General features: G+C 37.6%; 1 protein-coding gene across 2 annotated transcripts; it reads right to left on the reverse strand.

Annotated features, from left to right (window-relative positions):
- Positions 1-9,910: 9,910 nt before the first annotated feature.
- PKIA (cAMP-dependent protein kinase inhibitor alpha) lies at positions 9,911-54,526 on the reverse strand. Of its 2 annotated transcripts, none has more exons than XM_041464468.1 (3): positions 54,506-54,526; positions 17,728-17,905; positions 9,911-12,454 (listed from the first exon to the last, which is right to left on the reverse strand). In XM_041464468.1, exons 2-3 carry the CDS (start codon positions 17,876-17,878, stop codon positions 12,375-12,377), a joined length of 231 nt encoding a protein of 76 aa, XP_041320402.1. In that variant the 5' UTR covers positions 17,879-17,905; positions 54,506-54,526; the 3' UTR covers positions 9,911-12,374. The 2 variants fall into 2 exon arrangements, with proteins under 2 accessions (XP_041320402.1, XP_041320401.1); XM_041464467.1 differs by lacking the exon at positions 54,506-54,526 and adding an exon at positions 53,760-54,245.
- Positions 54,527-144,179: the final 89,653 nt, after the last annotated feature.

Here is a 144,179-nt window from a genome sequence, read left to right on the forward strand (position 1 = left end):
TAACCTTTCCTGTGTGTGAAGCTTCAAGGTTATATGCAGCACCTTCACTTCATGTACAGCACATTTGTACTTCCTTGTGATGCAGCCTGGCAGACTGGTTCATAGAAATCACAAATTTTAAAGCCCAAGCTGTCAAACTGCACCCTGAAAGCTTTTAAGAGAAAATTGCTTCTTTGTCCAGTAATGTGTCTTCAAAAAGCTTAGTGTATTATCTTTACTGAAATATTAAAAATAACAAAGACATTTGAACAAAGAAAAAAATAATCTCATCCTACCTGCCCTTGATAGGTATTATAATGCTCAAAAAAAAAAAAAAAAAGTTCTGCTTTTCCTGTTCATGAAACTGAAAAAAATAATAACTGAATTGCAATGTGATTATGGTTGGTGAGTTGAGCAATTTCTCTGCTTGGGAAATTGTACTCAGATTATAGATTACAGAGATATGTAATATATACCTATAATATCCCTATATATCTATATGCTAGCCACATGTATACATGTGGCTAGCATATCTCTATATGGCTATATCTAATCCATATGATTAGATGGAGATATAGAAATAATTAAAGATATATAGCTCTAAAGACAAATACAGATATTTTATAGAAGCACAGCATGGTTCAAGAAACAAGTATTAAGATGGGGCACCTTTCACTGCTCTGAACTCATTCACATGTTAAGTGGGCAAAAAAACCCTATTACTCCTGGCTGAGTAGTGGAACAGATTGATTTTCTTAGTCAGTATGCCCCCACATTATGAAAAAAAACCTCATCATTCTTCTGATGACCTTCTGAAATAGAAGGGTTTCATCCTTCTGAAACCCTTCCTAAGTGTTCCCTGTGCTGCAGGCAAAAAAGCAGAATCACCTCGAAGCTGTTACCTACAGAGTGCAAACGCTTCTCCGAAACTGCATATTTCCTATGTAAAAATGTTTGTATAGTTTACATTTGACTTTAATATTTGACTTAAACAAGACAAATAGGCTAATTTTTAAAGCATTAAAAGTAGATGTCTCAGGCTTAAACAAGCAATGTCCTCAGAAAGTGGAGAGAGAAATGTCAGTATATGGTAAAGAAATAGTAAAAAAGGAAATAAATTTATTAATATTGATGAAACATATAGGTAAAAATTATCATATTTAATTGTATTGAATTATATTAAATATATTAAGTTTCTGATATTACCACTGGTTTAATTTGTTATGCTAATTGTGCTATATTCACTTTGCAGCACTAAAATATTCAAATAGAAAAGAACACAATATAGATGGAAATACCTTCCAAGCTGACATATATCTTCTACCTTCTTCCACAGGTGAGTGCAAAGAAATAAGACAATATGAAATACAGTATCATCCTGTCCCTTTAAACTAAAATAAGTGGTACAACTCAATCCACAGCTTTTTCATAAAGGAAGATGTTTTCAGGATTTCACATCAAATAGCACTGAAGGTGCTCTAGAATGACCCTGCTTGAGCAGGGAAGCTGGACCAGGTGATCCACTGTGGTCCCTCCCAACCTGACCCATTCTGAGACTCTGTGAAAAGCAGAGAATTGTAGCTGTTACCACTGGAGACACTGAATTGTCAGCTCAGCCATGTATTTTATGTCCAATGCAGTTGCTGAAGTGAACAAACTCCAGATGCCTGTTGCGGGGTTATTGATGTTGATGAACCTCACATTGATGAGGTTCTTTCTTTAGAAAAGGTTCTTTCTTTGCACAGCTGGTGTAATTAGTGTATTTTGAAGTACTGCTTTGATTACCAGGTCAAGTTGGGTTTTTTCAGATTGGTAGATCGTCATATGTTGAGCAGTTGATCATTGTGTTTATGAACTGCAACCTTGCTGTGAATCATCTTGTGTCTAAATCTGCAAAACCCCATTCACCCAGTTAAAGTGGTCCATAAAATATAATGACTATAGTGAAACTGCTTCATATGTTTGAAATACCTATTCCACTTTGCTATCTCATTTCATGAGAAAGGGAAAAATTGATAGAAAGTCAAGGTGAAAGACAAGTCTGTGAGTCTTGATTCTTCATTGCATTGGTATAAAGAAATATTTGTGCTGAAATATTTTCCTACTGAAGGCAATGGTCCATGTAACTAAACAGGAAGTCCCACCAAACACTTTTCATAGGGTGCAATTCAAAGAACCTAACCTAGAATGTGCTCCTTAATCATCCCCTGGAGAAGCTTCTCTCTCTTTCTTGACTCTCTCTCAGCCCAAAGCAGTACAATTGGTTAGATGAGGGATAGGAATTTCTGCATTCAGACTGGGGCAATTTATTTGGTGAAACTTCAGGACAACAAATACCCCATTAATTCTCCTTCTGATTAAGACTTGAACACCAAAAATTTATCAGCTGAATCTGCTTCTGGTAGTCAGAGTGTATCTCCATTTGAGTTTTATACTTCTCCAAATCCGTTATCTTTAGTGGAGGTAGTTTTTATGAGATTTCTCTATAACCTGTATAAATCAAATCCACATTTTTTTAAAAGTGTTATTTTTGCAGAAAGTGCTGAGCACTGTCTAGTAATTACAATATAAGTACTGTGCCATAAAACTCAAAGCAGTTATTTGCTTTTTTTCCTACTTGAAATAAACTGCTCAGTTCTTTACATTCACTATTACTGTGAAAATATTCAGGAAGCTGGAATATTTACTGGATAGTTTTATATGTCCTAAACAAATAAAAACAGCAGAGAAATTAAATCAGTTTTCATACAGCAGATGCAAGCAGTTACCTCTAAGTATTTTCTGACCTCACAACACGTGAACAGCAGTCACTGAAGTATTTTAGAGAAACAGAATAATGCTTCAGAGAGCAACCCCTAAGTATCTAATGGAAGACAGTAAGGAGGGACCATAAAGAGGCTGTGAGGTTTTGGGAAGATGTTGACCAGCCTTGGATGTTGCTGACATGAAAGCAGGTCTCCTGCAGGCCAAACAGCAATAAAAACATAATAATATATTAATATATGTACTGTTAATAATAATAATAATAAAAAATATTATGTTGATAGATCTGCATGCAAGTTTTGCAGAACTACTGTAATTAGGGTTAGGGTTTATTCTACCATGGTAGAATAAATAAGGCACTTTGTCTTTTGAGAACAGTGTCTTCAGGACAGCACAGAACACGGTGCTGACATTTACATTAATGTCAGATATTTTATGGCCAAAATTTGGTAGAAGAATGCTATTTAGTAAAGGATGTGGATTTTTCTATAATATTTCATATGTGAATTTGTTTTTCTTTGACAAAGAGTCACAGAATGCCTGAAAAAGCTGAGTTGGAAGGCACTCTAAAGGATCATAAAATCCAGCTCCTGGTCTTACATAGCACCATCCCCAACACACACCATGTGCCCAAGGGTATGGAATGTCTGTCTAATTCCCCAGTCCTTGAATACCTACACAAACACACATATACATATATGGAAAGTAAATAGATTTCATCAGACAGATCTATAATTTTCAGCTCTGGAAAAACAGGAAGTTTTAGGGAAGAATGTGTTCCCAAACAAAACCAACAGAATTCACAATTGATACGATTCACAGGTAGGTGACTGTGTACATTCAGGTTGCCTTCATTTCCTTGGGAGAAAGCTGTGAATGCAGTAGAACTGTGTTTGCAACACTGAAAGAGCAATTTCTGGTTTTACAGTGATACAAGCACAACACTTTTGCTACATATTGAAGAAATTCATTACTATGAGGGTGGCAAGGTGCTGGAACTGGTTGCCCAAAGTAGTTGTGGATGCTTCCTCCTTGGGAGTATTGTGGATGGGGCTCTTAGAAACCATGGAAGATGTCCATGCCCATGGCAGGGGGGTTGGATGATTTTTAAGGTTCCTTCTAGCTCAAACCATTCAGATTCTGTTTGGAAGTACCAGTGCAAAACAACTTACCATCCCTGTCACAATTTGTATTACAATATTCTGTGGACTCTGTATTTGTGGAAGCATAGATAGGCTACTTTAAAGGGAATTAAATTTCTGTGACTTTGTCTTATGCAGAACTGTTTCATAATCTTAAATGATTGCTCACAAGACTTGGTGGAGAAGGAACATATTCCAGATAGTGAAAAGACAAAAAAAAAAGTTGATCTAAAATTGAACCCACTGCAGCAGTAAGTCACCTTTCAGACATGAGGAAAGAAGGTAGAAAACAGGCTTACTCACCAGGGGTCTCTTCTGTTTTCCTCTTCTCTTTGAAACATCTTGGGTTATTTATAATAATAGCCACCAAATTCCTTCATTATTTGTCTTTTTAAAACCTAGTTGTTTGACCTGGATCATGGGAATAGCACAAGGAAAGAGAGGTCTATCATAAACACTCTGTAATACTTTGAATTTTCCCTTCTTCTGAATTTGCCTTGATGACATTTCTGAGGGCTTTTTGTTTGCTTTTTTGGGTCTTTTAGTGTTTTGTTCTGAGACCTTTTTTTTGGGGGGGGGGCGGGGAAGGGGAATTCCAGTAAACACCAACTTTCCATATATTTCAGATGACTATTCTTTGGTTTTACTATGATGACTATTTAAGTTTATAGCCTGTTTGATATACTCAGATTTTTAATTTCCTGATAGTAAATGTCACCAGGAATGTACAGTATTTTGTCTGTGCTGCCAGACTGGTGAACACAGGCTGGGATTCTTTTGGTTATCCTCAGAGTTATCAGAATTTTCATGAAGACCAGCTAATAATGCATTTCTGATTTCAGTTCATCTACTGAAACCGGTTGCAAGGCTTACTTTAAAACTCCTGCTTTATTTCCAGTAGTTATAGAAATCTAATTTATGGGGTATGGGTGCAGTGCCCAGTGAAGTTCTGAAAAAAATTGTGTTTTAAGAGGTTAAGTACAAAAGGCAAGGCCATAATTCAATCATGTAAAACATATATTTACAATACTCTGCTCTTATGATTTTCAAAGATTTTTCTCAACCCCTTAATCACCCTAGATACACCGTGGTTGTTTGGACCTTTTTTTTTATGGGTTGGTTTGAGTCCTTCTATTTAAAAATACACCCCAATGCCACCAGGAGGTGTCCGTGTGCCATTCTATGGGTTGGTTTAATTTTTAATCCTTCCATTTAAAAATACACCCCAATGCCACCAGGAGGTGTCCGTGTGCCATTTTCTGGTTACTTTCCGGGGTGCTTGCCTTTTTTTATTTTTGGGGGGAGAGCTCCATAATAATGGCATAATAGTAGCAGTTTCTACCGAATAAATATTATTAACATTATTACACACTGCTGTTGTTTGCACTTCCAAACAAATGAGGGTGTTGTGTTTGTGTCCAGAGAGTTTTTCATTCTTTCCACGGATGAGAGAATTATGGATGACAGAGACCTGTTGAGTCATCCATCTTCTTCCCTTCTGGCATGCCCTGTTCTCTGAAATATACTGTATAATGTATTGAGTGAGGATATCAGTCTGTTGCTAGGGAAATGATGACTATAATCAGATGTTACACAGTCTACATTTTGACTGCATTGCAGGATAAAAATGAGGCTGTGAAAACAAAGATTTTTACTGAAATACTTAAGTTGTGCCCTATTTGTACTTGTGTATAATTTACAGGAAGACTGGAGTGTATACTTCAAAAAGCTAAATATCTCACAATATTTTTATGTTGCATATTCCCATTTGGTCTGTGATGTTTAATTGTAAAGTATATAGTGTAGTTTCAGTGCAAATACAGGCACAGAATATATAGAGATCCATAGGAAATTACAAATAAATACAAGAAATGCTATTACACTTCAGCCTAAAGTAGAGCCATTTTTATTACCACGTGGATATTCAGAACTATACATCAGAGTGAATAGTAAATCTATTTTCATCTGAACATCAGAGTGGGAGAAAAAATTAATTGATAAAATATGCCTGGTGATAGAAGGTATGGTTCAGTTGTACTCCACATGATGTCTTGAAAATCCTGTTCCAACCAAGCTAAAATACTCTGTGTTGCAACAGTCACAAGCATTACCTGCAGATGCTGTGTCTGAGGGAGGGCCATGTGCAGGAATGACACTTTTTTCATGGCTGTACAGTCAGATTGAGTTTTTCTAATTTTTATTGCATCTTCCAACCAATTTATTTTGACAAAGTGCACACAATCCTTGTTGAGAAGAAATAGCAGGAAAATAATTTCCAAATACAATGCGTGTTGTATGGGTTATGGCAAAACTTCTTAAAATGTTTAAAGTTTGCCAGATCTAATTTAGTAGCCACATTTCTGTGAGAATATGGTTTTCAGGCTACCTGTGAAACACCCCAGCTTCAAGCCCCCCTCCCTCCCCAAATTTATGCATAATGTTGGTGTTTTATATTAATCTGTAACTATAATTTTCCACCAAAAACCCAGCATAGCCTCTTCCAGGACCTATTATTGGATTCCCACAAGTGATGGCAGTTCCAAGACATTTTAAAGTAGATCCTGACCCCAAGGACTCATCTATGTTCTGTTCCATTGACAGAGAGAAATATTAAAGCAGCCGACACATATCATTACATGTGCTCCTGCATCAATAGCCAGCTGCTCACTGAACTGGAAAGAACGTGGGTAACAGAAGACATTTTACAGGCAAGTGTGTTGACTGAACTAGTGAGAAACACAGTGAAATTTCACTGAGACTTAATGATAAGCTTCCCACATCAAAGACATGGCTAATACACGTTGGCTAGATACTTGCCATTTGAGGACCCTAATAATAAGTGAATTCTACTTAGAGAGATGCATGGTTTTGCTGGTGTGCACATTCTTATACTGAATTTTTTTGCACAATCATGTGTTGTTCTTCTTTTATTGAAAAGAAGAACCTGCAAATAAAAATATATGAGTAATGAAATTGACCTGTTAAGCATGCTGTATGGTTAAAAATATATTTTCTTTGCTGCCTTGGAAGCCTGTTTCTGGGTTCATACTTAAAAACTGTTTTGTGTATCTGTTTCCATAACCATGTTTGATGAACACAATGAGACATAATTTACCTACTAATGCAACAAACCAGATGTAGAAAAGATCAACTTACATGCAGAGCTGCTCAAGATTTAAACTCTCCACAAGGATCTCTCATACCTCTTGTAGGTGATATGTCACAATTTGCTATAAATTGCTGCCAAGCTACTTTTTAAAAAAAATTTCATCTCGTGTCCTTTTGTATGCAAAAACCTGATTAATTTTTCAGGTTCAACAGTTTTTTTTTTTTTTTTTTTTTTTTTTTTTTTTTTTTTCTTTTTTTTTTTTTTTTTTGTTTTGTTTGTTTTTTTTTTTTTCCCCACAAAACTAGATCTAAGCATTAACCGATTAACCTCTGACAAAACAGGTTTATTATTTAGCAAATACAAAACACTTATCATCTGTCTTTGCTATTGAAAGAAGGTGGTGTGGATTTATAATGAATGGTTTTGTGTCAGAAATTTTGGGAGCACGCAAGATCATCTGCCTCAGTCAAACTTTTGTACAACTATTTGGTATCAAACTACACTCATGGATCAGCACCAGAGAATTTCCTAACAGAAAATGGGATTGAAAGTGTATACTGGTGGCTAATTTGCTAAAAACTTACCTTAAGAACTCATAAGCAAGTCATCACTAGCACTGGTCTTTCTAGAAACATTTTGTTTCAGGGTACTGAAGCATGTGTTGCCTGAAAATACCAAGAGATCATTTATACACACACATCATGTGTTGACAAGCCTGTCCTGTCCTCCATTCTAAAACATCAGCAGCTCCTAAGCCATAATGTAAAAATCAATGTAAAAGGATAGAACATGAAGTCCTGCTGCTTTCAAAAGATGGGGATGCTTTTTGTAAGCATGAGTGCACTATGTTTTTGTTTAGCTTTACTCTCTGCTTTAAAACTTGCTCATATTTTGTTAACTCACTATTAGTGAGCTAACACTCATCCACATTAATAATTACTGTCCCTGCTCTCTTGCAGGAAAAAATAAGTACAGCCTGAAGAGGTAGAGAACAGTGAGAATGTTCCTGCCACTACCCTTATTTCTATAATTTTCTTATCTGTTAAGTGTTTCTGCTTTTTAAGCGCATTCTGTGTTTTATGCTGGAGATCAAATCTTTAATTTCATTAGAACCTGGTGATACTAGGATTGGTCTCAAGGGTACGTGGCACAGATTTATGGATGTTTCTGTTCTAGAGTACTGTTGAGAACCTGAAGTTGGTTCGGAAATCAAAATATCACCTAAAGTTGAACAATTTCTCTTTTTAGCTATTATCAACACATCCTAGCTGTTCATCATATGATGGAGGAAGCTATTTGAGGCACTACTATTAAGAAGAGATGTCCTCCTTATATTGCTGGCCTGTCTTCTTGGATTCACACTTCCTTCCTGGCTCTATTGCTTCTCTTGTGGAAAGAACTTTGAAACAAATCCCACTCTGTGCAGTGACCAAAAAGATTAAGTGAAACAATCCTTCCACTACAAGACTTCAGTCAGCAATATACAGTAATACAGCACTCCATCTATTTCTAAAGTATTATTTTACATCAGGGAACCACAGGAAAATAAACCAGCCAGAAAGAGATGCAGAGCAAAACAAGTCAGCAAAAATACAGCATTCAACATAGGAACACTGCTGAGGTAAGGCAAACTCTGTCAAAGCTGAGGTTACTACACTGTGCTCAGTCTCAATGGCAGTTCTCAGTCTCTCCTCTGAACAAAATTCAGGGATGCTTCTGAAACATAAAATTAAAACAGTAAGATCACCTGAAATTCTCCAATTTAGCTGAGAAAGGCATTCATACTGTAGAATTTCCCTCTTAACCCCTTTGGTAGTTGCTCCTCCTAGGCACCAGATAATTAATTATCCATTTGCACTCCTATGAGGATAAACCTTTTCCCATTTCAAAATTTTGGAAAAAAATGCAAGAGAAATTACACAGAGGCAGATCAAGTATACTGACATTTTTTCACATTCTGTAATTGTGTTATCAAAGGTCATGGTGAACTTTTGGCTCTAAAATGATGGTTTGATGAAGTAACAAACGTGAGTGCTTGCTGCTGTCTTTCAACACATGCTTTTTGAAGCACATGGCCAACATTAATGGAAATAAGCTGAAGAAAGAAATGCCAGTATCTCTGTCCAATTATAGTGCTAAAGTTATGGAAACAAGAACGTGAATACAGAGACTTTTTAAGAGATGTCACTTCAGACTGACCAAAGCACTGAAAACATCTGTCTAAAGAGACTGTAAAAAAAACCAACCAAACAAAAATGAAACGACAAACCCACCACCATCCCACCAAAGCAAAACCTTTTAAAGATTAGGAGTATTCTATTATGCTGATATTCCAGACCTAACTTTGTTGTGTCTATGTAGCTTTTTGGGAAGATCTTCCTAAGATAAGCATGGATTAAACAGACATTTAACTATCATGAACACAGTAACATAGAAAGAATATACTGGAAGAGAAACCAGAGTGTCAGGTGAACTGAAAAAGATAACTAACAAAAGCAAAAATAACCCAGTCAAAGTCTGGTTCTGCCATCAGTGTCCCTGTTATATGATGCAATTACACAGAAGTAAAGGTGTGAATATATTTAAAGTAGCTCTTCTGTAATTGCTTTGGTAACAATAGTACTCAAGATACAGTGCTGTGACTTGGCACAGACTAACCACATGTTTACATTAAGTGAGGCCTGCTTGTAGATGCTACAGAAATATCCAAAATTAAGACAGCAAGCACAGTTCAAGTGATAAACCAGGCACTCATACACTTCTGGGGGAAGAGGAACATAAATAGCCTTTTACTCCACTAAAATTAAGGCTATTTTCCATCACAAAAAGATGGATTTCAAAAACCAGCAAAAGACACCATAATTTGTTTAAAAACAAGAAAAAAAAGAGGAGAAACAGAAGAAACAGGTACAAAATAGAGAGGAAAGGCTAAAATTAATTTTATTTAACAACACAAAAGAATTAAGAAGGAAAGTATACTGAAATAAAGAAAAGCAGTGAAGGAAAATAAGGAAAACCATCACTTTAATATACTGTAAATACTTATTTCACTATTGCATTTTTCGGCAACATTTTACTGATGATGATTCATGGATCATCAATAAAGTAACACTATAAAAAATCCTCTAGAACCCTATTTCCTTCTGGCATTTGTGCTAGATTGACAGTAACTAGTCCATGACAAAGGGCAACCAGTTCAGCTTGAAGACTTGATGCAAGCACAAAAGGGGGAGAAAAAATTTAAAAAAAGGTCAATAATAATGTGTTAAGTTTGAAAGGAACACCAAGTGAAACAAATGAATTAGAATTGTTTAAGGATAACAGTATTTCCAAAGCAAATGGACTACTTCTCTTACCAAGAAGATAGGGCATTTGACAGCTAATAAGACAGCAAGGCATTCAGCTTCCAAACACTAGAAGGTGAGAGTTAATATTACACGCATGAGCCACAAGCATACGGCTGGCTTGTTTTTATTAACACTAATAATTGATCTCATAATACTGATCAGAAGTGGGTTTTTTTTCCTCCACATATCTCACAAAAAATTTTCAGGTGACAAGTACTATGATACATATGGTAGAAACAAACAGCTGTGGCCACAAAGATGTTTTGTTAACTGATGATTAATATATTCAGGAAGCAATCACACTATTCATTAGTAAAAGTTTACAAACATTAAAAAGTGCATAACATTTGAAACCAACAACACAAAAATATATATAATATATATATACTATATATAAAGTGACATCACCTCCTATTAATAAAAGAAAACAAATCTTCTGACCTTGTGATTGGTGCTTGTGTGATTGCCATGGTTTACTATCAGTCACTCTCTTCACTCACCTTAGTCACACAGAGGTGTGGCTGCCCCATTTTGCAGCATTCAGCCTCATGAATGGCCTTGTCTATTGGGGCAGGACAAGGGGGGAAAACAAATCAATCAGCAATAGCTACTGCAGAACAGGTTATTAATTTGTAGATATTTTAAGTGATGTCCTGGATGGACAAGCTATCCTGGTATTTTGATGAAGGCCCAGTTTGGACTGTCATTTTGGAATAGATGAAATGGGAAAAAATCCAGTCTTTGGGTGCTAGATGCCAAGTCTCTCACCTCCCTTTCCAACTCCAAGCCACCAGGCTACTGTAGCAGATTCTAGCACTTGGCTGTTCGGGCGCATCAGTAGCAGGCTACTGGCTGTGCAAACTCAACAGCCTGATCAACTGAGGCAAAGGCAAGGAATAGTAAAAATCCAGCCCCTTGCTGGATCCAGCCCAGGAGCCACTCACTAGACTGTACTGCATTCTAAAACTCATTTCAGAATGCATAATTGGCAATAACCTGTGCCAGTTATTTTCCCATGTGTAAACAAGGCCTATCTTTTACATTGTGAATCAGGAAAACCTCTAGCACCATGGAATTAGTTTGAATTTTAACCCATATAAGGTTATAAATGTATTCTTAAAACTACCATAACAATAAAATACTTGGAATAACATTTTAAAAAAATATCTCAGAGGAAGATTAAGAAATTGGGACCAAAATTAGAAAAATGGGGAAGAATAACATAAAAGATTCAATTTGAGTCTCTGATATGCAACTAACTACAGGCGAGTGGCAAAACTGTACCAAGGACACAACACACGCTCAAGTATTCACATTAACAAATCGTTTTGAAGGCTCATCTAGTAACAAATTAGAGTGTTGCTGAGTCATTTAGGTTTAGGCATAATCAATTGAGCGGATGACGTTTAGATCTATCATGTGCACATCACCACCTTATGCACAAAACCAGCCCTTTCAAAACGTGTGGTAGAAAAATTCACAGTAACAGAAATATTCTTCATAAGCAGTTGAGAAAGGGCAGTGTGGAGCATCTAAGTTGTACAATACAAAAACCATTGTAAATAACAGAGCTGTAAAACAGATGCAAAGTTCTAAAAACAGTGCTTTCTTTATAGTTCTTATAATGGGCAAACACTTTGGCCAGAGAATTTTAAACTCTGAGGATCACACAAGCCTTTGCTTAAGATACACAATTAGATCCTCTGATGCTTCAAAGGCCATTTGCTACAAGATTTACCTGTTCTACTTTCTAAAAGTGTTCCCATCGAGTAGCCATTATGAAGGGATCCATCTGATGACACTATCCCAAAAAATCAATACATGTTCAACCATTGCTAATGACAGAGGTAGAGAAAATTCTGTCTTCTGTCACAGCTTGTACCCAGATTTTTAGCATTGTGTTGAGTGGGTTCCAGCAGTGAAGACACATGCACTTTCTTTTCTACCAGCTTGCTCATGGAAACAAATTTGTTCCAGCACACTCTTGTAGCCTGAAAACATCCAGCAGCTGCTCCACTCGGTCAAAGTCGGATGTCAGCTTTCTTGCTTTGCTGCCTCCCCTTGGGCCTCCCCAGTTTGCTCACTTGGATTTCGTTGTGCATCTCCTTCTCCTTCTATAAGACAGGAAAAAAGGATGAGTAATCCACCCTAAAAGAAAGAGAACCCTGATTGTTCATCCATCAGTTTAAAAAACAAACGAAAAAGAAATTGAAACCGAAATATTAAACCCTTTCCTACTAAGATAGCTATACTTTGTTTTAGAAAGTGTCTCTTGAGATGCAAATTCCTAGCTGAAATCACAAGTATCACTTTAAATAAATACCAAAGGTAGCTAAAAATTAATAAATTTAACAAAAACAGTAGAATATTTTTGAAAATTTTTCACTATGATGCTATAATAGTATAAGAGGAAAAAAAACTCATTACACCAATCTGAACAGAGTTCGCTACAAAGAGCTGCAACTTCAATAAAAACAATAGTTTGTTAAAGCTGCTTTAGTTCTGTGCATCCGTTTTCAGCATCGTGTCCATGGCGTTCAGTCCAGCTGTCCCACTGCAAACCACAGAAGGATCTGAGGAACAGATCACACCCTACAGAGGCACAGTGAGCAGGCAACTCACAGTCTGTCTAAAGAAGGCCAAGAAAAGCATTGTAAAAAGCTTTTACTATCTATATGCAAAGTATTGCATTTTACAGAACAATTAAAGACCTCACAGGTTCAGGCAACAGGAAGGTGAGTGCAAGTGAGACACAAGTCCCTGAGCACTGGACTGATCAGCTATAAATACACAACGAATAATGTTAAGACATACGTTGTCTCTTGTATGTTGCAAGGATTCTGAGTAATGGCTCGATTCTGAAATGGCTTGATAAGGGAAGAAAATTCCATGGCTAGGCTATAAGGAGGTTTAGATAGATGTAGCAGTGTCTCTTAATTTTAATCTATAGATCTTTAGAATGAACACAGGGTTCTCAATGCAGATATTTATTGTTTCCACATTTCAGATCACACGGTGCATCTGCAGATTTATTTCTGTTTATAGAAATAAGCATCATAAACGCCTTCTCTTTTCTGTGTAGAAGAAAGGGCAGGGGAAAAAAGTTCTTTGCCTTGCAAAGAACATTGCAAACAGCTCAGACATGACAGCTGTGTTTTGTGCATGCACTGAGTAGGCAGGAAAATGCCTCAAAGGATACTGTGAATTATCACATTCAACCTGATGAAAAGTTGCATGGAAACTCAATTACCTATTGAACAGTGAGATTTGTTCTGTTCTTTATGAGTTGAGTAGTAAATACACAATTGTTTTGCAAGGCACTTTCCCAGAAAACTCTTCTTCACTTTCACCTCTCAAATTAGAAAGGATTCCATCAGGATGGATCTACATGTGATTATTTATTATTGGACAGAAATCCCTTTTGCCCCAGTTGTCTAAACACTTTCTAAAAACCTCCTACATTTGTTCTGGTACTGCAGAAGATGTGATGAGTGTAATTTCAGGGGGTCATTTCTTTTTTACCTGCTCTGCCCTCCATTTATTCTGACTACTACTACATGGGCAAGCCAAACTTTCCTGGTGGAAATCTTATTAACAAAAAGAATAGGAAAAAAGTCCCAAAACTGAAGAGCAAAAAACACTTTTGCAAGCTATTTGTGTTTAAAAGAAAAATCACTCTTGGACAAAAAGCCTAAACATTTCACTATCTTAGTGTTAAACACAGAGCACAGAGACCCAGGGAAAGAGCACTGATGTTCTAATATACCACTTCTTGAAAGATTCTTCTCAACTTGCTGAAGAAACTCATTAGTCTAAACCCATTTAATCTATAATACACTATCTTGGTACTAGCTTTTTCTTTCTACTGGCAGAGCTCTCTTACCAAAGGCTTTAAAATATGTTTACAGAGATAATTTTACTTTTAAGTTCTGAGAATCCCAAAGCTACTAAGCACATGGCCGTTCTTCCTTTAAAACCTGATACCTAGAAGCCCTCAAGAGCAAGACAGTAATTTTTACACATTTTGAAACCATAAGGCAGTATTAAAAAAAAGAAACAAAACTAAATAATACAGTACTCTAAGCCACAATACAGTTGTGTGAGTATTAAGTTGTTTGTCCTGGGGCCAGTTCTCATAAGCCCTAGAAAAACACTTAATACACCCAAGGATAGCTCAGCTACTACTTTGGGGGCATAAAGTAAGTAGGATGGCTTCTTCTGTGGTGTTAGAAACAAAAAAGGTTTAATAAAGGCAAAATAACAAATAGAAAAACTCGAGCCAGGTACAGAGGTCTGCCCCTGGTAGAAACACTTCACACAAAAGCCCCTCTTCTCTTTTGTTCTGTTCTTTTCTACTTGATTGATCAGGCGGGACTTTTTGGCTTCTATCCAATTAGATGTTCTCTAGTGTTTGGTGAAGTCCCTGAGGCCCTATAAGGTGGCTTTCCACCTTTCTGGGCTTCTTTCCTTTTTTGGGTGACAAAGGTTAGTTTTACCACTCTGTCATTAGAAAGCGCATTCCTACATGTGAGTAGGTCAGCTGGCTAGAGTTACCAGACCTGTTAATGTACAGCTTTTAACTCAATTTTCTTCCTGTAACATTACTGACTTTACAGTGTCTATCACTATTCCCCCTGCTTACACCCAAAACATTTATACCATGGCCTAAAATCAATTGCTTTCACTCACTAATTTCTACAGCCAGTTCTTCATTCTGGTTATGTAGGTCTTTAACACCTTATTACCCCCATTATTTGTAGATGCTTGGACCACTACAACTTTTACAAGGAAATTCCCTTTTCCGTGTTCTATAGCACCCAGAAAAGCAGCAGTTTGTTTTAGAGATCAGATCTGCAGAGACTTGTCCTCACTCTTCATTGTACTTTTACCTCACTACTTCATTCAGCTACAAACTGCAAGATCAAATTTTTTGGATTGCAATGGTTACCTTGAGAGTGTTGAGCAGGAGAGCTACCTGCTGATTTCCCTGCTAAAAATCTTTCTTTTGCTTCTATCCTATGATTGCTCTTCCAGTTTTCTATCTATCGGATGTACATTGTGTTGTTTTTACTTAATTTAGATAAAATGTGTTGACACAGTCCTTGGAACCTGTATTTTGGTATTTGGTAAATATATCCATTCCATAGATAATAACAGGTTGTTAGCTTGCTATGGACAAAGAAAACTGGGACAGTTGTTTTGAAGGGAGAGTATCACACAGTAATTATTATACATAATTATGCAGCAAACTCTTGATTATCTGTCGTTGGCTCATTGATGAGGGGATTAACCAACACTCACTTCAGGTATCAGCAACTGAGTAACAGAAAAATATGTTGTCTTTGAACAAGTCTAGTGCTGTTAAAAGCTGTTCTGTTTTTTTACAGGAAACGTATCTGCAGGCTTTTGAAAGTGAATGTACTAAATATGCTTAATTTACATATGTTTTATAACCACCTTTTTTTTCCTTTAACATCTGCATTATCCTACTCTGCCATTACTCCATGCAGTTGAAAGCAAACACACTTGCAGTTTTGCAAGAAAATGCATGCAGTTGTAATAGGAATAAAAGGAAAGAATTGAAACTTGATGTCTATATTTATATAATTAAGTTGTACTTAGCATAAATTGTTTGACATGCACCTTGAAAGAAATAAGATATAGCCCCCAAACGTGTTTTCTTCTTAATCTTGTCAGATGTGATGCATATATGCATCCTACAAGCATTAATATATTCTGAACTGGGATTTTACATAATTTTGCAAAATATTTTTTAGCCTCTCTTGATTTGGAATGACATCACGTGATAATACACTAATATCACATGAATGCTAGGTAAGACAATGCCGTTTCAAATAATTTTTGTTTGGAGGCTTTTACTTGGCCCCTAGTTGTACTAATAATACAGAATTTAAATGCATTTTCATTTTATCTAATGGAAACTGAATAACCTTCTGAAGAAGTATGCAGACACTTCTTGTGTTTCTACTATCTAAGGTAATTTTATGAACAGCTCTGTATGTTTTTCTGCATTGATTAAGTTACCTGGGCTTCAAAAGGGATCATCAAGAAGAACTAAAGAGACTCCTGAAAAGACATTTCTGGCTTATAAGAACTCCAGTGTTCAACTTAAAAATAGGGATTGTTTTTATCTTCTAAATGGACAAGATCAAAAATGATTTTCATAAGTGTAAATCTGAGACTGAAGAAAATTAAGGCACAAAGGCATTATACCTTTCAAATGGCACCTACTTTTTGTTTTGCCAACATTTTACACCTGTCCCCAATAAAATAAAATGACACACCTACACATATACTTATAAAATATTTTTTAAACAGAAATAAACTAAAGGCCCTGCCCAGCTAGAACTGCATGCATATAGAATCTCTAGGTCCCAAAATGGCAAAAGGAATGACTTGGGATGTACATTAGTCCAGAAGCCAAAAAAAGAAGCCCTCCTTCAAAACAGCACTACAACCACCTCAACATCAAGCTGCCCACATGTGACTGTCCTGTGAAGAGACTGCCTCAGAACTATTGTCTTTATCTTTGAGAAAAGGATGTGCACAAACAGTGCAGCTGTTTATCAACAGTTTCTTCTTTGCTGCATTTATTTTCTTCTGCTATTATTAAAATAAGTTAAACTATGCCTTCCCTAACATCTGGAAAGGTCTTTCTAATATCTGTGAGATCTATTCATTAGCCGCAACTCATCTAACATAAAAATAAATACCTGAACATATTACTATTTTTATTTCATGTAAGGTCATGTACTCCTCCCTCCTCTCAACTGAATATAAAGAAGCATTTGAAAATGTTGGTAATATTAAAGATCTAGGATTGAATTACTGTCCATCACCTTAAAAGAAGGACAAGTATCAGCAGAAAAGAGAAAGAGACAATTTACTCAGAAACAAAGATCCAGGTAAAACAAACATTAATGCATTCCTATTGCTCTGTCCTTTGGCAGCTGAAAAAAAAGTTAATTTCACAACAACTTTTCAGCAAACACATAGCTTCTCCTACAGGCTTCAAATCAGAGAGATCCACTAAAGGATATTATGCAGACTTGGGTTTTGATAATGACTTCCTTATTTTCTTCCTTATACTCTAATTTTCATTAAATTTACCCTGATTTGGACCCTTCCACTAGGCACTCACTGCAGAACAACTTTTCTTTATTCAGGGATGCGTTGTACTTGCAAATAACTACCCTTTCCATTTATGAAATCCGTGATTCTTATTGCAGGCAACTCATGCTGATTAGAGAAAAAATATTTCTTTTGCTGAAGAACAAGGGAATAATGTGGGCACATAACCATGCTTTGTGTACTAGTTCTCATTTTAGTTTTAAATAAATATGATAAAATCCCAAAACATACTCACCTGTTTTGTTTATATCAAGCTCTGATAACTTTAAGGCTAGTTCACTAGAGTTCCCACCCGGAGAGGACACAAGGATGTCATGTAATGCATTTCTTCTGCCTGTTCTTCCTGAAGCAATAAAGTCTGCATATGTAGATTCCACATCAGTCATTGCTAACAAATATCCACATAGCAGTACCTGGACGGGAGGAAAAAAAGAAAAACAAAAACCACCACTTAGACCACCAGAAAACCAGCTGACTTCATGGATTAGGAATAGAACTAGAAGTTCCCATTACAGGGTAGATTGACCCATCTTCTTTTACTGGTTAGCCAGTCTCAAAATTTGGAGAAAATAGAGAAGAATCAGAGCAGAAAGCAAAAACACCATGTGTATTTTATGCCATCTGTATTCAACAGTATTTTAACCAACTTCATTTTCCATGCTTCATAAAGTGATAGTGAGTACTTTATAAAAGCAATGACCTCAGCAACATAATTTCTTTACAGAGTTGTCTCTGCTTTTAATATTAGCTGAGATGTAGGAGGTAGGCAGGGGGTGGAACAAAGTTCTTTTCTACAAAAAGCAGAGTGTAACGAGTAAGAAAGTACAAATCGATAATGCTTTTGTGTGCAGAACCCTGTGCTCATACACAAGACACAGTTATGTTTTGTATATTTTCTTTCCTGTTAGCATTAGTTTTGGCATTGTATACAGACCTCTTCAGGCTCAACTAATTTATTTTGGTGTGGTAGTTTGCCTAATTTAAATGCATTGCCATAATGCTCCTGAAATGAGTGGAGATGTGCTACCAGAGCAAGGAGAACAGCTAAAGTAGAATGCAGAGGTTTGAAAGCAGTGCTCTGTAAGCTAGATATAAACTCAGAACTTCTTTTCATTAGAAAACAATTATTTCTTGTGTCATTATGGAATAATGTGATGATGTGCATTAATGCAAGTTCCGACAAAGGCAACAGGAAATACAATATGCTATTTCAATCTCAGTAACAGAAAGAATTGCCTCTCTGCTGCAATATATGCTACAGATCTAAGCTAGCAGAATTTTATTTTCTTAATTTATAAAATGTTAAAGGCAATGGGGAGGAGCACTTTCTCTCACTGATCACATTGCTTTTACTGTAGTTTCATGGGTACGTGTCTAAGGTTTCCTGCAAAATGCTAGGCAACCGTGCTTTCCTCATGTTTTATGTTTCCATGTCATAGGGGAATCAGGGAAGCTTTCTGCTAGAGGAGTACTTTAAAGAAAAGAAACACTACAGAACTACTAAACCAAAGCAGCTCCCCCACACTTGTACGCTTCCTTCATTTTAAGCAGAATTTCTCTGGTTTTGCACACTGCAGATAGAGGACATGGACATGCAGGCAGCAACTCACAGCTTCCTACAGCAAGAGGCTTTAGCTGCTATTACTAAAGTAGCCAAAACTTCACATTTGCATAGAATGGATGCATCTTTTTAATCAGCTCCTACTGCAGGTGCTGGACACTGAAGCAGCTCTTGAAGTCATCACAAACATTAACAGCAGCAAAAGGTTCGGCTTTCTCTCTTCAAATAAACAAAAAATCCCTCATTTTTAATACACACTTTTTATTTTAAAAATAGATACAAAAAAAGGCAACAGCCAATCCTTCTCCACCCTCACCTCTGAATAACTTTACAAACCCTGTTCACTCCTCATCTTCATTCCATTCCTCACCTCCCCAAATCCAGTCAGCTGTATGAGGGTGTATATATGATGCGTGTGAGAAGCCAAGGAAAGGGTTCTACACCATATTTTATTTAGTCTAAATATAACTGCATCAAGTATCATTGCAAGACTGACTGACTTGAAAAGAAGTTCACTGCTATCAAGCTTTGGTGTCCCATGCCAAACACTGAATGGCTGACAGGCTAATTTTACTCTTAAGATCAACCACTATGATACAGAAAACTGCTTAAAAAAACCAAACCAACAAAGAAACAAAAACTCCAACAAACCAACAACCAAAAAAAAAAAAAAATCAACGCACAAAACCTAACAACACCACCTAGGGAGGGAAAAGAGGCCAGCATTGACTGAAAGCCTGTCTGACACACATAAAATAGCGCAGTGCCTCTGCTTAATAACAAAAGCTTTCATGAGAATGAGACCACATGCATTTCTTCCTCTGAAGTGCCCTCTTGTTGAAACACTGCAAGAATATTGAAGCAAGTGAGGAGTCTACCACTTGTTCTTTGCCCAAGGTGCAGACTATACACAAACATATCAGCCATGTAGTAATGCAGCATGTAACTTGCAAAGGTGAAGGGAAACAATGAGGACAGTTTTTATAAGAAAACAGCACTGGTTTTCAGACTTATCTGACCCATTCACTGAATAGCATTCACCAAAATCAGAGACTAAAAGATTTTAAGCAGAAATCCCTTATATTTGTGCATGCTTTTTCTTGCAACTGACTTGTAGAAAAGGAAGCGCAAACCATGAAAGCAATCAATAGTATTACAGGCTTGGATTTCACATTATACACTAATGTAATATATACCAGTCCAAAGTCACCGTAGCTATTACCCCCGTGAAGACATTAATTTATTTTTAGCATAGAAAAAACCACCACAGAGTTGTTTTCTTTTCTTCTTTGAAAGGTGCATATGAGTGCAGCAGGCCCAGAATAACTAGAGAAGACTATGACTGAGGTGGAACAAGCTGCAGGGCTGTAAGAGTTGCAAAACAATCCAGGTTGTATTCCATGAGAAATTCCCTGGATGTACAAACTGCACTCCACAGAATATGCTTCTGTAAGATTATACTGCTCTTGAAACATTCCATTAAAATGGAGAACACCGGGGAAATCTCAAGCTTATTTTGTTTCAGCTACAAAACAAGCTATAAAGGCATGGAAAAATGTGCTTCTAGAGAACTTTTTAAATGTTCATTTTCTGTATGCTCAATATGCGATTACTAACAACATTCTGATAAAAAAATAATGTTATCAAACATACATTTATGACACTTCCAAATTTTCCTGTCTATGTCTCCTACTAAATAACAAATACCATTCTGTTTTGTATTGGCATTATCTTGAGACATTACTGCATAAATATGGAACTCCACTGACGTCACCAAAGAGCTTCCCTTCCAATGAATGGCTCAGTGCCCAGCAGTTTGTACTTATTCACTGAACCAGTCATTAAGGAATTAACATTCACTTCAAAAAAAAAAAATCTTTCTTTCCCCCTTCAGTCTCTGTGGAAGAAGTTGAATTTGCTAATAACTCTGTGAAATACAATTTGAATTTCCTAAATAATTGCATTAACAGGTACTCCTGCATTAAAGACTGTAATCACAGTCCTGCTAAATCTACAAATTTGAATTTTTCAAGAAGTTGCAGAACCAGTACTCTGCTATGTGAAATTAAACTGAAACAACAGGGCTGCAAACCTCACTGTTTCCGCCAACTGAACCAGCAAACTGAAGAAAGAAGCTCTGAGAAAATAAGGATTAATGAAACCTGCTGTTGCAAGATTGGATTCCTTGGTAACTGATAGGATACCATCTCATCAGAAATCCCCCCCAGCTGTGCTTTACCTTTCCTCCCATGTAGAGTCACTGTGCCTGGTAATGGGTCAGACTTTGCATCACAGCCCAGGGGATTTTCATACAGCATCTTTTATCTCCTCAGATTCTCAATTTCATAAACATCTAGAAATGTGGGTATCTTAGACTTTTTTCTCTTTTCCTTCCCAACTCCTTCCTCACAAAAAGTTGTGCTGGAAATTATTTACTTAAGAAATTACAGGGGATGAAAATGGTTGAGTTCTTATCACTCTACCAAGACATGTCTGCATTGTTAATGAATATTCTGTATTGAACATAAGGGGTAGAGTAAGTATCCAAGGAATGCAGAAGTACAAAAGAAGGATGCCAAGGATAGGTTCAACAACGCCAAGTGCTGGGTCCCTAATTTGCATCAGAACAACTCCATGCAATGCTACAGGCTGGAGGAAAAGTGGCTGGGCAGCTGCTTAGTGGAAAAGGAACCAGGAGATACTGGTCAATATCTGCTGAACATGATCCAGACAATGCCCAGGTGGCCAAGAAGGCCAATGGCATCCTGGCCTGTATCAGAAACATCGCGGCCAGCAGGAGCAGGGCAGTGATTGTCACCCTGTACTCAGTGCTGGTGAGGCACCCAAACCCTGTGCTCAGTTCTGGTTCCCTCACGGCAAGGACACTGAGCTCCTGGAGCGTCCAGAGAAGGGCAACGGAGCTGGGGCTGCTTAGCCTGGAGAAAAGGAGGCTCAGGGGGGATTTTATCACTCTAAACTGCCTGAAAGGAGGATGTAGCCAGGCAGGGGTCAGTCTCTTCTCCCAGGTAATAAGTGACTGGATGAGAGGAAATGTTCTCAACTTGCACAAGGGGCAGTTTAGATTGGATATTAGGAATACTTCTTTCACTGAAAGGGTGGTCAGGCATTGGGAAGGCTGTCCAGGGAAGTGGTCAATCACCATCCCTGGAAAAGTTCGAAAGATGTGTAGATGTGTCACCTAGGGCCATGTTTTAGTGGTGAACACAGTGATGTTTGGTTAATGGTTGGATTTTATGATCTTAGAAGCCTTTTCCAACCTTAATGATTCTGTGATGAGAACATTATAACTTAACAGGTACAGAAAGAATCAGTATTTGTGTTTTCAGAAATTTAACAGAATACTCCTTTAACTCCACAATCCAATTTATGTTAAATTTTCCATTTCCATGCTATATGTAGCAAATGTTATCCCACAAGTCTCTGAAGGTAACAGTCAAATCTCTGTAACTGAAAAAAAAATTCCTAAAAAGTTACTGATGAGTTCACAAATGTAATCCAAATTTGACTGTGCTCCATAATCTTTCAGTAACACACAGTGCCACTGCTCTCAAAGGTTTGGGAGGTAAAGTACAGAAATTATGTGGTATACCAGCATGAATTAAAAAGCAGTGTCTCTACTGCTTAGGGGCCAGAGGTACCTAGCGTTGTTGAATTTAAGTCTGTTTAAGGGACTAGATACCTAAAAGAAGCCCGAGTGAATGTGAAGTACCTGTGCTAATTGGTATTCATTATTATTTCAAAAGGAAGACAAAACAAGAGTGAGCAGGTGGCATACATACAGCTTGTCTATGAATTTGGAACATGCTGCTGGCAAGCACCAGAGAGCTGCCATTTTCTTGGCAAACCTGCAGTGTAAGGTTAAGAGGTAAAATACCTCAATGTATGCTCCCGCTCCTTCTCCATCTATGCTTAATGGCAGCATCAAATAAAAGATTTTCAAATAAAACTCTCCCAGGCTTTGGCTGCTAAATATTGTATCACGATCAGCACATTATTTAAATGTAATTATCTATATTCAGCTTTCACAAGGGAACAAAAAAAAAAAAAGAAAAAAAAAGAATTTAAGAGAATTTGTCATTTAATAGCATGTCTGATTTAGAGAGGGTGTATAATTATGCTTTTAAAATAAATTTTGGTTCCAAATCTAGCCTAAGAGACAGGGCTACAGGGCTCTTTCAGGGACGATACAGATCTATTCCACAGCAATCTGTACCTAGATTTCTACCTTATGTACAGTCTTCTAAGTTGAAAGCAAAACCAGAGGAACAATTTAACAAAAGCATTTTTCTTCCACAGAGATTGTAGCTACTGTGTTATACAACAATGGGTTTTTGCACAGACACAGATGAACAGGAAAATAGCATTAACTCTTGAAAGCCAATTAAAGAAAATATTAATAACAATGCAAGATACCAAGCTGGGCAGTTATTTTAATCTGCACTTTGAAAATCTCTCATGTAGTTTTTTCTGTCTGATGTTTCTGAAATGACCAGCTCCTTGAAACAGTAATGCAGGACAGGTCACTTACATTTCATAATTAGCATACTTTTAGGGTGCACATTCTATACATAGCCATCCTAGTACTACTATGATCTTAATAGAAATTGACAGGCAATTCAACTGGTTAAACAATAAAACAGAATAAAGAACATCACCATCTGAGGGCTTTTTTTCCAGAAAAAAAATAAGCTTGTTTAAACCTGCATAAAAAAAAGCACTATGAAGTCAGATATCCTTCAGCTCACACCCTATACAGGGAGATCATTCACAAAGACAGTTAAGAAGTTTTCCTTCTATGTTACCTAAGTTGCAGTTTTCCTAAGGAGATCTACAAAACTAAAAGCCAAATAGTTAAGTTCTTACCATGTCCTTGTCCAGGCAAATTTCATTATGTCCATGACCATAAGAATTTGGGTCTTTCATCCACCACTTAATGTAAGTTCACAAATTTAGTTTTAGCTTCCAGTGTTCCATGAAACTGAAATAGCAGCAGCAAATAAAATAAAAAAAGCAAACCTAACCAATGAAGCAATACTACAGAGACCTTAGTTGTCTGGAAAGATACGGTGCAGATATCATTGACGGTTTGGGGACTAATTAAAAAATAGCAATAAATGTTTTGGTATTTTGAAATTAACACCCTATGGAAGAAATGAATCACAACATTTAAATATCTACATAGGGACATGATGTTAGGGAGCAGAAGAGGGTGACCTGGAATCTACCATCACCATTCACTGCCTAACCTAAAGAACACTAATGGCAGGAAACGTGTTTGCGAGAAAAGGCATCCACTGCTGTGTGACTTTTCACCTGCAGTTTGTGAATGAACCTCTTGGCTTGTGAAGGGAAGGAGCAAGTTAAAGCATTACTTTTCTGGACACTGATACATTCTATGAACAACTAAATCCATTGCAAGCACCTAATAGTCACAGAGATAGATAAAGGGCTCAAGCCAGGTGAGAGCATTTCAGCTCCTCACGACACACACCTGGCAGCCCTGCTGAGCATTCACACATCTATCTGAGCTGAAAGGAGGTCGATGTTTTAAGGTTCTGGGAGGATGAGGCCAGGTATGCAGCACCTTAGAATGCTGTGGTGCTCTGAACCAAGGAACACAGGCAGAACGTTACACTGAACAAATTCCGTGATTGTTCAACAGGACTGGTTTCAGCTTTGGAGAAAGCCTGTCTATTGGGGTCTTTATATGGCAATTCAGAAGCACTTCTTAAAGAACAGTGAGATGAAATAATCCCATGAAGACTATAACACAAAAATCGCCTCTCAACAACAAAAACAGGCTCTTCCTCAACTGGTGGGTTACTGGAAAAGACCAGTCTATTGAGAATTCATAACTGACTGGCAGCTTGGAAACACTCCATGCAGAAAAGACAAGAATTACTGCAGAAATGTGAAGTTGATGTCTGCTTAGGATCAGGATGTTTAGTAGAGGGGATGGGGATTAGGGGGGAGGGAAATTTATGTGGGCTTTGCTCATGAAGCCCCTAGCCTTGCCTTTAATTCAGGATTTGTGCTGTAATCGAGTTTATTCTCTCAGACACTTCTGTCAGTAGTGCCAGCATTCACAGCCAGTGATTTAAAGGTATTGATCAACACAGGCCTCATTAGGTGAGACTCTGTTCCTTAGAGAACTTTATATATGCACTGTAGTGACTATTTTTGTCTCCTTCAGTCACTGCTACATACAACAGGCTGCATATGTCTTCATAGGGGGAAAAAAACCCCAAAACATTGAACAGTCATGATCAGTAACCTGCAAATATATTGGGCCAAACTGCTGTGAGCCACTGTCTTCCTTACAGACAACTCTCCACAGAAAAAAACAAAAATACAGGTTTAGCAATCTTTTAACTGAAGCTCTGATAGCAAGATAGTTCTGTGAATTACCCACAGATGGGTATGAGCCTTCCAGTCAATGGTATATCAGCAGTGATGTGAAAGCCACCAAGATAAAGGGTTTTCTATGAAACAGATTTCCAATTTTTGGCAGAAGTTTAATGCTGCGGAAGGGGCTGAGAATGAGATCTTTAGACCATAAGAACTGCATTTGTTCAGCCTTGAGGAAAGAAGGTTTTAGGGGACACCTTATCAACATCTTTCAGTACCTAAGGGGTGGCTAGAAACAAAATGGAGATCCCTTTTTACAAGTCACATAGAAAAGATGAGGGGTGATGAGTACAAGTTACTATTGGAGAGATTCCAGTTGGACACAAGAGGAACATTATTCACAATCAGAACACTCACCCACTGGAATAATCTCTCCAGGGCAGTGGTGGATTCCCTAGTATTCCACACCTATAAGATTCAGTTCAACAGGGTGCTGGGCCATCTTGTCTAGAGATGCTTTTGCCAAGAGAAGTTGGACCCTTCTGACCTGGTGTCATACGATTCTATGAATCCTAACTAGATGCCCTAAAAGGATTCTGGTCCACTGAATTTTCTAATTCAGCATCCATAAAATGCTTATCCCTGTAAGATCCCTGTAAGATCTATTTCCTTCAATATCTCTTTTTTTTTTTTACTTTGTACTTATGCATTTTGTTAGATATTACTTTACTAGTACTATGGCTTTTGAGGTCAAAACAATAACACCAACATGCCCCCCCAAATAACCCAAAAAAACCAGAACCAAAACAAACAAATAAAAAGAAAAAGCCTTCATTCTCATTAAAAACGCCAAAAAACCAACAAACCACCCCAACAAACCAAAAAATCCAACAAACAAACAAGAAGTGGCATAAAGACTGTGTGCAGTACATTGTGGCGCACTTTTCCATTTAAATGGGAACCAGCTGTGTTTCCCAAAAAATAGCTCCATAGCACAAGGCAGCCTCCATTCCTTTATAAGGGCTCAAATACTCACCTGAACTATAGATTGGAATGGCTAAACATACCTAAGTAATTCATTACAGTTGTTGCAATTCCTAACAGCAAACCATGAAACTAACATGAAAATTCATGCTCTTTTGTTACAAGCCAAGAAATGTAGCCCATCTCTTCTATATTAACTTATGCCCAATCTAGTAAAATACTTTGTTATGCAAAATACAGCTTTGTTATGCAAAGGGTAAGAGCTTGCTCTTCATTGTTTTAAAATATCAGTAAAGGTAATGGCTAGCAAGAAGATATTAACTAGCACTGCCAGGACTTATCTATGCAGGTGCTGGGCTAGGGTAATATGATGGCATTATAAGAACATAATATGGATGTGAAGAATCAGATTTCAGGTGGGGAGGTAGCATCCAGAAAGGGTAGTCTGTCTGCAGAACAAGACCAGAAATGAAGAAAAAAGCATATGGAGATGGGGAGGAAGCAGCAATTGCCTTAGATAATTCAAGAGTTCAGTCAGAGAAGCCAGTTTACAACCAAAAAGGAAGACTGTGGTGGACTCTTCCAGCTTCTCTACCAAAAAACTCCCAGTGGGATGACTTGACTCAAGGACTTGACACAGGGCCACTGATTTGAATGCAGGGCGTGGCTCCCCCATTGCCATGGGTCGCTCCCATCCCCAAGTTAGCTGAAGTTTGCATTTTGTGATGTTCAGCACTCTGTCACTTTGACTGATATGTTTACAGCATCTACAACAGCCGTCTGCAGGTAACAAAGCCTTTGAAAGGGAAAGCATGCAGTTAGAACAGCAAGAAGAAAATGTCTAGATAACAGCATCATGACAGCATTTATAACTTAGCATTTATAACAGGAGGATGCTCCAGCATTTTCATAAGGTTTCTTCCACACCTATTTGCTAGGATTCTTCAATGTTTCAGGACAATGTGTAGTCTGGCTATCAAATACTCAAGCTATCTAAATGCTCTACAGTTAAGTTGTCCTTAAACTCTTCCTTATTATTAAAACAAATAGCTGTCCCCTCTCCAAGGCACTTTTCCCCAAATCTTTAGGGTAATGTAAGCTACTAAACAGAAGCAGCATTTGTTGTATTACATATATTTTCAGTAATTTCTGGTGAAATAACTCAACTGTTTGCATGTGATTCCTTTTAAAATCATGCAGTCATGACTCATCAAGAAAGTATGTATTGCAGCATCCAGAACAGAAAAGCTTGAGCTTATTAGTGTTTCTTTTTGGGCAGTGGCAAACACTGTACTGAAAAGAAAGGATTTGCCTTTTTGATAGCAAGATCAACCACAACCATGTGTTTCTAAATATTAAATACTGGCTCCTATTTGCTTTTAATAAAATCAGTTACCTCTCAGAAAAAATAGAAGTGCTATAGAATAATTTGCTTCTGTGAAGATCTCACATTTCACGTGCAAGCTTGGAGTTTCCAAAAATACACCCAATGACATCACATTTTTCAGTATTTGCAAAGATAAATACCACCGGGCTAGCCTGAAGACCTGTGAACATGAGATATCTAAAGTATATTTTCAATGCCTGGCACAGAAAAAAAAAGATGGAAAAGGCAATTTATAAAATACTGATTAATGTACTGTGGCGCAAAGACATTCACATTACTGGTTTATCTGGTCAGCTTTTTGATTTGTTGATAACCAATTGCCTTTCCCATCCTTTTTTTGGTCCCGTGGCAGGCATTTAAAACCTACTTTACATTTGAATTAGTTTTCTCAGCCATCAGACGTTCTGCCTTTTAATTACTATCTACAAGCTAAAAAAAAGAAAAAAAAAAAAAGAGAGAACAATTTGGCAAACAGCATTTCAGTTTTTTTAACTTAAAAGCAGTTCAATTTATTATACCTCACAAAACAGATTCAAATTTTATATTGTATATCATTTCACTTTGGTTTCTCCTATTATCAGCCTTAAATTTTTCAAGGTTTCCATCATTTTTGCATTCTGTTCCCATGTGTACACTGACTACTTTAGAGACTAAGGACTGCCTGGCTCTGTTGCTATGCAACAGCATAGCCTACTTAGGGCTTCCTGAAATAATTGTCTCAAATGTGCTTTTTTTAGACTTGTTTCCAGCAGGAATACTTTACAGATTCTTTAAAATGGACCACTGATATTACCACAATGCTAGATAGTGGTCAGCTGGGAAGTACTGGTAGATACTTAAGATTAAAAAAAAAGAATATTACTGCTTGCAAAATTCTGGACATACCTGCTGCATTTTCACAGGGAGGTAAATATCACAAATAACCCTATATTTTTGCCAGATGTTGTTCCTGCATATGAGAGCCATATATTTATCAGAGGGGAAAAAATTCTTAATTTTTCTTTGTTTTACTCTATTTCATTAAAGGGAAAAGAAAAGTTCTCTATTTAGAGTATGTCACCCACCACGCAGGAAAAATGAACCCTCTCTATACAGAGTCTATTATAAAGCTAATAATCTCAACAGAATGAACACATATGTAAATATTCTTTATTGCAATTTCTTATCAAATAAGTTGATGCCAGAATTCTTTAGGATAAGGTTCCAAATTTTTAAAATCACACTGTGGATACCAAAAATTGGATCTGCATTTGCTTTCTGAGGTATCTTCAAGCAGCCCCTGAGAAACTGTCCCATGAAACCTTCAATCTTTCCAGCCTTCAAAAGCATTTTTCTTGTTACAACCTTCTAGTGCTCCTGCTTCAAGAGTGGAAAAATATGTTCTGTTTTCTTATAGCTGGCATAATTGGGAATCTACGGTTAATTAATCTCTGTAAAAAAACATAGAGCAATATAAATACAAGTCTCTTAAAAACAGCATTGATTAATTCCAGAGGGCCAAACATCTTACAATACACCAGGCTGAGGCATCAAAGCAAGGAGGTCTAACAGTACAGAATATTTTAATGAAAGGAAATATTTTACCTCTTATTCTTTTTTCTCTCTTGTTCACCTTAGCATGTTCAGCAGCAGTTGCATCTACAGAGAGCAGCGTGTCAGTCCAGAATTGTGATAAAGAGCAAGATGTTTGTCAGAGCCAGAGAAAATAAGAGCAAGGTTTAAATTAAGGTCCCTGCAGAGGCAAGTCCACCTGCAGCCTTTTAAAGGAAGAAGGGGAAGAGAGCAGCAATTTCACACTGTTTGCAAGATCCTGAGTCTTAAAGATGACTTTTTCTTAAACAGAGTGGACGGTGTGAGGCTTCTCAAAACCAAATGCAGGAGGTGGTGTAAAGGGGTAATTTTCCATATTCATATGAATAACTACATACATGCATAATAGCCAAGCTATCCAAGAATATGAGTCAGCAAGGTTCAGTGAGTGGGACTCTCCCAGACTTCAAGTCTCTGTTCTTTAAAGCCACATAAGTAGTACAGCTCAGACTCAAATCTGTAACGATACTGTTTTAAAAGCTAAGGTATCAAGACCTGAAGAGCAGCAACACTTGGAAGGATCTCCTTTGTGGCAAATAACGAAATTGAAACCTCAAAAATGACCCAGAATCGGGTGCAGGAGAAGAAAGCATTAATAAAGAAGTCTGTAATGGTGAAATCTGTTGTTATTATGTGCAGTTTGTATTTTATACTTTGCATTACTTATGAGCATTTCAAAGACAGGCCAAATCATTTCTAACCTAGCCAAAAGAAATCCTTTATATTTGTCACAATATTCTTGAAGATAGGAACCTTAGCAACCTCTTTTGCATGCCCACATTTAAAAAAGAATTTAATTAAACAGAAAGGAAAAAAGTGAAACTAAGTCCCTTGCTAAATAATCCTTTGTCATCTAGGATCATTTTGTACACTTCATATTGAAAACTATGCACTATAGAGTACTTTTCTGACAAGTTTCCATGTTCTGGAACTAGATGGAAACTAAAAAAAAAATAATTGGCTTGCATAGACTAATATTTAATTAGCAATTGTGCTGCGTTACACAATCTGTCTACGACACTCAGATTTAAGATGCATTTCGAGATGCAAACCCAGGTACCCTGACAAACACAATACCCAGCCACAATCGAGGAATATACAAGTTCTGCAAACCACAGTTACTTAAAATCAGTTACAGCTTTGAACCTGATGGCCAAATATTTCTCTTTGCCCCAGTTTCAAGTGAAATTAAAGCTCAAATATTTAATTCATATTCATCTCATGTCCCAATTCTTCATCTAGAAAAAGAAAATGCCAATTTGGGCAATTTACAAGCCAGTGATGGAAGCATATAAACAAAGCAGGATTTTCTGGACTCTCACACAGCTCATTGATTTCAGCCAACCCTAACAAATTGCTCAATAACTTTAAAAGATGGCCTATTAGAAACCACACACAGTAGACATTTTATATTCATGCCAAGAAAAGTTATCCAACCAAACACATATTTCCTGCAGCTCAACTTCTTAATTCTGCCTTGCAACTCTCCCTTTCACAGAAGTTGCTGGTCTCTAAGTAAGGTTAGAAAAGCCTAAGAAGAATCTGAACATACAGTTCCTGCCATATGCATAAACTCAATAAAATATAATAAAGTGTAAGCCATGTTTTCTGGTTATGAGCATAAACACACAGATATAGCAGAAACAGGAGAACTTACAGAAACCCTTACAAAATTCCTGAGAGGAATTCATGTTGTCAGACTACACAAATCCATCCGTATTTGAATAGCTTACTTGAGCTTCAGGGCCATGCAAATTGCAGATTTCCTCCTTTTTACTACCTGCTGGTGGATAATGAAAGGAAGTACCAGCTGTCTGCTTACAGTAAGAATGCATATGTGGGCAGAAGACTGCTTAAGTCTTCCAATCCTTAAATCCTGGCACAGGGAAAAACCCTTCAAGAGCAAGAAGCACCCACAGATGTGAATTCCTGGATACCATATTCCCCATAAAAGGCAAGCTACAGGTATAAATTCAGAGGAAAAAGGTAAAAATATAAAAAATGTTGCTCAAAATCTGAGGCAACGAAACCCACATCTCATAGTAACTAAGAAAGTGTCTTGTTTGAGTAAAAGCTAAACTTTAGCAATAAAGAGAATAAAAAAATTAAGTAACTGGGAGACAATGAAAAGAAATATGGGCAGAACACAGTAAAAAAGTGCATGAAAACAAACCCAAATGGACCCTCAGACTGAGCAGGAAGAAAATCAACTTGAAGTGTTTCCTGATAGAGATGAGACTTATTTGATTTTTATTTATTTTATAGCTGTCATTCCTCCTGGCAAAAATCTTGGGATGCTGACAGCTATCTGTAAGCCTCTACCCCATCCCAAGTACAACTATCCACCTTTATACCTAGAAAAACATGAAGGACCATAACACCAGAGAAAACTGGTAGAAACCAGTGATGTTCCTATGCAACAGTTTGAGTGTTCAGGATTAGAGAGCTTTGAACATGACTTTATCTACCCGTGTAAATATATGTATGTATACCTGCCAAGATGGGTATCATTAAATATTCACTCCATCTGCATAACTACTTTCATCTAGACATATATAGTAGTAGAATCTGTAAGCTTAGTAGATTTCCCATAAGCTGTAAGAGAACTGCCTTACATCCCAAACCTCTATTTCTGAAATAATTAACTTTAAAGAACCACTTGTTCTTGGCTGATGTTCACCCTGCTCTCTCATTCCACCTCAACAGGAGGACAAGGGAGATGATGGCAAGATGAAAGAGTAAAGAACCAGTGGGTTGAGATAGAAACAGGGACATATTGTAGTAATTATGAGCGCCAGCAAAACAGACTCGACTTGGGGAAAACTAACTTACTGCCAATTAAAACAGTTTAGATAGTGAGAAACAAAGACAAGTTAAACCAACACCTTCCCTCCACATCAGTCCCCTACCTGCCCTCACTCCCCCTGTGCCAAGGCTCAGCTTTACTTCTGTAGTTTCTGACTGCTCTAGCCCTCCCCAACACCCAGCAGCAGCCCAAGGGGATGGGGAATGGAAGGTGCACTCACATCACTCCCTAACAGTTGATGGTCCTGCTGCTTCTTCCTCCTCATGCTTTTCCCCTGCTCCAGCATGGTCCTTCCCATGGGCTGCTCCCACAGGCTCCAGCGTGGGCTGGAGCTCTTTCAGGAAACAGCAGGGAGCTCTGGTGTGGCACACACTGGCAGGGAAATACCTACATCTACACCTACTCCACTGTGGTCTCCTCCAGGGGCCTGGAGCAACACATCCACTTCTTCCTTTTCCAGCAACCTTTGTGTTCTCTCTGCTGTGTCTCACTATCTTTATTTCTCCTCTGCCTGTGTGTTTAGTTTTTTTTTATTCCCTTGCTTAAATATGTTTTCCCAGAGACACCACTGTCCTGGCTGAGGGGCTCAGCTGCGTCCTGCAGTAAATCCACGGAGCAGACTTGATCTGTGTCCAGCATGGGGCAGCCATGGCTTTCCCCACAGAGGCTGCCTCTAGGGCACCTCACCGCCAACACCTACCCAGCAACAAAATTCCTATCTGTCAGAAGATACTCGGTGGCTATAAATGACCATAAGTACTTACTGTGCTTCCTTAAACTCCACTAACTGCTGAGACTGCCCTTCTGTCACTTTCCCTCACTTAAGACTTAGAAATCACAGCCAGGTCAGGATCTCACCCCTGCTATCTCCCAGCTGATAGGAGGCAGGCTCTTTCCAAGCAAAGGCTGTGTGGATAAGCACATTAATACCATGAGAAATACTCAGGAAGGCACTATTCTCTACTCACCAGCTTCTACCATCACAGACCAAGAAAAACTCAGTGCTCATGATCACTGTAGCTTTTTTTTTTTGTGACTTTTACAGCACCAGAATCACTGTGTTTTCCCCCAAGACTGTAGTCCTGTTTTACATGAGAGAGGACAATGAATCTTTTCTGTTATTTTAAATAATATTAATACAACATTAACTTTGACATTTTAAGGTTTCTGTAACAAGAAAGGTAAGAGAGGAGTATACACTTGAAGCTTTTCAAACTTAACAGCTACTTTCAAGAAAGCATTCACTATAGAAACTAAATTACAAGGTTTTTTTCAAGATCACACCATATTATTCAATTGAACTAATGCCTCCTAGAAGAGCCAGAAGTGCCAAGAATGCAAACACACTGCAAGAGGCAACACGTTTGTTTTTGGGTCTAGACTAAGCATTGATTAGCTTGTTCATAAAGTAAACATTCCAAAAGAACAATAGGTAAAAAGACAACATTTGCCCATATGTCAAGTTTGCATGAATAATTAGAGTATATAGAGACTCATCTTCTCAGTTTCAGATGACCAACATGGGATACTACAAAGAACCTTATGCTTCAGAAATTAGTATGAACTAACCTTTGTAAAAGTAGTGAAATAAACTACCAAATGCAAGCCCTTTTATCACTTCTGAAAATTTGACTTAATGTAACATTGAAATGTAGGACCCCACCCATGAAATTTGAAGATAAAATACAAATTTTAAGACCAAACTTTGCTGAAGAAAAGCCCCACTTAGATTTCATCTCCGTCAGAAGTTCATCCAGACTGTAAAAAACATTAAGGGAAGAAATATGGGGGGGGCAGGAGAGAGAAGGCAAAGACCTTTTTTTTCTCCTCCTAACCAATTAATGCCCACATTTTTCTACCCCCCCCCCCCCAATAACTTGCCTGTTAACCCATTGTGGGGAATATCTTTAAATATGACTTTCAGAACCAAGCAATATTTTCTCCCTTTCTGCCGCTTTTCTTGCTCAACCCCCTGTAAGGATTATTCAAACATTAGCACTCAAATATTAAAATCAATTAAACAAAAAAAATTGTTGTGAATTATGAAATATAAAAATTTAAACATAAAAATCACTGAAAGGAAAAAAAATATATCAGGAGAGAGAAGGCAAAGACCTTTTTTTTCTCCTCCTAACCAATTAATGCCCACATTTTCTAACCTGCCTGTTTACACCTGGATTGAAAACGTCACTGAACACGTACTCCACAGGTATCCTTTAGGTAAGCAAATTTTAACTTTCAGTGCAATAAATTTGAAATTTGCTATCTCAACCACCAAGAATCATCTTTTCTACCCTCCCCTTTAACAAAATTTTCCATTGGTACTACATACCTTATACCTACAGCCTCCTCATGATCCAGCAGAAACACTGCCAGTATTTTCAAACAAACAGCACTGATATTTGCACAGCAGATAACATTCCATATTTGTTTTCACCAGACTCCAATGAATTCAGAGCCAAGATAAAAATGGAAAGGCGATGTATCTTCAGTTCAGAAAAGCTTTTCAGCAGTCTGAATGAAATAACATTCTGATAAGACACATCTTAACTATACCATGCTCAGCCTCAAAGTCTTTTAAATCTTTCTTCACAAAATGTTTCTACCCCCCCCCCCCCCCAAAACGATTAGCAGATTTGCAATAGAAAATTAATTCCCCAGAGACAACTTTTGGATGAAGACTTGCAAACTTTGGGTGCTACATTCCTGTGTGAAGCACTGCTGAATCCACGTCTTGACATGTGTCCCCTCCTTTCCACGGAGCTATTTTTCATGATGTCATTACAGGATTTACATATTTGTAACCAGACAGAAATTATTTACATGTGACGTTTTTTGGGAATCACTACAAATCTTTTAGCCATTTGACTTGTATGCCAAAGGAAGCAAACTTGTCTGTAAAGTCAAATTTGGTTATTGCCTGAATCTACCACACTACACAACATGATGATTCCTAGGTTCATTAAAGTTATTTTTCATAAGTTCTACTCTTGTTTGGCCTACTTCAGGATGCCATTTAAGGGACTTCAAAAGTTAATGGGTTCAACAGAAAGTAACACCTAACTTAATTAAAACTTTCCCACAAAAAGAAATACTGAACGATTTTTTTTCCTTTTCTTAAAAAAGATACAACTGGACTGCTGAGAACATATAAACATGAACAAATTCTCTGAGTCTTACAATCAAAAGAGGATATTATATGAAGACAAGAATAAATTAAGTGCTATGCCATCCTCAATAAAAACAGTAGAGGAGGAAAAGGCATTCACCAAATTCGCTCTAGGAATATAAGCGGAAAGAAGGGAGGGGTGTTTATCATTAAAAATCAAAACAACTCTCTATAATTCCATGAAACACAAGCACACCTCTTCCACTCATCACATACAAGACCAAACAAATGCTTCTTACCCAATGAAGTTTAGTTGGAACAATTTTAACCAGTTAACTTTCTGGTTAAATGACAAGTTGAAGAAAAAAATAACCCAGAGAAGCTAAACAAAACAAACCACCACCTGTAATTTGATTAGAGAGAGATTATGATTACACTGCCAACAAAGGCAAACTGGTTTAGTCTGATTATTAAGCAGGTAATCAAAGATGCCACTGAGCTCTAATGTTACTGCATGAAGTTTTAATGAAGCAGCACAGCATCATGTCTTTTAGATGTTACAACAGTATCAAGCAGGTCTTCTAAAGCAAAACCATATGAGACTCAGGTAATTTTTACTCTGTTCAGTTTCATATTATGTTCTTTTTTCCTGCATTCTTCCTACTAATCTTGGGCACACTAAAACAACAGTAATAGAGTCAAGAGACACCATGCCTGATACTAGGTAAGAAGGTTCTTAGAAACAAATTGTGATGAGGTACATCTAGAAGAGTAAGTACTGCAAGTCGGCTCACATGCTTCATTAAGAAAATTACTCTCATTATGCCATTATAAGATTGAATATATTTTTTTCTTAAAACACACAGAGCCAGAAACATGTTATGTCACAAGGGTATTTCTATTTGCTTTGAAGAAGACTGGAAAACATTGTGCCAATCATGGTTAACACCAAATAGATAAGGACAGAATTTAGAAGATAAGATCCAATGACAGTTTTGTTATAAAAAACCAAGAATTACAAATAGGAAAAAACAAAATATAAACTATAATAGTGAAGCATGCATAAATAAGAAACCCCTGTGCTCTATATAAAGTGCTTTGCTTCATATTATGCCACTAGCAACGTTACTACCAAATATACTATTTTTTTTTTCCTGAGAATTGGGAAAAAGTGCTTTCTCTATCCAGAATGAATATTTCTTACGAGCTTTCCTTAACAGATCTGTACAGAAAGAGTTTGGCAGTTGTTTAAAGTGAATGCACTTCAGGAGAAGAAGCTACAGGGTCTCCTGGAATAATGTTGACAATATTCACAATTAAAAAAACAAACCAAAAACCAAAACACAAGAAAAACCCCAAACAGTCTTGAAATTCCATGCTCTTTAATGGATTTCTGTGGTTTCTTGTGTCATTCCCTCCCAGTACAATATGAACAATATACTGTTATTAATTTAAATTAATTTACTTCCCAGGGTTCTTTTATGTTTCACAGATTTCAGCATGTGATGGAGCTTTTCTTGAATATCTTCTACGTGGGTGGATTTTATAGAAGGATAAATTTAGTTTGCAAGGCCTGTTGTCACATATCTGTGTTTTTCTGCAGCAGGGTAAGGTACATTAAACAATGACAAAGTCATTAATACCTAAATATGGAATTGCTTATTATGTTCATATCTCATTGTCTTAGTAAGAACTTCATATGGAAAACAGAAGTCATCTCTTCACAAAAAAGGCTGTGGTCATGTCTTGCAGGTTCAGGAGAAAAACAGCTTGCCACCACTCTCTTCTGCACCTAGGAGTTTGAGACCCATTTCATCTTGGCACTTGAGCATTACTCTGCTGCATTTGGACACTCTCAGGTGTCATGATCCTTGATCAGCTTATTCCTGTGAAATAAGCACTGTGTGATGGAAAAGCTCAAAGCATAACAACAAAAGCTAAGAGGACTTCCAGAACTGCTCATGTATTTTACTCCAGTGATCATTAAAATCAATGCACTTAATCTAAGGAGCATGATCCAGAAGTGGAGGTCTCCTGGTCTTCAGCACACAAATCATAAGACTACAGATTTAGGCATCCTGATCTGCAAAAAGGCACAGGAATAGAAAGAAAAACAATTGTTCTAGAAAACCAGTTTCAACATACCTTTTATACTGATGGTTCTGTCCATGGGTTCCTTGAGACTGAGGACAGTCTGGATTCCATGTCTTGTCCTTCCACAGAATGAAGCTATTATGTGGAAGATGAGCAGTGACATTCACTTCTTCCCTACCTCCACACAGATTTTTGAGTTAAACCCTCAGTCAGGACTGATAGGTCTGTATAGGCACACTGAGTGAGCCACCACTCTTTGAATCACAGAAAAACTTCGGAAGGGATATCTGGAGGCCATCAAGTCCAACAACCACTTGAGGTTAGGTAGGCTAACAGTCTGGCTGCTCAGGGACTCAGAAGAATTTCGAGGCTTTTCAGAAGAATCTCCAAGGCTGGAGGTTGCCCAGGCATTATGCCAAGCTGTACCAGTGTTATGCCATTTTCTAAGTGAAACACTTTCATTCATGTAGCTGGAATTTCTTATTGCAATTGTGGCCATTGCCACTTATCCTTTTGTTGCAGAACTCCAAGAAAAGTCTATAACATCTCCACAACACCTCCTTGGGTAGTGCTGTTACACCTTGTACTGTCCTTTTCATGCTGGACAAGCCCAGTTCCTGCAGTCCCTGCTTGCTCATGATGTACTCCAGTCTCATATTTTCTGTAGCCTCCACTAAACTTGAGCAGGCATGTCAATATATCCCTGTTGTAGCAGCTGTCCTCATGACTGTGATGGCTCACTGGTGCCTCTTAGCAAGTTCAAGATCAGAAAGTCCTTGTTACCAGATCTTAGGTGACACAAAGAGTCTGGCCAGCAGTTCTAGATACTTACTGTTTTTAAGTAAAATAGGAAAGATTAGAGTCTTGAATTCTGTTTCCTAAAGGCTTTATGCAGTTCTCAGATATTTTCTTGGTTCAAGAGTCCAGCATTAAAAGCACTGGAGAAGTGAAGGGTACAGGAACATTGGTTAATCCATGATTAGTGAGTTTAAAAAGTTATCACCATGTCGTAGGTGAAATACAGCCCTCAACTTAGACACACAACTGTGTCTTGGCAAGACGATTCCCTCACATTAGTACAGCCTGCTCCAGACCTGCTCGTTCCTGACATATAGTACAAGTAACTAAATATTTGCTGCCTAATCACACAACTGCACAGCATTTGTAAAATCAGATTTTAGCTTTCTGCTTACTGGAGCCCAGGTTTACACTGAAGTTGATATGCCTTTGAATCCTGGTACAATGCAAAACGGTAACATTACAGGCCATTAATCTACAAAGGATTAAACTGCAACATTAATCCACAAAGGATGAGAGCTCTAACTCTACACAAGAAACCTGTCCTCTCAGCTTGTGGTCTCATGCAAAGACAACCTGGGTTTCTGCTTACAGACCTGAGACTCCAGGAGGCTGCCTGCATGAGCCAGGCTCTGAAAGATCCAACTGTGAGACAAGACAGCATGTTTTAAATTACTGTCTGTGTAATTAGGCACAGTAAAGGCCACCTTCTCATGTGGAGAAAGACCTGTTAATTACTTTGCTGCCTCTCTTCTGCTGCTATTTCTTGTCCTGAAGGACCAGCTGCCCTTTTCGTCTTTCTCTGCCTTCTGCTCAGAATCTATTTCCCCTTTAGAAAAGGCGACCAATATCTACCTATCCCTCCCCTCCCACATAACAGTATTCAATTAGCAACACACCCCTTGATATTTTTAAGCCCCAAACTGTGCAATGGATTGAGTAACCATTAAAATTTGATTAATTAAGGTTGCAGAAAGTAGAAGTATAATCTGATACAAAATTAATGCAAAGTGTTCTCAGGATACCAGCCTTAATTAACTTTACTGGAGAATTTTCACTGGCTGAATTCTCATCAGGTTACACCAATACTGTCAAAAATATGTAATTTCTCAAGAGAAAATGAGGATTTGCATACTTAACTTCTAAACTTGCAAGAACACACATTCTCTGGCCTTCAGCTTGATGATAGCTTAAAGGCTGCTATGTATTTTTCTTTTAATACATATACTATTCTATCTAATAAAGTCTTACACACATACTATACGTACAAGCTCAGTAGCATAGTACAAGAGGCAGAACAATGATCTCCTTTATAAACTGGCTCACAAGTGAGCCTTTGGAACACACTGGGCAAGCAGGCACTGAAATAAGGTTTTCTTTTTAAAAGAATTTTTGAAGTGGTAAAATAAAAAAACTAGTAAGAAACTGTATCTGTTAACAGCATCTGGAAAAAAAAAAGACTTAATTATGCAGTTTTGTAGAGAGGTTTCCTCATTAGTATATTGCAATTATGAAATTTCAAAGCCTTTGTTTTCAAACTAGGAATTTGTGAAGGAAGCTAGGAAAAAAAAGCAGTAGCTATATATTACGAAACAATCACTCAGACATATGGACTGAGCCCAGAGATGACCTTCATATTTACTCTTAGAGAGAAAACAAGAAGAAAGGGGAGGGATAAAACCCCAGTAATCTGGAACTGCTAGAGGCTGAAAAAAAAGGATTCTGCAAAAGCAACTCTCATATGGTGTTCTGGACACAGCACTGCAAAATATGTACTTTCTAAATTGGGAGGGCTTGGGGACTTTTTGTTTGGTGTTTGGGTATTTTAAGTGGTTTCTTTTGGTGATTTTTATTTTTTTTTTTAAGCTGCTTCTCAGAGACTCCTTGAAAGATCTTGTTCATTATAATTGGTGAGCTTTTTCTTTGCATTTCTTCATCTTGTGTTTCGTAAGCCAATTTCAATAACTGATTTGAAAGACCCAGGCAGCACGCTCTGACTGAAACAGACACAAGAGGTTCTCTTCATTCTACTAGATAACATGAATAAGGCACAGCTGGCAGTCTTCTATTTTCACAGGAGTCAGAATTTCATTGTATCTCCTACAAGAGGAGTAAAAAAGACAGTGGGACACTAAACCACTCCCTTGATTTTTAGGCAACATGCTCATGTCTGGAAGAATCTTACCCTGTTGTAGATGGAACAAGGAGCTGTAATGGAGAACAGCCTGTACCAAAGTTTAAAAAGCAAAAAGACAAATAAAACAAAGTTCTTATTGTCCAGTACTAAGTAGAAAGAACCAAGACACACAAAATAATGACAAGAAATTAATGAGGTGCAAAACATTTAAATGAGGCAAACAAAGTGATGAGTCATATGGAAAGAAACAGAGATGTCCAGTTTCAGTGTTTCAACAGTTTGACAGTTTCACAGCAAGAAAGAGACCATTTTAGTGGATTTAATATGTAAGTTCGCAATTAACAATTACACGTAAACAGATAAAAGTGCACTAGTCATGCAGGTCTTTTAGATAGTCTGGGAGAACTCTTAAACTGCTTTGTGCTGCCTTTGAATTCTTCTAACAAACATTCTTAGTGAGCCTTAGGGAGAGGTCTTTTCAAGACACTGTTGAGAAATTTGCTATACTTATATATTCTGAGTACCAACACTTTTGAACAAGTAAACTTAGTACGCATTTCTCTGGTTTCAGAGTTTTATTTCAAAAGAAAGATTTGTGTCAAGGTAAGTTATCATCAGGAAAACAATTCTTTCCAACTGGTACAAAACAGAAGCTGTATGACATCATGCAGCTCTCCAGATATTCACAGCTCTTTTGAGCACTTCTGAATTCTGTTTCTGCTCTCTGCTGTAGGAAAAACTTCCATCTTGCTTTTATTTCTTGGCAGGGCAGGTGAGGGAGGCGGTGGTAGTCAGGGAAGAGACAGGTAAGGGAACACTCACAACTACTGCAAAGCATTGCAGAGCAAAAAAGGGAAAAAAACCATGCATTTGACTTCAAATAGATGGTCATTGGTATTTTCTGAGGAGGCAAGACTCTTCACTCCATCTTTTAGGAATCCTTTCAGAGTGGACACAGAAGGAGCTGCTTACACTCTGGGCCAGTACTGATCTAAACAGCACTATGAAGTACTTTTTGGGAAGTTATCACACATATAGGATAGAGGACAGGTACAAAAAAAGCTGCAGTGGGTAATTCATAGGTATGAACTGAACACATCTGAATGCTGAACCTACCACTGTGTTTGTCTGGCATAGGGGAAATAACATCAACTTCAGTTTTCATTGGGTAACATAGGCTTAATAGTGTATTTCTTGTAACCTCCAAAACATGCAAAGCCAGCGTGTCAGGGTCTCTTTGACATGATCTTTTTTTTCATTAACCATAAGTGATTTGCATTAATTATAATCCTCTCTTTCAATATACTTTACACTTACAGCTTTGCTTTTTCTACTGTTTTGCCTGGGATTTATCAGATCAACAGACCTTGTTAACTAAGTCATTATATTCACCTTTTTTTGTAGAAGATCTTAGATTAGCTTTCTTTTCACTTCTGTAATTTCCTTGCTATTCCAAAAAAATTTAAGTGAAGAGTACATAAGCATGGAAGAAGGAATGGTGAACAGTTCAATTAAATTTGAGTGACAGTGTTGGGCTTTTTAATAAAGTTTATCCAACAATGTGGGACAAATAAATTCCACTCTTTCTGGTAGCATATATACACATAGTAAGAGAAAAAGACTAGAAAATTGGTCACAGATGCCATCTGAAGATGAGACGAAAACCACAGAAGTTCCATAGAAATAAGTGGACATCATAAAAGGCTTGCAGAAAAATCTCCCTTGAATATAAAAACTCTCTTACCAATGTCTTCTCCACGGAAGCTTGAGGAAGGAGTCAATATTATTTCAGTTATTAGGTGAAAAAAAGTGTCTTTTCAAAAAGACACTTCAGCCTCCTCAAAGCACCTGGCAGAAAGTTTGCATGTTCAGGTAAGTCTTGTAACTGCAACTATGTACTTTTTATTCCACTTCAGATAGATGGGAAAGCATCAAGTACATCCTCTTCCAAGCAATTATGGAGATAGAAACTACTATGCCAAAACAGGTATTTTCATCAGAAAACTAGGGCTAAACCACACTTTCTGATAGATCCTACTAAATCTGCTCCAGTAAATGAAAAGTTTTAATTATTACTCAGTGCAAGTAGCAGACTGGCTTTTCTCATTTCAAAAATTATAAGAAATTTCAAAGAAAAAAAAAGTCTGCGCATAGAAAAAGCAGCAAAACATAACAGTCAGCAGGACCAAACAATAAAGTTGCATGTTTCACAATTACTTTGCAGATTTACCATGATTAAATGTCAGGATGGGACCTAGGCATTCCCATTCTCTGCACCCTCATTCCAGTTTCCATGGAAAGGACATGCATGTGTGCACAGTCCAAGTAAGTATGCTGTGGATCACCCAAGTGTACATGGTGAGGCACTCAGTTGGTACTTCAGAGCTTATTCCAGTCTTTGTTTATTCCTCTTGTGTTCAGAGACAAAAGGATTTTCAGAGGATGATAAAGGATCCTTCGGGAGTAACTGGCTATTGTCAGATATAGTTGTGTGCAGATTTCCCAAGTGAAATCAAGCAAATAACTGCAAAAGTAAGAATTATGTTTTCATCAAGTTTGATGTGAAGCTCTGGAAGCAATCAGTAAATAGGAAAGCAGAAATACAAAAAGGAAGTAGCAGGTGTTCTGCTTCAGTTAGGTTTTGAACAATCAAGTGCTTGAAGGAATAAAACTTGAATTAAACTGGTAAGAGTTAGCCCTTTCAGTTAACAGACAAGCCAGCATTCAGCAAGGCCTTGCATGTAAACTTCTTTATTTATAGAACCACATGGATACTGACTTCAATGCTGGCTCACTCTCAGATATCATTCATGCCACCTTAAATAACCAACAATTTTGGTCAAATGTGTCTAAAACCATCCTCAAGGTAGGACAGAAGAGACTCTTTTTACAGAGCTGATTGTGAGCAGGTATGTAACAGCCACTTCAACAAATTTACTTTATCCCTAATAGGCTTCTTTTCTATCTCTATACTTGATCACTTGTAAACCTAAGAGCCTGATTCAATGCTTTCAGTAGCTGAAAGGATTTGAAAAACCATCTTTTCTGATTCCCATTTTACATTAACTTCCCACAATTAATGCCTCTTTAGCTTTTCTTTAGCTTGCTTTTAAGCTTTCAAAGGCTGCTCCTGTATGGAATAAACCCTTATGCTTTGCTGTTTAATCCTACTGTATCTTTTCATGCTTCTCTGAATACTTTTCCCTTTAGTGATACATCAGCTAGGTTAGATATAAACAGTCTTCAAGCCAAATATAAGATTTTGGCTTTCAGTGAGCTGGCTAGTTAGAGAGAATAGTAGAAACCCTTATGAAAACCCAATACAAGCCTTTGTTCCTTAGCTTATAATAGGTGTTTATGCCCAAACTGTAAGATAAAAGAACCTAATTAATACCCAAATACACATATAGGAACACATACACATGCAGGAAAGAAAAAAAGGAGAGGAAAAGTTCAGAGCAGAGATCATGGCTACCTTTACTTTGGATTACTCCAATTTTGCTATTATTGATCTTCAAAAAAGGAAATACTCCTTCACTCACATTGGGCTCACAATTGTTCCACAGAGATGGCACTTCATATGGAAGAAGAGAGAAAAAGTCAGCCACTGGACAAAAAACCGACACATCAACATTACTACGTGTACACAACTACGTTTTTAGATTTTATGTTTTTGACTTATCCAGAAGGACGTACATTAGATCCACCCTCCCATTCTCTGGTGACATTTAACTCCTATTGACAATTTTCCAACCTGTCCACAGCTATGTCCTTACTTACAAAAGGATCTCTTACAATAGAGGAGTGTTGGTGACAAAATTAAAGTCTAGTATTTTGGCCATGGCCATCAGAATGTTAATTATGTTATAAATTAGCACTATATAGGGATAATCCAGAAACTTAAGGTGCTAAATTATGACTTATCATGGATTTTCACATCATTCACAAAAAGCCCCACATGTAGAAAGTAAAACTACTGAAAGTATCTACACCTGTTACTATGAAAACCATGATACTCCAAAACATTTCTGATTTACTGAACTAGGCTTTTAAATATGCTTAAAGATAGAGCTAAAGTAGAACATTTGACTGAAATTACTGCTCCACGAGCAGAGCAGGAATACTTCATAAAGGGGGATGGGAAGGTGAAATTTCTTCAACAGAACAAATGGCAGACATGAGTACGTGCTCAAGAAGAATGTCACAGAAACAACATTAGCTGAAAGACAGGTATCACAGGATGCAGGATGCACAGAAAGCTTCCACAATTTTCAGCAATTTGAACAGAGAAAAGCCATACAAATTAGCTAAAAATCTGGCCTGCTTCAACAGCAGCCACATCAAAGGAGAGACAGGTAAACTAAGAGGCTTCTAAAAGGAGAATTTATTTTCTAAACAACATTCAAATCACCTACTGGGAAATGGCATCTAACCCACAACAGTTCCAAGAACAAGTTTTGCCTTGTTCAGAAGAACAAGTTGACATAAGTAAAAAATGCACAAGAAACCTTGACAACAGTTTAACAGTCATAAAACTGTCCTAGTCCTCAGCAGAATTCAGAGACACTGTTTATCTCAGAACAGAGTGCCACTCTAATCCTGCTGATAACCATGCCATACAAAAAAAAACAAAACAAAACAAAACCACCCAAACTCAGAAGCTCCATACTTGCCACCAAAATTCATGCAATAATATAATTATGAAAAGATGACACTGAAGAGCAGCCCTGAGAGTGTAATGAATCATTACCAAGCACAGAGACACAGGCAACTGTTCCTCTCAAGAGGAGCTGCATAAAAGAGCTCACTTGCCAGAAACATGCTTGGACACCAAAATGAAGTGCTCAGGTGCTGCCTTAGGCTCAAAAAATACACAACATTCAGCTTACACAGTCTGGAAACTTAGGATACTTTTGGCACTTCTTTTTTCTCCCACTGCAGTAGGAAATTAAAGCAACAAACCACCACAGGAAGATGGACATTTATTAGGACACTGACCTCAGAACACTGCTAAAGTTTTCTTTCTATTCTGCCTTGTAGCTGGCTTAAGAAATCATATGCAATTATTTAAGGTGTGTAAACTGCTACTCTCCAAATAAATGTTCAAGACAGTAGTTAAGAAATATGGTGCTACCAAGAGAGACAGAACTTTAAACTCAAAAATCTTGCACAAAAAAATTCAGTAGAAAAAGAGACTTGCAAAACGAGTACCAGTCCCTGACTTAGCCAAACCAAGAAAGCTCAAGGGGGATGGAGGAACAGAAATGCAAAGAGTGGACCTGGAAGACCTAGAAAACCTACACAAAATATATTTGCATAGTGTGTTATCCCACTAGAAACACTGCTTAACAAGCAGAGCAGCAGTCTGTAACGGATGAATGGTCTTCAAAAATTGCTTCTATGAGGCACAAAAGTGAAAGGAAAGAGAATTTTCTGCCTGGAAGGAAACAGCACGGGTCACCGTGCTGCAGCAGTCATCAGAAATCAGTACCTTTTTCTAGAGACTTGCATAAGTAACTCCCTGATCTGCAGCCTTATTGGCTATACAACTGTGGGAAAACAACATTTAAATAACAGCTTTCATCTCTTATTTCCAAATATTGTCAATGAAAATGGAAGTGCTGAAAAATATTTTGAGATCTTCCATGATGAAAGGGGTCACATAAATAATACATTTCTCCAGTATCTGAGAAAAGGACGATAACAAAAATGTTTTTCTTCTTTGTCTTTGGTCTGTACAGCAATTCCCTAAGTGTGCAGAGTGTACAGCTGAAAAGTATCTTCTAAAGTGACAATTAGCTAATGAATTATACCATGCAAAACACTTTCAATTCCTTCCTTAAATGCTAATGAAGTCATTCTCCATTATTAGCTAATATTAAAAGCCTACTGTTACACGAACATGTAACGAACGCTGAAGTATCAGCGAGGAAGTGATATTACATGCTTAAATTTCTTATATAGTATCTGTGTTCCTCTGGGTGCAGGCTATCGTGTTCATCTTCTATAAATACCCATTCAAACTTTATCTGTTCTGGAGATGCTTTGTGCACGAGTTGGGGATGACTGAAGGCTTTGCACCTGTTTTTCACCATGTAGCAGGGATTTTGCTTCTGCAAAACTGAAGAGAATATTGCCACTGCCCCAGCCAGACCTAGTAAAGTAGTACCACATTAGGTATAGACAGAAAAATTAGACTTTAAAAGGACACACAGCAGCGGTGGCATTATTTTTGCCTATTGTCACTTAGAGTGAATGACACTAGCATCAATACAATTCTTACTATCATATAATATAGCTGCCATTCAATAAATCAGCACCTATAGTCTCTGCAGGCAACTAAACACATAGGAAAAGGGAGGAGAAAGTGTTCCATAAAGCCTAAAGCTATTCAGAATAACTTAAGAGAACTCCCTGTTCAGGCCAAATACTTTGCTTGGAAAAAGCTTTGGTGTTTGTAAACATTATTAGCTTAGTATATAAACAAATATATGATAAAATGGGCTTATTTCACTGACAAAAAAGCTGTAGTTCCCTTAGGCTCTAAAGGCATGCTGTAATCATTTTGATAAGTTATGTCTCTTTCTCAAGTCACACAGCTTCTATATTTATGCAGACTCCATTCACATCTCTTATCACGCTTTGACTCCACGAGACCTTACAAATAACAGTTACTTAAAATGCAGCAGTCTATTTTTGGTTTTGTGTGGTTTGTTTTTGGAGTTTTTTATATAAAGTGTTTCACATTATGCCTGCCTTTTAGAGTCTGAATTATTTTCACATGCTCCAATTCTTATATGCATTAACAAGTCCTATTCACTTATTTTCTGTTTCCCATGCCTGAGCTCAAAAACATTAGCCCAACCCAGTGAAGCTGCCATCATCCAACTACTGCAAAACAAGAGTAATACTAAACAAAGAAAAGGTTTATGACTGAATTTCTCTGTAAGGCTATACACTACAGTTTGTACTTTCCTACATTTAAAATGCATTTTTGATATCCAGCTATCAACTTTTATGTCTCCTGCTAATGGCACCAGTACCTTAATGTCATGGAAACATATTTTTGTACTGATCCTACAAAGAAAAGGAACCTTGTAGGGACACAAGAGGTCAGTCCAACTGAAATGTAATGAGTAACTGGAAAAAAATATACATAGTGAAAAAAATGGGAAAGAAAAGGGACATAAATATGAAATTATTGCACTATTAAATAGAGTTTCTAAATCCTGCACGTCAGAAATAAATAGTCAGGAAGTATAAAAACAGTGTCAAAGAATAAATCAAATATGAACTAGAGTCCATATGTACAGAAAGGGTGCATATAGTAAGACAACTCTGTTTTGGAGAAAAAAAAATGCGACAGAAAATCTTGACTCGTGAGAAACTGAAAAGGAAGCAATTGTTTAACATTACTCACATCATGTCAATTAAAAAGGCGCCCAATTAAACCACTCGGCAACAAATTTTAAGGGAAAACAAAGAGACTTTTTCCTTACACTCCACATGCTCTGAATCATGCCAAAGGATACTGTGGAGCCTGTGAACAGAAATCAGATCAACCAAACATGCAGCAAGGACATGATGTCTCCTGCAATTAATCGTAATAGTGCAAACATTGCTTTGTGCCCAGGGAACTCCTAATCAATGCTGAGCACCAAACACTGGGAGACTCTATCAAAAGATGATTACTCCACCTAATTTAGTCATTACTTCTCTAAGCATCCTTTACTGGAATCTTGCCAGCCATCTTTATTTAATAACAGACTTACATTCTTAAAAGCTACATTGTAATACGCCACAGAGTTTTTTTTCTTGAACAAGAGGAGGTTTTTGCCCATCCTATAGAATTGGAATTGGCATCTAATGACAGTCCCCATTCTAGTGTGAGCAACTATTTCTTTAATTTATTAGCAACACTAAACTCAAACAATCAATGCCATCTGTCATGTACCACAGGAAAACAAGGTTTCAAATTTCATTAAAAACATCACAAAAAATCCAGAGCTACTCATACTACTAGTTATGGGGAGTTTTTGATAAACTTGAATGAAACATCTTTTGTTCCTTTTTTGTTATATATTTCTTTCAGTGTATAATAGTGGTGTCTTGGAATTCACTAGCATCATACAGATACCAAGAACTTTCTGTGCCTCAAGTGGGCACCTTGGGAAGGTTGAAAGTAGCTGAGTCTGTTTAGCCTGACTGCACTTTCACATTTACATCTTAGCAAACTGACCCTCAACATCAAGAATTTTTCTTGGTCTGCCTGCAGATACATGGTTTCAAAGATGAAATACATTTTTAACTTCCACTTTGACTGTGTTAGGCAAAACAACCAAAAAAATCCCAAAAAATAAAAAAATCCAAGACAAATGTAGAGAGCTGCAGATCAGAAATATTAGGCAGGACTCTAGAAATTCTTTGAAATTCAAACTGAGAATCCAAGTGACTCATGAGATTGAACAAAGAAAACAGGAATTGATGGAACATTTACACACCTAAACTTAATTTAGTGAGCTTAGAAATTACTTTCCTATGGCAGAAAGATACATACATATTAGGCAACAGTCTTGGTAAAGGTTAAAGTTCTGCAATTATTTCCTTTCCCTTGCTTTGTGAAGTGTGAAAGGGCTGTTGAGCTTGGCCTCAAGGAATTCATTTCAGCTGAGCACAAGACTTACTAGTGTATATAATCTGTATGCTCATGATTTTTGCAGCTCTTGGGGTTGTCTAGTTATCCAAAAGGCAGCAGGCAATTCCACAGAACACCTTGTGAAGGATTCAATGACAGCTCACTTGATGAGCATCACAATTTTGACTCTTCTGTGGAGTTTACCTCTCTCCTACCTGCTAATGACCGACAAGCTAAGTCAAGATGCTGAACAGGAATCAATTTAAGGCTGCTGCTGAAGTAATAATATCCTTTACCAACATGATCCACAGTATTTTAAGTGAGGTTTCACATGTACTATAAACAGCATCATGGAAGGACCATTAATAAGCATCTCTGCTATTTTAAAACAACAGGTGGTGAGATCGTTTCACCAAAGTTATGTGCTCACCATATGTGTAAGTGGAAATACTGTAGGAGGTAGAAGGCAAATGAGTGAATAGTTAGCAAATATATATATTATATAATATATATAATTATATGGATATATTAAGATCTATATGATCTCATTAAAGCTGCAGCACATTTCATGGGCTAGCTAACAGCTGCCAAAATAATTTCAATATACCTTTGAATCTTTTGGAATAGTTGCTAGAACAAAAACGTGACAAAAAGAAGCAGTCAGAGTAAGAGAAACTAAGACTGTATGTTGGCATTAGACCCATTTGCCTCTAACATGTGATGAACCATCGGGACATGAGTGCAGACGGGGATACAGAACTGTGCAGAGAGCAGGCAGTTGCCATAAAGGCAAGTTAAATTCCTCATGAGTCCTGTATAGCCAAAGAACAGCAATGCAGCCAATTTTTTATTTCATTTTAATAAGGTTAGAAAAAAACCCAAATTCTGCTAGAGAGAACTACACCCCAGCTGACATGGAAATTCTTCTACCGCAGCTCTTCCTCACAGTTCATGTTTTATACTTAGTTCAACCAGGGAAGAAGAGCAGAGATACCCTGGAATCACTTTACAATCACAGAAATGTGACCAGCTCAGAAATGCAGCATGTCTTCAGTATTTTAGGGAAGACAAAACCCACTATCATATCTTATTGGTTCTACGATAAGAATTAAAGGAAAAATAAAAAGAAATTTTTTGATCTGGCATTTGGCTGGGACATTTGCACCAACTGTCCTATAAGAGTTCATTTTGTGTTACTTTCTCCTCCTATATCATTATATTTTGAGACTAGAAACGTACTAGAAACATACAGGTCTTGTACAACCAGATCCTTTATTTTATAATGTTGTCTTAATAAAGTAATTTTCTAAGAGTAGACAATATTGAAGTTTTCTCAAAGCTAGTCTCTCAACACATCATGAAAGCAATACATATAAATAGATCCATGCTTTTGCTGCTGTTTACATGCAGTCCCCTTCAAGGGAAAGGCTTCAACCAGCTTTCTTTTGCAAGAAGCATACGTGAACTCGGCATTTCTATCTCCATATTTCACATTAAACTCAGGGGCTCATTATCCAGGTTGTGAAGCACTGACTTACTTGAATGTGTCAAATTCAAAATAAGATTATCAATACCTGTCTTGTTGCTACCACTAATATACTATAAATGGATACAACTCTTAGGTCTCTTTAATGATTGCTACCTTTTCAGTTTACTGAGCACTCACATAAAGATCCTCTATTGACAGTTAGTCCAACAAGGAATCCATTTGCATAGAGACAAAGTTTCAGTTTGTACCTGGCATTTATTTTCAGAAATAATTTCTTTCTCTCCCAGAAACACGAGCTACTGCACAAGAAGGACATGCATTTTGAAAGTGTGAATGCATTTATTAAAAATAAAAATGGTATCACTAATGTTGAAATACCCTTGATTGTTTGCACATGCTAAAGTTTTAAGTTAATTGTGTAATATCTGTGCCCTTCTACCCTGCTCAAGCCTTTTTAAATAGAATTCTTAAATTGGAAAAAATAATCCAACTGAAAGCCTAGTAACAACATAAGTGAAAAATGACCTGCTTGCTCTGAGACATGGTTATTTCAGTTAGTTCAAACAGCACTTGGTAACATCACTTTTAAAATTTTCATAATAACAGAAAATACATTCAACTGCAGTGTTTCATCTCAGCCCTTGGAAAGGACCAGAAGTGAAATCAAACCTCTGCAGCTTCAAGTGCATTCAAGGTCACTGGGGTTTCCAGTTTGTTTTACTAAGGAAACAAGCCTTTTGCAAACATTCCCATCTGGTCCCCTCTAATAAAACTGGGTAAATGAACCTGCAGGTTCAAAGGCTGACAGCAGCCTAGAAACCTCAAAGATAATTAAGCTCTTACATATCTAAAGAACAAACCCAGATGAAGTATTCCAAAATAGCAGAACCTCCGAGGAAAAAGGCAACCAAATCTCAGCTGCTACCCAGTCTGTCTGGCACCAACCAGCTGGCCAACTAGGCTGTTCTTCCAGTCACTGGTGCTGCTGCCCCAGACCAGCCGCAATAAAGACGCTTTCCTTTGGCTGGCAGAAGTATGGAAAGTTACAGTAACAGAAGGAGCAATAAGAGTTGTGGGAAATAAATCTGTAGGCAGTAGATTTACACCGGTTACACCATGGAACTAGACACGCATTGATAATCAGGTATACTTTTTCTTCTATGGACACATGCGCATTACACCACCTGCCTTTAGAGTACACAAGATGAAAACAAAAGCAATTCAAGTTTGCAGCGGTGTTCTTGGTCTTGCTTCATCTCTGCTACCATATTAAGGAAAGTTAGTTTTTTAAGAATAAAGAGTCTTGAAAAATTAGGTTTGCCAGGAAGCATGAAGAGCTAAATTTGCTGTGATAACACTGTGTCAATATTAGTGAGTAGTCATACTACCTCTAGCTTGCACCAACAGCCTGGGGGGCCATTAGTTGATTTCTTCACACTGGTAAAGAAACTGACTTGATATGGATTGGACGGCCTAACATGTGAAGCATCTGAACCCAGCTACATGGTTTCTTTTTTAAACCAAATGCAACTAGAGAAGAACATTGCAGCTCTGAAACCGTCTGCCATGCTTAATTCTAGAAAGAAAAAAACAATAGAAATGTCCTAACCAATGCTTCACAGTTTTTACAGGAACAAAATAAATGCATGGTTGATGAAAGACACAAGTTTGACAAAACTTTGTTGTTTTTTCCTCCTAGTTTGAAATACATACATTACCTGTGCAACAACTTAAAGCAACAAGCCTATACATATAGTTAATGACTGTGCTCCGAAGAAAAGATCTGTCTGGTGGACTGATTTCTGACTCTGCAGTTCATCACTCACTCTTTGTTTCAGCCTTGTGAAAGCTCAATTGTTTTTTTATACACATTTTCTGCCTCTGTAGCTGTCACTTGCCTTCTGCATACCCAGCAACAGTACAGACTGCATTTAAATATCTTCCCAGCAATAATGACAACAAATAAAGCAACTCCCTGTTACCTCCCTAAGGATTACTTGTGCCACTCTAGCACCATGACCAGAGGCTTCAACCACAACCAAAACCATCTGAGCTTCTGTGAACCCTTGGGTAACAGGATCCTCGAAGATGAGCTACAGGTAAATAGACATTGAATAAAACAACCTTCAGCTTTCAGTATCCTGCTTCCTTTTTCATTAAGAACAGATTAATTCCCAATTCTTTAGTTCCCAGAGACACAGTCATTGCTTTCATTTCCAAACCACACAGAGCCATTAACCATTACATACGCAGATAGTGTCTATTCTAATGAGCTGTCTCTGCACACCTCATGTATTGCTATACCTGCTTTAGGGCAAGTTTTCTTTTTTAAGCCAGAACAAACTTAAAAAATAAAAACAAACCAATCAACAAAAAATAAAACCAAACCAAAACAACCCAACAAAAACCACCAGGCACAAAAATAGGTCAGGCAATTTTTTTTACCTTCTCAATTCCAAAATACCACTCATTTGATGTTAAGACCTATGCATGTACCACAATGTGCAATGTTAACAACCAAGCTACAATACACATACATTCTTGTTTTTTCCGCTTCTACAGGTAACATGATAGAACAGCAATTCACTAATTCTTCCATTAACAAACAAATGCATTTGAATTTTGATGCTGTTTTGTTTGTCGCGAACCTTAGGCTAGATAAAAACGTATAAAGGGAAAAAACCACGCAAGTCGTGATAGAAGACGACAGAATGCATTTTGGTGTAAGGGCCAGTTCCCTAACTTCTACACTATTTAGTTTCCTGTGTTCAGCGACTTCCAAATCCAGGAATGTGCATGAAATTACATCTTTTTTTTTTTTTTTTTTTTTGCTTCTGTAACCCTGAAGCCCTTCTGCCCTAAGATGTCTTCCCCGTCACTTGAGGCACGCGCATCGGCCCGGGGAGAGCGCGGGCAGCGCGGGGCGCAGTTCCGCACCTGTCGCATCCCTCCCGCTCTCGCCCCCGTCCTGCGCTACGCCACCGACACGGTGCCCCGGCGCGGGCACGGAGAGCAGCCCGAGCGGGAGCTGGCACCGAGCCACCGCGCATCCTGGCCATGGAAGATAAAACGCACCACTGTGGCGCTTCAGAGAGCGCAGCCTTGCCGCTTTTGGAGGGAACCGCGGCAGAAGGGAGGAAAGGAGAAGAGGAGGAAGCTACGAGCCCCAGCCCCGCTCCAGAGGGTGCCCGGGCTGGGCAGAGGGCAGGGCCGGGGCGGGGGGCTCACAGCGGCAGCGCCGCGCTCCTCCAGCCGGGCAGCGCCGCAGCGCTCGCCGCCCGCCCCCGCACCCGGCAGCTCCCGCTCACCTTTCAGCGACCGGCTCAGCGCATCTTCCTCCCTCCCTCCTTCTCTCCCGCAGCGGCTCCTGGTAGCGGCCCAGAGCCCTCGGGCTCGGCGGGTGCCCGGCGCTGTTCCTCCCTCAGCCGGCGGCAGCTCCCGCTGTCACTTCACCCCCACATCCCGCCGCCGGCGGCGGCAGCTGCTGCTCCTAAATTCACGGCGCTCCGGCGGCATGAAGTCATCCTCCCCGCCCCCTCCGCGGGCCGCCGCACTCCGCTCCCGCCGCGGAGGGGGAGACGGCTCCGCCGCCCGGCGGCCCGAGCCCCGCGGGGCCCTGCCTCTCCACCCGCCCCGGAGGGAACGCCGCTCCCGCGGGAACACCCGTGCCCGACTGCCCGGGAGCCTGCGAGGGGCGGTACCGTCTCCCGGGTGCGGTGGCGGTCCGGGGGACCCTCCCCAGGCACGGCGGCGGGATGGGCCGCTCCGCCCCGCGCCCGCCGTGCCCTCCCGGGACTCCCCTCCGCGGGCGCGGGCAGCGCGGCGCTCCCGCCCGGCCGCTGGGGCCGCCCCGCTCCGGCCCCGCTGCTCGGCACCGCCCGGCCGGACCGCGCTGAGGGCGGGGATCGCGGGACGGCAGCTCCCGCCGCGCTGCAAGGCCGGAGCCAAGGGAGAGCGTCCCCGGGGAGAGCTGTGTGCCTGGGTCTCGCCGTTTGAAGGAAAACTGGCTGTAATTCCTCGTGCTCGTGGGCGGGCTCCCTGTTCCCTCTCTCACCTCCCGGCCTCAGGACGCTCCTGAGCTCGTGCCCCTAAAAATGCAGCGCTCTCTGGGATGCTCCAGACCTCCTCTGGCAGTGGCTCCTGATCTGTGCCTGGAAGGCGACAGCAGAGCACAGGCACTGTGCTCAAGGTCACCTGGGCAAACTTCCCCCTTACCAAGGGCGTCCTGATGTTTCTGAGACCCAGCAGTAGGCAGCATGTCTATTTTTGTTACTTACAGAGTGCTGTGCACATACTGAGTGACCGACAGGCTTGTAAAGAAGGCCGGATTCCTATCACAGTTTACAATCCCATGACCCATCCCATGTGCACGACAAGCACAGCTATGTTGGTACATAAACAACACCAGACAGTCTGGTTTGGATGTCACCAAATGCATGTCACTGGTGCATGCCAAATCATTGTAGTCTGAGAGCTCTTCATATCTTAAGAGCAAGTCAGGGTTGTGTCTGGTCGAGAGAAGCTATGCTGGATAAGCTCCCAGGAAAAACAACCACAGGAGTTTCCCAGGTGCTGTGCCTCAGCAAGGTTTTGGAGTAGACTCGTGCTGGAAATGTTGATGGTCTCCATTGTGATAAGGTCTGAAACATGAAGAGCTGCTTCAGTGGCAGTGGGTATAGGTAGGAAGATTGTATGTAGTGGTAGAGGAAAACAGCAAAGAGAAATCTCGTAAAGTTCTTAGTCTCTCAGATAAAATACAAAAGCTCTGAACCTAAGTTCCCTTTTGGAAATTCATTGTGTTTATTTTTGTGGAGGTTTATGGTACGGCTTTTCACCTGTGCAGTTCTACAGTTGCTCTGTTTTGGGCTGCTCCTGTTTACTCCCTGCCTTGAACCTCTTCTGTTGATTGGCGTTGCAGACCTGAATGCGCAGCACCGGCAGCATCTCAACAGTATTACTTAATCTCAGTTGATTTGGCAGTGTGTTAGGTTAGGTGATTGTAGGTTCTTCTCCACATGCACAGAGGAGTTTAGGGGCACTTGGGCAGGTGGGGGAGCCAGGTCGGGCAAAGGGAGCCCATGCCCAGCCTCTCCCAGGGAAGCCTCAATTCCCATGGAGGTGGGGGACACACCCAGCAGTCAACCAAAACTTTCTGTGTGGGTGTTACTGCCTAGCGTCGTCGAATGGATAATGGAACATTTTGGGATTAAGATTTATGAGATGTTCAGGGAAAGAACCAAAGATGAGGAAAGGAAGGGATCAAGGTGATATAAGAATGTGTGCGTGTGAGAAAATAGTGGGATGAGGAGGTAAATAGGGCAGGTCTGGTGTAAACAAACTGCTGGTCAGACTGCTTGTCTGGCTATGCCCTGCACCTGGTGAGCTCAGTCTCTCCTGGACTAGTCTCCTAGACTAGACTCTGTTTCTAAACCTCACTGTGTGAGAGGTCTCCCTGTGCTATATGTGTGCCTCTGCATGGTGTAAGTGCCAGCAGCAGCAGTCACACCTCAGGTTACAGGGACTCATGCCAGAGGGGAGGACAGGATTTCACTGTTCATGCCATCTGTGTTTGATTGAGTGTTTCTGTCTATGTTGATCTGTGTGGTTGTCCTTGTGCTTATTTATATATATATATATATGTATTTGTGTGTACACACTTTCTGTGTGTGTATGCCTGTTAGGAATATGTGTTCAGACTTGCTACTGACTAGGCCTAGGAAAACGTTGCTATGGCAGCCTCTCTTCTATTGGGCTATATGGTTCAGCAACTCATAACACAATTCGCTAAATGATTAGCATACTAGAAAATCCTAGATCTGTGCAAAAGCAGGAATTATTAGTATTTAATTTGTATTATTTCTTTGGTAGCAGTAAATTCCAGAGCCAAGAGAAGTAAATGCTCTTGGCCCAAGGGTTTTAATTAGTATTATTCAATATACATGATTGCAAAAACAAGGCAATGAGTGAGACACATAGGATTTTATGTAAGTAGAAAAAACATATAGATATTCATCATTTAGCAACATTCAAAAAGCCTGTTTTAGTAAGAGGATATAATCTTTGATTTAGCAATCATGGGTTCAATCAGTTTTAAATGAATGTCAATATAAATTGATTGAAATCCAAGCATTTCAGCTTTAAAAAGTATGCTGCAGGGAAGCTAAATATAGCTCTTGAATATCTGAATATAGGGAAAGTCTGGAAATGTCTTTAGTAAGTGAGAATATTGTATAAGGAAAACTGATTATTGCAAAGGGAGTGACTTCAAACAGGATTACAGAAGTAGTAGGAGGAGAAAGTTGTGTCTTAGAGGTTAGAAACAGAAAGGATGAGGTGAGATTTGCCAACATTCAAATTAAATTAGATTGTTAAAATACATAATAAACAGCAAAAGGTGCATCACTTGTAAAAATGTAAAGAAATCCTGAAATGAAGAAGTTGAGCTTTTTTTTTTTAGTGAGGAAGGGGTGAAAAATCAAGGCTCTCTTACTCAAACTGAGTACTGGCTTTCCTGATAATTGCTGACTGGAGTAAAAGGTGAAGCAAAAGAAAAACAATGAAGGGAATAAATGAATCTGTACAAATGGATATTACTGTTTTCACAGGGAGATTAAAATCAAGAGTGTGTTCAGAGGAGTAAAGCTCCATCTAGATTTGTGAAGTCAGAGGTGCTGCCCCATTCTGGGAGATTGTCAGGTAGTACCAGTATTTATGAAATAAAGAGAGACCTAGGAATTCACAGTTACATGGCCTAATTGGTGATAGCATGTAACACCACAGAGCCAGTAGTACAGGAACATAAGAAGAGACAAGGACCACTGCACACAGGCTTCTTTAAAGTTTATACTCCTGAAACTAGAGAAAATTTGTTGTACTGAGTATAAAAAAAGAACTCTAATCTCCCATCCACTTTTTTTTTCTGCCTAAATAGTCTACTTCTTATGGATCTGCTTATGTGGCAATTATTTGTGTTATTTTCATGTCTTCCAAAATGCAGATTATTTGGGAGTTGCTGCAGTGCAAGCCAATGTGCTGTTTCCTGAAGAGCAATAGATTATATTGCAACTGTTATAAACAGTTATAACTGTTATAACCAGTTTGTTTGTCAGTTTGCTGTAAGCTTTTTTTTTTCCTTTTTATATTAAACTGAGTACTAATGTACACTTTAATAACAGGGTTTTTCTGGATATCCTCAGACTGCATTTAAAAGAAAGCAAGACAATGAATAAACAGTTCTTATGAATTTTTGCCATTTTTTTTAACAGATGTGGGCAAAAATTTTACATAAACATTCAAAAAATGACTGAAAAAAACAATTGTCACATGTCAGCAGCAGTGCAGTTTAAGATACTGAGCATTATTTTATGGTTCCCATGGAGAATATAGTAGAGTATAGTAGAGTAGAGTAATATTCCTACTGGATATCAAAACAGTCTTACTCATGTTGAAATACAATGTAGGAGTGCACCATAAGAACCCTTAGTTATACCCTGTAATAAGTTAAAATCCAGCTGATCCATATGTTTATTTGAAGTAATTTCAGATCCCACAAATAAAATTATACACAATATAAAAATTGCTCTAGGCTTTCTACTGAGAAAAGACAATATTTAAAAATATTGATTTTGGAAGCATGGTGTCTGTAGATATTTTTTAAAAGCAAGTAGATTAAGCTGGTTTTCTATGACCACTGTTTCACTTCCTTACTCTTCTTTTCTTTCTTTATTCTTTTTTTCCATTATGGCTTTATAAGCTCTTAAGTAAATTAGGTAAATTAACACATCTTGTTTAGTTGGTTGGGGTGTAATATATATGCCAAAAACAGTGACTCAAAAGTACTGTGATGAAGAAGAATATTGCAAGATGAACTGCAATGTCAGCAATATTCAAATAGACTTTATAACTGAACCAATATCAAGAAAACATTTTTTAAGTAATGATATAATTTCAAATAATTTTCCAATTATTTCAAAACCATTTGTGAGGGAATAATTTTTAAAGTAAATTCTGGTTGATCATTTAACAAGAAAAGAAGATGAATTCAAAAGCATTCAGTGTATTTTTTTCTAATCTTCAGCAATAGTAAATTTGAAGTAATATGATCTGGTTGTACATAGTTCAGAATAACCAAAGTCTGGATGCAGACAGTCTCTGCCAGTGTTTCTCAGTATCCTCCTCTTAGTACTAGTTGCTTATTTTCTTAGACTCAAATTTTCAAGGCAGGGACTGTTAAAGATTCAGTTTGTACAACATTGTTAGGCGTGAGCAAAATGCATTGATAATAATTTATGGCACTTACCAATACCGTGAACTTTTGACTTCTGTGCACAGGACTCAGCTGCACCCTAAGTTGCAAGTTTCTTCAGCTGACAGTCATGGGAGTTGTGTGTGCGCAGGGGCAGAGCCTGGCCCTTAGCCTCCTTGACGTCAGTAGGAACAGATGTGTTCTCCTTTCTTTTCTCTTGGGGCTTCCAACATTGTCTTATTGCAAAGGAGTCTGTATTTCTTAATGCTTTAAATTGAAACCTGCTTGGGTTTTCTAATTTTCCACTGTCATCTTCATTGCTTGCTTATATGTTTTCTGAAGTTGGTAGGAATAATAGTCCCATCATAGTGTTTTCTATGCTTAAAAATACATTACTAGAATTGTAATATAAAGCATCCCTCCAAGTGGGAACAATAACTTTTAACAATATAATGTTGCTAGAATGCATATGCCATAAGGGGAGAAATTAAGACATTAAGCAATATCAATTCTGGTATTAGCCACAATGTCTTCTGAGTTCTTGACTTGACACCCTCTATTTTCTCACATTTTTCAAAGTAGTATGTGAAATCTGTTATTTTTTAAAGAAAAAAAATACTGTCATGACAATTCTGATACCTACATAGGTCTTCAGTATGTTTACTTATGTGAATGGCTATCTAGTGACCTGGTGTAAAGTTGTCCCTGCCCATGGCAGGGCGTGTGGGTTAGGTGATCTATAAGGGCTCATTCCAACCCAAACAACTCTATGATTATATGATATTAAAGTAAGATGTAGTACTTTACCTTTTGCTTCCATAACTGTTTGTCAACAGTACAAAAACAAAAATGGGAGAATCTTGACATTTGTTGTTCATGCCCTCTTCTAACTCAGTCTTTACATCCTACTGGATCTTCAACTTAATTCCCATCTGCAGGTTTCTTATATCAGCCTATTTCTTTGACTGTCATTTATACAAATTTTAAATTCCGTAAAGTTTTATTCCTGATTTCAGATTTGTTCTCTTTACACCTGTTTGTTTTAGTGGAGGAATCCATTTAATATGAGTCAGTGAGTCCAGGTGCTTATTGTTATGTAAAATCTTTAAAAAGAGATTTGTACAAAAGATTGTCTTCTCTTCATTTACTATGCAGCAGAGAACCTCTTGCAACACATATCTTTCATTAAAAAAAGAAAAATAAGAAAAAGATTGCTACCAAAATTTGCAGTGCACAACAAGCAAAGACCATGAGAGCTGCCAAAACTCAGTGGCTTTTCAGATACAGAACATTTGACAGCAAAAATGTGTCACAGTGTTTCTGTATATCTTTGATTATTATTCACTGCCAAAACAATAAAAACCAGCCAAGAAACATGAGAATCCTGTCCATCTGACTAGAGAAAATATATAATTTCCTAATTCCAGATCTAGCACATCCCGTTTGGCAGTAAAGTCTCAGCACCCATAAACTTTGCCTAAAGCAATTTCTAAAACTGAGGACTGCCTGTTTTCATTCTGTATGTTAGGTTTGCTTCCCATTTCCCTTTCTGTATCCCTGTTTAATATTCTTGGGCACAAAAAATTCGGTTCAGAATTAAATAAATAACCCAGTGATTTTGGATGGTAACTAATCTTAGTTTGCTAAATAAAAGAAGCTTGTGGGTTGCTTGTAGTTTTTCAAATGTTGGTGAGTAGGTGGCATTTAAACATATCCAGTTCTCCTGGTTTTCAAGGCATTTATAGTTCTCAGTTGATTCTTTGGGTACCATCTTTTGAAACTTCTGATTAGGTCCCTCCTCCTGCCTTTTCTTGTACTAGTGTAATTCTTCCTGACTTCAGTGCAGTCAGGACAAAATTGGACATTTGGAGTTCAAGCTGATTGATAGTCATCATTAGAAATATATTTTATCAGTTAAGTTAGCTGCCTGTTTCCTGAGAAATCTTCTCTCAGTTTTACAGGTGTGTATATTTTGTGATAATTTTTTTCCCTATAGACTAAAAAGAAAAAAAAATTGCTGTGCCAAAAGCTGTTTGATGATTTTGCTAAAGCAGTCAGGGTGTTGGGTCTTTCTTCTTAAAAATAATTATTTCCCAAACCAGGTACTCTAGTGGTTTTTTATCAGTGCTAGTGAATATTTTATCCAAAACATAATTGTATAAAAACTAATTGACTTGTAGTTTGTTTTGGTTTAATTTTGTTATTTCATTTCTGAGCGTATGTTGGAGAATTCTGTAACTGCTACTTGTGCCTGCCCACTCACAGCCTTCGTGCCTATATAGGAATCCCACTTTCAAATCACTCTTCTGTTATGATTGTGGATTTCTTTGAGTCTGTTTATTTTCCTGGAGCAAACCGTGTCAGACGTGAAAGAGAAGAAACAATAGTCTTTTGGAGACTACTTTCTCAACAGTGGGCTAGTGGAACTTTGTTTTGTGTTATGAGAGGGGAAAACAGATGCTGGAAAAGTAGACCATTTCAGCAAGAGCTGTATGGAAGGTACAGCTGTCACAAAATTCTTCTGCAAGGACATTTTTTCCAATCAAGAAAGAAAGAATTACCAAGGAACAATTTGTAAGAGATGTAGTAGGTGTTTTAATGAGCTCAGATATTAGTGTTGTGATAAACAGGGGAATAAAATGGTACTATCAGTGGAGCATTGACATTTTATAATGTGTGGAATTTCATTGTACTTGTAGAGCTATGAACACTCAGACAGATAAAATTATATTAAATGAACCTTGGATCCAGAGGTAATGTCAAATTGCATGACAGTGGAGCAGAAGAGCATGCTCCACCTGAGATGTGCTGTTGGACAATGTGTGCCAGCTATCACAAGGCAATAAAAGATTAATTAAGTGGATAAGTAGCTGACTAGAACAGACTTGTAACTTTCAATTTGCAGGCCAAATATATATATATATATTTTTATTTTTTTTTCCCCTAATTTGACCTCTGCTGCTGATGCCCAAAGTTACAGTTTTATTCATTTCAGTTTATGAGCAACAACAATTTTTATCATCCTTTGCATATGAAACTACAGATGTAGGAATGCACAGAAATGCGTGCTGCAATCAAAGTTATGGGATAGAAAGTTCATTGTTGTAACAGTGTTATGACTTTGTAGGGCATGTGGCAAAACCAAAAAAAAAAAGGATATTGTGGTAATTCATAAGAACATAAATGAGATTTCTGGTTGCATAGAAAAATAGAAAAAAGAAACCCCAAGCACATTTTGGAAGTGTTTTGAAGACAGACCATGGCTGAAATAAAATCTGAAAGGACAACAGAAGAAGAGTAAGGACAGAACTCTGAGAAGGCAAAGACAGGAGCTAAGAAAGCTACTTTGAAGGCCACCCTAAAAGAAGTGGGAAGAGACCAAGGATGCTGTTTCACACAAATGAAGGAAGGACAGGATTCCACAGTCAACAAGTTAAAAATCAGTGGGATCAGTACTCCTGGTTCTGATATTTTGGTAGAATGGTGGTAGGAAAGAGGAGAGGCTTGTTTTTTCTTGCTTTTCCCTTCCTTCCCCCCCTAAAAATTACCTTATTTTGGTTTCTTAATACAGCTACTACATAAATAATAATACTGGTCTTTTTTTTAGTTTTCTGTAGAATAGGGGTTTTCAGTATTGCTCTATATTGCAGCGCTTTCCAGCTGAAAGTTGTCCTTTGATGGTGAATATAGACTCTCCATTTTTGCAGCTATTTAGATTTCAAACGTCTCTAAGAAACTTTGGATTATGATCTTCAATTTAATTATTGTAAAAACCATTTTCTAAGTGAAAACTACATCCAAACTGTAACATACATACATAGTATGGGCTTGGTGATCTTATGAAATGTCAAAGATAATTATCAGGCAATGAGACCTTAAATCCTTTTACAAACAGCTACAGCAACATTTCTGTGTCTTAAATGTTTGATGCTGGTTATCTGTGAATGTTCTGCACAGATAATGTTCTTTTGCTAACTTTGCAGCTAAGAGAATCTTCATTAAGCTAGCTGATTAAATGTAGTTTCATGTCTTAAAAGAGACAAAATAAAAAAAAGACTTGTCTATCAACTTGTTTATTCATATATTTGTCATTATTGCTGCATCTTCATTGAGAAGGAACTTTGCTGGGCAAACTGTGAGATACTGTCTAAAACTCTAAGTAGGCAATGTGAGTAGCAAATCTATAGAAACAAAACTAGTACTTTCATTCTCTGGTATGCAATAAAGTTCTCAAAGGAAGTCTGGACCCCACAATGTTTTGGAAGTTGTACATACACATAATGATAAAAATGACATCCATGTCACCTAGATTCTGCCTTGCCTTGAATCACTATTTAAATTTTTCTCAAGTCCAGGTTGGAGTGGCTCTCCAGAGAATACTTAAAATCTCTTTTACTGTCCTTAAAATTCCTTGTACACCTAAAATTAGGGTATGGATATACTGAGGGTATGGATAAATTGAGCATGGAAATCCTTGCTTTTTGCCTAAGCCCTATGCAGTCTACAATTTGTGCCTGCTTACTTAAGCAGTAAGAGTAATTACTCTAGAGTAATTCTGCCGTGCAGCCTGGAGAGCAGTTAACTGGTGCTGACAGCATGGATGTCCCTAAAAAGCCTGGCATGGAACTCACCTCATGCAGCTCTACCAAGGCATTAGTGTATAAATGGTGTCTGTAGGGGTGTATGTCTCAGATATCTTATAGTCTGAATCATTAATTCACAGAGGGGTAGAAGAAAGAAAAGGAGTCTTTCTGCTTTACCAATGGAGAAATGGAGCACATTAAAATTTGAGCAAGGTTTGGAATCTGCTGAATAAGTCTGCTTCAGCTTGCCATTCTGGGTAGGTGTGATGTCTGGATGGGAATTTAAATCTTTTCCTAATGCTTCCTCAAAGCTTCACCAAATAGAAAATAATGACAGTGCCAAAATTTATCCATGTGTGCCTGTCGCTGTCAGGCCACTATTGACTTTTCATTATTCCAGTTCTAAATTGAATACAGCCTCAGGGAAGGAAATATTTATGTAAGAGGGTGACAGTGAAAGAATCTCTGTCCTAATCCTGCACATGAAAAACAGGCCTTGGAACCAGCATGTCTTCAGCTATTTAAATGTAGCCATTCTTCCCCTTCAGGAGATGTTTTTCCCTGCAAGCTACCAGGGAGATTTATCATCTTTTTCCTTTGTCACAGAATAGCTTTGGATGAGGAAACTAAAACTTAGCAAGTAAAAGAAGTCTTGATAGAACTAATGTTATGCAGTATTTGTGTGCTTGTGTAGGTGAAAAAATTTGTAAAGCATATTTGTGTAGGGAGCATTCCCTGACAAAGTCAGTTCTCCTATGTTGCTTGGTTTCTATTCTTTCATTTCTCTCTTTATTTAGTGTTTGGAGAAATAGTCTTTTGAGAAGGGTGTTTATACTGATTTTATAGGGAAGACTTAGCCTCTTTTGATTATGCCAATAACATGAAATAAAGAGATTCATAGACTAGCATTTTTTAGGCTATGTTGAATTCATTTATCATGCATCATATTTAATAAGCATAATTTCATTGATGTCTGATACCTCAAATTATGTTGATTTGAAGCAGCACAACATTTGAGACCTCTCACTGGTTCTAGAATAGGTAGCTGCTGGATGTGACTGTTATCTGAAAGAATATCATGGAAGAATTAATGTTTAATTACAAAGGTTACTGAAAATCATCCAGTTGACTGTTAAAAATCAGAAATACAGCTTGTGCACTTAATCACACAAAAGCTAAGTTCATCACTTATTCAGCATTCTTTGTGTCTAACAATGCCATGGGAAAACAAAGGCATGTTTTTTTCTCCTCGAATGGACTGGGCAGCTCTGTTTCTTGCCTCCCTTGTTTGATTTACAATATATGTATTGTCTGAACACTTTGCATGAATATTTTTTTGTGGTGGATGCCTTGTCTGTCTAGGAACTTACCAGATCCAGTGCTTTAATATTCTGAAGCTTTTATATGCATCAAAATCTATATTTTATTGCCAACCTTCATATCTAATCCACAGGAGAACAAGCAAAATAATTGTGAAAACCAGACCATGTTGTCTGTGAGAAACGTGCACTATAAATTCTCTCTCTCTCTCACACACACACACACACACACACACACACACACACAGACAGATGTAATCAGATGTAATGCAGGGTATGAATTTTATGGCTAAAGATTTGGTTTTTTCCCTGGGACATCTAGAAAAGTAAGAAAAGCTGCATTATCTATCTGTTTAAAAAAGAATAAGGTCTAACTATTGTAAATAAAGTATCAAGAGTAGTCATAATTATGGAGATAACTAAAAGGTTTTTATTAATGATCATATGATAATAAAATGGTAATTAATTGATGATTGAATGAAAAAGTGATAAATAGCTTAATATTAAACCATTATGTTAAATTGATAGAGAATTATTTAAATGTTCATTGAAATGATAGTTTAGATGGTGATTAGACATTGATTTAGACAACAATTTAGACAGTAGTCAAACATTGCTACTTACCACACTGCTAATAATTAAGCTACAGCTGGATATATGTAAAGGACTTTAGCCTACAATATATTTGAGGCCTAATGTGATGTATTACTTACCTTGTGATACTCTGAATTTTGACTCCTCTGGAAATGCCTACTATAAGCACAGCAAAACATTTTGTTTATATTTGGGTTTGGTTCCTTCTTCCTTTTTTTTTTTTCAGTAAGTTGAAAAACTAGAATGGTATACATAAATTGAACCTTTTTAAAGACTATATGAAAGCAAGATAGAGAAAGAATACAGCTGACCTAACAATGCAAGAATGCTGGGGGTTTTATAAAAGATCAGGTTATGACTTGTCCTAGGTCTCAAACACAAAGAACTAATTTTTATCAAAGTCATTTAAATTTGCTAAGCAAAGTAAATTTGTCAACCCACATGAAAACTTGCTGAACAAAGTTAAATTCTTGGTAGCATGAGCGAATACAAAAAAAAAAAAAGCAAAAAAAAAGCAATCCAAAACAAACCCCAAGCCAATTTCCAATTCAGAAAATAGAATCTGCAACAAAAAGAAGAAGCAAAGGCCAAAATTGGAATCCATGGAAGCTGTGTTGCCAAAATCACACCAGTCAACATGAGATCATCCAATGCTGATGTCTGTAATATGGTAGTGTAACTACAAAGGATTGCTCAAACTGCAAGAGTCAGTAGAATATATCTATATACCATACACAAAAGAGAATCCTCCAGCTCAGAAGAGACCATGGAAACAATAACATCAGTACAGCAAAATTTTGAGTTATTCGTAGTCAATTATTGATGTATATTTTTGCAAACTATACTCACCAGTTATATTTCTTGCACTGTGTTTAATAATGCTTAATCTGTTGATAAAATTTAGTTTTGTCTTTCTTTGTCTATATATACAAATGTATACCTAATATAGGCCATGGGAAAACTATAGAAAACACAGCCAAAGTTCATTAATATGGAAAAGTGATTCTAAGACATCCTTAGTAGTTTGCTTGCAAATGTATTAAATAAATGTTATAAATTTATTTTATAAATGTTATAAAGGTAATATTACATGGTATTAATTGTTTTTATTTCTTAATTATTACTTAATTATTTATTAATTCATTATTAATTACCAAGAAAAAAACATTAATTCTTTTGTGGTGAAACATATCCTCATATACTAACTTTACTATTATGCTTCTGGTCCTTATGCCTGTGTGTCTGTAACAGAAAGTAAGAAACATTTATTTGGGCTCTCCAAGCATTGGCTGCTATTTGATTATATTTTTTGCAAAGAGATTTATCAAGAGCAGTGTAGTTGACTTGCTGTGAAAATGCTGTTTGCACAGGATGCAGTTGTTGGAATTCACCCACACTCCAGTTCTTGCTCTCAGGAACTGATAGGTTTTTTTCAGGAACTGAATTTTTTTAATGCAGAAAGTAATGGATTGATGTTATGAAGCCTTTAGTATTCAAAGGAGTGTTAAAATGGAAGAATTAGAGTGTACCCAAGATAATGTCAGAAACAAGAAAAAGTGCCTATTTATGCATAAACCCAAAATCACTTGGCAGGGTCTAAGCCCATATTGACATTTTGAGATCTTTTTGTTGTCAGCAATTTTATTGAAAAGTGAAATCCTGGACCCTCCCTTCACTTTTATAGGAAAGTATATGAGATTATACTTTTGTAACTTTCTTAAAGATTGAGAAATGTAATATAGTATGGCTGTTGTGACATCAAATGAGCCATGATATTAAAGCAGCTGTCAGAGGCCTATGCCTATGCCAAAAGCTAAGGCAAAGTCTGCAGCTGATAGTGATGGCACCTTGGAAAAACTGAACTCTAATTGGTTGTTTTGTGTTGGCTGAAAGGAGCAATGAACTTGTTTGTGGTAAAATCAGTCAAAGGTTGGACTTGATGATCTTTTCCAACATAAATAATTTTGTGAAAATTCTCTCCCCTATTACATATAACCGAGTGGGCTGGTGGATGATGATATAAAAAAAGAAAAAAAGTTTGAAATCAGATTTCCGGTCTATAAGTAACTTTGCTAAGTTGCAATATTGCAAAAACAATGTGTCATTGTCTCATTCATCCTTCATGGAACACTGAACACCTGTGTTTGCATGATAAGGAATTACTGTCAGAGCTACTGGGATCTTGCAGAGGTCTCAGGGAATCTTCCAGAGAGATGGGGAAAAAGGACAGAGATACAAGGAAAATTGAAGAATATGAAGATGATGTTTTAAAAGGTCATTATGGAAAAAACTGCCATTTCTTCCAGAGTATTAGGACCTTTTCTCTCAAATATATTTTTTTCTTGCTCCTATATATGCAATTCAGCATGTGTCAAATTGGTGTTTAAATGGTTTCCAGTTTTAATGTATTTCAAAACATCACCACCCCCAAATATTTAGTGCATAAATATGTAGTTTAAATCAGTTTGAAGTTCAACCTGAAGAGAATTAATATTTAGCAAGATTCTGCAGTCTTCCCAAGACTGTTTACTTGAAAAAATCTGATATAAAGATAGTAAAATTCCTAATTTCCTAATTTTCATACTCTGTTGACTCTGAATTAAAATGCTCCTTATTCAAACAATCTGTAGTATGTCTTCTTTCAGACTCTGACCTTACAATAATTGTAGCAGTTTTGTGAGAAGTAAACCAGTTACTTTATACTGGAGTTTGGGGTTTGGTTTGTATTTCTTTTTCTACACATTAATGTTAAGTTTGAAAGCTATATTGAGCTACATTAAGTTTGAGAGTATATTGCTAAAATAAATTTCTTTATGTTTTGTTGTTGTTGTTGAAATATGTGTTGCTTAATGTATATTAAATTTGTGAAAAAATAATTTGCCATCAACTTTCCTTTGGTGCTTAACCATCAATGCATTATGTCATTAAATAAATGGGAATGGTTCTCAGTTCTCAGTCATGGAAAGTTTCTTTCAATCCCTCTTCTTCATCTTTAGAGAGACTAAAAATTGCAGTTTCTTCTCAAGGGATATATTTAATATTGGAAAGTAACAAAACATTTTATGCTGCTTTCAGCTGTGGAGATAAAGGGATGCATATAACTTTTCTAAGTGTCTAAAACTAGAAAAATGAAATAGATCCCATTATCCTGAAATTTTGGAAGATGAGAAAGAAATATGAAGTGTATTATTACATCACTGGCAGGATCATTTTATGACTTATAGTGCATTTTGTTCTGTAGGAAATGGACAATTAGCTAGAAGTGAATATTTGTTTTTATTCTCCATTAATTTGCAGGCAGAGTAATATCTCACAAAGCTGATGGCTGCCCCAGGAGATCCCCAGCCCCAGTATCCAGGCATAAAATCTATCATCATGACTCACTGGGAGTAGATCTCCACCTTTCAGGCTGAGAGGGGTCAGTGCCTTGTGATGGGACACGTGATGAGATGCAGAGGAAGAGCATCTTGGGATGAGACAATAGTCACGGGATTCCGAGCAGGAACCAAAGATGAAAAGGGAGGGATTTAGGAGATCTGGGGAGGAGAAAATGTGGAAAATAGGGGGATAAGGGAATGAAAAATACTGGTAAAATATAAATGTTTGGGTGGTTGGTGCATCTCCCCAGCTGTGCCCTTTGCCTTAGTAGTGCAATCTGAAATTCTGAATCCTTTCTAAAATCAGTGTTTTGATCAACTTTCCGTAAAAGGAATGTGGTCTTATTTAGATACTGTAAACTAGACATTTCTTTGAACAATGGATAATTTGCCCACATTTTCTTGATGTTAGACCATGCATGATTCCACTGCAGAATTGCTGAATCCCATCCAAATATAATGTAGACTTACATTAGCTAACGACCTAAAGCAGTCGTGTAAGATTTCTTGGGGTATCCTGGAGAGGAAGAATGCTTTCAAACTACTGATGCTCATGTATCTGTTTTACTAAAAACTGTAACACCTTTCTATCACAAGGCTTACAGTTAGCTATATTTCTCCTAAATAGATACACAAGACTATACATGCTGCCAATAACCCAAATACAGTAAAAACTTGTGATTAAGTATTTGATGTCAAAAAGCACCATAATTTACATCACAAGTAACTGCAAATTAAGTCATGATGAAAATTAGAAAGGTGAAAAAACAGCCCTTTATCAATACTGGAAGCTGGCTAATGTTCTGATTTTCAAGAAGGGCAAGGAGGACCCCAGAAACTACAGGCATGCCAGTCTCACCTCAGTGCCTGGTAAAATCATGGAAGAGATTATTCTGGGAGGTATTGAAAAACACCTGAAAGACAACACAGTCATTGGTCACAACCAGCACAACTTCCTGAGGGGAAAGTCCTGCTTGTTGAATTTCCTTCTACAACAGGGTAACCCACCCAGCTGATCAAGGAAAGCCAGTAGTTTTAATATTTTTGGACTTCAGCAAAGCTTTTGATACCATCTCTTACAGTGTCTTACTGAACAAAATGTCCAGCCCACAGCTGCATAAACACATCATGGGATGGGTGAGTAACTAGCTCACAGGTCAGGCGCAAAGGGTTATAGTGAAAGTGGTGGCATCAGACTGACCTGTTCCTGGTGGGGTTCTGCAGGGCTCCACAGTCAGCCCTGAGCTCTTCAATGTCTTCATAAATGACATGGAGGCAGGACTTAAAGGACTAAGTTTGCTGACAACACCAAATTACAAGGAGCTGTCAACACACTTGAGAGCAGAGAGGCCCAGCAGTGAGGCCATGAAAAAATAAGAAATGGACGATCACCAGTTGTATGAAGTTTAACAAGAGCGAGTGCCAGATTCTGCATCTAGGGCAGGGCAGCCCTGATTGTGTGTACAGACTGAGGAATGAGAGGCTGGAGAGCAGCGCCGTGGAAAAGGACCTGGCCGTCCTGCTCGATGGTGAGTTGAACATGAGCCAGCAGTGCCCTGGCAGGCAGAAGGGTCGGCTGTGTCCTGGGGTACACCAGACACAGCATCACCAGCTGAGCAAGGGATGGGATTGTCCTGCTCTGCTCTGCACTGGGGCAGCCTCACCTCCAATTCTGGGGGCACCACAATATAAAAACATTGACATTAAACTATTAGAGACTGTCCAAAGGAGGGCAATGAGGATGGTGAAGGGCCTTGAGGAGAAGCCACATGAGGAGTAGCTGGGGTTGCTTGGTCTGTTCAGCCTGGAGGAGAGTGAGGGGAGACCTCACTGCAGTTACAGCTTCCTCATATGAGAAAGTGGAGGGGCAGGTATTGATCTCTTTTCTCCGGTGACCAGTGACAGGACCTGAGGGAATGGCCTGAAGTTATGTCAGAGGAGGCTTAGGCTGAATATTAGAACACATACAGTGCCCTGGAACAGGCCCCCCAGGGAAATGGTCACAGCACCAGCTGGCAGAGTTCATGAAGTGTTTGGGCAGTGTTTTCAGGCACTCGGTGTGACTCTTGGGAATGTTCTGTGCAGAGCCAGGAGTTGGTGTCAATGATCCTGATGGATCCTCCCAACTCAGTATATTCTGTTTCTATGATTTTAATGCTGTGTTACCTTCAAAGTTTTGAACACAATTTTAAACTATGCCTGTTAATATAAGAGCACAGAAAAGATTTATTTTAGCAAGTGTTGGAGAATCAGATTCATAACTTATAAGGAAGAGGAAATGCATTTTGGTGCAATGTGATTTTGGAATTTAGAGTCTTTAAGAATAATTAAGCTGGTGCTTAGTTATAATGACATATAAATTATATTATTCTCCATGCTATATAAACATTTTAAAACCACTTTTCTTGCAAAAGTATTTAATTGAACCATTGCTGTGGCTGAATTCCAGAGTATTTAAACAATGCAGACTGTATGGTCAGGCTGACTATCTGTGTTCAAAATGCTTCCCCACCTCTTTTCAGAACTTTCAGAAGGTCTGTTTCTATGTTTTACAGTCACCCTCCTCCATCTCAAGGAAGATTGCAAACTGTATTTAAAACCACAGTGGGCCACTGAGCACTGAGGCAGTACAACAGGGTCAGCTCAGAAAGTATAATTCTTTAAAACAGCAGTGTAAAGTCTTTCCTGGGTATGGCAGCAATTGCCTTAAAAACCCCATTGCTGGGTTGGTTTGCCTTTTGGTGTCCTGCTAAAACCATGTAGCCCTCAGTCATATGGCTAGATCATATGAAATTATTTTGGCGTGGGATAACAATATGAAAACCACACAATGAGTCTCTTCTCCCATGCTCCCTCCTTGCCTCCCTCCCTCCTTGCCTTCCAATGTTATGGATAACCTTGATAGTCTACTATTGCAAATACAATGCAGATTTTAATAATATCCCTACTTCGTATGACATGGAAGTTCCAAACACAGTCAAATCAACTTGCCTGCATTTCATAAGATCTCTGAGTCCTTTTGAAGAGGTCTGCAGTGTCAATAAATGTGATGCTGCCTTCAATCAAGATCTGCTCAGTCTTTCAGATGCTTATGGCACTCACACTCTCACAAGCTTTCTTTTGTTCTTTCAAGAGATTTTCTGAAGGTCATTTCAGAACTAAAAAATGGAACATCTTCACTATAGACTGATTCATATTGTAGAATCTGGATTCTGTGTAGTAAGAAAAGCATTTGTCTTTTCAGCACCATATTAATATTTTAGTAAAATTTATTACTATTCTTTCAAAATAGCAGTTTTGCCATCAGTGGAACTGAATTCACACTTTTTAAGCTACAGTAAGAATCAAAAGTTCAGAGCGCTGAACTGAAATTAAGCAGTCTCTGTCATCCATTCACCTCCTATTGCTGCCTTCTTGTGGGCAATAGGAGGTGCCAATAGGGCCTTTACAGTAGCTTCAGTATAGAGAAAATGATGGAATCCAAGCACTATCCTCACTGGAGACACATGTAGTTTGCATTTGTCACAGAGCACATACAAGGGTTTCACACTCATGGTGTGAAGAAGTTTGTGCAAATAGAGCAGTCCATTAATAGCATCAAAACCTGAGTTTGCGTAAAAAATTACTTTGGCTGTCTTGCAAAACAATGTATCTTTCTACCAAAAATTTTAAAAAATTAGAGAACAGAAAGAAGCCTTTTAATTTAAATGTGTATCTCAATGTAAAAGTATACAGAATTTAAATTACATAGCATGGGTTCATAGCAAATGGCATGTGTTCAACTCTCTGGCAAGATATGCAAGATTTGTAGGGATTGTAATGCAGAGAGAGCAAGAGCATCTAGGCTAAAAGGAGGATTATTTTGTGTGGATGAATGAGTCTAAGAATATGCAGAAAGGCATTTTGAAAAAGAAGCTGGGAGCATAGAGTGCGGAGTAATTCAGGACAATCGTGTTTGAATTAACTCCATGAGACAGTGGCTGGAGGGGACTTTTAAATGAGAGCAGAGCAGGAGTGTTGGTTGAATGCAGTGGCAGAATCAATGAGAAATCTAAAATATGCCCTACTGTTGGAACTGTAAATTATTTGATAACTTTTCTTTATGCACATATTTTCAGGCATGTTTTTTCTAGACTGTGGCTTTAGGTAAATAATGATTTCCCATTTTTTCATTAAAGCTAGCTGAGCTATTGTTGATGTGAAAAAGGCCAAGATACCTGTTACACACAGTTCTCCTTTCTTGTTTCATAAGACCCTATATTCTATCATGGATGACTATTAAGTTGGTGTGACAAGGTTTTTATCTAGGCAGTCCAGGTGGCACTTCCTCCTTTCCTCTGTGCTTTTCAAGAGCTTACAAATTTCTTTATTGTTTGTCAGTATTTTATAGTTCTGAATTGAGATGGCTAATCTACAATAATTTGGCCTCTCCTTATTCTGCCCTGCTCTCAATATCTCCCACATGTTTTTCACTTCTCTCATTTTTTTTTTAGGAATGTCAACCATCTTCTATTCATTTTGCTCAGCCACAACTACTAACAATGCTGAGGTTGCTTCAGGGCAAATCCTTCAGGATTTGCTTGCAGAGTAAGTGTGATATAAGGCACTTATATTTGCTTTTAAGTGCATTACATACTTGAGGACAAATCTTTTTAAGTCCCAGTTGACTGAAACCATCGAATTTGTCTTAGCACCCTTTAAATTGTTCCTTTTTTCATTCTCATTTGAGCTCTTATCCCATGATTGTGGATTTTGCCGTAGCTTATTAGCTTTCTCTCCCAAAGTGAATTTCAGATTAAATTAGCTATTCAGAAGAGGTAATTTGTGTTTGTTTTCAGTATCTGTGTATCAGCGGCAGAGTTTGGCTCAGAACAGCCCGAGTGCCAACATGGGAAATTGCGGCTAAATTACCATTTTATTACAGGACACGAAATGACTGCCCTCAAGTGGCAAAGTTGGAGTAATACCACTTGTGGTACGTTTGTATCTTTATTTGCTCCAAACAAACTTTTATTAGTAGCGAGGATCAGAGGATTTAACTACAACATTAATCAGGGTCTGACAGCTTAAGCTTCTGTTTCAAAGATTGCCGAAGGGGCATGCAGTCCTGAATGGGCAGGTTCTCTGTAAAAGCTGCTGTGTCTCACTCAGGCAGGACTTCTTTAAGTTTTTCTGTGCTGTTTAGTTTCCTTTTATATAATTTATTAAGGTATTTTAAAACTAATGATGAATAAAATTATTAAGAACGGTAACAAAACGACTGAGACTGGTTAATAGATGAATATCATTATGAAATTGGTCTTCTAAAAATGTAAATACTGTTTGTCACTGGAAATTTAGAGCAAGGGAAAAACATTAAAATTTTATAATCTTTTCAATCAGATTTTTTTCCCTACAAAGTATAAAGTAAAGGCCTTATGCTGTTAAAAAGAAAATAATCTAACTGTAACAGCCGTTACTTCCTCATTCTCAGAACCATAGCACTTCATCCAGGGAAATTTGAAACACTGAACAGCAAGTGCACAAAAAAACTTTTAAAGTGTATTCCTCTATGACTTCTTCATCCCTTCATTTTGGACCTTCTGTGACCCACCATTAAGCCATGTTCCATGGCTTAATAGCAAAGAGAACAGAAAATTCTGGTAGGGAGTCTGGGCTTTACAACTGGTGCTGAGAAGCCAGGAGAGCAGCACTTGTGGAAGTGGTACAGTGTGTCCTCACGAGGTGAGATACAAATATGCATCCTGGTGGACAACTTCCCTTTTAATTGCCTTTTTTCTTGCCCTTTGGAATGAGGTGTTTTGTTTCCGTGTGTGTGGGAGTGAGGTTGGGAGGTAAATCCGTAAGTTGTGTATTGTCAAGGCTTGTTTAGGATGAGGACTGTATGCTACTAAATATTCTTTATTTGGAGAAATTGTGCATCTGAGGTAACAGTAGGAATGCACAGTCAAAGTGCTTTAGCCCTACCATTCGAGAATTTTCTCTAGTGCAAACATCTGAGCAACATTTTGGCCAGCTATATAATGCATGAAATAGGCATTTATTTTCTGTCTATTCAAATGTCAGGTTACAAGTGGAAATAACATTTTCCAGTAACTGAAGTTTTCCTTGTAACTCTACAACCCAAACAGGCAAATGAATCTGCTATCACTATTTTTCTTGGGCACAAATGGTTTTGGGGCACAAACAGTTTTGTATTGTAGTTCCTTTTTCTATCTGCTTTTCCAACAATTGGTTTTTTTCCACTGGACTGTCATGTCCTGTCAATCTAGAGCACCTGGCACTTTTCTAGAGGCTTAAGCTATATGAAATTATGTTGCATGAGATGATGGAAAAGCATTTTCCATGGGGAGGTAAAGGGTGACTTGTTTCCCCGTAATATCTTGAGCACAACTCTTGAGTTAGCAAATCCTGCACAGTGGTCTGACTGCATGCTGTCTACCCACACTCAGTCTGAGGAAGCTTTTTTTAACTGATTAGAAGCTTGCTTCAAAGTAAATTAAAATTATAGAAGGAAGAGATTTATACACAGGCAGAAAACATAAAGTAACTGATGTGTGGTTAGTTACCTCCAGTATCTTCCTAGTTAGTTAATCAAAGGCAATACTTGGATATTCAGACCCTGAAAGACCATGCCAGATTCATGTGAAATTAGACATAAGCTGGAAAATTCAAAGGGCAGTCTTCCCAAATAGATGGAAATTGATTTAGGATCATCTTATACTGTTGTATTCAGGAGAATTAATTAACAGCTAATTTTAACTTTTGAAGATAATATTTTCTGCTTCTTAGATAAGTCTGCTTGAATGCTAAGGGTCTAGTTATAAATAGGTGTGAAGGACAAAAGGTGGAATTCATAATGGTTATAGACATCTAAAAATTACTCAAACACCACTTCATAATAAGTAACATTAATATTAATTACATCAATAATTAATGCTAATAGCTGTATATTGACTTGGACTGTAAACCTTTGTATTCTTTCTGGAAGCTGAAAAAAGTCTTGTTAATTCTCATTTCTACACCTTGCAAATCATAAAATATTTGATTTCTTACTTAGTTTGAAGGCAGAGCTAAGTTTTGTCTATTCTGGGTGATGTTAAGGATAGTTTTGGGACAGAAATGTGATGTTTCTGCACAAGACAGAAAGAATACATTTATGCATTTTGAACTGTAGGGAAAAAATAAAGGGGTTTTTATATCTTTAGCATCTTAGAATGATTGAAGTACCCTTGGCTGAGATGAATTCATTTGTGTGCTCCTAATGGAACAGTTCAGCACAATGAGAAAACTAGCTTTTCATGGTGATAATTATTGCTTAATTTTTTTTGAGTGTTTGTGCATTTGTCCATGTATCACTATAAAAAATATTGTACTGTAATGGTAAAATGCTGGCTGTGTAGACTTGACCACATGGGCTGTAAAAATTAGGATGATATCACCTTAGAAGTAATGATTCCCAAAAAGCCTGTCTTCTACCGAGTCAAATCTTAAAAAGGAACACAAAGTCAAAATAAAGCATTCTAAATCAAACTGGCTTTCTCTAAATTGTCTAGAGACAATCAAAATGCATGAAATTTGATATATGTGGAAAATTATATCTTTATAAAGAACTCAGAGATGCATTTAAGTATCTGTATCATTTTCTCACAATGCTCTGTTCAAAAACACACTGGGCCAAATGCATTTGCCTTTGTCTCATGAGAATTTCAATTACAATCCATGAAACTAAGTGCAAAAATAAACTGAACAATCTAGGGTCTAATATATCTTTCTACTGGCATCAAAATGAAAACAGAAAAGCTTTTCAGCCTTTTTTTTTCACTTACATTTCCTGACTTTGAATTGTTTCATTTCTGAATGTTAGTGCTGAATTAATTACAGCCTATTTCATGATATGTCCTTGGAAAGACTATAAAACGTTAATAAGCTTCTAACATACCAGAGCAGGAGAGTACCTCTGTACACATCACAATGCTAGCATCAGTATGCTGCATCCATTTCTGTTTTCTGCATGAGAAGAAGTACCCTTCACTGACAAATGAAGACCATACTGGTAATACATATGATAGATTTTCCTAATCTTCTTTTCCAAATTCTGACAATCTTATTTTCTTCAAGTCAGGAAAGCTGTCAAGATCAATATGTTATAAAAAACATCTTACTGGAAAATAAACTATGCCTACCTGTGTATTATTCAGGAATTCTGGTAATGTGATGTATTAAAATGAAGCAGTAATCTTAAGTAATGGTACTTTTTTGAGGTAATCTGAAGAATGAGGAAATATTCAAATGAACTGGGGTAAAAATAGTATGTGGCAAAAGCTATGGATGAATTCCAAAGGAGTGGATGGGTACACATGAATGCCATACAACTATTTTTTTCTGAAAAAAAAAATTTTGGTTTTCTCTATTTCTGAAGATAAGTTTTAGGTTTACTTTTATTCCATTAGACTATCTAGGTATTGATTTTCACAGTGCTGTGGTGTATTTGCTAATCTTGTTATGATGTGGGGTTCAGAATTAGAAGTTAAATGGATCCAAGTTGTTTTTTTGAGACATTACTTTTTATAAATGAAAAGCCCATTTTGAGTCTTGTCTTTAGTTGTGTAGTAAAAAAGAAGAACCTTTTCCTAGATCAGGTTGCTCAGAGCTCCATCCAACCTGACCTTGAATATTCATGAGAATGGGGCATCCACAACTTCTCTGAGCAACCTGTTCCAGTGCCTCACCACCCTCACACTAAAGAATTTCTTCCTAATTTCTAAATCTACTGTCAGTTTAAAGCCATTCCCCCTCTTTCTGTAACCACATGCCCTTGTGAAAACTCCCTCTCCATCTTTCTTGTGGGCTCCCTTTCTACTGGAAGGCTGCAATTAGGTCACCCTGAAGCCTTCTCTTTTCTAGGCTTTCAGGCTTTGTCTCAGCCTTTCCTCATGGAAGGGTCCCTCCAGTCATCTTGGTGTCCCTCATCTGGACTTGCTCCAACAGGTCCATGTCCTTCCTGGGCCGGGGACCCCAGGGTTGGATGCAGTGCTCCACGTGAGGTCTCACCAGAGCAGAGCAGAGGGGCAGAATCCCCTCCCTGGCGCTGCTGCCCACGCTGCTTTGGATGCAGCCCAGGACACGTTTGGCTTTCTGGGCTGGGAGTGCCCCTGGTTGGGTTGTGTCCAGCTCATCCACCAGCACCCCAGATTCCTTCTCTGCAGGGCAGCTCTTAATTTGTTTATCCTACAGCCTGTGCTGATACCAGGAGTTGCCCCAACCCAGGTGCAAGGGCTGCAAAAACATGAGGCAGCAGAGAATGAGCAAGGCAGGTGCCCATCTGTGTGAGCAGAAGTTGACAAATTTGAAGATACTGACTCTTCCCTTTAAAGCAGAACTTCCAAACAGACACCTTGTGTGTGGGTACATGTGTGTGAATATGCTGGATTTTAGTTACAAAACATTGCATGAAAAATAAAATTAATAAAATGAAAAACTAATTTGAACATAATTTAAAATGCTATGCTCCCCTATAAAAAACCTTATGTGTTTCCCAGTATAACCTCTTAAATTGGTGTGTACTTTATCTTATTAAATTAAATGGATACATTACAATGATGTTAATATTAAAAATTCTCTTCTTTGTTACTTTATTACTAAGAAATACAAAAATTTAGAAGATTAAAAGTTATTAGGTAGCTTTGCATCTTTCTCTTTTGCTGGTCCTGTAGCAGCTTGGGAAATGAGGACAGGCAAAAAAAAAAGGTTTCTATTGAGAATCACCATTCAAAGTTTTTACCATTCTATCATAGATGCCAAAGTCACTTCTACAATGCAGAATAGGCATTAGGCATATGTGATGGGATTCATAACAACTGCTGCCCCTGAGCAAGGGATCAGCTAACCCAGTCAGTCAGGAATTTGCAGAGAAGCAGCACACAAGTGTCTCCCTGAGGCAGCAGTTAGGCTAGGATTCACACATTAGGCTTAAGTCTCCTCCAGCTTTCTTATTCAGGAAGGAAAAGCAGATGAAGGTCTCTCTCTCTTTATGACAGCTTAAGGAAATGGCATTCAATTTCTTTCTGTTAGTGGACACATAAAAAATTTGCATTAGAGATATGAGTCCTACAACATAAAATAAATCTCTTATAAGTAGTTTGTTATGTAGTTTGGTCTATATATGCCCATTATTCCTAGTCATATTTTTTATTTTACTTAAGAAGGATTCATAGGTCTTCCAGGCTGGAAACCACAGGTAAGGGTTAGAGCCCTCACTCAGGGAGGGAGATGTTTCAGCTATATCTACATCCTGTGTGAAGACTACATTTGAGTCCAATTGACTGAATTTGAGGAAATTGACTGAATTTGAAGACTACATTTGAGGAAAATTGACTGCTGCTGCTTCCATGGGCAGACATTTATCACAACTGGATTGAATCAAGTTTATTAGAATCTTTATTTGGTTACCTGTACAAAGGTATTCACTGCTTTCTGAGGCACAGTGGGAATTCGTGGCATCTGCATGGAGTGGCAGTGATAATACAGAACATGTGGGAAGTTCCAGGTCTTCTGGAGAGGCACCTTAGATCCAAGTGAGGCATCTGGAGACATCTCAAAGGGATAAATACCTCTGTCTGGCTCTCTAGATGGTCTTGATGCCTTAGGTTTTAGCTTTTATATTTTTCAGATTCTGTACTGCTTTAGTGTGTGGGTCTGGGCTTCATATTAGGGGATAGTAAGCTTTCTTCACAGAGCAGGGAAAAAAAACAATTCCTTTTGTAGCTTGGGACCAAGGACAGCCAATCCAAATTTCAGGCCCAAGAGCATAAACAATGGTGGAATGAAGAGAGAAAAACAAGAAGGATGAGATTTCATAAACTAAAGTTATATTTGGACAATTAACTCCCATATGCAAATAGACCAGAACTTACAAAAGTGTGAGACGCTGTGGCCGGTCATCATTTTGTGACCATTTTGGATTCATCTTGGGCGTAGCCCTGGCTGGGCTCTTGTTCTGCCCTAGGTGGATCCATTGAGGCCTTTTAATAAATACCTACTTTATTCTTTAACTCCATCTAGCCTCTATTCTAGGTCAGCCTCCACAAGGCATCAGTCTAGATGATCTGCCAAGTTGCAAGATCTTCTTATATTTCAGTTCAAACCTTACATATGGGTACTAGTTCTGGACTAGAAGGCTGAAATGTAATTTTTTATCGGTAATTGTCTACATGAGTCCTTGATACTAATAAAACCAACTATTTAGGGCATGATTTTGGGGCATGATTCTGTTGTTGAAATGTAGATTCCATGTAGACCTTTTGATTCAGCTACAGGTTCCCTGGAGATTCATGTTATATTTGACATCAAGCAGGTGTTTCAGAAATCCTGTGGTGTCTCAAAAGTGACTTCCTTTTCAGGGTTCAGGGTTTTGAATTGAGACTTTTTGTCCATATTGTTGATGGAACCTGAAAAATTACTGTCCCCAAAGTAGGTACTTTCAATAGGCAATAGGCAATAACAGTGAGCAACCTTGTATTTGTTTTGAACTGCATGTTCCTTCTTGTGATCTGTGTGGAATGTCCTTCTTATATTGTCTTTTTACTGTCTGTGCTTTTAAAAATGAGAATGGAATTTGTGTTCTGCATCATTTCACCTGATTTCTTGCAGGTGTTCTGGGGGATTAGGACATGGGGAAAGCATCAGATGCAGTGTCTGGATCAGCTCTAAGGGTGTGGCAGATTGTGTCCCCAACAATTCAGGGTGAATGGAAATAACCCAACAAGCCCCACTGCTAGTCCCTGAGTCTTCATAGTACCTTCCTCATTTTCCTACTTACCTTCACCTTCATCCCAGAGGTGCAGGTTCCACTGACAAGTTTTCCTTTATTTATTTTTTTCTTTCTTTGAGTTGAAGTGACTTAAATCTTTGTTCTCCAAGAGATTACCCTGCACACCAGGGAACTGAGCTGAGGGTGAAAGAATGCTTCTTCTGTTGAACTTGAACATATGGATCCCTAATATGGTGATGGGAGCATCTGGCTGGGAGGGGAAGACCTGAGTTCTGCTCTCTGCTCCTCACTTCCTAAAATTTTTGTTAAACAGGCCCCAATTACAATGTGAAAACAATCTTTCTCCCTCTTTCCTGTCTGCCATTTCCCTTTCACTCCTTCCTGCACGGTCCATACTCCACACTCACTATGTGCCCCTAGATGGTGGGAGTGCTCCTGAATGGTGGATCTATATCCTTTCACAGAGGAAGGAGTCTGAGGACTCTAGTTCCTATTTTTGGGAGAATGCATTAACTGATGCATGTGATATGAAAGCTGAGACCTATAGTGTCACTCCAGTTCCCTGATCCAAGAAGCCACGACCTCTGCTGTGCTTTGTGCTCATCCTAATGCTCATCCTAATATATATTAAATGTTTACTGTGAACTTCTGTTTGAGTCCCTTGGGTTCCTTATATAGTTAGAGATATTTTCTGGGCCCCACATGACACTGATACATTTAATAGATGCTGAAGGTACTTTAGTTTAATTTGCAAGAACGGGAAAGAAATTCATGATAATGAAGCTATACCTAATTCATATAATCCTCTATACCACTGTACTTATCCCTCACTCTGTAATTTTTGAAACCCTTGTACATACTGGTAAATATAAAGGACAGAGAAAAAAAGTTAGTGTGAATTCCAATGCTTTGGCAGAAATTTATAATTAATTTGGAACAAAAATAGTGTTTTCTCTGGTTGAATTTATGAATTCTTAAATTTCTAAATTTCTAAAGCATATATATATATATGCTTATGAAGGCTCTTAATTTTAAAAACATTTGATAGCAAAGATACTTGTGTGATTTTAGTGCATTTGGGTACTCTGGCCTCATGGTGGCGCAGTTGGTTAAAAAATCACTCGTTCCTGCAGTCACGAGTCGTTCCCTGAGTTTTCAGGAGAGACACAGATGTGTGCTGGAAAGCAATCCTCCTTCTTCTTTCTCTGTACAGAAAAGGACATTTTTCTGAGTCAGATGCTTTTTAGTTTAGAGAAAGGCTGTGAAACATTACCTTTGAAAACAGAAGTGCAGTGCCAGCCTAAGAACGCAGCAGCAAACCCATCTGGTTTTTCAGTTTTCCTCAAGGACACTGTTTGAAGAAAGCTTGGTGAATATACTAGTTAGACAGCTAATATTTACATTGGTTCAGCAACCTGTATTTTGGTCTATTGTTAATTGTAAACTTTCTGAAACAATGAGTATGCAGGATATTTAACAAGCAACAAGGGTGCCCTGTTAGCTGCCTCATGTTTTGTAACAGATTGACTTTTGCAAAAACTTGACTTTGACTCTTCCCTGGAAAAACACAGGGCAAAGCCCAAAACCCCTCACTGATTATTAAATAACATTTAGCTTCTCTTTTGAAATTTTTTTTAAAGTACCACAGTTAGTATGAATTTTAATAAGATTTCTCTTGTTTTGTTTAATTGTGAATTTCACTGTTTGCACAGAAAATGCTGACACAGTTATTCAAGTTCTTCTTTCCTGGCTTACAGAAACTCCTGGCAACAATGATGGAAGTTTTTGGGGATGAATATTGTTAAGGTCCTGATCTTGAGAAAAAAGCCAGGCCAGCTACTCCTCACTGGCATTGTAAGGGACCAACTATCCTTTTGAAAAGATTCTTTAGTGTGATTAAAATTTTAATGTTAAAAAAATCTCTAAGAACATGTGAGTAGTGTTTGTGAGACCAGGACATTAAAACAAAAGAAAACCGATTTTAAAAAAAAATTATTTTCACCTGCATTAGTTTTCTATTGATCTTGTACTGTGCATCTCTACAAATTCCAAGAGAAAGGAAGAAATACAGACACCTGAAAGAGAAAAACAAAGGATTGTTCTTCTTGATGGGCAGCTCTGAACTATCTTAAACAGTCCAAATTGATCTCACAGAGTTTCATAGACTCTTTTTTCTCCCTTTTTTATGAGTCACTTACTTTAAAGATTTCTGCTTGGTTGCTGCCAGGGAGAGGGTTTTATTCTGAGAAGTGTAGCAAGAAAAGCTGGTATGTTTCTATCCCCAAGGAGACAAAGAGTTAGTAGGAGGGGAGAATAGGAAGGACATTTTATTAAAAAGACCTTAATTTTCAAAAGAGGGAAGCAATCTTATGTTTTTGTAGTAGACAGGAAAGCTGAGATTTGGATTGAGAGTGCCTCAGGGATTTGTTTTTCAGTAGCTTCACAAAAATTATTTTTCAATTTCTCTGCATCATAATGCACACGTAAACTATTTTTTTCTGAACCAGGTTTTCTGTGTTCAAACTCAGTATGTGTGTACGAAGGTGGATGCATAAAAAGAAAAAGTTTTGAGAAAAATCCTTTACATGCCACACATGATGGTGCATATAGACTTGGAGTTATTTCACAAAGATGTATTTTGCTAAGATCAGTACATTTTGCTTTTAAAAGCAAATAACCAATAAACTGCTTTTTGTTTATTCTTTGTCTTTTCTGTTGGGCAGGGAAGAGTCTGTTTTCCTCTAGTAATCTATATGATAAGAACGATAAATTTCACCAGGGAATGATTTCATCCTCAGCTGTACCTGACTATGTGTCATACCACCAGCCCTGCCTAAAGCACCCTGTTCTGCACTTCCCTAGGACATCCACCTCCTTCAGGTCAAACACAAGAGCAGTGATATGTATAGAAAGATCCTCCCTGACTCGAGCAGGCTTGTGACCAGGCTGTCCCACTGCCTGCTACACATGGAACAAGGCCAAGAACACTGAATTGTGCTGAAGTGCCTGGAGAAGGGCTTTGCCTGCGTGCAGTAAATAAACTGTGTGGGTCAAATGGAGCATCGAACAACTTGTGCTCCCTGAGCACAGTACACCCTGGCACTGAGTGAGAAAGCACAAGGCTTTTGTTTTAATCAGAAAAATAGGTAGTTATGTACTGGGAAGGACAGTGCTCACATGCAGAAAGGGCATGAGGTTGTCTGGTACCTTTGTAGTGAATGTTTCCTTTTGCAAACTTAATGCTTTTTAAATATCTTTGCCATTTGAAAGCTTTGTAAAGGCCTTCGTTGTCATGTTATCAAAAGTTATTATGACCTCATTTAAAATACGCTGAATATCTTGTGTAGTTATCTTAGACCATCTTAACTTGTAAAAGGGGATGAGCTTTATAAATAAAAGGTAAATTATTAATGCTGTGTCATATGAGTCTAGACACTGGTGTTTGAGTAGGACACTGTCATAGCAATAAAATTTCATCAGAATCGGGAGATGTAGGGATCACAGCACCGATGTTTTTCAGTTCTATTCCTGAGCACAAGAAAAGTGTTCTCTCTCCTCTGTTAAATATTAAATTGTTGATCTGTGGATATTTTTTCAGGCATTTGATATTTTTTCAGGCATTTGATATTTTTCCAGGCATCTGGAAGAATTGTCTTTTGTACTACAAGGACCACCTTTTGTAGTATACGTAAAATTGGAAAATTGTAGAACTGTGTCTTAATAACTCAACTTTTCATGGCAACATATAATTAAGATTTCCACTGGGAATGTGGGGAATGAACCTATATCCCCATAGAATGCTAGGAAATATTAAATGAGATTATTTCCAAGCAAGAGATACTGAATTTCAGTGAGATAAAGACAAAAGAATTTTTTTTTTCCAGGAAAAATACCCTTAAAAATAAATGTATGAGAACCATCATCCAATATAGCATTTGCAAATTGCTTGTTTATGGTTTCCTTTCTGATTGTTGGTGGCAAAAAAAAAAAAAACAAAAAAAAACCCAAAAAAAACAACCAAAACAAAAAACCAAAAACCTGATCTCATTTTGTTTTAAAATGAGTATTTTTATATAAAGCAGGTATTCTATTCCATTAAATCCCTTGGCATTGTGCACAGATGACAGCAAAGGTGTGGCTATTGGTCCATTTCCAGGCAAATCTTGTATTGGTTGATATTCAGTCAACTAATATAGAGCCTTTAAAAATAGGATACAGAATGGAAAAATGTTCAATCAAAGCATGTATAGAATACTCTTCCTAATGCTCACAACTGTCATTACATCTCAGTTATTTGGATTTGCAGACAGGAGGGAATCATCTTAAAGAAACATATTTCAGCACCAGAAACTGAAGGGAAATAAAAACTAAATAATAATAATAGTAATAATCATAATAATAACAACAACGACTATAATAATAATAAACTCTGGGTTTTGGAAAAGGAACATCTTTAAATCCATTCTATTTCAGCGTTATTTTCATGTCTTCCCTTTAACTAAATTAATTTCTACATGCTGTTGCAGAGAAATAATGTCACTGAAATCCAGGCAGTCCTTCCTTATCAGTCAACAGCTGTCCCCAGATGCAGCATTTTAATTTTGAAAGGAATATAAGAGCAATACATTTTCACTGACAACCATGCAGCAAACAGCCCTCATTCTATAATAACTTGTCTACAGTGTTTCTATTCATAGTGGCTTTCTGCCTATTTCATGTAACTGAATTTTATATTCACCTTTTTTACATTGTTTAAAGAGAAGGTTGTCCATTTCTGTTTATAATTTAAAAGTTCATTATTTTTGCTGGCTTCTTTTCTCTTCAGTACTGCTTCTTGTTTGATCTGTTCCTGTTGTCCTACCAGCAGGAATTCCATTGTAACCAGACTGCTGTGCTCAGTGTTCCTGCTGTTTTCCATTTTAATTGCTATTATTATGTTTGCCCCTCTACTATAAGACTTGGTAAATAGAGTAGTTACTGTACACCTTAATCTTTACAAATATATAAACTGTATTAAAAATTCTGCTTATAAACTTTCATAGATTTATCAGATCTCTTCAGAGCAAACTGTAGGTCTTTTAAAACTCAGAATAATAAGACATATTCAGTTTGTTCCTAAGAATTTACATATCTTTTAACAAAATACTGTAAATCAATTAAAGTTACAGGAGTGTTTTCCAGAGGAAGTTTTCATGATTATTATTAAAGATTCTCTAACTGTCATTACTTGTCATTCATGCATTGATATAAATGCAATTGGTGTTTCTAATTCTTGGTGTGCCAAACTCTCAGGAAGCCATCTCATTAGCAAAGATAATATTGCTAGCTACGTCTTTACAGAAGACTGTAAGGAATTTCAGTTAAATAATATCTAATTTTGTAAGATATTATCCCCAATGTTTCTTTATGTTAGAATAGGCTTGGAAGAGAAAGACTTTTTTGGCATAGTTCGAACTAAAATTAGTTTTGTTTGTCTGGGCCTGAAATATAGAATATTATTGAAAACTAGAACCCCCAAGCCCTGTCTTGTATCTCCAAAGCTAGAGAAAGCATTAAGGGTGAGCCAGAACTGTCACTGTAAATGCCAGCTGGGAATTTGCCCAAATGTCAGGTCATGATTTGACTCAGCCCAGTGTAGATTGGTACCAGACATAAAATTTGGGTCAAAATTCAATTTCTGTCCAAGGGCCTGATGTGTTTCTAGTCAAGCTTTCCTATTTATATTACAGTCACTTGTCTGAGTTTAATGGTGAAATCCATATCAAGAATAACACTAGGAATAGAGGCTGTTGGATTATTCATGTCTGTGGAATTTGGGAATTCCTGCTGTCATGTCACAATGACACCACTGGAAAACCAATGTACCTGATTGATTTTGTGTAATTAATCTGATCGTGTATTTTGTGTTTCAAAGCATTCCAGATTTGGAGGAAAGAAAGTATGCCAGACAAAGAGAGGGTTCCTTGTAAATGCAGCTGTCTCATTCTAAAGAACTGAGCCAGGGCTGCAAAAATAGTCTAAGAATCAGGGGCTGATTCATCTAGTTTTTTCTGGGTATTGACTCTGTGCTGTGCTGAAGCAGCCATAAGACAGCAGTTAAGGTTTTCATGAAGATTTTCAGTTTCATAGCATAAGGATTTATTTTCACATTCCAAATTGTTTGAAAATATTGCATACAAGGATTATTATTTTGAAAGTACTTGTATTTCTGTGCTTGATTTTTTTTCTTTTGGTTTACAGCCCATGCAGGCGATGATATATATTTTCTGATGAAATATTTTCCTGAAAACATCATGAGAAATTTGAGGCCCCAAGTGCTCAGCTAATTAGACACTGCTTATAGTGTTCCTGTAATTAAATACACTAGAATGATGAAGTCCTGAAATGCTGTATTTATGTTTAAAATGCTTTATCTCACCCTATTTTAAAACCTCCTTTTTTCATACCTTTTTCTTTGTGCAATTTTTTGTGCAGAATGCATGAACGCAGAGACATCTGATTCAAGCAGAGATGCAGGCACTGAATTTAAGGATTATAATAAGCTACGCAATGGAAAAGGACATAGGGATACTGGCCAGTAGCTGGCTGAACATTAGCCAGTGTGTGCCCAGGTAGCCAAGAAGGTCAAATGGCATCCTGGCTTGGATCAGCAATGCAGTGGCCAGAAGGATAAGGGCAGTGATCTTCCCCCTGTACTCAGCACTGGTGAGACCACACCTCAAATCCTGTCTACAGTTTTGTAAAGAAAGACATTGAGGTGCTGGAACTAGTCCAGAGAAGGACAATGGAGCTGGGGAAGGGTCCAGAGAGTAAATGATGTGAAGAGAGGCTGAGGGAGCTGGAGGTGTTTATCCTGGAGAGAAGGAGGCTCAGAGAAGGTCTTCTCAGTCTTACAATTACTTGAAAAAAGGTTGTAGCAAGGTCAGGGCCAGTCTTGTCTCACAAGTAGTAAGTGAGAAAATGGCCTAAAATTGTGGCAGGGGAGATATAGATCGGATATTAGGAGAAATTTCTTCCATGGAAGAATGGACAGGCATTGGAACAGGCTGTCCAGCTGAGTCACCATCCCTGGAGGTGTTTAAAAGGCACAGAGATGTGGCACTTAGGACATAGTTTAGTGGTGGCTTTGGCAGTGCTGGATTAATGGTTGGACTCAATGATCTTAGAGCGCCTTTCCTACCTAAATGATTTTTTTATTGTCTATGCATAAATGTGGCTGATCAGTCATTCATATGAGTGCTTCTCCATTAATGTACAAATTTACAATAATCCTGTGTGCAGATTAAACACATGTTACAGGCAATGAGCACTCCAGCTGGGCTGCAACTGAGATAGTTTTACTCTGTCATTCATGGCTTTGCTCTGTGGTATGCTCTGTGCTCTGCTTGGTATGTATATTGTTTTACAAGACCAATATATGGAAGTCACTGTGTATAGGCAAGTAATATTGTCAGTGAAAGTGTAGGTAATCCCTGAGTGAGCAACCCCCTTAAGTTCAGTTTTTTCAGGATGGGTCATCTCTTTATGGTACAACATATGAAGTTGTAGTGACCAAAAAGAACAGTTTCTCTCAAATAAGAGAGTGTAAATGTTTTCTATATTTTAATTCACTGATGAGCTGTGTAATTCAATAAGAGTCACCCATCTAGGTTTTTATTGACTTGTCTTGTGAAATGAACCACCCATTGTCTGTTCTTTTTGTAAATTTTTTTTGATCCTTCTGACTAGGAGGTTCAACTGGAGAATTAAGGACAATCACATCAAGGCAGTAAAATTAAACCTCTGTTAGGCTTTCACCTTGTTTTTTTCCAATTGCAGGACCTCTCATGGACCTGGATGCTTCCCAGGAAAGTATAGGTGTTTTCCTGCATCTTTAAGGACCCATTATCTTTGGGAGTCAAGCAGCATTTCTGAAATGTAATTCCAATATGACAAGGAGAATCTAATGTGAAAAAGATTTTTGCACATGTAATTGAAGAAAATTTCAGCAAATGCATATTTCTTGGATATGGAGCTGCAAAGAGCCTGGATAAAGTAGTAATAATTCAGAATAATTCTAGATGCATAGTGTCTGTAGTGAAGATCCTTTGTTTCACATCTGTAAGAGAAGAGTAGGTATGTATAGCAAACTCGTGAACTGAGAGACAATTCATGTACACTAGGTATATGCACATATGTGTAGAGAATTATGGCTCCATTCTGCTTCAGCCTTCTATTGCTCTTTTTTATTTATTTAATTTTTTTTTTTTAGGGGATAGAGATGCTCTCAGACGATCTCCAACTGTCTGTATGGTGTCAAGTTTAGCTTTCTACCACCCAGAAATAGAAATGTTCATTGCAAGCTGTAACCTGACTGCATAGAGTTAAATGATCTTTAAAACAGAATAGACTTACAGACCTTAAATAATTCCTTTTCTTCTTTGTCAGCATTCACACAATGAATTTAATACAAGTAATGACATCAGATATGTACAGCATGCTCTGAGTACAGTCACGTGCTGTAACCATGTCATGCCTGTGTTCATTTATAGTGTTTTTATAAAGGCCATTGCCCCTCTATTCATTTTATACCTGGCTGCATATTCTCACTTAGTCAAAGGAAGCTTGAGGCCTGAATCATTTATAAAGCATGTATTCATGCTTTTGGTCAGTTACCTTAGATTTCACCAGCTGCCTGTAGTAGCCTGCAATGTATAGCAGTTCAGGAGTTTGTGGTGAATTTATTATACTTGACAATATTCCCAAGCATATTTGGTAGAATGGTCTGAATATTAATGCATCTCCTGAGTCAGTACAATCCCTCACTGTTCTGTTGTTACTGCTTTCTTTGAAATTCAGTCAACAGCATGCAATACCAAAACAACAAAAATATGTGCACTTATCTTCAGGCCATTAAAATCCTACAGCTGTGTTTACCTTCCTTTTTGTGCAAGGAATGAGTAAAAAGCTTTCAATCAAATGCATGTAGAAAAGAGGAAGGACAGGGAAACTCCCTATCAGGGATTAGAAGCTGCTGCCTTCCTGGCACTTGCTGCAGAACAGAAACATCCTGTATAATGTTAGCTGCCCTTTTCATTTCTGTTGAAGCAGTGACAGAGTTTCTAGCACCTCCTGCTTAATGGCTAAGGGGCCCATGGGTACAATTCTGCAATCTAATCATTCCAGGTAATTTGCCGTATGGATGGCTGGGTTAAGGCAAAGTGGTCCAGAGACCTGAATTCATTTCAACCCTGACTTATCGTTACAACTGGAATGAAATTCATGTTTTAATCTTAAACTTTGTCCATATGTATTAATGACTTCTCTCCTTCCTCCCACACCACGTGCAAAGGAAAATGACAATTTGTTGTTTTAATTTCAATTTGGCTGATGAAAGGAGATGGGGAATCTAATGTATGTATGAGTAGGGAGAGAGACAGCTCTCCAGACTGATTGGCTCTTTGAGTTAATTAATACCTATATAATCTTGCAAAACTATGTGCTTCCCATGCTTGTATTTTTTAAGAGCTATGACTGTCATTCTTGCAGGAACCCTACATGTTCCCTTCAATACAGGGACTATTTTGATCTAGACATGGGGTTTTTTTATTACCTTGCCTTTTCAGAAAGGAAAGCAGACTGATTCAAACACACATTTTGAAAACTGAAGCAAACAAATGACATCCCTTCCCCCCACTTTCTTACTGGAGTGACCTACTGTGGTAAAATTTTATTTATAAAAAAATTATCCAGTCTTTCTGCCTCTCTTTCTTTTCTCCACCCCAAAATAACAGAAAGACCTAACTTCTCATGGAGCAATTTTTGGAAGGTAAAAAAGGTCACCCATTTCTCTTTTCGTTTTCAAATCCCAAGAGGAGATTTTCAAGGATACTAAGGGCTGTTAAGCACCCAATTCCCACTGAGCATCAGAGAGAATTGGACGACTGGCTGCCCTTTGTGTCTTTGATTTATTTCCCTCTTTGGTCTTTACTAACAACAATTTTTTCTCATTTGGAACACACTGATTGAAAACATCCAAGGTCAAATTCATTTTGCGGAATTCTACTGAAGTCAACAAAGACACACACCATGATGGAGTTGAGTCTATAGCTGTACTTTTAGCCTCTCATTAGTACCAAATCTTCAGGTTTTTATCTCCATTGGAACCACTTGGAGAAAGAGAGGAAAAGACAACTTAATAAATGCTTAAAACTGAAGAGGAATAAAAACTAAATTGAAATAGTTTTTTTTGCAAATTTTATTTTTAAAAGTATTATCAGGAAAAGTATTTTGCTTTTTGCAGGTTTATGTTCCTGAGGTAAATATTTCACCGGAAAACTTTACAAGAAAAAAGATGGGTTTCTTGCTTAACTAGGTTTTTTGTTTTATCTTTCTTTTTCTGCATATCTTCCAGTGGTTGTTAAGAGTGGAATTCATCTCACATCATTTTACAAGTCTGCAATCTAGCTGTCTATATTTGAATTACTTTTCCTAGGCTACATTTACAGTCTTAAGAAAGACAAAGGCACTGTGGGGCATAATTAATCTGACCTATCCTAAATAAGATGTGAGGAATAACACCCTATGTGTACTTGTTTTTCTCCACTAGCAAGAAGGGTAATCCAGCTGGCTAGATCAGATTTGCACTGTAGGAGTCTACATTTGATCAGATGAATCCTCCCCTGCTGTCATCCATTTCTTCTTCCTTCCGAGGCTAACCTTGTTCAGTCTGGTGTGATTGCGGTTTGTTTGTAAGATAAATTGCATTTGTGAATTTTCACATGTTTTATTTTTTCTGATGTTTGTACATTAAAAAAGACAAATTCCAAACTCATTAATATGATGGAGCAGAGCATGTAAAATTTAGCACATTTCTCTGTGTGACATATTGTGTTGGCCTTTGTCACAGAAATATACAAGACCTTTAGCTGTCCCTATCCATTTATTTACTTCATTAAAAAAAATTATTTTTATTCAAGTGTAGTAGCTTTGTTCTGATGTAGTATAGAATTATTTAGGTCAAACTAAAATACATTTTTATTCCTATCAAGAATATACTGAGAGCAAACTGGAAGGATTATGGCTCAGGAACTTGTAGCATTTGTCATGGTGACGAGTACAAGTTCCAGGTGACTGGAGACTGGTGGTTCACATCAGAATCCTGAGATCTCCCTGAAACATTACTTCAGAAATGCTGTTATGTGGGATTTGTTACTTCCTGGGGCAGAGTTTCCAAATTTCCCAGTGAGGTTATTGAAGGTGCTGTCCATCATTATTAGCCACTTCAAGCAAAACTCTCTATTTTCTGATAGCGTGCCATAATGAAATCACACTGCAGCTGATATAATTTCAGTTTAATTCTCCATGATCTGTTGTTGCTGTGCTGTCGTTATGGTTAAAGTGTTTTCATACTTAATCCTTGCCTTGGTATTTTAAAATACAGTTTTGCTTAGTTAGAGACATTCTCCTTTGATTGTAATGGTAGGTGCAGAGAGGGGAGGGGAATGGGTTTGTCTGCAGCTCAGATACAACCAGGTTTAGAAAACTTAGTTTTAATGACTTGTGCCTCACTTAAAAAACTGGACAATCAGTACTTAAACCACTATGTGTGCTCACTGACTGTAATATCAGAGTTACAGCTGCAAATGAGAACTACCCACCTGGTTTATTTAGTTTTTGCAAATATCACTACATGTCAGGGTAAATGGAAGATTTACATGACTACTCTGCTGTTTACATGTCTGTTTTAGCTCTACAGTTACTGTCAAGCTGAAATTCAACAAAGCCACAAACAATACTGAAAAGGTCTGAATTCTTTTTGTGGATCAAGAATACATATATTAAACAATTTCATTTTAGATACTGCCTCAATCTGTTATTAGAATATGTTTCCTAGGTAGAATGGTGGGACTCAAAGATTGCTTCACTAAACTGTGGTGCTTTAAGGTACTTTGTCAGATTCCCTCATCAATAACTCAAATGTAATCAATTTTACTTACATTGTTCCTTATGGTTCCTTGTTTATACAGTATTAAAGACCTCCACTTATGAAGATTCCACATGTTCCTCAGCCCACTTCTTGCAATGCCTCATTTTCTTTTACTATCGTACAGGCTTTTTGTCTTTTTTACCTAACACAAATCTTCTTTTCTACCCTTAGAATGCAATCCACCATAAGCTGAGAAAACAGATTACTCCGATCTTTGATATTTTTGGGATCATGTTATCATACTCTCACTTTTTACTCTCTCTTTGGTGTAAACTACTAAATGCATTCATTCTTTCCTCCAAGGTATTATTTCTTGACAGCTGATGATTATTATGATTTTTCAATTTCTGCTTGGTCCACACCTTCCTCCAAGTGCAGGGAAACTAGGTAAGATTTACCAGTATGGTGCTTATAATATTTTGCAGCAGGATGATGCTGTTGACACTTGCTGAATGTGTTACCCACAGTCATGGCTCCAGTGCTTATTTTTTTATTTACTTTAATCATAGATGAACAGCCAACATACAGAAAGACTATGTGGACGTAAAATATTTGTTTGGAGTCTACATGAAGGCCATGACAGCAGCTGCATTGCACATAATCTCATAGTGCCAGGCCTTTTAGTATTCTTATGGTAGCCTTAAAATCTGTATTATTTTTCCATAGAGCTTCTGATTAGGTGTTGTTCTAGCATCAGGGACACTCTGTGAGGTTGATTCTTTCTGACACTGTTATTATTGACCGGTTTTCAGGTCAGACCTCCACCTCCGGTTTCTCAAGGTGAGTTTTAATTCCTGGCTGTCCTCCCTATCTTGTTATCTGAAAATGTAATTATCTGCACATTAAATAAGTACCCTCTTTATTCCCTCATCCAGGTCAATGGATACCAGATCTGGAGCAGACTCCCATGGATACTCACACAGTATGTTCTTCTCTTTTGACAATGAACCATTGATAACTAGAGTACCGTTACATTATGGAGTACAAAGGAATACATTGAAAATGAGACAAATGAATTAGAAACAATTAATGATTAATATTTTGACAGGTTCTGTTGCAAGTTAGTTACTTATCGTCATTCTTAGTATAATTTTTTTCCTTTTTTGTTTACCAAAAACACCCCAAACCCACCCAACAAAATCCCAAATGAAAGAACTAAACTGCTTGCTCTTTGAAAAGAGGCATTATGAAGAGATGAATCACTGTTATTATTTTTGCTGTTTAAGGCTATTTTCTACTTTCAAGTAAATTAATTTTTAAGTCTGTCAGCAGAAGTTAACATTTTGAGGAAGACCGTACTCCTTGCTCAAGATGTAAAGCAAAGGACTCAGAGAAATTCTGAATTAGTAGTAGAATGGTGTATAATGAAGATTCTGATGATATTGGTAGACCTCTTATCTTAATGGAAGAACAATGCTACTGAGAATGTCTTTGGGATACACCACCGACCATAAGACACTTTGGTTTGTATTGTGAGCTTTTAGTTTTTAACTGAAATTCTGGTTTGGTCCATAGCTTACCTGAGGATCTTCATGTGTATTTATGCACAGACTCAAAAATGACTGTACCCACACCCACACAGAAGGCTCAAATTCTGCCTTTTTACTGTGTATTGCATAAAACTGCATTCAAGTATTTGTTGGGTTACACAATTGTAAAATTAAAGCTGAAATTGACTTTTTAGTCTATAAATAAATATCTTAGTCTACAAATGAATAAAATATAAAGTAATGCCTATGAAAAAACTGTTAGCTGAAGCTGAGCAAAGAACCCTGTCTGTCCTATTGCTTATAGAAACCAGAGTGCAGATGTTCAGCCCTGACTGCTTATTTGCAATGTTACTGTTCAGGTCATGGGTGACCATCTGTTTCCTTTCACTTTATGACATAGCACTTGCCCTCCATGAATCTTTCTGAGTTTCCTTCTGATATGATGGCAAAAGAGGAATGAAAGAAACACTTATTTGGACAAGAGGCAGAGGAGCTTGAATGAATAATATTATTGTAGTAAAACAGTGTGATTCTTCTCTTTAGTTATCTACCACCCCTAACAGTTAACTACTCAAACAAGGCAAAGAGAAAGATACAGGGCCCTATAGTTATGTGACTTTAGCCCCTTAGGGTTCTGTTTCTGCCCATTGACTAGATTGGCCTCCTTTGGAAATGATAAACAGAAGAGTAAGTATCTAAATTAGCTGCCATGGTATGACCCCCACCTCTAAGGAACTGGATTAATACTTGGAGTAAATGTTTGTCTAAACTTTGTAGCAGTAAAACATTAGCTCTTTCAGAAAGCTGAACTGGCATTCAGTACAGTTTCATGAATCAGAGGTCTTTTCTGTAACACAGATGGGCATTTTTTAGATTAATTCTAACCCTATATTATGAATAGTTCTCTTCATGAGTGGGCCTGGGTTTATTTCTACAGGGAAATAGTATCTTTTCTTTTTTGAACAAGATACTTCTAAGCATAAGGGGAGAGAACAATGAAACAATGTTGAAAAGAAAAAACAAAATGCAAAGTTAACCACAAATTTCCATAATGAGGAAACAAACCACAATGTTCTCTGAGATGGTGCCAGCCAGTCCCTCACTGCTTTTCAATATAAAATAGAGAGTAAAATAAGAAAAGTTAAGGGACTTTCAAATGATTTGCATGTCCTGTTGATTTTACATCCCGACTTCTTTTGTCAAATATGTATATGGAATACTGTTGCATGCAATTGTGCACACTTGAATGAAATGACAATGAAATTATGTCAAATGTATACGTTGTGTAGGGAAGCTAAATCTTATGGCAGTGTTCTGACTTTCAAGAGCTTGCTTAAAACTGAAACACATAAACGGTCTGGAAAGATGGGTTATATTTTTTGTATCTTCAGTAACTGTATTGCAAAATGCTGTGTTTATAGCACAGCCACTGTGCTCAAAACCTCGGTACCTTTAATTTTTTTATTCAGATTTAAATCAGTTTAATTGTGACTGTGTACATGAGAAGAATTTAGCCTATTCTTTCCCACAAATACTTGTTGTAATTGCAATTTCAGATATGAAATATGTAATTTAAGTAAGTGGCTGAAAACTCTCATATGTCTTCTAGCTTACCACAAGCTGTCTTGGGTCATTATTTGACTGTCAACTGAGTGAATGCACTCAGATTTGAAACCATTTCATTCCAAACCAAATCTTTCCTTTTGTAAGCCTTACCATTTTTACTTTGACTCCAGAATCCACAGATTTTTAAAGCTAATTTTGCCATTCTTCACAAACAGTAGATCTACGTAAGTGTCAAAATGGACCCTATATAACAGTGGGCTCTGTCAGCACTAATTAGGACTTAATATAAATCAATGAGGATTTCTGATGTCTACAGTCTCAAGAAGTCCAACAGAGGCTTCTGTACTTCTACACCCAGGTTTTGGCTGCCACACACAACACTTCATTTATAAATAAAAAATGGAGAAGAATTAACAATTCCTCTGTTTTCCTGAGCACTGAAATATTCATTTAATGAAAAAATGTTTGAATTCAAATAATCCACGGATGCACAGAAAATACACTTCAACTGAGATTTTACTCTCATGAGATCCACAATCAACCCCAAAATGTTGATAAATATTTAACCCCAACAGGAATGGTTGCTGATCAATATTTTCCTTGGAAGAATTAATCTGAAAGAAGTTGATATTTTGTGGAAGGTTCTACAGTTTTCATTGGAAAATTCTGGAACTTTCTCAAACTCCTTGTGTATAGCCCTGAATGTACTAATTCTGTTCTACTTTTGAACTCATTTACCTAGCAACCTTTATCTTATTTCCAGAAACCTGTAGAAAACATGGTCTCTGCTAATTAACTTGGGTCTCAAATAGAGAAATCATCTTGACCTGGGTTTCATTTGTAGTATTTCCATGTAATTTTTGCTTTCACTGAGCCAAGAAATCAATATTAGTATTACACAATTGTGCACCGAATCACCTTTGAACTGTAATGCTAAGTGCAGTGAAGAACAGAAAACCTTCTGTATTTTTCCAATCTATGTCTACAAACTTAGAGCTGGGGAGGAGGGTCTCAGCACCTTGCAAAATAGGGTACTGAAGTTTATTAACTCAATACATTTCCTACAGATTTATGTCACTATAAATAAGTTAAGTGAGCTGAGTTATTAGTCAAAACACTGAAACAGAAAGTCGATGCATTTGTGGGAAAGTAGTATATTTTCTTCTTTAATCTCAGAACATTTGATATAGAACATTTGCATTTGACTGGACTTTGTGGCAAAAAAACCACCTATTACTTCCCATGGGAAATTAGTCAGCAGTCCAATAGTTCTAATGCTCAGGGTGCTTTTTTCACTTCATCTTTCTATTTCTTTATTTCATTTTATTAATTCTTATTGCACAGGTACTGTTTTAAATTATTCTTATATCCCTTTGATATTAATGCTGCTACATTTTCAGCTCTCTAGCCTACTGCCCAGAAGCATCACATTATATTCTTCTTTTGCAGTAGAAGAGACAAGTTGTCAAAAGCTAAAAGTGCAGTTTAGGCTGCCTCTGCATCTTTGTGTTAGGTAGGTAGAATAGGTAGGTAGAGTAAAGCACTTACAGACATGTTCACACAGATTATACGAGATGTACAGTTGCACTGTCAGGGTCCACTCAAACACATGATCCCAACAGTTTTTAGCCAGAATTTAGAATTTAAGGCTAGGAAAATCTTGTTCTGATGTCCTGGGGTGTATGAGATACCCTAGATATACCTGACATTGTCAGGCAGCAGTGTGTGTCAGAGTCTGGAGATGAACAGCTAATTAGAATCCCTGAGATCATATCTAACTTCATGGGTGCAAGGGGAAGTTGATCCTTCTGGCTGCATTTGCATGAGAGCCTAATAATTCAGCTGTTTGCCAAAGGACCTCTTTGATCTAGCTCCTCACTGTAAGAGGATTTTCACATCCAGCTTTTGTGTTCTAGGAGGGCATCTGTACCGACAGTCCCTGGAGTGATTTGACCATGACTTAGCTTCTCTTCTTATTATCACTGAGATACATTACAACCAGAAAGGGAAAGGCGGTCAGAGCAGATAGTAGGAGCCTTGCCCAGTAAATAGTTGTTTGGGCAGTTGGCCAGAAAGGATAATATGGGGTCAAGTCCTGCACAATCTCTTTTTTCTCATTTTTGTCAAAGGCCAAATGCTTAAACTACCCTGGGAGCAAACTGGTGTCTAAAAGCAGGAAATTATGTCAGGCCTTCGGAACCTGGAAATCTGAACAGTGATCATGAAGCAGGTGTTTAAAGCAGGAAAGTCATTTTAGGCACACTGAAACTCTCTGATAGAGTGAGATCACACATCTTTATGTTCCACTTACTCTCTGCCTTGAATCCCAGTCTACAGACTTAATTTTTCCTCTAGACAATGTAGGACAAAGTTGGATCTCTGACTCAGCTTTATGAATTCCATTTTTTGAATATGCTGAGCACATGACTTTTAAGCACTGCAGCACTGAACATTATTATGTCAAAAGCCTTTTGTTGAGTGATTACCATGGTGAAAAATACTCTAAAATTATGTTTCCAGAGTGATAGAGAAGTATTTTCATTATTTGGCTTGATACATACCTCCAAGTCTCTCATTTCCTGCTCATTATTTGCACCTACTGCATGTAGGGATCTGTGGTACAGGCTGATAGCAAACTGTTTCCCAGGCTATAGTCCCCCCTGTCCAGGTTATTCATACCCATCCTGTGTCCTGTCTTCCATTTTTTCCCAGTTTCCTTCTTAAATAATTTCTAGTTCATTCCAGTATCTATTGTTTTTTTCTCCTTTGCCCTGATTCTTCCTTGATTTTATCTCACTATTTTGTGTTTTGTGATTGTAAGCCAATCTACTTTTTTCAGTACATTTCAAAGTTTAAAGTCAAGTCTCCAGAACACCATTCAATGTCTTAATGATGACCACCTTTTGTCTCCTCTTTAATTTTTCTTCCTGTGTTTGCAACGGTTGGATTATGGACATTCTGTACCAAGAGCACCCTGTTTTATGGTGTTTGTCTCTAACTCATGAGAGCAATTCAGCACATCTCTTCCACTCTTCTGATATACATCCACACATTTGCAAAATGCAGGTGTTCCATTCTATTTCATAAACAATACATGAACAAGGGCTGATGTGTGAACTTCCCTACCTCTGAAACAAAACCCTTTCTTTTTGTTTGAGTGTCATAATATAGAAGAGAAGGGTTTTGACATATGAAGGGTCATGGCTCTTTCCATAAAAGTCTGTCTGCCTCCCCTCCACTTCCAAAGGATGGGCACTGCTGTATGTACTGCTGACGGTGATTCCCCTCACCTTGTAATAAGAAATGCTGATGTCTTTTGTTCCTAGTCCTCTAAAAGATACTGTCTAGAATCTGACCAGTGAAATTGGGTCCAAATGATTGCAATTTATCCAAGTTATAAATATATATATGAGTACAGTATAATTACAAAGAGTTACAACACGAAGGTAGCTTTAGTACTGCATAGATCCTAACCCCAATTTTGCTTTTTGTGCTTCCTTATAAACAAGTTCCTCTAAATTCCTACATCAGCAGCAAATGGAGCCTGTTCTTTTCCAGGCAAGAATATTAATATTATGCATACAAAACTTGTGATTCCCTATTGCCAAAGCATAATGCATGGTCTTGTTTAACTGTACATTGAAAAATTCTGCTGGAGTATGCATGCACATGTGTGTACTTGAAGAATGAAAGATTGATACTTCCAGGGATGTGTCTATCCACCTCGATTCTATGAGCATGGGCAATGTGATTGAGGAGAGCTTCTGACTAGGGAAGTGGTTTGCTTTTCCATTGTCCAGTGTTGTCTAACAGCCCCCTGGGAACACTTTAAGGACTAGAGAGATGAATAAAGTCTTTAGTTTTCTTTGAGAGTCTGGCATCTGGTCAGGGTTAGTAGGCCAAAAATGATGATGGTCTTCCACTTTTCTTATGCATTGCTTCCTACATGTCCAGTGTTTTAGAACTGAGGGTTTTTTGCTTCAAACTGGACAATGCAATCTGCAGGTAATTAGGATCTACCACTTCGGTGGTCGATAGTATATTCCAGAATTAAGATTTTACTCTTGTTCATCAGGAAATGCATATTGCAGTATATATAATATTCTCATCCAAATAATCCAAATGACTTTTTTTCCTTTTTTTTTCTTTTTCCAAATCTTACTGAGCACATCCTTCTCAATTTTTGTTTCCAATGTTGTTGTATCTTGAATTAGACTCATTCAAACTCCTGCGCAAACAACCTTGAAAAGCCCTATGTCAATAACCTCTACACATACAAAGCAATATGCAGTTTACAGAACCCATTTTGTTCTTCCCTGGCCAGCACAGTTCCAGAAGGCAGTGTGCCACCCAGGTAACTATACTACTGTTTATAGAACTAGTAAGTGAGCCACCACAGCATCCCAAAGCTCCAGCAGTTACAGCCTTACCATGTCCTTTTTAGGTCCATATTGGGCTTTTCTCGCTGTGGTACCAGCTTAGATGACAGCAGCAGCACACAGTTGTGCATGGGCAGGCTGAATTAATCTCTCCACTAAAATCAGTGGAATTACTCCTCAGGAGATACACAGGAAGCAGAATGACAGGCACTAGAGGGCTCTAGAGCTTTGTACACCTGATGTACTTTATATGAGCATTTGGTAGAAAACTTAATTGCCTTCATAAGTGAAACACAGCTAGCTTAGGTAGTAGTCAGAAGTAGAAAATATTGTCTGGAATTCAGGGGAAACCATCCAATCCCTGCAGGAAAACAGAGATTACTGCATGGTAAGCAGCCTCAATTTTAAACTTTCTTAGCACTATTCCAGCTCTTGAACAAATAAAAATTCAATTGTGTGGGAAATTCTAGAAAGAGCAAAGAAATAATAAAAAAAATTACTTGAAGAGCTAGAAATAACCTCAACACAAACTAATGACTCACCTCTTCTTTCCAATCAACTCCTTAAATAAGATTTTATCATTGAAAATAGTTCACCTAAAAATCATAAAATAAGAAAAACCTTATTGAAAAGTTCACCCACACACCCCCTAGCTAACAATTGGCTATTTATTTTCATCCAGTTGCTTTGTAAATTCCCATGGGAACAGAGATCCCTTTTTGATTTCAGGCAGGAAATATCATTCTGTCAATATACTTGTCTAACATACACTAAGTCATTTTTTTCCAAATAGGTGACATTTTAACATCGAATTTCATTTACACAAAGACCACAATATTAAGAAAACTTAATGTAATCATTTTTCTTGTATGAGTAAGAATCCAGATACAAGTCTGGAATGAATTTTTCAGCAGTGTTAAAGGTAATAATGGTTAGCTTCCTAAATGCTGATGTTTGAGTTTTGGCCTTTTCCACTTGTGCTTGTTCAGCTCCTCGAGTAGCTGTGAGCAGCTTTATTTTTCTACTTGATATTGTTAGTTTATGAAGACTCAATCCAACAAAGTTCATAGGTAAATCTTAAAGCAGTAAAAAGATCCAGCAAACCATTTACTTCTATGTATTCCTTGCCCTGTTATTTTGACAGCAGGACCATGTCCTCATTGGCTACCTTGTTTGTCAGCTTCATTGGTCTGTCCCAGTCTGTGAAAACTGCAAATTCAAGAAAAAAGAGGAACACACTAAGTGTGTTCCTGAGGAAAAGTTGGACATGGGGCAGACATGCTGTGGTGGTCTGTTACGAGGATGCAGGACTGTGTCCTGCTGTTTACAGCCAATGCAATCACTTTCCTATCCTCCTTACTGGACTGTGCTTCGGTGTGGCTGGACAGGGCCCAGGCCAAAGGGGACCTGGGGGTGCTGGTGACAGCCGGCTGAACATGAGCCAGCACTTTGCCCTGGCGGCCAAGAGGGCCAAGGGCATCCTGGCCTGTGTCAGCAATAGTGTGGCCAGCAGCGAGGTCATTCCTCCCCTGTACTCGGCACTGGTGAGGCTGCACCTTGAGTGCTGTGTCCAGTTCTGGCCCCTCAGTTTGGGAAGGACGTTGAGATGCTTGAGCACATCCAGAGGAGGGGAATGAGGCTGGGGGGCTGGGAACCCAAGCCCCATGAGGAACGACTGAGGGAGCTGGGGTTGTTTAGCCTGGAGAAAAGGAGACTCAGGGGTGACCTTATCACTCTCTACAGCATCCTGAAAGGTGGCTGTAGTCTGGTGGGGGTTGGTCTCTTTCTCCAGGCAGCAGCTGACAGAACCAGAGGACACAGTCTTAAGCAGTGCCAAGGGAAATATAGGCTGGATATTAGGAAAAAGTTTTTCACGGAAAACGTGATGAATTTCTGGACTGCTCATCCTGGGGAGATGGTGGAGTCACTATCCCTGGATGTGTTTAAAAAAGATTGGATGAGGCACTCGGTGCCATGGTTTAGTTGAGGTGTTGGGACATGGGTTGGACTCAATTATCTTGAAGGTCTTTTCCAACCTAGTAATTCTGTGAATTCTGTGAGTTCACTCACCATTTCCAAACCACTTAAAAGTCATTATTAGAACACAGGAAATTATGAAAATGTAAGATATTATATACTATATATCTGAGAGACAAATAATACAAAAAGTACAGTTTATTGTCGCTAGAGACTGGCATAACATTTTGGTAAGGAAAGAGATCAGTTTCTCTGCTGTGATTTTGGGAGTTATTCACATGGGTACTAGTTATGTGACACGCATATTCACTTGGTCAGTTTTATTTGCAGTGTCTTGATATGCACTCCTAGCTTGGTGACTTTAAGTCACTTATGCATTATGAAATATGTCTGTCATCAACAGTACACTTTCTTTGAAAAAATGTCACTGCTTCTTTAGTCCCACTTTCTAGCTAGAAAAGAAAATAAACTCAAAGTTAAAAATCCTTCATTTAAGTATCTTCACACAAGTGACTGCATGTGCACTGAGTGTCCCAGCTGCCATTGTAATCAGTGAGATATAGCCAATGTCACCAGCAGACCCTGAAGGCTCCTTCAGCTGGCATTAAATGAGGTATCAGTGTCCTGCCAGCTGCTTGGTGCTGTACACTCCATTTGCTGGGAGCTCCGTTCAGCAGCTCTCAGCCCCAGAGACCTAGCATGCTCCAATCTCAGGATCTGGACTCCAGTCCGTAAAGAGTGAGCAGTGTGGCAGGCTCTCTAACATTCCCTTTCAGAAACATGTGAGTGTTAAATTAGTTGTTATTTAAAGGGGAATTGAAGGAAGATTTCATGCCATTTTTGTAACATAGATATTTTAGGTCTACTAGCAGTGGACAGAAAGGATTTTTCCTACCTTTCTGACATTCGTTATGATTTTCGGGGGGTTTATATTTTCCATGTTTTTCTGAAGCACAAAGTGTTGCAACAAAGGCAAGAAGGGCTTAAGGTCTTACTGGCATTTGAGAAACTCTCAAAGGTCTGACTGATATGTTCATTTAGGACTAAACTGATCTCTAGATCTTGATCTAAGAATGCTTGCAAGGTCAAGTTCACACAGACCTTTTGAATTTTGCCTCTCACTTTAACTGTGGGCCAGAATACACCAGTTTCACTTAGCAGATTTTTATATGACTGTGGTGCTCAGGACAGCAGTGAAGACTCTGACCAACAAGACCATGACAGCTGCATATTTACAATACCTTAATTGTTGAAATGGTTTCTGTGTGGATCATAGCATGTGTTACTGAAACATGCTGCAATTAAAATAGTCTGTGTATAGCAGACAGCAAAATCTTGGAAAATTTACATTTGGATAAAAAATATTAAGTACTCATATAGTGTTTCTGTTACAGAATCATGTTTGTTGTGGTGATAGATTTTTTTTAAAACTCCAACATCATTTGCACAATATTCTCATACCCAGATGCATGGAAAAGAAGAAGCTGTTAGAATGTTTTGCACAGAAAGGTTTTGTGACAGAAAAAACCCAATATATTGCAGCATTAAATTTAAAATATTTATTTACAGTGGAAACCAAAGCAAAAGGAAACGGATTTAGGTAGAGAAGATGTTTTTATCCAGGACTTGTCATCATAGTCAGACCATGGCCAGTTTATAAATGATGCTACCTTCAAAAGCAGTTAGGTGAAAAATATTTTATTTGTTAATGAAGCTTCACAGCACTATGCAGTACTACATGATGCACTGCATGAGCATTCATTTGTGAATTGTAACATTTAAAAGCATTATAAAAAGATCAACTGCCTCCTTTTGTTCTCTCTTGACTGGTAATTTTGTACTGTCTGCTGAAATGGCAGCATTGGTGGCTGATTACAATACTGATGTCAAAGAAAGAGATGTCAAAGGCATCCTGTTAAAAATGCTACCTTCATTACATATCTGTTTGGTCATGTATATTGCAGATTATTTCTGAACATGAAAAATCCTTGCATGGCGCGGTCCAGAAATTGCGCTTTTTACATGTAGTGATGTTTCCCCCAGCTCATTTCTTCTCATATAGAATTATTTAAATATTTCAATGCTAATAATAATAATAATAATAATAATAGTAATAATAATAGCCATTTGTTTCACAAAAACATTGCTATTCCTGTCTCTCAACAAAGGGTGATTTATCTTGAGCTTAAACTGTAAGCAACTACATTGGTATATTGCTATTTTTCTCTTACCTTTTCTATTAGAAAGCCGCCATTGAAATGACCTCGGAATTTCAGGGGTCACATTTAACACAACCAGCCTTTAAAACATTAAAACAAGAGAAATGTTGCCAAATGCTTCTTGCTTAGGTAATGTGACTTTCTTGTCCCCAGCAAGTTCGTGCTGGTTATGGATGTTCAGCTGAGCTCACCTGTCCTCCAGTGGTAAATAGAGCGAACAGCATTTGAAAAAAAACCAAAGAACATTTGAACATTCACAGAGAAAGAAAGAAAGAAAGAAAGAAAGAAAGAAAGAAAGAAAGAAAGAATATTTTTCTATACTTAGTGCATTAGATAATTCTTCTATTTTGACGAAACAATTTTAAAAGGAGTCGTTATCGCTATGGCTGTACACCCTTTTGAGGTGTTTTATCCTACATTCTTTAGATATGCTTGGAGATGATCAGTCTACAAACACAAGAAGTGTGTGCAGGTGCAGGGGTGAGAATATTTATTTTTCTATACTTAGTGCACTAGATCATTCTTCTATTTTGAAGAAACAATTTTAAAAGGAGTCGTTATAGCTATGGCCGTACACCCTTTTGAGGTGTTTTATCCTACATGCTTTAGATATGTTTGGAGATGATCAGTCTACAAACACAAGAAGTGTGTGCAGGTGCAGGGGTGAGAATAACCAGACACTTAGAGAGGACAACACATCTCATTTCCACCTTGCTGTAGTAGAGGAAAAACTTGTGTCTTGACCTGTTTTGTCTAATGAACTGTGCTGCGTAACTGTTTCCGAAATTAGGTGTTTAAAGAAAACTAACACTTTCCTCGGGTTTGCTGAATGCCACATCAGAAATAATTAATGGCTGATGCTGTCTTCATGAGGATATTTTCAATCATTTCCATGGCCCATCAGTGCCAACAAAACAAAACGAACCTACAAATGCCCCACCCCTGCTACAAACAAATACATGCTAACCCTATTTTAAATGTAATTTGGGAGTTTCATAAGAAATTGTCTATAGCAGGAAAACACAGGTAAATTTTTACCCTCTTCATATTACAATTTATTTTTTTTAGAGGTGAGGCCAAGTTGTAAGGCCAAATACAAAAAATATTATCATGTCTCCATGGACATCCAACTCTCTTTCCATATATATATATATATTAATGTTATTGATACAAATATCTTGTTTGAGAAAGAAAAGAAGTCCTATACCCAAGCAAATAAAAAAAGAGAAAAGAGGTAAGAAATGCATTCTCTCTAATCATTCCTATGCAGAGATATTTTAGATATTAAGTAATAATCACATTGTTTAAAGCTTGTTCAAGACAAAAGTAAATGCAGTTTCTGTAGGTCTATATTTTTAAAGTTATGTTGATCCATCTCTGAAATATGCACATTTCACATACGTGTACATTTTATTAACTACCAGTTTTGGTAAGAATGGGTTTTACACCTATGTCCATTGAAACCAAAGGTAAAACCCTTGCTGAGTGCATTGAGATTAGCTTTTCTGTCATCATCACTACTTTGACCCAAGTAAATGATGTCATCTTTTGTCACTGAAAAGAAAAAGCATATGCAGCTATGTCCAATGTGTTCCTGTCTATATTTTGAAATGCTGGCTGCTGAAAGCTCTGCTGAGGTCTAAACAGGAACGTTTATTCCTCCCTTTCCCCATATGCACACACAATTTCCTACACCTCCTATTTACCACCCAGAGAGAAGGATCACATTTCCACTCCTTCCCTGCTCAGAGAGTATTCCAGAATCTTTTTGAAAAACTCTTGACCTCACACATATGTACTATTACTGCAGAAAGCTTCTTTAGTTTTCCTCTGATACCTACTTCTGGGTAATCTCATACAGAACTATAATTAGGACAAATAAAGAACGCTGTCTTTAGAGAGCTATTATTTTTCTTCAGATATTGTGAATGATTATTAACAAAAGGTTTAAGCAAAGTGCCCTCCTTCCATGCCTTGCAGGAGGTCTGACTCTCTCTACTACATCTGAAACACCTTGCTTCTTTACAGTACCCAAGCTGTTTTGGACAATGTAAGCACTGTCTGAATTGGCTGCATTATAAGTGCAGTAAGTTTTATAGGAGTGTGAGTCTTTTGGGGGTACTCATCTTATGAGTACTTGCTATTCTGAAAGGTCACCTGGAGGAGGTAGCTGATGGCAGGACCACCAGCACTGCAAATGCCTGATATTGCTTCAAATTCCCTTTCAATTCAGGGTAAAAGGCATCCACAAATCCAGGTAGACCACTGGTCTGGAGAGCTTGATGCATACCAGTTTCTGCAGCAACAGCACACCCGGGTAATGTAGCTAAGCAACACAATCTAGTTATGGTCCAGCCCTTGTTTTAGGAACTGTTTAAAATGTTACATGTAAGCACTGAACTGGTAGGTTGAGGTACATCTTTTACAAGCTGGATGCTGTATTGTACAATAAAAGAGCAGAAACACCCAAGTTAGTTTCTTCCAGATTTCGACATAATGTCCCTTTAAGCCTATGCATATTTTCTCCAGTCCCCCATGTGCTCTACAGAAGTATTCCAGATTCCATTTCCTCCTGAGCTTATGCCTTCAGGAATTTTTGGGTATTTTTTGGGGGAGAAATGTATTCAACTTAATAGCAATTTTCCTTTGTGTTGCTCAAGATGAAAAATTTCTTTTGTGACAAGGCCTGAAGAACAATTCCTTCTAAAGAGGATCAGGCCAAGCATTTTTGTTCTTAAAAATGGATGAAGCTTCCTATTCTCAGCAGGTCCAAGGCTTCAGGCTACCCTCAGAGAAGTTAGTGACCCCTTTTTCAACATGGTCACCTCACTTCTTATAGTCAATGCTCTCCATGGAGTAAGCTTGACAGCCCTGGTGTAGGTGGAATTTCCACTAAGCTTCTCAAAGCCCATATACCTCCAGGATGCTGAATGACAGCACACTCATCTGCCTACACACAGAACCGAGGCATTACAGCATTGGACAACTCTGATTGATTGAATAGACCCTGAGGGCAGGACCCTATTACCAAGCCAATGCTCAGAACTGATTAACCCCTTAGCCAGTGTCAAATACAGTACATTGCTGTAAGAAGACTATAAATCATAGGATAACTGTAGGGTCAGGCCTATTGTGGCCTTCCTATATGTCTTGCCTAAAGCCTACTGTTGATTTTTCTGAACAGAGTATGTTAGTGCTATTCTGGCAGGAGAATAACAGTACAGGAGCTTCCCATCCAGATTTTTATTAATTTCAACACTGTTTGCTTTTTCCCTTGGTTCTCCTGATCACAGAGGGAAATGCTTTACATGAGAGACAAGGTGTAGTTATGGTGCAATACCACCCATGCCCACACACTCTTTTGAAGAATAGAGCCCAGGGTTCTGTGTTTGTGTCTGTTGGTACATTTCCTCAGAATGGGAATCAGAAAGTTAGGCTAATTTAGTGAGGATACACCTGAAGTTAGTAACAGCTGGCAGCAGAAAATGTCACTGAAAAACATCCTTTTAAAAGAACACATTTGTGCCTGTATTCAAGGATTAGGAGGCTTGCTCAGATGTCCTGCTTGGACTACATGGGCTGTTATCACCTCTTGAAAACAGGTGTTAACTTTGAGAGGAAGAGCATGATCTGCATGTGAAAACAGGAGACAGGCCCTGTGACTAGGGTAGCGCTAGTGCTGGTGATAATTGTCTTTCATAAGACAGTCCAGTGGCTAAGCTACTACCCTGATAGCTGGGAGAAGGCTGCTCCCACATTCACAGCCACTTTTGCCATAATACATCACTGGTATAGAGGAGGAATGAACTCGAGCAAGGACCAGGATCCATGTTGGCTCTCTTTCTGCAAATGTGCGCCATGTTTCTGCTTGCTTGTTCTCTTTCTGGTCCAGAATCTTAAATTCTCTATTCTTTGTGATAGGGCAGCTGTGTAAAAACCAGCATATAATGCGTCCTCTCCTGAAGAGTAGAATATAGCTTAGCTGAGAGTACTGCTTAGGGCATCCTCTTGGGAGGCAGAAGATGTAATGAGAATATCTTCAGACTTAGGAGAGGGCTGATTCCAAGCCATCCACTTCCTGGATGAATGCTTAAAGACAAGTGCCTGCATTATCACCTCCTTATAAAGGAAAATGAAAATGGCCCCTCATCTAACTACACCTATCTTTATCAAGGGAGACATAAAGGGCAAATTTTTTAAAAATGGGTTAGGCCCTGGTCCTCAAAGACATTTAGGCATTTGATTTTCTTTGATTGTAGGGGGAATTAGCTTCCAAAGTGCCTTTGAGGATCTGGACCATGGAGATTTAAGATACTCAATGTCATTTATGAAATGTGGAATCAGTAGGAGTCGGGCATCTAACAAGAACCCCACAGTCTATATGTTTCTAAATTATGTATGCACTTTGAAAATGCTAAGCCCTTTATCATGCAGGAAATCAGGATTGATGACTGATGATCCTTTCTCATCTTAACATCCCTTGTAAAGCTTGCTAAGGTCATGTGAGCACTATGATCGACACATCACAGTCATATATATGTCATGCATCCTGAGATTTTTTTTATATCTATATACACTTCTGATGGCCAGTCAATTTCCTTCCAATATGGCATGTCTTATGATAGGCTGCTTTTTAATTATTTAAATTATTTCTGCATTTTCTGATGCTTAGATCTTTCAACTATATATTTCATTTTAAAAAGAAAATTCTGCGTAACTTTACTCTGATTGATGTTTTCTAAAAGTGCACTATTTCAGTATTGATTTATCCTAGCAGAACCAATTCCATGAATAATACCTATAAATATTATTGAAATAAAAGGTTTGTGCAATTTACCTTCAGTGTTAACTTCCTAAGGCTGATATATAACTTTCTGTTCTTGTTTTTTGTCGTTTTTTTTTTCCTGTTTGTTTGGTTTGTGGTTTTGTTTGTATGTTTGTTTGATTAACAATAATAGAAACCCGCTCTTCTGGTCTTTTAACAATACAGCTTTTAAAACAATCTCCAGCTTTTAAGTGCTTTATGGTAAACATTTGCCTTCTCTGTCACTTAGGCTGTTTAGGCAGAAAGCTACTGACTGTAGTTAAGTACTGAGTTTTTCCAGAAAGGTTAGTTTTGGTTTTTTTTCTTTTATATTTTATTTTAACTAAATTGCTGTTTGAATTTCGTAACCTGGGAATTTTTTGCAATCCTTTGCTCCAAACATTGTCAATGTAACACAGATAACCTTCACCACCTGCTCAATGTTAGTCTACCTTTTAATGACTATTTAAGAGAATTCAGCATCTTAGAAACTCTCAGAGACTCCACATCTGATATCGAAAGCAAGATCATATCGTTGTTATCCTACTCATATTTTTTCCTTATCATTTTTTTTTTCTTTAGGATCGTTTCCTTCTCTAGTGATAAGGTGGTTTGACACCTTGAGGGCAAGACTAGGTAAGTTCCCTATTGTTAGCATGTGATTCACCTTCTTGGTCTCGGGTCCCTTTCAGACATAATAAGCAGTATAAACTGCCTTTATATCTTTTCTTATCTTCAGCCATTTTGAGACGAATATTCTTCATGCAGTCACTCTATTCTTAAGTTTCTATAGTGCATCCACTGCTTTATAGTAAATCTATTTTACAATTTAATGTATGTCCTGGCATGTAAGTTTAAAATAAGACAGAGGATGAACTATTTATGAAATATGAAGTAATGACTAAAAGGAGAATTATTTTATTTAAGTATCATCAGTGTTATAAAAGGAGCACAAACCCCCCCCCCCCCCCCCTTCACTGTGAGGATACAGAAGTGATATAATTTATCTACAGGTATTAGTATAAATAGGCATGGTCAATACATAGCTATCTATTAGTAATAACAAAACAATGCCTGTAAGTGTGGTTCCTGTAAAGGGAATATTAAAATTTATAGCTAAAACTCAAATAGACACCAGAAATTGGAATTTAACATAGGTACAATATTAGTAAATTAGAGTTGCACAATGGAGAATGTTGTTTTGAAATATATTTTATTTGAGAATGAAATGAGGAAAAGCACATCCATTGAATACAGGTTTCTCAGAGTTATGAAGAGAGAGGGAAAAACTGTGACAATTACAGCTGACAGAAATTATTTGACTTTAAACACACTTGAAGGGAATGAGGCTAGCAATTATTTTGTTAATAAAATAGATGAACTAAATAAAGGAGAAATAATCTTAAATCTTTCTGTAGGTTTTTATAGGAGTACAATAAAAAGAGAGAATATAAGAATGGTTACCAAATGTTGAGTAATTCTCAATTCCAATTAGGTATTAAGCCAATGGATTCTTAAGACATAGAGTGTAACACAGCACAGGAATCAAATAATGGAAAAATTAGAAAATCTCTGTTCACATTTCTAAATCTTTTTTCAGCCTCTAAATCCTTTTTTTTTTTTTTTTCAGTAAGAATTTTATGCAACTAGGACATGAATGCATGAACATGGCTTGTGGTTTTCCTCTAGGAAGGAAAGAGGAAAAAGAATGGTTCAGCTGCACAACTGCAGACTGCTAGAGTTGTTCAGCCACAGCTTGCAGGTGCGCTATTGAATGTGCCCTCAGCAAGCTGGCTGGCAGCACCCAGCTGTGTGGTGCAGTCCATGCGCTGGAGGGAGGGAAGCCATCCGGAGGGACCTTGGCACGCTTGGGAGGTGGGGCCATGCAAACCTCACGTAGTTCCACCAAGCAGGGGCTGCACTCGGGCCTGCAGCCATGGCAATCCCAGACACACCCACAGGCTGGATGGAGATGTGACTGAGAGCAGCCCTGTGGAGAAGGACTTATGGATGAAGAAAGAAAGGACTTATGGAGGATGAAAAATTCAACATGAGCCAGCAGTGAGCACTCACAGCCCAGCAAGCCACTGGAATCCTGGGCTGCACCAGAAGGAGCACTGCCAGTAGGGCAAAGGTGATTTTCTCCCTCTGCTTTACTCTTGGCAGACCCCACCTGGAGTACTACATTCAGTTCAGGTATCCCCAACATAAGAAGGACATGAAATTGTTGAAACAAGTCCAGGGGAGGGGCATGAAATTGGTAAGAGGACGGGAGCATCTGCCCTATGAAGACAAGGCTGAGCAGGTGAGGCTGTTCAGCCTACGGAGGAGAAGGTTGCACGGAGGCCTCACAGCAACATTCCAGTATCTGAAGGGAGCCTACAGGGGAGCCAGAGAGGAACTCTTGGTTAAGAATCACAATAAGAGGAGAAAGGGCAATGGGAGCCATTTGAAAAAAGTGGAAAATTAGGATATGTAATATCTAAATATCTTGAAAGAAAATTTTTATTAAGGTTGATGAGACACTGGACTGGGTTTCCCAGGGAGGTCGTGGGTACCCCAACCCTAGAATTGTTCAAAGCTGGGTTGGAAAAGGCCTTGAGTAACCTGGTGGAGTGGAAGCTGTCCCACACCTGCCAGTGGTGGTTGGGACTAGATGATGAATAAAGTCCATTCCAACTCCATAACATTCTAAGATTCTATAACTATATGCTACAACTTGTTGTTCATTAGGATGCCCTGATATTTTTCAAAGCAGCTCACTTATAGTTTAATTGATAAACATAATAATTAATATTTAATTTTATATCTAGATTTGTAATTGGATTTAGAATTACAAGGAAGAAGAAATGTTCATAATTATAATTTTTAAAAGGATCTGTCAATAGTATGAAACATTTTTATTTCCAGAATGCAAAATTGGGAAAAAGGAATTAAGCAAAATATATGAGAAATACAAAATAAAAAAATGAATTTTGGGTAAGGAAAATAGAAACAGTAAAAATTAATCTATGTTTGTTCTTGTATTGCAAAATAATTAAGGAAATGAAAAGATTTAATCTTTCTTTTTGAGGATAAAAAGTCATGGAAAAATATATAGTTTAGAAAATTAGGAGATGACTTCAGAAATAGTTAAAAATTATTGACATTCAATTATCCTTTGAAAGATCTTTGTTGAGAAAGGGAATACAAAATGAAGCCTGTATAACTAGCAAATGATGACATTTTCAAATAGACATTGATAAAGACTAGACATAAAACTACTTGGAAAAGTGGAAAATTTGCAAATTGTTCACGCCAACTGCTGGGAAGGCAATTAGGAAATTAATTTACTTTTCCACAGGCAATTATTTTTGGTGAGACGTGGAAATCTGAGTAATTGCCTAAACAATGTAGAGAACAGGAAACAAATTCAGAAGAAAAAAAATTGTTTTCTGAAGATTCTCTCTACATCCCAGAACAGTACTGGGAAAATATTGAGAGAAAAGAGCTCACTGTGAGTCAGCTTACTCCCAGAGAGCAGGTCCTCTCTTACTTCTCAAGTCAGCTCCATGTAAGAAGGTAGAACTAGCAGAAAAAAAAAAAAAAAAAAATCCCTTTTCTACATTGTTTCATTACCTGTCACATAGAAAAGCTGGCTCTGGGAGAAGAACGAAATATTTCCTTTACTCAAAAGTGAATCAGATATATTTTGACTTTCTGAATAGGTTTTTCTATGTCAACTTGTTTGTCTGTTTTTCCTGTGTGCTCCAGAAGCAGTGCTTTCCTCAGCAGAAATAGAATAGGGGTGGAATGTGAGTCTCAGGAGCCTGAAGATCTAGAGCAGCAGGAAGATTTTTAATACAGTCTCTTGATAGATAAAGATGGTAACATTTTACTGCATGTAAATTCAATGGATGGAAAAAAAGCAGGGAGGGTTGGATTTCTAATTAAACCTCTGATACTATGACTCATAAAATATTATCCAAATTATTGCATAGCCTGAAAAGTGACTGCAGAACTATAGATAAGAAAAACATAAACCATCAACAGAAAAGGGAAGAGGTTAAGGAAAGATAAAAATCTGCTGCATTTAACATATTCTAGCACACAGGGATGTACAGATCTTGAACTTGGAGTATTTGATGCTTGAAAATTAACCAGCTCTCTTCAACCCCCTTCTCTTCTAGAGCCCTAACCCGTGGGATTCCTCTAAGTAGGTCCTTTAAAAGGCTAAAGTTAGCGCTCCTGAAATCCGGGGTTATACTCCTATTCACTGCCTTGCTTCCTTCATGCAGGATCCTAAACTCCACCATCTCATGGTCACTGCAGCCAAGACTGCCCCCAGACATTCAAAACCCTAGCCAGTCCTTCACTGTTTTTAGGACAGGGTCCAGCAGCACACCTCTCCTCCACCACAGATGTCAAAATGTTATCATCAGTGTCCTGCAGGAGCCTCCTGGACTGCATGTACTGAGCATATACTTGTCTTTCCAAGAGATACCAGAGTGGTTGATTTTCTCCAGAGAACCAGGCCCTTTGGTCATGGGGCTACTTTCAGCTGCCTGTAGGCAGCATAATCAACTTCTTTTTCCTGACCAGGTGACCATTTTCCTGATCTGTCGCAAACTCCCACAAGAGTGCCACCCATATTTGCCTGCCTCATAATTTTTGTTCATAACCTCTCAACTCATTTGTGATCCTCTCCGAGGCAGAGACACATTCCAGTTCCACCCTAACATAAGAAGCAGCTGCAGCACCTCAGTCTGCTGGTCTGTCTTTCCTAAAAGGACATAGCTATCCATGAGAGCATCCAAGTCATGTGAACTATCCCACCATGTCTCTGCAACTGTAAGGGGATCATGGCCCTGTGACTGCACACAGATCTCTAATCCTCCAATCCTTCCTGTCTTTCCCATGCTGTTTGCATTTTTGTGCAGGCATTTCAGAGAGGTAATTGTGCATGCAAGTTTCCCAGGAGGGGTGCAAGAGGATCTGCCACAACCACACACACCCTTGAGGCTCTTGGCCTTCTGGTTCTCATCCTGGGAGGCAGCCAAGGAACATTTGCTGCTGCTCAGGATGTCTAGGCTTGTCCCCAAGTTGGATGCCATGGCCTGAGCATTGCCCCTCTGGACCCTGCATTCTGAGCCCTTCAGTTTAAAGCCTGGCAAGTCAGCCAGCCTGCTGCCAAAGATTCTCTTGCCTCTTCTAGACAGGTAGATCCCACTCCTCCCTAACAGTCTAGAGGTATCAAAAGATATATAATTGTTATAAAAACCAAACCCCTCACAACAGCACCAGCCACAATGCCAGAATTTGATTTGCATTATATGTCTATTTCTGACTGCAGCCTTTTGTCTAACTGCTAAAATGGAAGAGGAGATATATTAAAACTATATCTATATATCTTATCTAAATATTAATTATGACATATCATATGAAACATTTTATTTAAATTATACTTAAAATAATTTAAATTCCACTTAAAATATATTCAATACATTATCTATTAAACATTGCCTTATGGTGCCACATGCACACTGACGTATCACCTTTCTCCTTGGCCCATTGTTTGCAGGATTGACTTGGAATTATGCAGCCTTTGCCATCTGGCACAGCAGAAGTAGACGAGGATGGTTTAAGGAATGTCTTGAACTTCAAGTATTCCCAGTTTCTATCATACTGGTCTGGCTTTACACCATTCCTAGGAGAGAAGGGGAGAACCAGCTGCCAAATACCCCTTGGTGCAAGAGGATATGATGCATAGGTGAGAAAGTGTGTTCTTCATAAACAAACCAGCAGCTATTCTATGAAATCTTGAAAAACATTAGTAAGGGCTGAATAGATCATTTATTTCAAGATTCAAAACACTGAGAGTAATTTAAAACAGTATAAAATAGGAAAGAACTAATTTAAAAATAATTTGAAACACATGTATATGTGTGTGATAAATAATTGGTTTGTGTGAAATATGGAAAATATGTGCAATTGTAAGGAAATAACACTCATAACTCATGAGATTTCAACTAGCCAAAATAGCATTATAAGGCCAGCAAAACCACTCACAAGGGGAAAGTGCAAAATTCCAGTAACAGTTAAATGAACTAGTTTATTCATTTATGATTCAAAAAACCCCTTCTACTAAGTGCAACAAACTACACTGTGGTAGTGAAAATAATTCAGTGTACTATGGAAAAAGAAAATTATCCACCCTGTAGGTAAATTTTTTTTCTAAGCTTTTTTCCCCTCCAAAAGAAAAAAAAGAAAATGCGAGAGAAAGAAGGAAAGAATAGAAGCAGATTAAAAGGAAAATTGAATATTCCTTATCAAAGACATAATATGATTTGTAAACAAGTGTCCCAAACCAACAAAAGCTATAAATTTGTTCATGCTACCACCCTTTAGAGGATTTTATCAGTCTCTCAATCGTGAGTCGCCCAGAATTTACTAATAAAATATTACTGCTGACATATCAAAATAAACATTTTATTTAATTCAGTATGTCTCTGAATTATGCAAATGACTGACAGTGTAGTTTTCCCATTTCTTTAAAAGACCAAACACACAGTCATTAGACTGTGATTGAGGATGTATTAATTCCATAGCCACCATTAGGCATGTCTATCACCTGCATTTGGAGACAAAGTCTACATTTCCAAATGCAAGCTACAATTTTTAGCTCCCTGTCCCAGCCCTGCAGAGCTGGGGCCTGCAGAAAAAGAACATTGTCATGTAAGCTGATTTAATTTATTTCGATATATATATATATATAATTCCCTACTTAAGTGTTGGTTTAACATCAGAGAGGGAGTGTTCTGGAGACAGGGTTTAACCTCAGTGTTAGCAGCGAGCTCTAACTCTGTACATTGAAATGGATGACTGAGAAAACTCTGACAGAAAGCATCTTATCATATTCCATTTTTTTACTAGCCAGTTACTGTGCTAGTCAAAAGTATAAATCAGTTCAACGCCTGCCTCTTTCCAAAATCATCTCAGCAAACCAGACATGCAAGCACTGTTTCCCAGTACTGATGGCCTTTGAATGGGTAGAAGTGCTTGATAGAAAAAAAAAAAATATATGGCACAAAAATAATTAAAAACTTAATAAAAAAAGAGTGGCTGAGAAAATAGCTGTCCTTCTAGAAGAATGATGACGTCAATGTTTTCAAAAAAATCCTTTAGTGTTTTACATTGTGCCAGTCTCATATTGCTGTAATTCCACTGAAGATAAACATTATGGCTAAATTTGGGTAAATGCATTAAAATTCCCTGTTTTGATAGCATCAAAAATATTTTAGGTAATTTTTTCTGTTTAATCTGGGAAGAAGGATAAGCCTTTATTGTGCACTGAAGTGTAGCAATTTGCAATGCTTTTTTAATTACAGGATATATGCACTAGAAGAATATTTTATTTTGGACAGAAAATTCTCCTTCAAATATAGCGGGTTCAGTCGTGGATAAGCATTCCTGCATTTTAAAAAGAATTGGAAAAAAGAATGGCTTCCTCTAATTAGGCAGCTTGATCAATGTATGCATTAAAGACACATTTCCTAATGTATTATGAATTCAGACGGGTGAGAGGGAAGCAGGCTTAAACAGCTTTTAAAAATAGCCCAGAATCCTCTGTAATTTCCCCCTACTCATCTCCTCTGCATGCCGCTGTTAGCATAATCTAAAATTCTTCAGCTTTCTACTACTAAAAGAAAACCATAGAAAAGGTCATTTAATGCAAAAAAAAATTTCCAAGCTCCAATTGCATGCAAAATGCTGGGAAAAAAGGGTGTCTTAATCAATGTTTATAGCCATGTTTTCTTCTGCAGTCGACTCTTTCACCTAGGTTTAGTGCAAAGATTAAACCCAGCCATGGAGATGTAAAGAAAGGATTACTGCTCAATCTCAGGGAAGACTGTAATTATTAAAGAAGAGCAGCCACCAAGCTGAGGGCCCTTGGATCTTCTGCAGTATGATATGATGATTGATAACCCGACCTACTCTTCTTGGATCACTTGGCAGGTAGAAATATAGCATCTGCTGTACTGTTAATGCAATAAATTTTACCCCTTTCAAACATTATTTCAATAAATTAAATGCATAGATCTGTAATAGTTTGCATAAACTATGTAAATAAGTGCCATGACTTACGTGTTGCGATTTGGGCATAAATTCAGTCTACTTCTTTTAAAGGCAGAAGTTCAGTATGGATATTTAAGATGGCTTGTGCAATCATATTAATCTTTCTACTTCATATTTCACATTTTTATGAGAACTTTATTACTAAATAATATATCTCCATGTTCCCTTTTGTAGCTGTGCTCTCCATTACTTGCCTAAACTACTTGCTGTCATTAGTTATAGCAGTTTTATGCCTCATATACTACACAGCCTCTGATGGCTGTCTCCCTAATAAATTCTTCATCACCTTCAACATGACCATCTGCATTGCAGCTTCATTAATATCCTTTCATTCCAATTTCCAGGTGGGCAATGTCTTGCTTAGTTAAAGCTTTTTGTAAATTATTAATTATTGCAACCAAGAATCCTCCTCCCTGGGCTCTCACTGGTATCATGAAATAGTGATTTCATGGATATTAAAGAAGTGTTGCTCAGTGCTGCCTTTATCTGTTAGGTTAATGAGGATCATTCTGCTTGAACACAATGGATCAAAATCTGGCCTTTGGTGTGCACAGATATTTCCCATTGATTTCACTGAGCTCATTGCATCTGAATCTCAGGCTTAGTAGCCTTTTAAAGTATCATGGAGAGTGCAAAGCTCAGATAGAAAAGTTTACCCTGGTAAATCAGGTGAAGCAGAAACTGAACAACTCTGAGACTTGAAAGAATCTGGACCAGTGCAATCAAAAGGTGAAAAAAACCTTAGACAACTGGGCAGGAGATCCTGGGTGATCTTAATTTCCTGGCTGCACAGAAGGTTAAATTCAGCTCTTCAGCAGATGGGCTATATGCTATTTGATTCCTTAGGGAGACACTCTGCTGACTAAAGCATTGAGTCAAGTCAAATATGAGAACCAAAATGCTGAATTTTACACCTTTGAAGAGTCTTTGAAATAAAGAAAAAGTCACTAGATTATTTTTATATTGATGAATTAAATAATGCTTTTACCTTATGCATAAAAATGCTTGATCTGGTATGGCTGGATATTTTCCACTTTATCACTCATTCTCATACCTGTACAGGAAATCATTAAAGCCTGGCAAAATTGAAAGCAACACTGAGTTTTTAATGCAAAGTTCCTGGCAGTCTTCTCAGGAAAGGTGATGCAGTGAACCCTACATATATTATTTCTACATTCCTCCTCCTGACTTGGAGATTTTTTAGCACAATTCTGCAAACCCATTTAAAAAAGTTGGAGATACTCTTAAAAAACCCCAAAACCAGACCTCCTTTGTTCTGTGGTTTGCATTGTTCCTATTTTCAGTGCATTTGAACTTCTTTCATTTTTTTCCTTCAAATTCTCTTATTTTTGCTGTCTTTCCTTCTGCAGTCATTGATTTTGAGAATCATTTGGGGACTCATTTATACTCAAATTTCAGGACTCAGGCCCATGTCCAAAACAGACACTCTTTCTTGATGTGCCATCTCAAAGTGAGGCTGGCTGTTATGTGAGACCAGAGAGTAAAGCAGGAGTTATGCACAAGCCTCAAAACTATCTTCTGAAATAAAGTGCATAAGGAACAAAGAAATGTGTCTTGATGAGCCAGTCAGAAACCCTCCTTTTGCCTTGGAAGTGAAAAGGAGGAGAGAGGTACAACTTGGTTGGGTCTGAAGAGAAGTTGTTCCTAACATGATAAGAGCATCAGGTTTTTCTGAATTAAATGTGAACAAGTGCCTCTGTAAACCAAAAGGACTCTGTCCTTGAAACAGGTCTCTGAAATATCATGTTAGGACAGAAGCAGCTTTTGAGCCAGGCAACACCTGCCCAGCTCTACTGTCAAAATCTCATATTATTCCTGAAGTAACAATTATTTGACCATTAATTAAAGACTACTTCAACTAGGTGGCTGGATCTTGTCAAGCCAGACACTAGCAGATTCATATAAGTTTCAGTATGTTGAATGTATTCATTTCCCTTGCCTAATTTATGTAATGAAGTAACCCAATTCTGTATGCACCCAAGACTAAACCTGCCCTTCTTAAGTGTTCTTTGTTTTTCCCTCTGGTTTTTATTCTTTTTCTATAATGCTAATCCAAGGTTTAGACAGACTGTGGGGCCCACCTACTGTGGAAACATTTTCCCCAATATAATTGTTAGCGGAGGCTCCAGCCATTTGAAAGAAATGAAAACAAAACCTTATTATCCAATAAAGGATCGTTAAAAATTCAGCAGCTAACAGTTTTTGGCTGACAAAATTGTTGAACACACCAAGAAGAAGAAAGCAAAATTGGCTATTTTCTGATCACAGACCTAATTAAAAATGAACAGCTTAACTGCACCATTATGTGCCAATGACTGCGACCTGCATGGTATTTTCATTTCTGAATCTCTTCATATAAAGAATTTCCTGTGAGATTTTGTTACTCTCTAAATGCCTCTGTATGGTATTGACTACAACTGAGGGTCAGGTTATGTTAAAAGAAAATGTCTGGCTTTAATGGTGTGGAAGTTTGACGTATATATATATATATATTTTATTGGGTCAGGTAGTAAGACTGGATATCCCAAAGCACTAGTCTTGTAGATTTGGGTTGTTTTTTTTTTTTTTTACAAATTCATTTTTACAGCCTACAGCAGCCAGTTGAAAATTAGACAATAAACGTTACGTGAAAATTGCAGGCCTATAGGACTTCCTGCAGTCTACTACCTCAGGAACTGAAATGTTGTCGTGGCAGATTCAGTTGCCTCTCTGTGACCATATTCACTGTAAAACAGGGCAGAATTGGGTTTTATGGGCTAGATTCCTTCTTATGTTTATTCTTCACAAATCAGCATAATTTTTTAAAGAATGAATTTGAACTCTTTAGTGCTTCTGCTCTGGAGTCTACATATACTTGAGTTTTGTGACCCGTTGCCCCATTTCTTTCCCTGTGTGAACCTGAGACAAAGGTCTTGCAGAATAAAGCTTCATTAGATCACAGAGATATCATAAATAATTTAACGGAGTTTATCATAATTGAAGGGTTCTTCTCACAAGGAGATTAAGCTGACCTGGGGGCAGAATTAATTCCCACTTCTGGAGTCAACTACCAAATAAAGTTGAAGGTCATTGGAAAGTCCCTGTTCTGGAAGTGCATCCTGCTGGACTCTCACCTACTCTGGTGAGGCATTCCAACTTCACTCAGTGTTGAACCATGCCTAGAAGAAGGACTTCTAACACACAGGAATTCAAGGTGTTAGGAAAACTGCATTTTTATGTGGCATTTGATCTGGTGGTCGGTTTCTGAAAAAAAACCCCAATCTTAAATAGACTTTAAAATACATTGAAATCATTTTTAGCTTATTTTACAATAGATGTTCCATAATTTCTGAAATTACAGAATTGGAGCAACTAAGGCAAAAATCACAGAACTTATGAAGAATGAGAAGTACTGTTTCACCAAATTTCAAAAGTAAGCTTGTTGAATTCCTCCTCTTGCTTTTTTAGGTGTAATCTATGATAAAACCCCTTAAAGTCTACACGCCTTTTTCTGTAACAAAAATAAATTGCAGAATTTCATGATTTCTGACCCAGTAATGAAACTTCTTAATGTAATTACGTGGCATTACCCTTATGTACCCCAAGAATGCCGCATCTTACTTACCGCAATGGTATTGTAGTGCCACCATATCACAAATGGCAAACCCTTATATTCTTACCTGATGTAGTATGTAGAAAGGCCTCGTTTGGAGCTCCTCTGATACATAAATAATCCAAAGACTGAAGCAATTCCATCAGATGGCTAATACAGGCAATGGCAGTTATGTAAGCAACTTTTTTTACATGTTAAAATCCCACGTATAGATGTCATTGCATTCAGGACAGCATTCCTTTTTACAGATGTTACACATGTAGCAGTTGTTCCTTACTTTCTTTTTTCCACAGTGCAGGATTCAAGTTTGTTGTGAGACTATTCTGTACAGTTTAGTAGCCAAAAAAAAAAAAAAAAAAAATAGAAGAAGTAATGAAATAGGTACTGTTAGGTACCGTTGTTCATGCATACACAAGGTGGCATGAAACCACAAAAGTTTCTGATCCCCTGTTTTATTAAGTGCCCCCAACTTCAGGTCTTTTATGACAAATTAAATTGCAGTACACTTTGGTCAAACTCTTGCAGAGATCTGGTGACAAAGTTATTTGTTTCCTTTAAACAACTAAACAGAAATTTTTCTTTTGACCCTATTCTAAAGAAGTACGTTGCTAAAAAATGTGGAGTAAAGAGGGGATAGAAATCTATCGGTTAAAGATCTTGTATCACCAGCTCAGGTGGCTTGGGTGTCACCCTTATGGTCTTCTGATGTGACTTCAGAAAGATTGTACTGTCAGCAGGAAAATGGGTCCTTTTGAAAAGATTTTCTCCTTTACCAAAGCATCTTATGAGATGTTAAGCTCATTAGGAAACCAGAAGAAAATCCAGCTGAACTTTTAAGTCTTTTTTTACTTTTTTCTTTTTCAGATTTTTTTCAACTTTTGGTCATTAAGATTGTGAAAAGGGGCTTAGCTTTTTGAGCAGCTCCAGGGAAAGATGGGGAGGGGAAAATGTTGAGATCTTGTGACTACAGTTGTTAATATACAGTGGTGATACTATTCAAGCTGCGATACTCAAAAGTCTGTCAGCGCTTCCATTTGAAACACAGTCTTTTTAATGTTTATTTTTTCCAAAAAGGAGTCCAGTATTAGTTGAATTTTAGCATGCAAGAATGCATCCTGGGAGAAAATTTTCTTTGTGACATTTCAAATAGCTGGTTTGCATTGTACATGTTAGAAATAATTCAAAGTATCCCAGCCTGAGATGTATTTCTGCATTTGTATCCAGCTGTCAGCCATTTATTTGTGTATGCATTCATACATAGAGGTCGATGACAATGTGTTTATGTGCTTATGTGTGAGTGTCTATTGTGGTACAACCTGCAAGAGGACTACCCTTATGCTTAAATGTTAATATAGGCCTTAACTTTCCACAGGTTAGCAGCACCTTGCAGGATGAAGCCTTTACACCCGCTCAATCAACAGGATGGAGATCCAGCTGTTCTCTTGCCAGGTCAAGAGAGCAGTCCGTGTTTTGCACTGAAGTCCCAGTCTTAAGATTAGGTTTTGCCTTTTGTGGTATAAAATACACTATGCTGTTAGAGAGAGCAAGAATATTTTCATTAAAAGACTGTGTTGGTATGATAAAGGAGCAAGATTCCTTTCCTTCAAGAAGAAGGGAAGGAATGGATCAATCCCTATATTTTCAGGTGCAGGCAATGAAAGGGGAGAAAAATACTTAGCATTGCTCTTTGTAGTTTTTTGCAGAGCAATTTAATTTACTGACTTTTCACTTACTAAAAAATCACACTTAGCTATTTAGAAAGCTATTTTTCCCATTTTAGCAAAGAAAATACTGAGACAAGGTTGTCTCAGAACACATTGTGCCAAACAGAGTGCTAGAATTTTGTCACTTGTCATCTTATATTCTTCCATATTTATTGGGTGATTTCTACTAACCTTGAAAAATTAAACGGTTGTTAGTGATGTAAATTGATGAAATATTGGAGAGTGTTCCAACTGCATTTTGAGAAAGACACATCTTGAATATTAGGATGTGTAAGGGAATGCAGAGGATGTGTCGGACTTTTCACGAGCAAAAGCCTTTATGAAAGACCTCACACTCCATCTACACTTTCTCTTTCTTGAAAAATTATAGAAGATACAAATAAGTATATGAGGCTTGTTACAGAAATCATGGTTTTCTGCTTGTTCAGGGTAGCTGATCATTGTCAGGGAGTAATGTTATTCAGAGCCCACTGGGACTTTGCCATGTCATTTTCTTTCTTTGCAGTTCCTGTTGTTTCTGTGGCTCTTTGTGGCAAGAGAGAAGGGAAGTCCATCTTGTAAGAGAGTGATAGAATATAACTTAAGAATTAGCCTTATCATTCATTACTTTCATTAGCAGCTTCAGGAAAGCACACATATCTGAGACCATGTAGTTCCAAATAAGATTCCTTGGGAATTCAAGTAAGATTAGGGCCAATGTGTTTTCTCAAGAAATAGGTGGTTAAGAGGTTCTCTAGGGAGCACAAGATCATTATCAGATTTGCAAGGTGCCCCTGATGTCTGGGAAGAATGATGTGTAGAATTCTATGATATCAGAAAGCTAATTAATTACTTTATTAGACTATATTATACTATACTACAAAGAATACTCAAAAATACTAAAAGATACCAAAGAAAACTGGTGACTGTCTCCCAACAGTCAGGACAGAGCTTGGTCCCAATAGGCTAATTAACATAAACAATTCCACCAGAATCCAATCAAGTAATCACCTTGGGTAAATAATCTCCAGAACACATTCCACATGTGCACAAACACAGGAGCAGCAAATGAGATAAGAATTGTTTTAATCATTTTTCTCTGTGCTTCTCTCACAGCTTCTCTCTGTTCAGTGGACATGTGTATACCACAGATTGTATCAGTAATAAGTGCAGATTCTTGACAGAAAACAGTATCCTTGAAGCAGGAAAGGGCCAGGACAACTCTGTAACCCTGGTGAGTGGTGGAGCATGCTGAACCACAACAGCCACTTACTGCTGAGGGATTTGCAGATGAGGGATTGAAAGGAGAGTGGCCCAAGGGTGAGGTAATACGTATTGTTTCAACAATAAAGATTGTTTTCTCCATAGTTTCACAAACTATGGAGACAGGATCTGTGCAAGGTAGATCCCTGGGATTTTCTTTTCTGGTGCAAGTCACATGAGCACCAGAGTTAGAAGAGATAATGTAGTGTGTGTTCTTTCTATCACAATGAAAATGACAAGAACTGAAAGGTAGCTTCTTGCCTTATTATGGCTGCTTAATTTTTATTATGTTTGATCCTGTTTGGTCATTTGAATCTTTTAAATATATCCTGTTATCCATTTAACCCTTTGTCCTTATGAGTGAATGTCTTGTAAAATTGGATCTCTTATATTTTCATTATTTTTCTATGGCAATTACAATTGAATCTCACAAATCTCTAGTTTGGATGTCATACACTTTTATTATAATGTCATTGTACACAAAGCTGAAAGAGGTCCTAGATCTTTGAATCTGATCTTATATAAACACTGCAACTTACTCACTTTAATCATCTACCCCTGTCTGCAGTTTAAATATAGATTTGGCCAAAATTATGTTTCAGAAAGCTATTGAATCTTGATCTGAGGAACTTTAGAAGTCATCAATGTCTTATTTCCAAATTTGGTGTTAGTAATTCCCATAGTTAAACACTGGAGCCTAATGATATTAGTTTTTTGACACAGCTTTGCAAAGACCCACTCATGGAGCTAGGAATTTGATGAAGAGGAATTTTTTTGTTCAGTCTTTATGACACTGGTCTCTGGATTTTCTATATAAGATGCCATGTCATGTTTTTATGCTGAGGGTAAAAAATAATTTATGTCAATGCACAAGTGAGACCAGATGGATAAAGCCAAAATTTATGATTATCATCCAACTGGTGATAGACTTAAGGATGTTCCCAGCCACAAGCCTCTCTTCAGGCATTCAGGTAAGATGAAAAGATTTATGCCTTTCTCCTGACTAATAAAATTGCACTTAATATCAATATTAAAAGAAACCATTTAGACAACAGATTTTTCTAGTTTACTTATTACTTGATAGAAATGTGTTAGAGTTTGTCTGTTATCATAGTGTGATGGTATGAAGGGAAATTAATTTAAAATCTTTTGACTAGGAGGTACAGGTAAGAAATAGTTGTCTAATGGTGTTTTCATTTCCAATACCATGATGATCACTTTTCAACCCATCAGTACTGTTGCCGGTGATCTAATTATCCCCTTACATCCTCTTTCCTATATTCCCCCTGTATAAAGGAAAAAAATAAGGTAGATATATATTTTTTTACTCTCTAGAGAGAGTATATCTCTTGGGCAGAGAACACGTGAAAACCCTTGAGCACCAATGTTTTACATATAGCTCTGGCAGCAATAATTGGGTCTTTTATTCTAACAGTTGCTGTTGCAAAGGAGGAAGGAATTGTCTGCATTCCTATAGCAGCTTGAAAACTTGCTCCTCTATCTGCAAGTGACCCGTGGTGTGAGGTAATGGGAAGAGAGCCAAACTTTAAACAGTTTTTATTTGGATTCAGTTGAATGCCAGGTGAAGATTCAGACTTTTTTTTTTTTTTTTTGTCCCAAATATTTCTCTCAGCCCAAGATGAGAAGCAAAGTGTCATATTCCATTGTTCCTTTTTCTTCTCCACAGCAGCATATTTTAAAGATGGAAATTCAGCTATCTGTATTTCCCTACTTTTGTCAGTTTGGGTCATAGCCTTAATGTTACTTAAACAGTTTCTTTAAAGTAATGGAGCCCTTAATATAGACTTAATAAAGCAATGTAAGGCGGTATGGATTTCCTTCTGTCTAAGGTTCAGAGGCCTTTATCTGAATAATACATTAGATACTTTTATTCACCGGTGAGGCTTCGTAACAGGAAAAACTTTGAAGGCAACGTCTATCCTGTCATTAAATTGATAATAGACATGTTCTTTACTTTTTATCCCTTTTGTAGCACATCTTTTACCTCTGACAGGTTTCTCTAGGAATTAAACAGGGACCATAGGATACTTTTACCAGCATATAACAATGTGGTCTCCTAACTTGTTGCAAGCATAAATAACTGTGGTGAGGAAAACCTTATCAAAAGGTTCTTTGATACTTGCATGTTACTTGTATTGTTATTATACATACAATGTTGTAATGAAAAGTAGAATACACTTTTAATATTCTTTTTCAGTGTGAGAGGGATGCATAAACTAGGTCCATTTTAAGGTTTAATTTAAAACTTCCATGATGTTGACATTACTTGAAATCGGATTCAGTGATATCTATATAACCAATGTTCTTTTTTCCTTAAGTTGAATATCTATGTGTCTTCATTTGAAAATAAAAGGCTTTAAAAAAGCCAAAATACAAAAAATATTGTTAAAATATGTATAACAAATCCCAAAAGTAACTGATCATCCAGAATGTCATATTCTGTTTCATGTTTTCTTTTGTGTGTGTTTATAGTCCCAGGGTTAAAGCTCTCACAAATATCCACCAGATTTCCTATAAATTGTTAACAATTCCTGTTAATCAGTTTGTGTTGTTGGAGAAAATTAAAAATTATTTTTATTTCCTTCTTTATATTTATAACTCATTTTCCCTATTTAATCTATGTTCAGCTTTTTTACTTCTCATTAAAACCTCTAGCAAGGGTGTTGCAAATGAAAAGTTGCCAAAAATTCATTAAATTCCGGACAAAATTGTAAATAATGGTTTTGATAACCATTTCCAATTTCTCCACTGGTACAGACAAAAATGTCTTCAACTCCAGTAAATTGTTTGGTATTTGCCATAAAATCTGACCCTGAAAGCCCTAAACAAAGTGGGTATATTGTTCTTCTGGTTGTATCTTAGCACTCTGATATGCATCAGAGTAAAAAAGAACTGAATATGAAGAGTGTAGGAGCTAGTCCAAATTCTCTGTTCAATCTACCCCGAGAGACAAAGAAGACAAGAGAAGAAATGTGGGTATTTCCAGGTTTCACCTGTGGTAGAAACAAGTATTTGCATGGCTTTCAGTGGGGAAATGGCATTTTGCACAAATTTCTCTCTATGAAATGTCTGATTCATGCTTTTTGACATTCAGATGATAAAGTCTTTATGGCTTGCTATATTAGTGAAAAGCCAGCATGGCTTGACAAAAAATGTATGGAAATATACTTGATTTGCAATAGGATAGGTGATTTTGAAGAATATTTTGCGTCATTTATAGATGCATATTTTCATCTGAACTGTGATAAGAAATATTTTGAGCTAAGACATACACTGCTGCAAATCCAAATTAGAGTGCACTATGTTTGTGAGAGCTGACAAATCTATTAAAAAAAATAACAATTCTTATTCAGATTTTAAAAATAACATAATTTGAAATAATTTATGGCTAAAGATTAGCAAAAATACAGTTCTTTTCATAATAAGCAGTAAGTCCAGTTATTTGTAACACTGAGCTGAAAAAACCAAGCACAGTTGTTCAAGTACAGTATATTAGCTATTTTAATTCTCTTCTATTTCAGTTACATAATAAAATTAGTGAAATTATTAGGTGGAAACTATCAGATTATATTCACCCCAACATATATAATTTTGGTTTTTCTATTTGTATTTATTTGTAGCTTTTCTTGGTGGATTCAATATTTTTTATCAATTGCAGCTTCATACTGAAATGTATAAGGAAGTGATTGACTTATTAAGGAAATTAATATGTCTTATTGCTTCTAGCTAAATGCTTTGCAAAATCATGACACATTACTTTGACATTCCTATAGATATCACATACTTATAAAAATTCTTCAACTGGAGAGATCTATGAGAAGCAGCTATGGAAATAACTGAGAAGTGAAGAAATAACTCAAAATCTTAAAAAACACATTAGTCTGTAAATTTCTAACTTTTCATTTGGAATTAATAATTTCTTTCTGCTTTTAAAAATTATCTTTGAACTTTAAATACAATTATTTTATTGGATATCTTATATTAGTATAATTTAATCAATTCATATTTCAGTTTTGATCAGTCCCCTACTTCTAACTTAGTAGAATTTTATAATTCAAAGAGAAGTGTATCTAGAACTGATGTTGACACTACACTTAGCAACTTTTTTCCAAGGAAATTATCAGTGAAGGAAACTGGAGGTGAAATGGGCTATTATTGATTCCAAAGGTAATGAGCTTGATTATTTACTTTAGTCTTAAATTTGAGCCAGCTAACTTAATAATGTCAGCAATTTTATGGCATATTCATAAACATATATTGGGATGGGAAAGTTCACAGTCTTTTATCTATTGCATGAATGGACTTCTCAGGTGTCTAGAAAACATTATTAACCTTTAGTGATTCATCTGCAAACCTAAAGCTAACAGAATAATATTGGACTGACTGCAACAAAGCAGTTTTGAAATGAGAGGATTAGCTAAGAGCAAAAGGGAACTTTTAATGCGTGAAACTATTGCCTCCTTGTAGATCTCCATACCTTGTGAATCAGAGGAAGCTGAACTCATCAGAGATATGAAAATGAGATACAAGAAAAACAACGCAGCTATACTGGAGTTTATCACTGAACTGCTCAGTGCTTTCTGATGAATGAGACTATTATTCTGGGAGTTCATGACAAAAGGTCCTTACTTTGTTGACCACGGGATTTTTGTTGAAAGTTCATATTCAGATTAAAAAAAAAAAAAAGTTGGCCAGCTGATGCTTGGTGTGTCAGTAGGGAATAACTTTTGATGGTGGTGTGGGACTGGCTGACACCCAGTCCCTCTGGGAAAGCATATATTTATTCAAACAGAACAGCTTTCTGGAAGAATCATTCAGAAAAAGCCTTTTAAACATGCCACACCAAGGGACCCTGCTCTCCACTCCCTCAGTCTGCACTGAACTCCAGAGCCCCCCTGAACACTGCAATGCTTTGATGACATTGTCATCACTGTCAGAGGGGGCAGTTTTGCAGCCACTAAGGATCAGGAGTTCTCAACACACTTGAACTGAAAACCACTAAAACACACAGAGAAATATTGTGGAAACACTGGAATTCAGAATCTGACAGTTTGTATACTGCAACTGTTCAAGTGAAGAGAATACCAAAACCAAGGTGAACCATGTTCCTGCATTGCTATATCAAGGGATATATTTGACTTTTCTGGTATTCTGCTAAGGTTTTGTCAGCTGTATAATCAGCAAAAGGATGTGTCTGCTCTCAGCATGGTAACACTATGAAGTCTTAATGGGGTTCTGGGAGAGAAAAAGAAGGGACTTTCCAGATTTTTCCCTACTTAATGACTAAACATTTACTTTAAGTGATGACAGTGTCTAATGGTTCTAATGGGAAATATGAGATAGTTTAAACACAGCAGGAGTCAATGCCTGTTTTTTCCCTATGTTTTTCTGTTTCTAGTGTTCAATAAATAATAACTCATCAGTGGAAGTTTCTGCACTATGAAGTCTCTTCTGAGAGTGTCTTGTGACTAAAACTTTACAATTTCTACTCAATCTAAACAACAGAGCATAGTTAAGAATCTTAAATAATGTGAAGCATGTGGGGTCATTTAAACATCATGCTCATTTAAATGGCTGAAGATAATAACTTAGCTTTTTAGACTGAAGGAAAACAAAATTTAAAAATGAAAAAATAATGATTACATCAAAACTTTGAGCTATTTGCATTTTTATCTATTGTTGTTAGCTTGCTATACTTTTCTTGCTGTGTTATAAAACCTGTGTTGAAAATACCTTTACAATAGAGAGAAAATGTTTTTTTGCTGTATTTCTAGTTATGCAGGCATTTATTAGAAACTCAACTGGAGAAGCAGTAGTTAACAATTTAGGTTAGTGACCCTTAATACTAACAGGAGTTAATTACATCCACCTTATTAGTAAGTCAACCAGAGTTCTGTAAAACTTTGGTATTTAAAGAATAAATCTTTTCTTTTCTTTTACTCTCCTGTGGACCACAGCATTTTGATTTGTGTGGCTTTCTGTTTCTCAAAGACATTTGAAATAGGGATAATATCGCAAAAAACATCACTGTCACTTTAGGACAGATCATTTCTTATCACTGCAACTTTAGCAGCATTTTTTCCTATTTTATTTGCTTTTAGGGAGGAATAAAACGACTTTTTTTTTTTCTCTCTTTTTTTTCTGGTCTCCCATTCTTTAGAGTTATTTAGTGATCAGTGGAGGCGATTTGTGGGGAATGCAAGATTACCTGTTAAATCCATAACTAGGTGGGATACAAAGCCCCAGTTTTTAGAATTCTTTTGCTATTGAATGCCTCATTATTTAATTGTAATGTATATGGCTTTTAGACCATACTCACACATTGTTTTTACTTCCAGATTTCACTCTTCGACCTGGGGCAAATCACTTAACCTCTCTGTGCTCCCACTTACTCATCTACAAAATGGGCAAAATAGAATTAACCTAATAAAGATTCACATTTGTCTTGTGCATTATCGTTAATGGGGATGTGAATCATAATGGTGGAGTGCTTTGATGTCCCCAGATGATGCTGTAATCATGAAACTATTATTTGGTATTTGGGCAAAATAGCTGAAAATGTATCTGCATAAATTATGCAGAAATGAACTATACATCTAAATAATTGCATGCAGTTGTTAAGCTGCTAGTGGCCCATAGAGAGATTTGTGAATCTGTTCCTATGTGTAGCTCCCTCACAGCTTGGTTCTTGCTGAGCCTGTTCCACCTAACAGTTTTATATTAATAGGGCCTAAATCAGACCTAAGCTTCTTTTGTTCCTCAGGACTGATTTTCTTTAGCAGCATTAAAAAGTTTTCAGTTTATCCCTCTTGGAAATAAACCCATGGTGGGGTAAAGGGCCATGAGGAAAGGTCAGTGGGATTTGAGGAGGAGACAGCAGCAAGAAGGATCATGTGAACATGCTGGGAGGTGTTTGGCACTTGCTGAGGGGCTGGGAAGGACGTGGTGACCTCCCCGTGGTGCCAGGTGCTCCGTTCCTCCTTCACGCACTGCTGCTGTGCAAAGCCTTCCCCACCTCCGCTTTATTCCCATGCAGTCAGACACAAAGGAAGGAGGAGGGATGGGACACAGCCAGGCTTTCAACTTACCCACTTGAGATGAGAAAGGGGCAGCAGCCAACCATCATTAAAAGGATTAGGACTCAGGTATTGCTAACTTACAATCATACTATGACAATGGAGAGAGATTTTTCTTCCTTTCCCCTACCAGGGCAATAATTGATATGCTCACTTTTTGTTTAGGCAACTACCATTTTTCCATCTTGCCAAACCAAGTCATTTGGCAGTCTATAGACATAAGGTTAATATTACTAAAATAATAGATATCTAGATTATCTTGAAGCTTTCCTATGTCTACAGTTCATAGCTTTTGCAGAAGAAACTTGTTTTCTCTAACTAACCAAGACAATAAGCAAACTGAGGCCACTGGTAGAACGTAAATAATATGCAATTAGCACCTTGGCTTGTACAATTTTATTTTCATGTGAGTTACTTGCAAACTGCTGGCAATTTTCAGTGGGTAGTTATGGAATAAGATGATAGGTATGAAAGAGAAAATTATTGTGTCAAACCACTGGATTCAGGACAACAGCAGCAATAGTTCCAGTCTTGAGAGATGCCTGTATGTTCCTAATCAGTACTGGAGTCCTCAATTTCTTCAGGCAATCTGTTCTCAATTATTTACTACACAGCCCTTTGAAAGACTGTCTAAATATTTAATATATGATTATTTATTTTTGGTTATGTCATTCATTATGTTTAAGTCGTGGCAAAGAAAAATGCTTCAATAGAAACTTTGACTTTGTCCAGGTAGCATATTAAACAAATGTAGGGAAAGATTAATACATCTAATACCTGATAAGAAAGCAGATATTTAAACTCCACTGCCTTCATCAGGAGTTTAGTACTTCAGCTTCTAACCACCTTTTTAAATCAGACCATAATTATGAGCCAAATCAATTGCCACTAGACATGATTTTAAAATCACATTGAGTAGATAGACTAAAATATTTGTAGAAAACTTTTCTAATTTATGAAATGTACTTGATGGAAAGTTTTCAGTGAGCTATTGAAAGAGGAAAGATGTCAGGGTGATGACATCCAAAGTACTTTTTTCTGTTGGAGTGAATTGATAAACAAAACCTTGGGGCCTTTGCTTAATCCTGTCAGTATAAATGTATCAGTTCTCTCCGTAAGGGCCATCCTTTCTGAAGTGAAAAATGAAGTGAATTATGAAGGGTCAGAGGATGCTACGGTAGCATTCTAACTCACTGCAGGAAAGTGCCTTAAAAGTGGAGGAGGGAGAGTGGGAAGTGATACAAAATGCCACAAATATCACAAAGAAGCAAAATATACTTCTGAGTAAACATCGCTTTCTTGTTTTACAAGAATAAGGTACATTGTCCTAATGTCAAGAGGATTCACAGGTCATGTCTCACTTTTAATTCAATAAATCCATCCCTTCCTCCTTCTCCTGCTCCAGTGACCTAAAGGTACCACCTGGACATAATTCTCTACTTGTCTTTGTGAAAATGGCTGCTCTGTGCTGATATTTTTCACTCTGTAATCTTTATTAGAGAGCTTTACAGATAGTAAAAGAATCTGACAAGAGCAAAATCTGTTGGCCTCCCTTTCTATGTGAGCACCACTTCCAAATGTAGCTATTGTCATTTTGCCTTCCTGGTTTTGGCTTTCTGTCACCAATCATTCTTGCAATAGCTAAGCATCCTGAGCTTATGTTATATGTTTCTAATCTATTATATACTTTGAAGAAGAAATCCTTGATGTATGTGTTTGTCAGCTGTGCTGCCAGAGGTGCAGCCTCCTTCCAGGCCTTGCTTCACTTCTGATGAGTCCTGTGTTTCTCCTCTCAAAGCTGGGACCTTTGCCACATACTAAATTCCTTATGTCCCCAGGTACACAGAGGGCAATGCTTTTTCATAAAGAAACTAGTAGAGCTGTTGTGAGACTCTCTATTATGGTTAGGTTTGAGTCTGGTGTCACTTTGTGTCTCAGGAGTGTGAATTCACATCAGGTGAGGGAATCCTTCGGGTTCTCCTTCAAAACAGTGGCCTATGTAAGTAAGGTCTTATGCTTGTGTTCTCTATTAGATAAAATGCCTGTGTGTAGCTCAACTTTTGTTTTCACTTAAAAAGACCCTAAATGGACAATAAAAAAAATGGACAATAGTGCCACTGAAAGATTAGACTAAAATGATTGCTGCTTTACATTTCTCAAAGCTGCACATATACCAGTGTTCTTTATGCCCTCTACAATACTATCTTAAGCATTTTTCTGTGTTAATACCTTGTGTAACTTGCTGAACCACTAGAAATGTTTTACCCTGAGCGTTTGCGAGGTCCTCTGATATTGAAAAGCAAAATTTGTGTTCAGCCACTCAGTAATTATAAAATCTATTTCTGAAGTAATGCCTAGAGCACAGATACTTTCATGTTATTATTTGGCATGTTCTCACTTATTCTGTAAAAAAAGAAAAAGTACTTCTGTGATGCATTTAATTGATGACTCTTTTTGGTATTTAAAGTATCCTTGCATGTTCTATTTGAAGTAAAAACCACCTAAGCCAAATCTGCAAAGAAAATGTAATTGTTAATTGATAGTGCCATGTGGTGTGTCAAATTTACTGGTGTTTTTTTTTTTAACCAACTCTTTAAAACATTGAAATAAAGTGTGTGAGAGCATGTATCAAGTTAAAAACAGTGGTTACATGACGAAAAATTATTCCTGTTTAAAAGAGTAGCTTGTTTACTTATCCCTCTAGATATATTTGTTATTATACTTTTAAAATTATCTGGAATCTCAAGATATCTAAACTTCTATATTTTTTCCCAGAAAGATCACAATTGTTTTAGTGATAAATTTTCCAACTTTCACTAATAAAATATGTGAATTGCTGATGCCTCCAAGTTTATTTAAGGAGATTTATTCAGTGATGATTGGAAGACACATTTGGAGAAGGGAGTAATTAGAATTTATTCTCCTCTTTCCTTTTGCATTTGTTCCCACACTGTTTCCAATTCAAAACTGCGTCTTTGTTTTCCACTCCAAAACAGTATCTCTTTCACAAATCTATCTCATTATCCATTGAACACACCTGGCATTTTTATGCACAAGCAGTGGATCCCAGTCCCTCTGAGAACCAGTACCTTTTATAATGCCATGAAAGTCTCAGAAACTGCAATTCTGCCTTGACTGCGTTCTGGACTGTCCATGCTACATAGTTCTCTATCTATTGGCAGTAATGGACTACAAAACATGTTTTTTAGTAGTAAGTTGAGTGAAGGACCTAAGGCAGTACCACTCAGACTTTTCTAAGCTGTGACATTAGCAAAAGAGAAGTAGATAGATCACTGCTATTCCTTCCACGTGCAATAGCTAAAATCTCTCCTTGGATGCAAGTTCCAGTTGTTGACAATTTCTAATTGGAAGTGAATTGTACCACAAATAGAAAGAAAAAAATTGGAGTGAGGTAGTCCATATGCTGAAAATTATATCCATTCTTAGGTGATGCAACTCAGATGGAAGAATTTATTTCTTATTTTCCTGTCACACATTTATATTTTTGACTGTGCTGTTCTGTTTCATTGCATTCTGCATTTGATTCTGTTCAAGGAATGCAAACAGTTTCCTCTTCCTGGAAATATGGGCTTCACAGTGCTGCCCCATGCAATGATTGTTGTTTCTTTTTTCCAAGTTATTGCAGTCTTTTGTGCAAAGCTTTTATGTTTGATGGGTTCCAAATAGCACAGGTTAAAACTTCAGAAGGGGAGCAAGGTGTAGACATCCAGTGTTAACTCTGATGATCTTTCCAGACACAATGGGTTCAAACAGGACTGCAGTAAAGTTTGCCAAGGAAAGGAAAGTCTGGTGGTGTTGAAATCCAAAGATCTGAAAATCAAGTTTCTTCCTCTGACAGGCTCAAGAACTGTGTAAGTGATTGTGCGTTGAGGTATGCGAATTGTTTTCAAATGGCTTAAGTCAACTGTGGGAGAAGGGGTAAACCTTTATAGCTATTTTCCTTTAATATATTTGAGTTCAATTGTAAATGTGCAAGCTTCAGGTGTTTGAGAGAAGGAGAAGTCCTATTAAATATACCACTCTTTTTTCTCTTCATTACTTTTCAGTGTTTTTTTCTATCCAAAGGAGGATATTTGGCATCTTTTACAGAAAAAAACAGTGCTGCAAAGGACAGTAAAGGAAAAAACTGGATGTCACAAAAAAAGGTAGATGAGGTAACTAGGTCTGGAATAAAAAAAATGCATGCGTTGGGTAGTGCTTTCACCAGCTATTCTCCTCCCCTGTCCCCAACTCAGGCAAACCAGTGATGTACTTACTTGCTTAATTATAAAGCTTAATTATTTCCTACACCACAAAGTCTGCTTTTTGTTCTTAAAAGGGGTTGGCATAATCCTTTTTTTTGTAAATGCCAAGAACAATGCCAATTAGCCTGTGGGTAATGGTGATCAATTGCAGGAGAAAGAAATCAAGAAGTTTGTACACCTCCTGCTTTGCCTGGTGCATATCAGTGCTGAGTTGCCCAATGCTGCCATCCTGATGAGCAGTAATCTACCAAACTCCCTGTAAATGGCCAAAAGGAGATTGTCCAATTATGTTGCAGAACAAGAGGAATGAAGTAAACACATGCTTATACATCTAGCCCAAATTTTGCAGCCTGGAGACATACAGTATATATAATCAAGCTGTTTTCTACCTTTCTGGCGGGGGTTTTCTGAATGGAAAGTTTAAAATGCATTCTCTTCCAAGCAGGACAACCACAAAACAGTTTATTTCTGCAGCAAGTATTTTTGGAAATAGAGCCCTTCCCTTTCACATTCCTTGTGCTAATGTTCTTTAAACACCAGTTTAAATGCACATTGCCACTGTCTCTTTCTCTTAATTAAACTTCCAGCATTTCTAGACAATGTGCTCGTCTTCCCTTACTGTGTGCCTCACATTCTTGTATCAGAAATTTGTATCCTTACTGGAACAATCTGCTTGCTCCAGAATTATCTGGCAGTCCTGCCTCAGTCTATTTATTCCATCACATGATTGTTTTAGTGTTGTTTGAAGTACTATTTTGGAGCCAGACATAATCATATTATACAGTTCCTCACCTTATTAACTGACAGAGAACTGTTCCCCATTAGACAATTGATCCTGGGCAGATGAAGCCATTAAAAACAGTACTAATTAGCTGGAGAGTGGAGACAGTAATACAGGCTGCATCACTTCCTTTCATGCTTAGGGAAGTTCATGTTCCAGACAAATAATAATTGATATGTAGTCTTCCTTAATTGTGGTTGTTAACAGCCAGTATTATAATGACAGCCTGACAATCTCTGTCTAGCCTATTGTATGTTTATTTCTGAATCCAAGAACCACTGAATAGCATTTTTGGTTTAACTTGAACTTCATAGAATGTACTTTAAATGTCAATGTAATGAGAGTTGGGCAGATAACTCTAACTTATGAGTTATTCCTTACGTGCCTCCAGGTGTCAGCTGTTTGTCTTGGAAGACTGGATGTCCATAATTGCATGGAGTTATGGCATGATACATTAGAATAAAATAAACAGATGGTTTGAATGAGAATAAAAAAATTACTGCATTAGATCCATAACCAGGAATGTTAAGCATCCAAGTAAATTTCAGTGTACTAACTTTAGCCTATAGTGAAAGAAAATCATAGAGTCTTTAAAAAAAAGAATGGTTTGATTTCCTTGTCCAAAGATGCATTCAGTTTTTAAAAATGTACATATATATGCAGATGTATATGTGTTCATGTGTATGTATATGTAATGCATTTAATGCAGGAAGATGGCAGCATGCTCTATATTTTAGTTTGAAAAAAACATGTCAACTATTATCCTCTATCTTCATTTATTATATCTCTTCCTGAGCTAAAAAGAACTAAATTCAAGGTGGGTTTTTTTGTCTTCAGGTACTCTCACCAAACACTCAACCTCCTAAAATTCAACAAGCTAGAAAAAAAAAAAATCACAGTAAAAGGAGAAAATCTAATTTCTGGAAAAAAAAAAAAAATTGACATCTGAAACAGTAAGCATTAGACATATTTAAATGATTTTATAAAATAGTTTTTGATGTTAAGGAGTTTCAGGCATTTTAAAACTGATTTGAGCTTCAAAGCTATTTTTTCACTTTCCACCTGTTTTTTTTAAAAAGAAAATGAACAGAAAAAACCCCACCCAAACCCAAAAAATACCAAACCCCACAACCCTAGTCCAAGTCCAATTAAATGTAATCAAAGTAGTATGTGAAAGAAATTAAAAGATGAAAAATATTGACATTCTAAATGTTACAGCTCTCAAAATAGCTAACTAGATATATTTTTTCTTACCATTTCCTCTGTTGTCCATCTACATACAGCCCTTTTTTTTATCAAAACATCCTGTATATTTGGCTTTGAAGGAAAAAGTTTGTGGTTTCAGAATAGTACTCTCAGTTAGTTGATTTGACTTATATTGCTGACTGTGAAATCTTGCCAAAGGCACTGACAGCCAAACCCTCCTTGCTTTATTCTTTTGGGTAGTCAGGCCTATTAAAACCCCTTGATGAAGTTCTGGCCACACTGAACTCAGTGGCAAGACTCCAATTAATTCTATGGGAGCAAGAATTTTCTGATAGGATTCTAGACTGCTATATATTGGATGGTGTTCCTGCACATGGGAGACCATTGAAATGAAATAATCTTTAAAGTCCCTTCCAAACCAAAGCATTCTATGATTCAGTGATATATCTAAATATGCAGATAAACATAGTCCAATCCTGCTCCTCGAGATGAAGTTTATCATTCACACTGATGGTATTAACACACAGGGAAAGTGACAATTTCATCACAGGCTGCAGGTTTCAAGAAGAGAAGGAGCCTGACCCTTGTTAGCATCTTGACATCTCCTAGGCTCTCCTTCATATAGCCTTGATGATTCAGACACCTGTAGGGAAGGGGCAAATTTTGTTATACAAACAAAAGAAAACAAAATCCAGACAGGTGTTTGGATTTTAGCTCTTTTACAGTAATGTGAGTTTCTTACCTCTTGAGTGAATTCAGCACTTTTATGAAAACCTTGACACTTTCACTTTTAATTATTTTCCCCAGTCTTATTCAAATTGTTTATCAGTTTTCTGGATGTAGGGATAGAAGTTTTCTGATGATATGAAATTAGAGGAGCTCCTGATACCCTCGAAGGCTGTGCTGACATTCAGCAGGACCTCGACACCCTGGAGAATTGGGCAGAAGGAAACTCAGTGAGGTTCAGCAAGGGCAGTGTTTGGTGCTGCACCCGGAGAGGAATGACCCCAAGTACCAGCACGGGCTGGGGGCTCACCTACCAGAGAGCAGCTCTGGGCAGAAGGGCCTGGGAGTCTTGGATGGCAAGCTGACCATGAGCTGGCCGTGTATTCCTGTGCCAGGAGGGCCAGTGGTGTCCTGGGGTGCCTCAGGAAGAGTGTGGCCAGCAGGCCAAGGGAGGTGACCTGCCCAGCCTTAGCGAGGCCACATCTGGAGTGCTGTGGCCACTTCTGGGCTCCTCAGTACAAGGAAGACAAGGAGCTACTGGAGAGGGTCTGGGGAGGCCAGAAGGGTGATGAAGGGTCTGGAGCTTCTCTTATGAAGAGAGACCGTGGGAGCTGGGCCTGTTTAGCCTGGAGAAGAGAAGACTGAGAGTGGATCTCCCAATTGCAAATAAATACCTCCAAGGAAGGTGCCAAGAAGATGGTGCCAGATTCTTTTAAATGGTACCCAGAGGCAGAACAAGGAGTAATGGCCAAAAACTAAACTACAGGCTGTTTCACATCAACCTGAGGGTGAACTTTGCATTGAATGTGGCACAGCACTGGAACAGGTTGTCCAGGGAGGTTGTGGAATCTCCTTCTCTGGAGACATTCAAAATCCACCTGGATTTGCTCCTGTGTAACCTGCTCCTGGTTACACTGCATTGGCAGTGTTGAACTAGATGGTCACCAGAGGTCCTTTCCAACCCTAAGAATCTGTGATTCTGTTATGTTTTTACCTGTTGCTTGTTTTTCTGCTCTTTCTCACATAATTATATTCTTTAATTCAGGGAGAATTTGGTGCGGGTCAAAAAAGGCCCTTTTAATCAACAATAATTGATATGATTTTGCCTCAATTATACAAATCACATTGAAGTCACTGGTGTGGCTGTGATTTCAGTGGGTTTTGGATTAGATGCATATCAACTTAAGGCACTGTTGGCAGAAATAGCTCAGCAGTAAACAGGGAAAGAGAATAACTTATAGTACTCTCCTACAGTGTATGTTGAAATTAGGGAATAGTTCTGACTATTGACTAAATAGGGAGAATGATGTCAAATACAATATTCCAAAAATGCTACTGAACTAATGAATGAAGTTGTATAAGACATAAAATCCCTTTTTGCAAGAAGGACTGGAGAAGGATGCAAAAGCAAGAGATGATGGTTACTGAAGCACAGGTAGAAGAGCAGGGAACCTGGCATGTTGAACAGTTACCTGTGTTCATATTTGCTTATTAGGAACTCCTACTACGATTTTGCAATAGTCAAATCCCAGAAGGCCTATTTAAAAATTCATAAAGCCCAGGAAGAATATTTGACTGCAGTAAGGTTGGTGACACATAATTTTTTTTATAGTATATCTACACCTATGTTCACACAATCAAGAGCAAAACTAGATGTACAATTTACTGTGAAATATTAATATTAATATTAAAAATATACAAGGGCTTTGGTAGATTTTACCAGTCAGATGCTGGAAGTTATGGTAGTATCTCCAAGTTCACAGAAACAACACTGGCTTGTACCTCTGAAAATTGGTGTATTATCAGAACTTTACCATTAGAAGAAGACTCTGGTATTTTTTCATACATATTCACTGCCTTTCCACCAACCCTCACAATTGTACTTCCTCTGATGAGAAGATCAGAGAGAAAAAGACACGGAGAACTCTGAGATTTTACAGCTTAAAAAAATAGTGGAGAAGTGACTCAATATAATTAAAATGTTTTCCCAGTGGCAAGGGTCACAAAATCCTCAGAATTCTGTCAGATATATGGTCTCACTTCTAGGTTTAGTTATTTCTTTGGAGGAAGCTCATGGATTTGACTTTTCCTCAAGATTTTCTCACATGTGGTTCTGTGTTGTCTTTTTTCCCTCTTTCACAGTCTTAAGCTTTTCATTGTATAATAGTCTCCTTTCTGACCCAAATCAACTGAAATGAATGAACAAAGACAGTTCTGGAAAAAAAGAGACATTTATTAAAAAGGTGGTCACTGGATATAGGCCTTTCGCTCTCCCTGTGCTAATGGTGTTGAAGGTGTTTTCAAGCTGTCTATCAAACTGGTTTAAATCTTTTAACATGCTATTTCTCACTCTCAGTCCCCCACTATTTCTCCTAGTTGTCATTCAAATTGTTCCACTAAGAGAACAAATAAATGCATGCCATGAAAACTAGCAAGATGATATAATGAATGAGTTACAATAAATGCCCCCAGCATAAAACAATTATGTACCTGCTATTGTCAAAAACATTCAACATTCCCTTTGTTGAAAAGGAAACAGCTATAAATTATTCACTGGGGCACTGTAACACTTTTCTTTTTTTCTTTCTTTTTTTTTTTGGTTGCTTCCAATTAATTCTTCCCTGAACATCCCTAGGTATTTAGCTGAGGGTAGAAATTTACATGCAGAGAATTTTAGCTGTTTCTTGGGATTGTCAAACTGAGTGTCCAAATTAAAAATAATAACAATAATAATAATAATGATAATAATAATATTAATATTACCATATTTTACTGTGTATAATCAGAGCTTGGTTACAAAAAAGGCATAATTCAATACCAGTATAGGTTATATTTGTCTAGGGGTAAATATAAGTGGTCTTTTAACTGAGAGCTCTCTTTTCATAGCCTGCACTGCCCTCAAGTCTCATTTTCATTTCTGAATTTGCTTCTTCCTGTAATGTGTTCCCCAACATCATGCTATCCTTATTTCCTTAATGATAGTTTTGTGGTTTTTCAAAAGGTATAGATTTCCTGTGGATTTTCAAGAAACAATGCTTTTAAAGAGACTAACTGAAGGTTGTACAGTTGAAAATCGTACAGTTCTGAAAACAAAAAAAAGAGCAGTTTTTATATATACCATATTTACACCCCCCAAAGTAAGAAGCTTTCTGACAGACTGCCTTAATGCAGTGAGTGCCAGAGTTATGTCAAAATGCAAGGCTGATGTTCTGACCTCCCTCAAGAAGCTGTGGGATGAGCTCCAAATGGGGTGCTTGTTCCATTTTATTTTCAAGCACATAGAACATCTCAGCAGGGTATCTGAAATAATTAAAAAAGGATTAAATATTTTATTCAGGAATGAACTGGGCTCATTTTATTGTTAGCAGTATTTCATTTTGTTCTAAAGCTGGGCCAAGCAAGTGCTTATATTTTGCATGGCACTAAAACATGCCATCAAGGTCTCTGGATTTCCTCTCCCCTTGAACGTCTAATCCTTGTGCTTTGTGCCTGTACCTAATAACTTGTCCAGGCAGAAACAGTGATACCCAGCTGAATTTGCAGAATTTCAACTTTTTGGGTGTGAGAGGAATGTCTCCAAGGTGGTCCATGCAACCTGACACACATCAGTAGGTGCCCTGCCTACCTCTCCCAGCCAAAGGATGTTTGTCTGCCAGGTCTGGTGTATGCAACAGTGGATTTTACAATGCAGCTGTAATTGTTAGACTGGACTGTCTGTGGTATCCCAAGACTTAAAAAATGAGGAATGGCCTAGGTTAAATGCATCTGGAATGCAGGAACCACACCATTTAGCTAAGAGCACTGTAGTGGCAGACAAAAACTGTAATTACTTCCCATCAGAGTGCAGTGTTCAGTCATGCTCTTCTGGTTCACAATCAGCATCTGAAGATGATGTAAGAGGCACTGGATATGGAAGAGAAAAGAGACCCTACAGTAATTATGAGGAAACAATCCAAAATTCAAGAAAGAGAAACCCATAATGGTGATGATTTTGGTTTTCCTATGATTTTAAGTATTTTGGTAATTCAAAGGATGGGATTTCCTTTTAGTCAACCCTTAGTGTCACTGATTCACCAAACCAGCATACACCTAACCAATATATAGCCAATAAACAACCTATTTCAAAAAGCTGGAGCCTCTATTCAGTGTTTTAAAAAGAAGATACTTTAGGCAGAAAGCGGATTAATAAAATTCACTTTCTAAGATACTTTTCAGATTGCTCACTAGTTGTGCACAGCCTAACAAGAAAATTAAAATTATAACAGGGGTAGGTTTCCACAGACATTGGGTGGGGTTGAGCTGAATATTTTGTGTATGCAAGACAGCTCTGGCAGCTTTACATGCATTAATTCGAAAGCTGGTGCCCTATTTAGTCATGTGTTGGCTCCTTGGCCCTTGGCTTCTTTATTTCTTCATAAGGATGCCTACATGTGAGTTTTGTAACCATTAAATGTAATTAATAGCAGAACATTGCTAGAAAGTCAGACATAATTGATTTCTTATTTTTTCTGCGCTAAAGATCAAGGGGCTATATCCTTCTTCCGCCATTATGCATGCAGAGCTATAGGAGAATGGACCCTCTGGGACAAGTCTAATATCCGGTACACTGCTGTCTACCAGAGCCTTATTATAAAAAGCTTTCTACTCTAGCCAAGCTGTGAAAAAGCTCATGCTGTAGTGGCTGCAAATTGAGCAACTTTGATTATGCAGTCCCCATCAAGAGTAAGGTTATAAGTTAGCAAATTGAATTCCTGAGAAGAACTATTCATCAAATAAATCTGAATACCAACTGTTTTCAAGGAGATTACAACCCATTTTGGGACACTAAGAAAAGATGATGTGTTTGATGGAGAGTTTGCTCTTGACTGTATCTTTTACTTGTGAAAATTAGAGCTAAGTGAATTTTTTCATGAATATTAAATCAAATGAATTTCAGAAGGGCCACAAGTATTTAGGAGCTCAAATGACTGAACAGTTTCTGCCATAAACATAAGAGGTGTCATTTTAACATATTCAAAAAAGCAAAAGTTAAATTATTCTTTTTTGAAACATCAGAAAAAAACCCCTATTTGCTTTCTTCATCAAAATGAACTTTTTTGACTTTGGTTTTAAACTGAATGTAAATAAAAACTCATGCGCCTGATTTTAGGGGACTCCAAGGTATGGAAAAATTCTGCTGCAGTAAATATGTTTATGAGATCCTATTGCAAAATGTTGATTGAAAAAAAAGCTAGTATATTCCAAATAGTGTTTTAAGGAACACATTATTATGACATTGATAGATCTTGATCTATTCATAATGATTAATATAATTTTTTAAATTCTGCCTGTAACTAAAGAGAAGACACTCTTCCTTTTGCACTAACTTATATGAAAAAATATATCACTCCATGTTTTTCTCTTAGTCAAAATTTAAATTTTTGCATTTTCTAATAGGAAAGCATCATGGATTATGCTGGTCAGCATAAGGATGAAGAAACACTGATGGAAGAAGCCATCTTTTTCCCAGCCTGCATGCATCGTTAGCCAGGGCAGAGGGTATTGCTTATAGTAAAGGAATTGCATGGAACATATAACCCAGACCAGACCTGTGATCTATGGGGAAAAGAAGTTCACGGCACTTCTATGTTCATCCTACACTGCCATGAAGAATAGATATGATTTTAGTGAACTCCTCACCAGCAGCTACCAGAAAGGAAGATGAATTCAGGTATTAGGTGAATGATGACACTTTAGACAACTCTTGAAATGCAATAAAGAATCAACAAAGATTTAAGATAAACTAAAGAGTTTTTCCAGTTGATGGAAGAGTCTAAACTCTTGCTTTCTCAAGGAGAGTAGTTTTATGTAAGATGACATAAACCTCCTGTTTTCGGGTGTTTTCTTTTATACAGACAAATGTTAGATCCTGTCTGTACTGAAACACATGTGAGCCATTTTCTGAAGCAAGTGTGACAATGCCTTATTGTGATCACCACACATATATGAAGTGTTCATTGGTAGGACTTGAGCTGTAAAAGTACTAGCTAGAATCCAAAAGGATGTAGATGCTCCAACACAGAGAATTATAACACCTCTGTGTTGGCCTTGTTCTATTACATGTCACCCTCTGCAAAGTGTGTGGAAGATCAAGTGATGTAACAGGCAATGTGTTGAAGAAAGCATCAAATTGCAAGCAAGCCAAAGGAGGAGACACCTAAAATAAGTTTGCAGGAAAACGCTGAGGATTTTGTGTTCTGTAGGTCTTCCCATTTTTCCTGAGCACTGGCTTCCAATGCTCTCTGGAATAAATGTCCATCATTCCTCAGCATTTCCTAAAGACTAGAGTATGCCTTTCTCTATTCAATGCATGTGTTCCTGTGAATTCCACTCCATGGGACAAAGTACCAAGAAAAGCCTCTTCAGAGTACCCACCTGCTGTTAGAGGCAGTAGATCTTCAGAAACTCACAAAATTCCATTTTCAAAGGTAGCAGTCTTCATCTTTATTTGATGTTTACTGCCTTTTCCTATTCAGACAGAATGACAGAAATCAGAAGACAGAAATCATATTTCCCCTCACTCCTTATTCTGGTGGGCCAAACAGATTTCTTTATTTTTTCTTTATTTTTTTCCCATATATGAAAGAGTAGTACTGACCGCTGTAATGCATTTTCAGTGTTCCTTT

This window comes from Pyrgilauda ruficollis, unplaced genomic scaffold (genome assembly GCF_017590135.1).
Source record: "Pyrgilauda ruficollis isolate IOZ18807 unplaced genomic scaffold, ASM1759013v1 scaffold18, whole genome shotgun sequence".
Taxonomy (NCBI): Eukaryota; Metazoa; Chordata; class Aves; order Passeriformes; family Passeridae; genus Pyrgilauda; species Pyrgilauda ruficollis.

Coding starts and splice junctions, on each gene's coding strand:
- PKIA (XM_041464468.1), bottom strand. CDS start 17,878: ATGACTGATGTGGAATCTACATATGCAGACTTTATTGCTTCAGGAAGA. Junction 12,455..17,727: donor GCTTGATATAAACAAAACAG/GTGAGTATGTTT, acceptor CCTGTCTTATAG/AAGGAGAAGGAGATGCACAA.